Source organism: Lytechinus variegatus, chromosome 1, assembly GCF_018143015.1.
Source record: "Lytechinus variegatus isolate NC3 chromosome 1, Lvar_3.0, whole genome shotgun sequence".
Lineage (NCBI taxonomy): Eukaryota > Metazoa > Echinodermata > Echinoidea > Temnopleuroida > Toxopneustidae > Lytechinus > Lytechinus variegatus.
In genome coordinates, this window is record NC_054740.1 from 24,656,800 (window position 1) to 24,800,978 (window position 144,179).

The 144,179-nt window shown below is 36.0% G+C and overlaps 5 protein-coding genes across 6 annotated transcripts; 1 reads left to right on the forward strand and 4 right to left on the reverse strand.

Annotated features, from left to right (window-relative positions):
- Positions 1 to 2,503: 2,503 nt before the first annotated feature.
- On the reverse strand, positions 2,504 to 23,158 carry LOC121409837. The gene is made up of 7 exons (XM_041601671.1): positions 22,679 to 23,158; positions 13,861 to 13,943; positions 11,585 to 11,664; positions 9,601 to 9,806; positions 8,709 to 8,813; positions 3,999 to 4,151; positions 2,504 to 3,335 (listed from the first exon to the last, which is right to left on the reverse strand). Exons 2-7 carry the CDS (start codon positions 13,921 to 13,923, stop codon positions 2,671 to 2,673), a joined length of 1,272 nt encoding a protein of 423 aa, XP_041457605.1. The 5' UTR covers positions 13,924 to 13,943; positions 22,679 to 23,158; the 3' UTR covers positions 2,504 to 2,670.
- A 15,125-nt stretch (positions 23,159 to 38,283) lies between these two features.
- Positions 38,284 to 53,460, reverse strand: LOC121409853 (ras-related protein Rab-30-like). The gene is made up of 5 exons (XM_041601672.1): positions 53,381 to 53,460; positions 46,186 to 46,328; positions 45,654 to 45,737; positions 41,693 to 41,876; positions 38,284 to 39,745 (listed from the first exon to the last, which is right to left on the reverse strand). The coding sequence occupies exons 2-5, from the start codon at positions 46,270 to 46,272 to the stop codon at positions 39,504 to 39,506; spliced, it is 597 nt and encodes a 198-aa protein (XP_041457606.1). The 5' UTR covers positions 46,273 to 46,328; positions 53,381 to 53,460; the 3' UTR covers positions 38,284 to 39,503.
- Positions 53,461 to 59,287: 5,827 nt separating this feature from the next.
- On the reverse strand, positions 59,288 to 86,513 carry LOC121409869 (ufm1-specific protease 2-like). 2 transcript variants are annotated; one of them, XM_041601674.1, is made up of 14 exons: positions 86,431 to 86,513; positions 79,076 to 79,226; positions 78,703 to 78,794; positions 77,165 to 77,378; positions 76,374 to 76,642; positions 75,638 to 75,725; positions 74,275 to 74,432; positions 73,797 to 73,899; positions 72,636 to 72,782; positions 67,974 to 68,101; positions 67,253 to 67,396; positions 63,510 to 63,612; positions 62,208 to 62,332; positions 59,288 to 60,507 (listed from the first exon to the last, which is right to left on the reverse strand). In XM_041601674.1, exons 1-14 carry the CDS (start codon positions 86,470 to 86,472, stop codon positions 60,421 to 60,423), a joined length of 1,851 nt encoding a protein of 616 aa, XP_041457608.1. In that variant the 5' UTR covers positions 86,473 to 86,513; the 3' UTR covers positions 59,288 to 60,420. The 2 variants fall into 2 exon arrangements, with proteins under 2 accessions (XP_041457608.1, XP_041457607.1); XM_041601673.1 differs by having other exon boundaries at positions 67,974 to 68,107.
- Positions 86,514 to 89,594: 3,081 nt separating this feature from the next.
- Positions 89,595 to 116,600, reverse strand: LOC121409896 (hemocyte protein-glutamine gamma-glutamyltransferase-like). The gene is made up of 17 exons (XM_041601679.1): positions 116,578 to 116,600; positions 105,725 to 105,913; positions 104,659 to 104,841; positions 103,778 to 104,029; positions 100,788 to 100,906; positions 100,166 to 100,273; positions 99,426 to 99,600; positions 99,081 to 99,219; positions 98,531 to 98,634; positions 96,972 to 97,108; positions 95,885 to 95,996; positions 93,972 to 94,117; positions 93,380 to 93,515; positions 92,455 to 92,615; positions 91,869 to 92,005; positions 90,028 to 91,335; positions 89,595 to 89,691 (listed from the first exon to the last, which is right to left on the reverse strand). Exons 2-16 carry the CDS (start codon positions 105,885 to 105,887, stop codon positions 91,194 to 91,196), a joined length of 2,214 nt encoding a protein of 737 aa, XP_041457613.1. The 5' UTR covers positions 105,888 to 105,913; positions 116,578 to 116,600; the 3' UTR covers positions 89,595 to 89,691; positions 90,028 to 91,193.
- An 8,840-nt stretch (positions 116,601 to 125,440) lies between these two features.
- LOC121409905 (Bardet-Biedl syndrome 7 protein homolog) lies at positions 125,441 to 141,148 on the forward strand. The gene is made up of 15 exons (XM_041601690.1): positions 125,441 to 125,535; positions 127,531 to 127,635; positions 128,555 to 128,683; positions 130,214 to 130,389; positions 131,436 to 131,695; positions 132,427 to 132,493; positions 133,411 to 133,591; positions 134,283 to 134,367; positions 135,245 to 135,347; positions 136,036 to 136,303; positions 136,654 to 136,856; positions 137,384 to 137,548; positions 139,017 to 139,230; positions 140,376 to 140,499; positions 140,799 to 141,148. The coding sequence occupies exons 2-15, from the start codon at positions 127,597 to 127,599 to the stop codon at positions 140,936 to 140,938; spliced, it is 2,154 nt and encodes a 717-aa protein (XP_041457624.1). The 5' UTR covers positions 125,441 to 125,535; positions 127,531 to 127,596; the 3' UTR covers positions 140,939 to 141,148.
- Positions 141,149 to 144,179: the final 3,031 nt, after the last annotated feature.

Sequence of the window (144,179 nt, forward strand, 5' to 3'; positions counted from 1 at the left end):
CGACTGTTAAAACTGCTATACACTTATCTTCTGAAGTTTAAATCTCGCCATGGTGCAAAACATCAAGCTGATTGCTCCAAGTCTCGGCAACTGACTACTCAAGCCTGAAGTTCCCTTCGACCTTGAAACAAGCTCACAAAAGCATTTCACATAAGAACGTACAGAGAGAACACATTTTTAGCCCCCATTGCTTTGAGGCACATTAAGCCTAGGTGACCCATTATTTTTACAAATGAGAAAAACAAAGGAGTAATGCTATGAAGAGTCGGTACTATACCTTTCTTGAGCAGACACAAAAAGTATTAAAGACTAGTAACTTTCACTAAGACTAGCTGGTTAAGCAAGACATACTGTATGCAACTCATATGAAAGCAATATCGCACTGGACAAAGCAATTAAAAAAGTCATTAAACATGAACATTTCCTCCCCATAAAAAGTAAACACACTATTACATCATATAGCTTGTCGATACAGAGATACAAACACATAAATAGAACAAGTGGAATGACTCTGGCCGTCTCATCTGCATCACGCGATTCAACATAGCAGCAGTGCTGACTTTGAAAACTACCATAACTCACACAAGATGTTCAGTGATACATGGTTACTCTTATTTCCACGTTTTATGAATCAGATCCATAAACTTTCAAAGTTATGATGAGAATTCAACAGATACCCCCAATTCGGCCAAAGTTCATTGACCCTAAATGACCTTTGACCTTGGTCATGTGACGTAAAACTCACGCAAGATGTTCAGTGATACTTGATTAACCTTATGTCAAAGTTTCATGAACTAGGTCCATGTATTTTCTAAGTTATGATGACATTTCAAAAACTTAACCTCAGGTTAAGATTTCAATGTTGATTCCTGCAACATGGTCTAAGTTCATTGACCCTAAATGACCTTTGACCTTGGTCATGTGACATGAAACTCTAATAGGATGTTCAGTAATACTTGATTAACCTTATGGCCAAGTTTCATGAACTAGGTCCATATACTTTCTAAGTTATGATGTCATTTCAAAAACTTAACCTCAGGTTAAGATTTGATGTTGACGCCGCCGCCGCCGGACGCCGCCGCCGCCGCCGTCGGAAAAGCGGAGCCTATAGTCTCTCTCTGCTATGCAGGTGAGACAAAAATTGAAAGACAAAAAAAAGGTGAATTCTCTTTGATATAAAGCAGGAATTGATTAGGATATGATAGGGTGTATGATCACTATACTTTTTTTTCATTCTTAGAATGATATTAATTCAATTTAAGTTTATTCCATGAATATAATAATATTAATAATAATAATAATAATTGGATTTATATAGCGCTTTTTCCAGAGGATACAAAGCGCTGTTAATTGCATAAGACAAGTTAAGGTTTATGGTTATATAAGTGTGTGTTATATATGGTTATGGTTTATTATATAATATATAAGTGTGTGTTTTATACACCGCAGTACCCAAAATACAATAATACAGAGATAGATGAATTACATGTACATGATTAAAAATGGAAAATGGATGATGCATAAAACCCTATGCCAATTTCGGTTGCGATTGAGCAATCAACAGCCGTGATCTGAAGTTGAAAAGCCCGGGCTATAGGGTTAAGTAAATTTGTATAGGAAGAGAATAACTGAGAATGAATCATACATCCCATGTTTCACCAGACAATGTTACAAGCTACTGAAAATCCTTCCATCTGATTGGCTGAGCGATAATGAGTCTAAGAAAAAATAACTGACAAAACTTTTTTATCAAATGCATCCATGGTGAGCACTTGGCATGCATGGCATGAAATCAGGTCTAATAAAATGCTTTAAATCATTTCCAAGAGTGACTGTTTTGCAATGCTGTTATTAATCATCATATCAGGGGTGTGAGTGGTCACAAATAAAAAGATCTGAGAACAGCTGAGGAGTGGTGAAAAAGTCTGAACTAGAACGAGCTCCCTTTCTTTTTGTACAGAGGAAAGCAAAAAAAAAGCTGAAATTAAGCTGAAAATCAAAACAAACAAAAAACTGAACTCTCACACCCCTGTCATATATAATGTTTCTACATTAGAACAAGGCGAAAGCAATTTTGTGTCTCGCCCACTTAAGAAAATAACCAGAAACATCGTGATTTGCGAGGGCACGCAACAGAATTGTATCGAAACTTCATTGTGATATAACTGGGAATGGAATAACACTTGTCATAAGAGCTTTGCTCATATACTTTAATGTTGACCTCAAAATGACCTTTGAACTTACCATGTGACCTCCCACTGCAGAAAAAGACGCAGGTTGCCTAAGTACATCTACCATCCAAATTTTGTTGAAAAGTGACTCACGGTTGCGGAGTTAGTTGTCATAAGAGAGTCTTTCATGTAAACTTTAACATTGACCTTAAAATGACCTTTGACCTTATCATATGACCTCCAACTGCAGCATAACATGCAGGTCCCCCAAGACCATCTACCATCCAAGTTTGGTTGAAAAGCGACTTACAGTTGTGGAGTTATGTGTCATTAAATTTGTGATGGACGGACAACATTTGGATCCCTAAGTCTCGCCTTCACCTCTGGTGGGCGAGACAAAAATGGCTTGAACACGTCCCCTATAATATGGTATTATAACAAATTCTATGGAGACTGCTATTTGAAGTTGATATCATTACAATAACCTTGATAATCTGCATCAAACAGTAGTCACCAAAGAATTCTTTGAAATTTGACACACTAAATGCCTACAAGGTAAGCAATCCTCATGAATTGAACTTATTTTTTGTACGATTTCTTCAACAAAGTCAGGAACAGTTGAATGACATCCTATGAGCTCACTCAGTATCACATGTAACTTCAAACTATTCCCTGCTCTCCTCTCACTGTCAATGGTGATGATATCCTCCAAAAATGACAGTCCAATTTCATTATGGAGGCTAGCAACTCTAAGAAGCCTGCTCATCGCTCTACGAAAAGCTGCATCCTCAACATGGTTAAAAGTGACTCTGAGGGTCTGAAAATCCTGAGAATTATTCTCTATATGGGTTTTTAGATCTTGTAGAGTAAAAGTGCACCCCTCAACATCATTGACGGTGTCTGCTGTTTTAATCATCTCATGGTATTTTTGATGAAAGCCTTCATGATCCTGGGTGCCTACAGTGATACCATACCTTGTGGATGGCAGCAAGTCTGGAAGAATAGCCCCTGATGGTCCTACTGGAACAGCAGCATCTCCACAGGCACAATCCAGCTTTGCAAACAGGTCAGGCTCTGTTGACCTAATGGTTACAGATGATGGTCCAGGTACAAATTCAGGACTTAGTGGCGTGTGAGGCGGAGTCATCTCAATGTTTATCTCAGCTGATTAGAAAACAGCATAAGAGAAATGAGACCAAAAAAAAAAATGATTTCATTCTTTTCACAAGTTCTATGAAATGTGCCATTTCAGGTGTTGAATATTTCTTCACACATGACACATGTCTATGGGAACAGATTGGAAAAAAAACACACAAGAAATCTCCATGGCAACAAGGCCAATCAACGAGGTATTCATGGTAATGGCTTTCAAACAAATATTATGGAATCCTCAAAATGACAATGTGGAGTAGATTCCCTGGGTGATAATCAGATCAGGGTTGTCATGCAGTCAAGCTATGCTCATAGTGGCAACCTCTGTAATCTTTTTAATTGATTTGTCATAGAAAATACAACTTTAATCATTGATTTTCTTGTAATTAGAGATGCTTTTTTTCAAATATCTCTTAAAAGATATAAAAAACAAATATTTTATAACATACTGTTTATCTTATCATATAAAAATTTATATACATATATATTTATTTTATTATATAAAAAGCAAATATTTTATAACATACTGTTTATTGTATTTTCTTTGTGGATGTGGAAGCGGAAAAGGAAATGAAATGATATACGGTAATCAAATGAAATGAAATGAAATGGAAATGGAATGAAATAAAATGAAAATGAAATGAAACAGTCTTCAATAACATTCCTGCACCTTACCTATCATCGGCTCATTTGATGGTGACGTAACAATATGATTCTTCTTGCATTTTCTGACACAAATTACTGCACAGATGACTGTAAATAAGACTGCAAACACTAGTATCGGCCAGAGGATAACATGTATAGATCTGGGTGACGATGGAGAGTCATCTGAATAAAAACAATAAAGTACATTTTATTGAGGTTATTACATGTACGAATTAGCACATTTACAATATGTACATGTACTTCTGTAAATGTACACTACTAAACACACACGGGTCGTGTGGTCAAGTTGTTTAGGACATTGGACTCACAATCGCAAGGTTGTGAGTTCGAATCCCCACTCTGCCATTGTCTCCACTTTGATAAAAAAAAGGCCCAAGAGTAATACCTGTCGTCCATAAGGTCAGCCATTATGACTGATTAACCTAGACGTAAAATGTTTCCTAGGTAGCTGGTTTTATACCAGCTTGGCGTTGACCAGCAAACAAAAAATTAATGCTGAACGAGTTTCAAACATAGATGGGTTCAAGATTGAAGTTATGCCTTTTCCTTGGCTATTTATACATTACACATTCTTTCAATAAAGTGTCTAAAAACTGCACGAGTGAACCGTGGTATATGATTTATCCATTTGATCTTGGCCGTACTTGTTATTATGCCTAGATGCTGTTAAATCTGCCAGATCGAATATTTACTTTTATTGTTTCATTATCAGAATTCACTTTTGTCTGGTCTGATATCAACCGGATAAAGGCTATTGTTATCAATTCATAACTGCAAAATATTATTAAAGCAGACACGACACAGTAGCAACCTGACACCCTTAATTACCCAAATCTGGCCAGGTTGCTAACCCCTTATGCAACATTCTAAGCAGTGTACCGGTAGTCTTTTAATTTAGACCCATTGGAATGATAACACACTGATTCACTAATCAAAACATTAAAGGACAAATCCACCCCAACAAAAACTTGATTTGAATAAAAAGAGAAAAAAATCCGAGGATAACAATGAAAATTTCATCAAAATCGGATGTAAAATAAGAAAGAAAGTTATGGTATTTTGAAGTTAAGCTTCATTTCACAAAACAGTTTAATATATATATATATATACACATCTCGGTCGGTATGCAAATGAAGAACTGATGACATCACTCACTCACTATTTCTTTTGTATTTTATTATATGAAATATGAAATACTTTTATTTTCTCATCATTGTCATGTGAAATGAAGTTTCATTCCTACCTGGACACATGGAATTCCATTATTTTAACATTCTGTGCTTCAGGCAAGGAGGTCCTAATTGTCAAAGTCGTAAAAATTGAAATATTGTATAATTCAAACAATAAAAAACAACAGAAATAGTGAGTGAGTGAGTGACTCATCGACTCTCTCATTTGGATGTAACTGGCTCGTTCATATAACTATTTTGTTGAAAATAAGTGAAACTTTGAAATGTCATAGCTTTCTTATTTCACATCCAATTTTGATGAAATTTTCAGCATTGTGCTTGACTGATTTTTCTCTTTTGATTCAAATCACCATTTTTCTGAGGTGGACTTGACCTTTAATAATGCAATACCATAACTATTTGTTTACCAAGTAGGTTTAACGGGTACTTCTTCTCTTAAAATAATTAAGCTTCTCTGGAATTGTAAAATTTAAAGCTAATACGTGTAAATGTACATTTTTTCTGTATTAATAATTACCTAATAATTTATTATTTCACGACTAGCTTTTTATAACAGACAGTGAATGAGAGACCATACACAGTTCGCTCCCTCTTTAACAATGGCCATCAAGTGGAATTAAAAGCTAGCAATGCATAATAGAGATTTATCCCACAATGAGCAATAATCAGCAAAATCAAATGCTCCAGTTGCTTCATACCTTTGCTCTATAGAAATTCTATAATTCTGCATCACACTTTATTTTTTTAAGATATACTCTAGGTAGGATTCTTGCCAATTTGAGGATTGGTGAGTATATTTGGTATATAGCCTGGATCAATAATGTTAGAGTGGCAATGAGCCATGACCTCTTTGACCTTGTAACCACAAACATAATCGAATCATATTTGCTCCAATATGCATGCATGAGCCACTTTGGACATTGAAATTGTTTGGTTCAATCAATCAATTCAAGGTTTATCAAAAACATGAGTCACAGCCTAATGGCTTAATTGGTCGTTGGTTTTGATAATTACGTATTTCAAACAGTAAAACACGGTGACATTTGTATTATACTGAGATAAGAAATGTCTACCGGTACTTAAAAAGGCAAGACTGCTTAGGTAATCAAAATAAATAAACATAAGATGAGGAAAGGCTAAGATATTAATAAAAAACAAACAAGCTAGCTGTAAATGATCCTTAAAAATATATGAACATTGAATAATAGTTATCTTTAGGAAAGGGACTATGAGAAAGGAAATGATTCAAGTCCAGCAAGTTGAGCTATAATTTATTATCACCCGTATCAGACATCTGAGCTGGTCATTTACAAAACCGTATTGCCCTACATTTTCTGAATATCGGGAAGGGTAGGTATATTGTTTGTATTTTCCTCGGTCTCAATGCGCTTATTTACTTTGCATGCAGAGACGAAGCAAAATATACCTTTGTATTTTCCCTGGTCTCACATCCGGGCATTTGTGGATGCGTATAAAGAGATACGCTTCATAAGGATCCGCCCACCAACAATATACGTCATAATAAAGACAACGCTGAATCCGAGCGCTTGCAAGTACGTCATAATGGTTAAGTGCAGAGCCTAGACCGATATTAACATGACACAATAGAACTCTTATTTTTAAAAGAAATATCCCCATTATCATGATTTTTGCTCTAGATATCTGATTTGGATGATAATAAAAATATTGACTGGCTCTTCTTTCGGGGAACATCAAATATATTGCCCTTAAATGACCCATATTGCCCTCGTCTAAAGACTCGGGCCAATATGATTCATTTGCTGGCAATATATTTGATGTTCCCCTCAAGGCCAGTCAATATTATATAAATATTTCATGGATGAAGGTGAAACAAAGTACTTGTAATTTTTGAAATGAGAATCCCAATTGATAAACAAATCTCTTAATTCATCTGAAGGGAAAATCAATTTTAATGTCGAGAGGATAGACAGATTGGAGCAAGAATGCAACAAAAATAATAACAAGTGGAATGCCTCTGGCCGTCTCACCTGCATCACGCGGTTCAATATAGCAGCAGTGCTCACTTTGAATACTACTCTAACTCGCACAAGATGTTCAGTGATACATGGTTACTCTTATTTCCCTTTTTTATGAACTAGACCAATAAACTTACAGAGATATGATGGTTATTCAACAAAAACCCCAACATGGCCAAAGTTCATTGACCTTACATGACCTTTGACCTTGATCATGTGACCTGAAACTCGAACAGGATGTTCAGTGATACTTGATTACTCTTATGTACAAGTTTCATGAATCAGATCCATAAACTTTCAAAGTTATGATGGTAATTCAACAGATACACCCAATTCGGCCAAAGTTCATTGACCTTTGACCTTGGTCATGTGACCTGAAACGCGCACAGGATGTTCAGTGATACTTGATTACTCTAATGTCCAAGTTTAATGAACTAGACCAATAAACTTTCAAAGTTATGATGGTAATTCAACAGATACCCCCAATTCGGCCAAAGTTCATTGACCCGAAATGACCTTTGACCTTAATCATGAGACCTGAAACTTGCACAAAATTTTCAGTGATGCTTGATTACTATTATGTCCAAGTTTCATGAATCAGATCCATAAACTTTCAAAGTTATGATGGGAATTCAACAGATATCCCCAATTCGGCCAAAGTTCATTGACCCTAAATGACCTTTGACCTTGGTCATGTGACGTGAAACTCATGCAGGATGTTCAATGATACTTGATTAACCTTATGTCCAAGTTTCATGAACTAGGTCCATATATTTTCTAAGTTATGATGACATTTCAAAAACTTAACCTCAGGTTAAGATTTCGATGTTGATTCCTCCAACATGGTCTAAGTTCATTGACCCTAAATGACCTTTGACCTTGGTCATGTGACATGAAACTCTGATAGGATGTTCAGTAATACTTGATTAACCTTATGGCCAAGTTTTATTAACTAGGTCCATATACTTTCTAAGTTATGACATCATTTCAAAAACTTAACCTCAGGTTAAGATTTGATGTTGACGCCGCCGCCGCCGTCGGAAAAGCGGCGCCTATAGTCTCACTTTGCTTCGCAGGTGAGACAAAAATTTAGGGGGAGGGCCGTACAAAATAATGACGTTATGACAGTTTGAAATCATTAATTTGCATTTTACTCTGGCGATTCCATTACTGGCAATGTTGCTTTAAAAATAACATTTTTTGTTTTTGTTTGTTTTTTAAATATTCATCTCAGAAGTCCTCAGTCCTCACAGTAGATATTTTTTAAGTTTTTTTTTATCTCAGTTTTAATAAAAAAAAAATACAATTTATCTTGATCAGATATGAATGACACAAACATGATTTTTATGACATGAAAGAATTTGGGAACAATTGAAAGTCAAAAAGTTCAGAGGAACATAAAACACTCCGCCATTTTTTTTGCTGTCAATTCCAATATAATAATCAAAATCAAGATACACTTGATTTAAACTTGAATTGATTGTTTTCTTTTATTTCATCAAGATGCTTTCAAGTGAAAAATAACAGCGTACCAGTGGGACTTTGCGTTGTTGAAGAAACGGAGGTAGTAATCCCAGATACAGTCGTTTGGGTCGATGTTCCCTTGGTTGTTGTGGATGGAGCTTCAGTAGTTAAATCTGAAGAATATTAAACATATCAAATACAATATTTTTATTAACATGACATGCACACTTGTAAACTTGTCATGCTGGCTATTTTTTCATGAAATATAACGTAACTGATCCCTCTGGATTATATTCACTTTATATGTACGCAGTATATCTATAGCTACTACACAGGCTAAATTAATTTCGTCTACAATTATTATCAAATTTTACATTTCATTTGGTCTGATACCTTTATAGTCTAATTCTCAATTATATGTTGTCTATATTTTATTAAAAGTCTAATGCCATGATGGTCTTAATTTTCACTTCATATACATGTAATTTTTATTTTTTTCAAATGAAAATTTTTTTCATAACTGTTCTTCTGAGTAGACTGCGTGGTGTCAGACCAGGTTGATATTAAAAAGAATTGGAAATATCAGATATATCCAAATCATAAATGGAAAATGAGCTATCAAAATGGTTATGTATCTAGGATTAGAAACTTGAAACATGCATAACTTTGGTTTTCATGAGGTCAGAACTTTGATTTTGGTCTCATTTTACAGCTAAATATCACAGGAATAATAATACACTTCTTTATAAAATAAACATCATAGAATCATTTATAAACTATGATTTGCTTTTATATTTATTTTAATTTGTAAGTTCTATCATTTGGGATGTTAGTTTGGATCGCTGCATGCCAGGTTGTGAAAACCATGATTTCAATTCAATTCCATTCAGTCAATTCTACAGAATTGCATGTTAAGTCTTAAATCTTTACAAAAATGATATAAGGAATGTAGATGCATACCGAGGGTAGTTGGGGAAGCTGTTGTTACATCACAGCTATTGAATGGAGCTGATGCACTTCTGTCGCTGATTTCTTCTGGACAGCGGTAAGGACATGGTACATTTGCGCAGTCCTCAGGGTGTGATATTCTCTGGTCCTTCAACTGTTCAATGCTGCATGGGGAACATTCTTTAATCCGCCCTGAGCCAAACTTATCACAGTATTCTCTGAATAATAGGAGAGGATGCATTATGTAAAACAATAAAAATAGGAAACAAGAAAGTGGATTCCATGATACATGTACTTGCTCTAGTAAAAGTTGATCATGTTGAAAATCTGCACATTATTAGGGATGAATTACATGTAACTTCGCCAAAACAAGAAAAATGTGCTTCTGATGGAAAAAGATGTATAACATATTATTTCTCTTCCAAATGTATAATAAAATACGAGATAACCTCAACTTTTTACAAAAAATGATAGGCAATAATAACAAATGCCCAAGGTTTAACATGTACGGGATCTAACAGCACACTGTGCATGTATACATGTAGATGGTCCAGTGCAGCAGCGTGTACGAAACATAGAGGCCATGCCTGCCAGAAAAATTTTCAACGTTATGGTGGTTCAAACTCAGAGATGATGAATAGCTGACCACTGAGCTTTTTAAGGTTAGAGCTGCCCATTGCTATGCAATTTTGATTGAATTAGCAATGATCTTTAATTTGAATCCTAGAAAAAGTTACTACTAATTTCAAACCGAATATAAACTCGACCCCAGACTAGACACTCGCCTTAATCCTAATTATGTTATCACGGTAACGTTTTGCCCTTATGTATTAGTCAATAAAAAATTGCACAAATGGAATGCTTTGGGGTGATCATCTTTTCTAAAGTTTCCCTAAGATCAGCTTTATATGATAATCGGGAACATTAAAAGAAATCAATACCCTACGTACAATGCTCAAAATAATAATATTAATTTTACCACATAACTGCTTGTTGAGCAAAAAAAGTAGCCTTTGAAATGAATGATATGGCCCTTGAACTTGGCAATCAGTATAGCCCCTAAAATTTTAAAAATCATTTTCCTATCATGCATGTTACCAAAAAGTGTATCATGTCTTGAGAAAAGTTGAAGACACCGAAGAACAGTCGCAGGAGAAAATTTGGGGTCACCTTTAAAGTTTAAGCTACAAATGCTACTGAAAACCTATTCATATAATTAAGGAACTCAAATTGTAAATTCTTTTCTAATACAGACATTTAACAAACCAAACTTTACAGCACTGTCCTATGGTATGAATATGAATGGTACAGACAGAATCTGCCATATGAACTTATAAATCAGTTCCTATACTTGATTTCCATTCAATCCAAGGCTCGACATTAGTGGTGGCCCAGTTGCCCAGGGCACCAAAAATTCATCTCTGGCAACCATTATTGAAAAATGTTAGGTTTTGGTGGCCCGAATCGGGCAACCAATAATTTTCAAAGTGGCGCAATTTTTCCCCGATTTTGCATGCATTTATCAACTTTCTACAGTTTAACTTGCAAGCCAATTCGTCATGCACCTTTTTTTGTTAATCTACACACAAATACACACACAAAAAAATTGCATATTCATGACTGTATGTAGGCCTACCGCTAGCATACAGTAACTATTATTCAGCCGGCCGCGCCGGCTGTCTGGCTGAGCTTTGCATGCATGCATGAAACCACTGCAGCCAGCTATGCGCTAGCAGACTATTCAGACTCAGGGAGCTTCGATACGAAATGTTATGCTAAGAAATCTTCCCCAGAACTTTGAAAATCTACGTCAAAGTTTCATTTTACACCAATGAAATGCCCTTCTACAGTCCATATTACTGAAACCTGATTATTTGCAAGCATTAAAAAGAGGAATTATGACCTCTCTTTTGACTAAAAAAAGACTGATTTCTAAATGCATTAAATCAAAGTATGCCCTTTCCAAAATAGAAAACATTTATGAGGTCTAACTTACCCAAAATTTGGAGTTCGTGGACATTCCACACCTAGACTAGGATCTGGTATATGCCAAAAGCGAGGACCACATTCAGTCAACTAAAAAAAAATTAATAGTCAAACAGGGCTGTATTTTTCAAGTGTCTTATTAACTCCAAACATTCAGCGCCGCCCGCACAGAAATGTTGTTAGCCTAACAGAGCGCTAACAGTGAGCCCAGTCACATCTTTTGGATTGTGAAGTCAAAACAGTAAAGTGTATTAAAGTAATGCATTGTTGTAAGATCAGGCATCGCTGGTACATAGCCAGTTGTAACAGGGCATCTGTTAGTGCATTGTTAGCGCTACAAACGTTTCTGTGCGGTCAGTGCAGGTGTTTAGATACGCTGTACACATACATGAACTGAGGGTTGTTTCCGTCAGTGCATCATAAAATGAAATTCACATTTGTACCAGGGTGACCAGATTTGGGTAGTAAAAATATGGGACACACCTCGAAGTCAATTGGAATTTAATCTCCGTGGTCACTATTTTCAAACGAAACAAAGGATTACCGGTAATTAAATGTCCCTCATCTTGCATTATGAATATTGGACCTCATGACTTATGGTCCTGAGTTTATGAAACCCCTTTCCCCATTAAGACTAGCGAACCTTCGGGTATAGGAACTTACACATTATCAACAGATGTCCTTATGACCAGAGGGTATTATGATTATTGGTCCTTATGACTAGTGGGGCCTTACCCCGGTGGAATATGTTTTTTTTATATTATCTCAAAATCAATCACCTATCGCATTTTCATTGTGCACAGTTGAAATTTTCACTTGCTTTTAATAGAATGTAAAGATTTTCCCACATGCACTGTATGAATGAAATACCAATAAAGAATGGATGCAAAGACTTTGAATAGACCAATGCTAAAAAGCATAACTACTGCTGAACTTTTTCTCTACTTAGGTTTGACCAAAAAAATGAATAATGCATTTAAGATTATGCAAATTTTCATCACGTTTTCCTTTTTTTATTGTTTATTACACTGTATAAAAAGATGAATATTTTCACAAGAATGTGTTCATAATTGTGAAATACAGGACAAAACAGCATCCTGAGCTGCTTGTGATGGATTACACCATAGAGCTCTGTGTTAATAGCACCATGATCACACTAATAGCACCGCTTGGCGGTGGCTTTGGGGAGTTCCCCTTCCCAAACAAAATCAATTCAGTGGCGGACCGTGACCCAGAGGAGATAATGATTCAATTCATTCAATTCAATTCGGTTTATTATGAAAGACATTGTAAAACAGTCCGAAGACTGACACATACATACAAAGTTAACAGAAAAAAGGAAAAATACATTAAATTATATAACTACGAATTAACAAAATATAATAAGAACATAAAAGTAAGATTAAATATTGCACTCGAGGTTCAGAAATATAATTAAGGGGATAATGCTACATAAAGAGAAAATAGAATGACCGATAAAACACACAAAAATATTGGGATATGTATTATGTTGATTGATTTCAATGTAAACTGAGGGGGGGGGACTTGTAAATTATGAAAAAGGAGGTGAAGGGTGAAGGGAAGAAAACAATGTCAAACTTTTACACACAAGTATATACGAACATGAACAAGGGTTGACATTAAGTTCAATGGCATATGAAGAGGGGCACGATATTGTTTGTGAGCAATGTTGTGCCCCTCCAATGCTTTGTCTCCTCCGGGTCACAGTCCTCCACTGGTAGGGATGCTAGTAAATTTTTCTAAGTGGGCCTAAAAAAGGAAACAAATAAAGCTCCATATATACTGTACAATACAGAGTAAACAAAAAAATGCCTGAAATGGGAAATTGTCAGAGCCTAAAATCAGGCAAAATGCCAGGATGTGGGCATCTCTGTAATAAAGCCCTAATTTTATTACCAGGTTTTCAAAATCTGCGGATCCGCAGGAGAAAAAGATCATGTCTGCTTTTATCTTCTTCTTTTTTTGTCTTCGGAAGAGGGAGGGCAGGATTCGTATTTGTGTTTCTTTTATCAGCAGTTAAAAAAGATAAATTGCTAAATGAGACATGATGAGAGGCCAATATACATGGACTGCATTGCATGTACATCAAATATCCTCACAGAAACATCTCAATATTATTCTCTTATTCTACTTCATAACAGTTATGTTGTCATAGTAACATAGAAGATTGAAGATTGGCTGTCCAACCTTGGCACCGATCAAATCCAGTGAACATTTATTTCTATTTTGAGTTTTGCCACAAGAAAAAATGTGAAATGACCTTACTTGCAAAAGACTTAGGCCTACTGCAATGAAGAATATAAGAACAGCAGACCACAAATCCGTCATCTTCTTGCTTGTTCGTCAATCTGAAGAAAAGAAGCAAATGCATATTAATTAAAAGTCTGCATTGTGGTCACACTTTATGGTCCAGGGGGCCGTTTCATAAAGCTGTTCGTAAATTAAGAGCAACTTTAAAAATGACTGGTGATCCTTTCTTGGGGTAAATAATATGTACACAAAAACGTTCATTGGCGAGGGTTTTGCCCATATTAAGAAAGGAACACCAATCGTTCTCAAAGTCGCTCTTAACTTACGAACAGCTTTATGAAACACCCACCCGGGGCGCTAACGGAAAATGTGTAAAAGGACTCTTTCATTTTCTTGTGAAACTTGTAATGATGTTTCATAGGTCATATACTGCTGACTGTGTCTCACCCATAAAAGAGAAAATATTGGGATCTTCATTGCTATGTTACAGAATCGTATCCAAACATGTTGTAATTGCCGTAACTTATGTAACAACTAACATCCCAAAAAATCTCAGATATCTCCTGAAATCCTTAAAAAAATAACTCCTTTTCATCCTCCCATTTGAGTACCAGGTATTACATTGGTGTGAAGGGAGGTTCTATTTACCGGTAAATGTGTTTAACGGTTGCAGAGTTAATAAGCCTGGAAATGACAACATGTAACCTCGATCTGGAGGCACCCCAAAAACACATCATAATGAAATGGTAACCTAATGGTTTTTGTTGAAAAGACTAGACGGTAAAACAGTTGTAACAGAATAGTCTTGCAAGACTTTAGATCAGCGCTTCTCAAACGGTGGGCCGCAAGAAGCTCGCAGACCTGGACCTGTCCGACAGTTCGAATATGTTACGTTTGATCGGTCTACGTGGGTCAAACAAAGTTAAAGCATGCTTTATGCATGTTGCAACATGCATGTACACATTATGATGGTTTCGATCCAACTTTGATGTGAACCTCATCATGTACACTGTATGCATATTGTGTAGAATTTAGTCAATTGTCGCCCATTTACCAGAACTTTGCAAATGCAGTTAGTTCTTGAACTGTTTGTTTCGAACGTGCATCAGGGTTGTGTTCAAATTTCACGAAAACATACTTTCATCAAAATGGACCTTTTTTTAAAAGCGATTTTAAAAGGGCAAGGGAGGAAACAAATTGAAAAGTCTCTGACTGAAACTGTAAGAAAATATGACCCTGAATACATTAAATTTGGATTCATCATGATTGGCAGTGATGTAAATCAAATGAAGGTATTCAGCATTCTTGTTATTAATTTATGTTGTCATGGTTGTATGTTTGGAGGAGGGGCTCAAAGGCCGGGCTACTGAAAGTATATGCACTAATATGCCCATTATAATTATTGTCTATCTTTGAGTCGAGACAAGTAGTCATATCGCTTTCTTAAAATGTTGGCAGGTACATGTGGGCCTCGAAAAAATTTTGAGAGCCAAAGTGGTCCTCGAGTACAAAAGGTTGAAAAGCACTGCTTTAGATGACCTTCATGGACTAATTTTTCTGGTGTCGCATCGCAATTTGCTCCACATTTTTGAAAGACTGATGTATGCATTAAGTCTTTTACATAGCACATTTTTACATAGGACTGTACATTGATAGTTGAGGGCTTTTTTCTAATGCCAAAAAATGCCATTCAAATTTGCAAAGCAAAATTATTCCCTGACCTTTGATCTTTGTCTGAAGCAGAGCTGCCAAGTTGTATTTTGCATTTTCAGTATTCTTATCCCCCCAAATAAGTATTTTGACCATGTGAAATAAATATGCATTGCATGCACAATGGCAAAGTTCGATCACTTACATTTGCGCCCCACACGTAAACAATTGTGTTGAAGACTGAACACTCTACAATGAACTTAAACCCATCAAAGTGAACCAGAACTCCCTACCTCCTGTGACTTGTGCTTTTTAATTTCAAGTGTGTTTGAATGTCATTCTTCGCACCTCCATGGCTCACAGAAAAATCACATTCACAAAGTGTTCATCTCGCATTGAACTGGTCCCTCTTTGACACAATGATACACTCCCATCGTTTGCAATATTCCTCCTTGAAATGTTGTTTGCATGGTTGAGCTGATTTAGAAGACATTTCGATGATTTCCACGATAAAATCTCAAATCAAACCACACAAAACACCACTGGCAGTGTACAGATGAAAACGTAACCCAGCTCAGGGGCTTACCGTGCATTTGACCATACTCACGGGACTAACGTGATTTATGGTCTAAATATTTCTCCAAATGAATTGTGAAAATAGAAATTATGCACTTACCATGATTATATGGATGAAGGTCTAACGAGTGGCAGTTTCCTGACATCTGGGCACAAACTGGAACCTCAAAAAAACGAAAAGTTCTCTCCTTCTACCCCAGTCTCAATCGGCCATTTGTTATGATTCGTAATCTTCCTACGCATTAGGTGTAGGAAGGTGTAGAGATTAATAAAATCACGACCAATTACCTGATTTTTAATAAAAAAGATGGATTTCCAAGAGGAATCCATCTGTATTTACTTGCTTCTCTTAAGGCTATATGGGAACACTCACACATTGTACGAGGTTAGTACAATGGACCGTGTTTGACCCTGGATTTCGAAGTAGTCGGCAAACATCGCTTCATTGCTGAAGTAATATTTGCCGAAACTCCTTCTCGCTACGCACCGGGGCTCTTGCCGGTAAGTAGCAATACATTAAACAAATATGAAAATAATTTTAAAATAATGATCATTAAAAAAAGCAAATTTCGCTTACCTCGGCCTCGAAAGTGACTTCGCTTGTCTCTTCTACGGAAATACAAGGAAGCCCGTTGGTGGCGCTAATAATTTCACAACCTTGATTCAGCTCCTCGGTAATTTGATAACTGTATCTAAATTCTTTGAATGTGCAATCCTTATGATTAATTTACTAATTATGGGCACCAATAAATGAAATACCTTCAAAAACATAATTAAAGATTATTATTGGTGATGATAACACTTATTTGCAATTAATTTAAAAAGATGACTAATAAAAACAAATGAAAATAATATACATGCCTGGAAAGAAACCAGCAGTACAAGCTTTAACAAACGTCAATAATATGTTATAGTGTCAGGGCATATTAGCAGACGACAGGTAATCACGTGACAATGGTCACATGATAAAACAAGCGGGAGTCACGTCATACAGCTCGGTCTATAGGCTATATACACTAAATCTTCACTTCACGACCGACGGCTGAAAAGGGCAGACGTGTCGCGATAGAGCAGTGCTTAACACACAAAAGAATAAGGTAGGACCTTCTCCCGGTATACGTGTGTATGACTGTTAGTGTTTCGGCCCCTCCACAACGTATACGGAATCCCAAAGTCTATAGAATGAAAAGATTGGACACTTCACGGACTTCGCGTAATGCCTTGCGTCGATTTGCGTGTAAAATACTGTAGGTGCCTAGTCTTTCACTTGTCGTGTCTTTGATATGAATATAAATCGCACGCCCTCCGTAAAATCTTCACTAAAGATCAAGAAAATATACATGTTTTTTAAAGGAAACTTCAAGGAGAAGTCACGGAAGGATCTAAATGATTCGGTAAGTGTCACAGCAGAATGTGATATATATAAAATCATAGGTAATATTTTATTTTTATGTGGGCAAAAGCCCAGAATCTTTAAGAAGCGTTGTGTGTGTCGCGTGCATACGACTGATATTCCTTCGCACACGAGATGCTTTGAACCCATGGGAAGGGATTCAAGACTCAATGATGAAGAAGTATATCATGTACATGTATATGTCATTTTTTTTTAAAAGACATCATCATGGAGTCCTCAAGACTACATGTAAGTATTACCGGTATATCCGATTTTCTTAATTAAAAACAATAATGAATTAAAAATTGCCAACCCTGCCTTTTCTTAGTTGAGACTAGACCTCTCTAACGAATTAAACATGTTAAATTTAACATAAGTCTAATACAGGACTGAAAGAAAAGAAAAAAAATATATAAAACTCCTGCGAAACAGATCATTTTTCACTCTAACTTTACTACAATTTAGGCCTAGTAGACTTTCTAGTGAAGTACATGTAGTAGGCCTACTAGTAGTACAAAACTTGGCAATCCTGTATTTTAGGGGTCTAAATTATTTTAGGTTGCTAACTTCAGGCAACAGCTCCACGACCGCTGTTAACGGTAGTTCAGTTGTGCGTACGTACCTGCCGGGTATGGCGAGCAGTTATACTTATAGGACTACTAGTATACAGCTACACGCCTATGTAGTAGATGTTACGGTAAGTTGTATATTTACCAATGGGGCATCATCCGATATATAGGGGGGGGGTGGTATAGAAATAGAATAACGGTATACCTAAAGCCGTCGGGGTGTCACGTGACCCGGGACTAGTCATGGCTGGGGGCCGGGGGGTATGCAATATGAAGAAATATAATCACATCACATCATCACATCAGGTACGGAAATGAAGGACTTCTGTAGATTTTCCGATCTTTACTTCTAGTAATTGACGGTCTAAACAGTTTAAACTTGTGAAACTTTACGTGCGTTGAGAAATGGAGGGAGGTTTTAAATCTTTCCCCCCACCAAAATTTATCCAACAGATGTTTAAACATTTCCACTGATTTTGCCTCCACTACTTCTGTAGGCAGTTTGTTCCAGTCAGAAATTACTCTTTGACTAAAAAATTTGCTCCTTAGTTCCAACCGAGATCGTCCTGTGAAGAGCTTGAACTAGTGACCTCTAGTTGCTGAATGGATTGCTGGTGTGAAAAATGTGTCACTCGAGATCCCAAACTTTCCATTTAACAGTTTATACACAGTAATCATATCTCCTCTTCGTCTTCTGTAAAACAGTGAGTGAAGGTTTAGTCTCTCTAGACGTAGTTCATACGGTAAGCTCTGGAGACCAGGAATCATGCGAGTAGCTCTCCTTTGCACCTTCTCTACTTTGTCTGCATCCATTTTGAATCTCACATGCCATAAAATGTTCCCATATTCCAGATGAGGTCGAACCAGAGATACACACAAAATTGGAAATATTTCAGGGGTTATTTGAGAAAAAGTCCTGTGTATTATTCCAAGTATTTGGTTAGCTTTCAAAACAGCTGCTGAGACATGTTGGTGAAAATTGAGCTCTTCATCCATGATAACACCAAGATCTTTCTCCTGCTTACATGGTTCTAATTCATCTCCATTCATAGTATAAACACTTTTTGAATTGTTCTTTCCAATATGTAGAACCTTGCATTTCTTAGTATTAAATTTAAGTTGCCAGGTTTCACTCCATTCGACAGCATGAGTAAGATCTGCTTGAAGAGTCTTTTGTTTAACATCAGAGCTAACATCGCCGATGATTTTGTTATCGTCGGCAGAAATATACACAGAATTGTCCAAAATATTAGGTAGATCATTTATAAAGATGACAAAGAGAATGGGTCCTAACACGCTCCCTTGCGGAATTCCGCTGCTTACTTGACTCCAATCAGAACTCTCACCGTTAATAGTCACTCTCTGTTCCCTTCCTGTTACAAAGGCTCTTATCCAAGCATGTAATTTTCCAACTATACCATATGACATTAATTTCTTGAGAAGTCTCTCATGAGGAACAGAGTCAAATGCTTTACAAAAGTCTAAATAAATGACATCAATAGGAATTCCAGCATCATGTTTGCCTGTTATTTCTTCCATTGCACATAAAAGTTGTGTCATACAGGACCGATTGGGAGTAAATCCATGTTGACAGTTTGAACGTAAACAATGATCCATCAGATGTTGCATCACAATATCCCTAATTAGACTTTCCATTAGTTTTCCAACCACTGAAGTTAAACTTATTGGTCTATAGTTTTCAATGTTCTTCTTGCTTCCCTTTTTGTGAAGCGGAGTTATGTTTCCGACTTTCCAATTACCGGGAAGCATGCCTTCATCAAATGACTTCTCAAAGATAATTTGTAGTGGAACAGAAATAGAACGTGCAGTTTCCTTCAACAGTCTTGGATGCATTTCGTCTGGACCTGGAGATTTGCTTCCATTCAATTTGAGAACTTTCTTTTCTACCTTTTCTCTAGTAATAATTACATCTGATAGTGGTGGACCAGAGTAATGCCAATTTACATCCGGCATACAGTACAAATTTTCATTAACAAAAACGCTTGAAAAGAAGTCATTAAGAAGTTTTGCCTTTTCTAAGTCTGAACTTCATGTCATGCAGCACGCCTTGGTTTTATTATTCGGGCATAATAGCTAGGGATATATATCTGAGCACTTATGGGTGAAGGATGAAGAGTATATATCAAACCAACGGTAACCAGCATTATGGCGGGGGGGGGGGTTATAGAATGAAGAAATAATAATGCCTAAATAAAGTCCTAGGCTATAATCATGATAATAATGGCATTAACGGCCCGCCATACCCGGCACGTACATACGCACTACTGAACTACCGTTAACAACGGTCGTGGAGCTGTTGCCTGAACCACTTGTTCACTGCTACCACCCTGCCTGTGGGGAATCTACAGGTAGGACTATGGTATGCCAATGTTGTACAGAGCACACACTTTAAAAATCATTAAAAAATCACTTTTGTGACCAACATTACTAATTTCCATACAGTTGCAATTTATTTTTCATTAGTAACTTGGGAATAATTTTTGTATTCACCAGAGCGCTTAAAAACTTGAATTTTTGGCATATTTTTTGGTACGCCCTCTATTGGTGGAAAGTAATATGGCAAGAAAATTTTCATTTTTTGATCTCTATTTTTAATTAAGAAAAAAATAATTTAAAGAATCAAATTTAAATAAGAGTCAAGTTGTATGAATAATAGGTGTAATGGAAACTGTCAGTGTAAAAAAATCAAGCATTTGCCCCAAAGAAAAAGAGAAAATAAGCCAAACATTGCCACCCTTATTTTGCCACACATGGAGATATAAGTGAGAACAAGGTTATATTATAACCTTGTTCATTGAATGAGTGGCCTGAACTGAAGTTAGACGTTTGCAACCTAAAATAATTTAGACCCCTAAAATACAGGATTGCCCAAAACTAGACTACGGTACTACATACATGACATAAACTGAAACCGTGCAGATGTAGGTTTAGGCCTACTTAGTCTTAGCCTTAGGGCTTAGGTAGGTATGTGACTATCGCGCGATGTGATCTCAATACCGTGGCCCCGGCAACGGTTTCAGAACGAGTTTGGGTTGCTCTGTAAGGGGTGGCTTTAAATGGGTGTAGATTTGGCAGTTTCTCGCCAATTTGGCTTATTTTCGCTGATGACGTAGCTGAGAAAATTCCCCTTCACCCCGATGTCAAATTTTGAAGATCGGACGCATGGAAGATGGATTTGGATCATGTGAAAGTCTAATGTTGTCTTTACCATCGTGACCGGCCCTGAAGGAAAGTTTTGACAGTTTTTAAACCTATTTTAACAGCTTGTTCATATATTTTTCTAGGTGTGTTGTGAATATAAATCGAATCTAAACATCCCATCATTTGTTTTTTACTTCCTCAAAATTGATTGTCAGAAATAGCAAACTGCCGCGAGAGTTGTGTGCTACGCAACCATCATGACGAGTGCAGTGTCACCTGGAGCCCTTGCATGGGCGCACCGGCTCAGAGACTGGATTTGCTTTTGAAATGGGAATATCTTAAATGTTTACTTTTTAATTAAAATATAAAAATTATGTTTATTTATTTTTTTCAATATTTCTTTTTATTGTTTCTTTTTTAGATTTTTGTATTTATTTTTTCAATTGTTTTTTGGTTTTGGTCATGCTTCATTATTTGGAGACTGAATTTGCTTTTGAAAGGGGAATATCTTAAATGTTGATTTTTTTTAAATTAAAATTAACGAACTATGTTGTTTATTTTTTTTGTATATTTTTTTCACTCATGTAAGAAAATACATGAAAACTCAGAGGAAAGAATATTTCATTTCCAGATGGGTCTTACTCCTGTATTTATGATTTTTTTTCTATTTTATAAATTTATTTTTTTAAATTTCCTTTTCTTTTTTTTCATTAGGGGTGCAGGTGGGGGTTGTGTTTTAAACTGGAAAATGGGATGGGATTGGTACAAGTTTTTGTATCACTTTTGTTTCTCTTGTTTTTAGTGTTTGTTTTGAGCTTTGGTGTCTGTTTTTTGTTTGGAGCTTTGATATCTGTTTTCCTGGTTGTTTTTTGTTTTGTTTTGAAAGAAATAGACCATACTTTTCCTTTTCTTTTGGCTTCAACTATTAATTTGAATTTATTTATTTTTCTTTAAAAACAGAGAGCTCAAACAGGGCCTTTGTAATACAATGTAAGAAATGCATTGAAAACTGAATTGAATATATTAAAGCTTAATTTTTATCCCTCTTGATACTTGGAATAATTTGGCAAAAAAAGAGGCGAGTAATTGTGAATTTTGAGTAATTTACATAATTAATTAGAATCAATTAGAAGAACTTATTTTACACATAAGAAGAAAAATTACAAGATGAAATGATTACACATCAATTGAGCCTTCTTTCACCTTTCCATTAGGCCTATACCTAAATTACTTCATAAGGCTAAAAAGACATAGAGCCTGTTGAAGACATGGGTTCAGAATGGTCACAAAATTCGTTCTGTACTCCATTGACTTTACATTATAAGACAATGACCACAATATGTGCGACTTAAACTGGAATAACTTTATAATTTCTTTATGAAAATTAGAGTTCTTGGTATCATTTGAAAGGTCTTTTTAAGAGCTTTCAAATGATACCAAAAAAAAATCATATCTGATGATTTTCATTTTTTTAGTCACATACCTAGCTTAGGCCAATTGTCAGTGCTGTGTTGAGCCAGGCAAAGTCAAAGCCAAGCTTCCAAGTTCCACCACTGCACTCTCCAATCTCCAGCTCCAGATCCAGCTAGCTCCAATCGAATCCTCGATCCTCCCACTCACTCCCAGTGCCCCTCACTCAGCTCAGCTCATAACATAAGGAGCCTAAGCCGGCTCCGAGCTCTGCCGGCTGCCTTTGGCTTTGCACTCGGGCCTGCGCCTGTGTGCTACGCCGTAGCTCTGTCCTCGGGCTCGGACACGTGGGTACTGGGGTGAGAGTAAGAAGAGTATGTAGTTGAGCTTTTGCTGAAACTTTGTGTTGCTTAATCCCTGTAACTGTAGTATCTTTGGCAATAATATTGTTGTTATGCGACCAGGAGAGAGCTGAGAAAGCAGACACCTGATTCATATCGCTATCATAACATGTCACAACAGTCGACGGAGCTAGCCTGCGCCTGCGCCTAGCCTTAATTGCGAGCAAAAATATCGCATGTCTGTGCGCGCATGCGCCGGGCGCGAATATTTTTTTTCCGTAGGACGACGACGGGGGTCGGGTGTCCGGACACTTTATATTTTTGAAGCCTCCTTTTTTGTCCTTGGATTACACTAAAAATATGAATTCAATAGTTTTAATCATCTTCTATTTTGTTCTCTATAATATTTCCTAACATTTTGTACTAAAAATTGATGAAACTTTGCTTGTAATTTTTTCCAAATGACTTTCTAAAATTGATCGTCCGGACAACACAACCTGTCCGGACACACAACAAATGGGTATACCGTACCGATGAAATAGCAATATACACCAGTAGATATAGGAGTGCGGCCAGAAGCCAAAAAGTGGCTATATTTCTTGACTTTAATCCCCCAGGCTGGATCAAAGCAAAATCATACATCAAATTAAAGGAAATTTTCTGAATTTTTCGGAATTGGGCATTAAAAATGCTGTAATGTGTAGCATCACCATGTAAACCAGCCTGAATAAGCCACGCCCATTTTAACTTATTGAATATTTATCATACTGATTTTTACTCATTAATTTAAATTATCAGGTTTTATTTCTTATTTTTAAAGGATAGATCCACTATATATTGTAAGAAGAATTACTAAAAACAACTTAGCATTTCTCAGAAATTGTTGCCTAGCAACATAACTTTCCTAGCAACCTTTCAGCTCCTGAAGTAAACCACTTATTTTTCCATTTAGAACCTAACTTTTGACAGTTATATGCACATCCTGATCGGTATGCAAATGAGGGGACTGATGACATCACCCACTCACTATTTCTTTTGTATTTTATTATATGAAATATGAAATATTTCAATTTTCTCCTCATGGTCATGATAAACAAAGTTTTATTCCTCCTGGACATGTGGAATTATACCATTGTTTTAACATTTTGTGGTGAGACCAAGAGGCAGGGGCGGATCCAGCCTTCACCAATAGGGGGGGGCGGAATTTTTTTCAGCCATATTTCCCCGATCGGCCGCTCGAATATGATTTTTGCCGGGATTTTTTGTTTCTTTGAAGGGGTAGTCCTATGGTCAATTTTTAGCTTTATTCTTATGGAACATAAATGTATAATACCATAACCCTTATTCATATAATGCGAGCGCGAAGCGCGAGCTAAATTTTTTAGAAATCTTATGTACTTTTTCCTAAAATTTTGAACATTCTGGGAAATGTTTGTCTTCCTGAAAAAAAAAATGTGTATGCAAGTTAATAATTACTACGAACGTAAAGAGTGACCAGAAATGAAGTGATGGAAAAGGTACTGTTAAATACTTGCTTGCAATTAGCCATGAAGACGTTACACATTTTTAAAAATCAAAGAATGCGAACGCGAAGCGCGAGCCGAAATTTTTTGACATTTTTACCTAAATTCTTAGCACTTTTTATTTAACAGAATAGGTATATAATGAATCATGCAAGCACGAAGTGTGATCAAAAAATTTCGAGATTCAGACCTACTGAACAAGACACTCTATTCAAAATCTAATCTAAAGCATGAAAAGGATGAGTAAGTGGGGATCTTCCTTACATTAATAACGCGAGCGCAGAGCGCGAGCAGAAATTTTTTGTATATGTTTTGAACTGCTCGAAATTGTACCTGTTATGAACTGCTTGCATTTAGCCATGAAGACGTTACATATTTCAACATTCAAATATTGCGAGCGCGAAGCGCGAGCTGAAAAATTTTGACCTTTTTTACCTGAATAATGGAAATGCTAAGCACTTTTTGTAATCTTGGAAGGACTCTAAGTATGTAAACTAAACTTTATTGATGCGAGCACGAAGCGTGAGTGGAAAAATTCTGGACACTCTATTCATGTTTTGTAAATCATGAAAAGGATAAGTTATTTATCCACGAGCAGACACTTTTTGATATTGTGATCTGAAACTGGATAATGATTTAAATAGAGAACAATCTGCGTATCTGAATAAACGTGTGCTTTAGATTTCGACCTAGAATTTGGGTATTCTAAGTACCTTTCTTATCATGAAAATCAATAAAGCGAGCGCAAAGCGCGAGCTAAAAACATATGATATTCCGATCTAACAAAGGGTCAATTTAAGCTCTGTATTGCAAACAATTTGTGGGAAAATTGTGAATCGTGATGGATGAAAGTTAAAAAAGAGCTGATGTATTTTATTATTATTACCTTGAGTTTTTACATAGGACCGGGACATTCTATAAGGGCATTATGTCATCATAAGAAAATGATGACTATCTTCATATTTCTCTTCCTAAGCATGAGAGCGCAAAATCTGTTAATATTATGGCCTGAAAACTGGACATTTAAAGCACTTTTGTAATTATGCATAAAATGCACGATATCTATTAATGCGAGCGGAAATCGTGAGCCGAAATTTTTGATAAACTGTCATCAAAGTAGTTTAATTTAGAATTAATATTGGGATATACATAACTCACTAATCAAAATGCTAGTGTGCAGCGCTAACTGATACGTTTTGACAATCTGACCTGAATAGGGAACTTTTTGAGAACTTTATGGAATACAGGAAAATAATAGGTACCTGACAAATCAAATTTTGCGAGCGCGCAGCGCAAGCAGAAAATGATAATATTCAGACCATAACACAGACATTTTTACAGAGCACTTTTTTAAAATCAATTTGTAAATCAAACAAAATAATGAAAGTTCAATTTCCCAGCTGAAATATGTTTTGTATATTGACTTCAAAGTTTGATATTTCAAGCTCCATATTGAGCAAGATATGCAAATCCCCTAAAAGACAATAAGAGCGCGAAGCGCGAGCAAAAATTTTATATCCTAACAACTAGATTTTTCAAAAAAATTATTTTCAAAGTCTTCCCCTCATGCTATTTTATTCAATCATGTTCCTCCTCTTATGTTTGCCTTTCTTCTTTTCTCCTCTCTTTTCCCTTCCTTTTCTTTTTTCCTTTCTTTTTTCCTTTTTTTATATTTTTTTTTGCTCCGCCAATAGGGGGGGCCCGGGCCCCTCGGGCCCCCCCCCTGGATCCGCCTATGAAGAGGGTCCGGCCTTACTGTCAAATCTGTGGAAATAGAAATATTGTATAATTCAAACAATAAAAAACAAAAGAAATAGTGAGTGACATCATCAACTCTCTCATTTGCATATCACTGAGTTGTGCATTTAACTGTTCTGTGAAAAATAAGCGAAACTTTAAAATGTCAGAATTTTCTTATTTTACATCCGATTTTGATGAAATTTTTAGCATTATTCTTGATTCAAATCAACTTTTTCCTGGGGTGGCCTTGCCCTTTAATAATTTGCAAGTACACTGCAAAGAGGTAATTCTCTTTCCTCTTTTCATTTTTTTTTTATTTAACTGGTGTTATGCTCTAGTCATTTTTTCTATACTATCTACAAGAATATTGTTTTCTCAAGATGCTGCAACCTACAAGCTCCGCTTTTTGAGCAGCCTCCTTTATTCCCAACCTTATTATATCTTGATTTTTACTATAATTGTTGTTCATAGAAATTTGCTATTATGATTTCCTGCTTTAATTTTCTATATCTAAATGTACAAAACAAATTGTAAATGTTGGGATGGAAATAAACAAAATGAAATGGAATGAAAACCTTTGCAGGTCAGAATATTAAGATTTTCAGCTAATATACAAAGAGTTAATACATGTTTATGTTTAACCAATTATTCCACCATGAAAAGTTTTATAACAGTATGTATCTTGATTAACATATCTTGTAATAAAATAGTTAATTTATAGTGGAATCTTTCTGGTAACTTATTAAGGTAATAACCAAACACAAGTCATGATATAGCTCTGGATATATGATTAAAGTGGTACTTGATTTGAAAAGACATTATCATGAACTGCCTTTTATGGTCTACATTCATTGCATTAGTAGATGCCAGGAAAACAAAGGGGGTCAAAACGATGGTCCTTCTGGTCAACCCCCTTGGAAAAAAAGCTATATCCGCCCTTGGATATCATACAATATTTTGCCCAATTTCAGGACATAATACGACTTTGAGATATATTTCGTCATGTGTTTTATATCCACATTTTGTGATCAAATAAAATTGGAAACATTTGTAAATACCTACTTTCCATACAAATGACTTTTCTGTTTCCCCACGAGACTGGCGGCATTAATTTGCATTTCGTTGTCACTCCACACTTTTTACCATTTAACTCGAATAACACTTTAAATATGTTAATTTTCTGGGGCCTGTTGCATAAAACTTGTTACCATAGAAAACTCTGGTAAAAACTGAAAACTAAGGTCAGTCTGATTTCTGCCATTGACTTTAACACAGTGCAAAAACTCCGGTAAAAACAACCTGAGTTTTCTCAGGTAAAAAGTTTTATGCAACGGACCCCTGGTGGGGTTCACTAACTGTTAAGCACCGGCCACTGTGCATATATTATGATGGCTCCCAAAATAGCATCTTTGGGTCCAATTTGATTTTACAAGGGGTTTATACCAATGGCCATGCAGAGCCAGAGCTGGCGCAAGGCACCCCCTTCCAAAATAAAGACTTGGGTGAAATCTCTACATTATTCTCAGAGCCATATGAGCTGGCAAATGTTGCTTCACAAATACCAACAGGGGTCATGTTTCACAAAGAATTTGATTTCCACCCACAAATTTGCTCTCAGCCAATCAGATTTAAGGATTTCAATAGCTTATAACATTTTTAAGAGGAAATTACTGACAAAAAGGTTCATGCAATACTTTTAAGGGATATATCCACTATAAAGCCAGTGGCAGATCCAGTGGGATAATAAATATGTTTGTTTCTACAAAAAAAGGGATAAACACCCCTTCCCCCATGGATAATCGTCATTTTTCATACAGAAAACTTGTATATTATTTTGGGTGTCTTAACATTGCTTCTTGGGGGGGGGGTAATAGGTAATTTCTTTCCAACAAGAACCCATATTGGGGAAGGGTGGTCAATACTGTTTTTATATCAATCAAAATGGGAGCAAAATCTGGATACCAGCCCCCATTTAAATCCTAGATCCACCACTGCACTGGACCCTAATTTGAGAGTACATTTCCCATTAGACAGAAAAATCTATTTCAGTCAGGATATGTTCCACTGAGACTTTTTCTAGCACTCTAGCTTCACGGCATCCAAACTATATAAAAAAAGAAAGAAAATATTTCAAAATCTCTACAAACAGACAAATTTTCCAATATGTTTTCTCATTGAACACAATCAAACCACATTCACACAACATGGTACAATCTTCAGCTATATTTGATTTCTTTCTTCATTTACATAATTCACAATGTTCAATGTTGTTGTACAGTAGTATATTATACACGATATAATGATACAGTTTAACACATGCTACTTAGAGAACATATTCACCCTTAAAAGACATTAATATTCACAATAAATTAAAAACATTAATATGGGATAGTTGTTATTCTAAAGGTATGATACAAATGTAATGTGAACTTGATTCAACAGCATAGCACCTCAGACATGAAGCACAAACTGAAAGAATTAATCTTGCTATCTTCATAATTTCAAAGCATTGCACAATGACTACCCATCCCAGAGGTACACAGCTTTCATAAGGCAAAAAAAATAATCTTCTAATGCTCCGTAAATTGGCAACAATCCTTAATTTCCTATGCGTTTTCATACTTTGAAAATATGTTAATAAGTCAAAATAATAGAAGACCATGCAAATTTACTGAAAAGTTGCCAATTTGCATATTTAAACAGTGATTTTGTTGTTTTCATCCCATTGCCAATTTAGAATGTGTGGCGTACATGATCTTGTTGATGATTATGTAGTGGGGCCATTCCTGGGCATGATCAAATTAATGCCTTGAAGCATTATTCGTGAACAAGCCATCATTTTTCTTAAATTTAACCTCCATTAACAAACTGTCTAATTGTACTATGGATTTTAAGCTATTTGCTAGAGATTTTGATTCTGTATCTCTTAAAATTCAGTAAATTTGTAAAAAATATATATATATATAATAATGATAGCATAATAGCAAGCAATTTTGCACATTTGGGTTAAAAAAGTTATTAATAAAGTAAACCTACCACAAATATACAAGCACACATTCAATAACATCTATCTAACAGGAACCTGCTGCAATTAGAAGCACGTTTTCATAAGCATACAGATGATGGCATGAGCCATGTTTTTCCAACGTACTCTGTAACAGCAGTAATAATATGTATGGTAACTTCAAGTCATTTTAAAAACTCTTGAGGTGTCAGCTTTCATAGGAATTTGACACCAAACAGTGTGTTTACCTGTTAACATTGAGTTTGACACCATACATGGTGTTAACATATCAACATTGAGTTTGAAACCTTCCGGGGGGGGGGGGGGGCCACTTCCATTCACGACTGGATACCATGCGCGACCATGGGGTCTCGAAAATCACCCTAAACATGTATTTTCCATATACTTAAAATGCACCCCTTAACAAGTATTGGCGTGCAAAACCCTACCCTTAACAAGTATTGTAAACAAGTATTCCCTGAAATGAACCCCTAAACAAGTATACAGCCATATTTTATTGTTATGTCACGGGTCCTTCGGTCGTCGGTTTTACCTTTACACATTTTGGTTTAGTACGATCCCACCTTCAACACCTAGTGCAAATTGGACTCTAAACACGTAGTGTTGGGGCAAAAAGGACATCCTTTTAAAAACATTTTAATTTTGTTTTATCATCCCCACAAATTTGACTATAAACACATAACTTTCCTAGCGAAATAGACACCCTTTTTTAATTATTTTTGTGTTTTTGACACCTTTATCACGTTACGAATGAACGTGCCCTATCTTGAAAGACATCCTTTTTACGTGTTTTTATGGTCGCGCATGGTATCTACTCGTCAATGTAAGTGCCCCCCCCCCCCCCCGGGGAAACCATGCATGGTGTTTACATGTTAACATTGAGTTTGACACCATAAAGTTTGCTTACCTTTAACATTGAGTTTGACAATTTACATTGTGCTTAAACACCTGTTAACATCAAGTTTGACACCATTCAATGTGTTTACCTGTTAACATTGAGTTTGACACCATACAGTGTGTTAACCCGTTAACACTGAGTTTGACACCATGCATGGTGTTAACAACTTAACATTGAGTTTGACACCATACAGTGCGTTTGCCTTTAACACTGAGTTTGACACCATACAGTGTGTTTACCTGTTAACATTGAGTTCAACATACCATACATTGTGTTCAATTAACATTGAATTTGACACCACGCATGGTGTTTACCTGTTAACAGGTGGTTCATGTATACAGGGGTGTTGCCAATCACACAAATTGGAATACATGCACAGACTCCAAATAAGCCAGTGTTTTTCTATATACAATTAATAAAACATAACAGCTTTGAATTTAGCCTGTATGTAGCTCAATCAGACTGAATGCAAGCAGATAATACACAAAAACAAACAATGTAATCTTTAAAGAAGTTGTTTTAGCATGAGCACTATACGTATGAGAAATGTCTGCACCTGCAAGACTATGATTATCATACACAGATCATATGACATTTTTACATATGAATGATATCTACCTACATAAATCAGCTATTTCTACCAAAATACAGTGACTATATATATATGCACAAAATTCCACAAATGATATTCACATTGATCAATATAAAATACTAAACATATACTAAGCAAGTGAAACATCCATTTTGCATAGACAATAATAATCAGAACATCAAAGGATGTTCCTTTGGTGCATGTGGAAGTAACATACATTTCTTAATAAAATATATTTACTCAAAATATAAAAGAATTCATTACCACACAAAATGCAGGACACAGCAAGATAGATATGAATATCTAAAATGGTTGCGGTACATGAATGGATTCTGATATAGAGTAGTAAAAAGTGAACAAAAATTAAGTAGTTAATGTCTTTGAACAAATCCCAAATTTAAAGATTGACAAGACATGAGAACATCCAAGTCAAACCAAACTGCACCTTCAACAATTTAGGTATCAAAATGGCTATTTTATGTTATTCCTGCTTCTAAATTTGAAGAAACCAATCAATGCTGACAATTTGAAAGAAAATAGAAAGATAAATCACACCAGCAGGTTGAATGTGTAAAGTTCATCTATGCAGAGAATACTGGTAATCTTCCTGGTATCGCATAGCACTAAATCTGCTCCACATCTTTCAAAAATCGCTACACAAATAGTCTAGCAGATTTTTACACAGGTCTGTATAGAACTTAGTTGAGAGCCATCTCTTCTTATTAAAAAATTCCAATTAAATTTGGTAAGAAAAATTATTCCCTGCACTGCAAAAACACTGGTGTTAATTTAACACCAGCCTGGTATCTACATGTACATCGGTCCACACCAGAGAGGTGTTGAAACAACACCGGATAAGAATAAACCAATATTGGATTAACACTAATTGGTGTTGCTTAGATGCCAGATTGGTGTTAGCTTAACACCAAAGAGGTGTTGTTTTAACACCTCCCTGGTGTGGACTGATATAGATAACAGGCTGGTGTTAAATTGACACCAGCGTTTTGGCAGTGTGCCCAGTGTGAAATTTTTCATCATTACATACTGGACGTCATGGAAAAAAGTATGTTGGTTCCTAGAATATCCTCGTGCCAATTATAAATATCATTAACACTTCATAATACAGAATACTTTATCCACAACATTAATCTAACATTGATTCGACTATAAACACTCCACCCTTCTACGGCTAGATTCTACTACAAAGTAAAACTATTTCAATGATTTCCCCTTTGCTATCTAATCTTAAAATACAGTGGCACAATATAACTGGTAGACATATTTTGGAAAGCAAAAGGCAAAATATTTCGACACAGATTTTAAGATCTCCCCCTTCTTTACTGTAAATGTACCAATACATGAATAATAGTCTAGGTAAAGCTACGTCTAAAATTCATTTACCAGCTCCACTTGTGATTTCTTCTGTGAAATCATGATTTTTCAGTTCACATTCCAGCCACGTCATTAGCACACAAAAACAGTTTGCTTCATTTTCCTACATAAAAGATCAACTACTTGACACCCTGTAATTGCATAGTATAATGATAAAGGATCTTAAACATTCTACACTAACAACAATACAATATAAATCAGCTGAAATTTAACTACTCTGACTCGTTTAATTTTAACCATTGCTAAAATCTATGGTTGTGTAAACATTAATACTAAAGCCCAATAAACCCAAGAAAAATGTCATTTGCTTGACATGTTTCACTATTATATTCAATCAATTTACTAGTTTGTCAAATGTCTTGTCTTGTGTTTTTATAGAGAATAAAATCAGTATAATAACATAGTCCTAGTAATAAACCATGCCAGGCATTTCTTATTTCAAGGTTTTGACTCACAACTTTTGAGAACACTCAAAGACCGGTATTCTGAAGTTTGGTTTCATTTAAACTCTGGTATAAAGTTGTGGTTTTACATATGGACAGCCAACAGTTGCAAAGATCCCTAAAAGTAGATGTTCAATGTATCAGCTCATTTGACTCTGAAATAATTCTTAACTGTATGTGAAGGATAAATAAGATAGTTGTCTCTTCACTATCAACGACTTTATAGAAAAGAGCACAGTAAACATAAGAGATATAAATCTAAACACAATTTTGACATAATTTGGCTTCCCATAATTTTAGCAGAGAATTAGACCATGGTCAAGGTTAAACACGACTTCAGAATACCGGCCAAAGTGTTGATACCCATAGTTCAAAGACATATTTACCTGTAAATAGCAGTTCAGGCTGAAACCTGCAACTTCTTGGTTAAACCAGGTACTCATACTACTCAACCAGTAATTTTTACAGACAGTTGAAGAAAATGTAAAAAGATATCGTGACCACAATCTCCTCATATTGGGAAATTACAGGAAGCAAGTGACAGAGGTTAAATTTCCTTCTAGCCTAAAACATGTCAGTCATTTCCACCTACCCTTTTTTTCAAATTATTCATATGAAATATATCCTTAAACAGGAAGAACGCATTAATAGCTACAATGTAAAAATCAATAACACTGACATAGATGTCATGTTTATTGTTTCCCCTTTATATGGTCAAATCAAATTATATGCATGGCATAGATATATACACATTGATATATATATGTTCTTGCAAAAAAATGAGCTTAAAATTAATAATAGCAAATTCAGGAAAATAACATATGATCATAAACATGTAACAATTACATAACATTTTGTTTTTATTTGATGCAATGGATTATAAACTTGTGTGCCAAGCTGCAGATGTTTGTCATAAGAAAAGCCTGGCAATATATTTACAAGATCATGGGAGAAGACATTCTGTACACCAAGCCAAATAAAACTGAAATACTCATTGAATGTATTTCAGTTTTTTACAATGAATACTCCAAAGGTTACAGAAATATTATTGTTATTATTATTGACATGAAAATCAGGTTCAAGAACGGACACCCACTACATACCTCAGTACCAGGTGTATCAAAAAAAAGTTTTAATGATTTTGAAAGAGGAATGTTAAACAAATAGAAACATTTACTTTCTTTTGTTATAACCTTAATTCTTTTTTGTTATAAACAGAAGGGGATGAATTACAGGCGCGTAGCCAGGGGGGCAGTGGGGGCGGTCACCCCCCCAAAAAAAACGTCCCCAAAAAGAAAAAAGGGGAAAAAAGAGAGGAGAAAAAGAAAAGGAAAGGGAGGGAAGAAAGGTAACTTTGTGTTTTTATTCTTTATTTTTTTCTCAAAAGAGAAACTCCTTCACTATTCTTGCTCTATATGAATTTTGCTTCCGCACTGCGTGCGGTTAAATTACAATATTAAAGTTCTCCATTGTTTCCCCACCTTTTCTCTAACCCTGTTTTTCCACCTCAGCTATGTGCTTTTTGCCAGTTAAAGTTAAAATTGTATACATTAGGGCATGAATTTGAGTAAGGTTAGGCCGAAGTAAATATATGAAGTTATCTTTTTTTTCAATTGATCGCGCAACTTCTGGTCTGGTCGGCTCCGAGCGGGTAAAATCTTTATATCAGTTTCTGCCGTCACCTCCATAAAGTCAACTTCTCCCGCTTTTCAGCTCATTACTAAAGAACCATAATTTTGGGGCAAACAGGTTCCTAATTTAAAAAGAGGAAGGTATGAAATTTGTGTTGTATTAAATAAAAAAGTACAATATTTTTTATCAAATTGTATTAAACTTCATGTCATTTCCCTGTATACATTCATCTCCTGTCCTGTTTTGCGCCCTCAGTTTGAAATTTTGAATGACACTTAAGTTTCTTTATATTCAAAATGAAGCGCTTCAGGATAAGTAAAAAAAATTATGCATCCTTTTTTATATAGATAGATAATTTCAATAAATCACAGAAGTTTCAACTTTTTGCGCACTATTTTCCTTGTAATGAAGTTCAATAATCTTAGAAAATCAATTGAATTAGAGCCAATGGGGTATTAGAGAGAGGCTATCTACATTCGATGAAACGTCCGCCCTTTGCAATTTCAGTTTCATTGCTCTGCGCGGGGAGGAATATCTTCCTCTACCAATCTTCTCCTCTGTTTTCAAGTTAAAAATATGCACTGTTGCTAAATTGTTTGTAATCAAATCTGATCTTTTCAAAGAAAGTATTCAATATATCTTTGAGAATACCCTTTTCTCGGGACCCTTTATATGGCAAGAAAAATTTATAAAATGCTTTACTGCTTCCGTGCTCCGCGAATTTTCTCCATTGTATACCTCTTTTGTGCGTTCACAATCACTTTTAAAAAAAGGTTCAAAATCGCAATATAGTCAACCCTATTGGAGGTACTAGAGACAAGAGAAACGGCTCCTTTTCATTTTAATTCATGAAACACTAAAAGCTTCACCCATCCCCTAGGGAGCGCGCTTCGCGCGCTCTGTAAGCGTTGGCACGCTTCGCGTGCATTTATCGCCCCCTCCAAAATGAAATCCTGGCTACACGGTTGATGAATTAAGTGAACCCCAAATCCAAGAACATGGATAGTAAAGGCTCACTCATACACTGCATAACAGTAGGCTGCAAACCAAATTCTCTGTTAGGCAGGTGAAAAATACTAACCCATGTAATAAAAATATTACAACGATGTACACACTTTAAATGGCATGTACATATAAAGGGGAACCATGTCTAAACATCACTAAGATTTGTCTTGCAATATTTGAATGAGGCCGAAGGGTAAGAAACATATAATACATTTCTAAAGGAATGGCAATCTTTTGTTGCTATAGTCATACTTGTGTTTTAAGGCCATCCAAGGGAAATAGAAATAGTGGCCACTGCAGACAGGTGGCCTTTATGTACACATTCTTTAACACATATTGAACAAATACAATAATAATAATAGCTGTATTTGTAAAGCGCTTTTTGCCTGAGGATACAAAGCGCTGCTATTATTAGCCCGGCTTTAGCTCGAGCTACCATCACCGGCGCTCAGTGCATTCAAGGAAGTACATGTAATCTTGCCGGGTACCCATTGCAGCACAGTGTGGATATACTTCTTGCTGAAGGAAAACATGCTATGGCTAGGGTTCGAACCCACGACCCTCTGTTTGAAAGGCGAGAGTCAGAACTATGGTTTCCAAAGTGACACCGGAATGTGACTATTTTCCTGAGGGGCACAGCACCAGAGAAAATAGTTGCATTTGAGTCACTGAGGGATAGTTTATAGTTTTGAACTATTGTGATGTCCGGATTCATGGCATTTTCATGGCATTTTTGCCAATTTCGTGACATTGATTGGAACTATCTTTGGGGGAAATAACAGGTTTAGACCAATCATGTGTTCAGATTACTATTATGATGGATAGTATCCTTTCTATTGCGAGACAATTTTGGTGGCCCATAAGACATGCATTCACTATAGACAGAGGATTACTAAGACAAGTTTGATTGTATTTTGGTCCTGATAAAGGGAATACCTTTTGGAGGGATGAAAATTGAATGAATGAAATTAGACTACTGGGTAAGAAAAAAATATATAAAAGCAGTGTTAGTGGCAGTTGAGAATATAAAAGGCAAGAAATGATAAAATTGCACTTTGAAAGGTATATACAGCAAACCAATAATCTGTTTGTGAAAGAAATATAAAAGGTATCATTACTTTCTTATTAACAGTCATGATATTTTACATATGAGTTGAGAACTAAAACCTCGCTTAAAAAGTTTACAGCCATGTGGAAACATTTAATTGCACATTTGATATAAAAAAAGATTCCAAATATACTTCATATCTTGCCAAGGAAAAAATAATAAATGTCTTTTCATTTATAGCTCTTGTTCAAATACATGTACATGATGTATGCACAGCAGCTCAATGGTAGAGAAGCAGTCAGCTAATTAAATATGGTGCATTTAAGGCTTGGCTAAAGCTTGGGTAAACGTCAAGGTAAATTGCCAATTCGTCTACTGCCATCCCGTCCACTCACCACATGGTCTACATTCATTTCGTCTAATGCCATTTCGTCCATCAACATTTCGTCTACCATCCATTTCGTCCAATCACCATTTCGTCTAATAGCCATTTAGTCTAATAGCCAGTTAGTCTATAGCCAATTCGTCTACAACCATTTCGTCTACCAACCATTTCGTCTAAATCCATTTGGTCTAATGCCAAATCGTCCATTAACCAGTTCGTCCACCGTTCATTTGGTCCAATAGCCATGTCGGCTAATTTCAGTTGGTCCAATATCCACATCGTCTACTTATCAACTCGTCCAATTGCCATTTCGTCTAATAGTCATTTCGTCCATCAACCATTAGGTCCAATAATCAGTTCGTCTACCAACCAAATCGTCTACTAACCATTTCGTCCAATTCCCAAATCGTCCAATAGCCATTTAGTCTAATAGCCATTCGGACCAAACTCAAATAACAAGAGGTTCTATGATGTTTGCTCCTGGGACAATTGCTCCTACTGAAAATGCAGACATTGAGCCAAACATAAACCTAAGCTTCCAACCTTACCTTCACTTCAAAATCTTAATCTTCACATGATTCTGAGACTAAGAACCCTATCGCAATCTTTAACCATCACCTTTTTATCTTCAGAGAAATTAGCAGAGGAGCAATCCTCTTAAGAGCAAATGCCACCTTATCAGGTAAGAATCAACTAAAATTCCCATATACAGTTGAACATATCAGTGGAGTGACCATTATTTTCATCTGCTAACCCTTCATGAAAATTGGAATTTAACTTTGATAATATATACATGTAGTGCTCTTTCTCTTTTGTTTTTTTTAGAAAAGCCATTATTAGCACACTTACCGCACAAATTTTGTGACTGAATTTTTAGCCCATTCCAGGCTTTAGAAATTGTTTTATCTCAATAAGAAAAAAATGCAGCTACATGTACAACATGTATTTCTACTTTTGTTTTTACAATTTATTTTGATCCCACCAAAATAAATTGTCATGTAATATCATGAAATATGTCGCAAATAAAATATGTCATTTCCACAATCCAAACTATAACGTACAGGTTCATTTAATATACGGTAGTAATGAACTGGAACTGAATTAACTTTTATAAAAAAAATGAAATTCCAAAAATTCCATAATTTATTGTTCGAAATAGACATGAAATGAAATACTCCGTAAATTTGCTTTGCCCAATTGATCGTGGGCCCGGCAGCCAGTGTGCAGCGCCAGATCGACAAAGTTATATCCCTTTAATTGTTGAACGCCAAACAGGGTAGCAGCAACTCCCATCTTTTAACGTCTTTTGGTCTGACGCGGCCGGGGTTTGAACCCCCGACCTCCCGGTTGTGAGACGGACGCTCTACCAACTGAGCCAATGCTTTAAAAACCTCCCAAAACCAATTCAGCCTTTGCGAAAGTCCTAACGCAATTTTTTTCTTGAAGAGATATTACAGAATTTTAAGGGCAGCAAGAAAGTTGGGGTGGGCACCACCCCATCTTACAAAGATTTTAGTCTTGATCCATCCCAAACTATGGAAAGCTAGTAATCCCGACATCTAAAATGCATATATATGTATCTCTGTCAAACACAACATTGATGGCTTTCCATAGTTGGGGTTGATTGGATCAATCACAACTCTTTGTAGGGGCCCTGATCATCTATGCAGCGCCTTCTTCACAAGTCATTAATCATCATCACCAAGCCCCTCAGACATGCAACTTTTGACAGAATACTACGACACAGGTTACATTGATAAAGTTGTTATATGTTTGAACATGACTATAAAGACTTTTCAGATAAACATAATATTGCAGTATTGCAGATTGCACAAATTTTTATAGGCAGTGGAGTTTTAATGATAAATCTTTTAATACATGGCAAGAAAATCTATTGCAAATTATCGAATGCAGATACTTCAATTCTTTTTGTTTCATAACAATATCGATTAGAAAATACTTATACTGACAAGTTAACCCAAAAAATTCTTCTTCAAAGAGTTCTACGATGACAGTCATTTCACTGAAGAAAAATTTGATTTTTTTTTTAAATCAATTTTGATGACTTCATGGAAATCAAGTTGAACTAAAAGGTGGAGAGAAATAGTTAAAGATCTATAGTCGGGATGATGATTAACTGGTGGGATATTGGAGTGCATAATTATATATTGTACTTGCATATTATACAGCTCAACTACACCACCTGAAAAGAATACTTTCAATAAAAAAATCGGGCTGGATTAATTGGAGTTCAATTTGATGGTATCATCAGAGATAGTAGTTTTGATAACAACCATATTCAAGGGTAGTGTGTCTAATGATAACATCAGTAATGCCAACATTTGCAGCGTGTACAGTCAGCCGGAGTCTGTGATGATATCATTACAGAAGTCAGCCTTTCAGCAAGTACAGACTACAGAAGTGCCTATTGTGGTATCATCAGAGGCCAACCCTACTCTTGAACAGCCTGGCGTAATCTCTCTGATGATATCATCAAAAGAGCTAATCCTACCCTTGAACAGCCTGGAATAGTGTCTTTGATGATATCAAAAGAGGCCAACCCTACCGCTGTACAGCCTGGCGTAGTGCCTTTGATGATATCATCAGAAAGGCCAACCCTACCCTTTAACAGCTTGGCATAGTGTCTTTGATGATATCATCAGAGTTTAACTGGGACTAAATACAGTGCTTCAGAATATCTGATGATACAATCGCAGATATTTGTAATACACAGATGAACGTACCTGATAACATCACATAGTTCAACTACATATTGATATTGACGAAGGGCCTTTGATGGCGTCATCAGATCTTACCATTATGAAGTTGAAGAAACAGATTAACAAGAAGCATTTTACAACAGGACAGGAAGAGTCAGCCTTTACAGCATGTTGAGACTGAAGTAGTATCTTTGATGATATCTTCATGATCATCATGTCTGATCTCACCATTTCTTACATTATTGGTTAATTCAACTGCAATGTCCAGGAAGAGGCGATCCACATTGTCAGACTCTTTGGCTGATGTCTCCAGGAAACGCATCGAGTGGGAATCTGCAAAGCTTTGTCCATCTTCTTCGTTCACCTCTCTATCCTTGGCAAGGTCAATTTTATTACCTTCACATCAAAAAGAAAATAAATAATGTCATGTTTTACCAGAGTAGACACTTCCATTACGAAAATTATTCTTCAAGCAAGCCCTGCTTAACATAATGTTATCACCCAGCTTTAGTACGGCTACATGTACCTTGATCAGGCACTCAAGCATTCAAGGAATTCCTTCCTACCGGGTACCCATTCACCTCACCTCACCTGGCTTGAGCAAAACACAGTATGGGTACATTTCTTGCTGAAGGAAAAGACACCATGGCTTAGGATCAGACCCATGTCCCTCAGATTGAAAGTGAGTGCCATTACCACTAGACCACGAACCCCCCATTTCATTACCGACATAAATACATTTCAAACACAGAGAAAATCAGAATCAGAGAGGTTTTCAACACATTGGGTGGGTATTCTGAAAACTAAACCTGCACTTAAAGACTAAACATGCAATTCAGTTCCACATTTCTATGGAATACTACATTTTTTTTTAATTCAGACAAGGTGATTTTACTCTAAAAAGTTTAAATTGATATAAATATACTTGTATGATGTTTGTACCTGGCGACAGTGATGGAAAATTGCAATTCAGGTGGGTGTTTCATAAAGCTGTTTGTAAGATATGAATGACTTTACGCCGACTGGTGATCCTTTCTTGTACTATGTGATATCCCTTTGTAATTGAGTTATGACCTACATGTAAGAAGATGTTCCAGTCATCCGTAAAGCAACTTTACGAACAGCTTTATGAATCACCCACCTACATATAGAATATCATTTGCTTCATTCACCAAGTACATCCTATGGTGAAAATTTTATTTAACATTATTGTTATAAAATAAGAATAACACATTTGATGATATAAATAATTATATAATCAAAGTGGCCTGTAAAAGATCACCTAGGTGACTGGTCTAACTGAAGTATTGCTCTAAGAACACCTTATTCACCTCCTGAACTGCAGCAAGATGTTTCCTTTAAGGCTACCATACATCAGGTCAAATGGAAGGGGGAATATCATTTCCTTTGACCACAAGGAAGTGTATTACGACAATGGGGATAATGTCTGAGTTTTACATTCTCATCTCAGTAATTTACAGCAGGTTGAGGCAGGTACTAAAAAATCGTCATGCAAAATGACTCCCGCACTTGACACTCTTGCTCACCCCCCCCTATACCTATCTCACACCTGTATCAGAAGCTTTCCAATATTCTCATAATTCTCAATAATGATCTCACATTGAGTCACGGTTCCCTGCCTAAAATCCCATGCATCACTGGTCTTTGAATTCGGCATCTCTGGAAATACAGAAGGCTCTGCATAAGTTGAATAATAATCGCCAAACAGAACAGATTAAGCAGATCTAACATAACATCTTCTTGTCACATTTCATCCACGCTTAACAGACTTGGCGGTCACAGGTGTATAAGGCATAGATTTTACAAATAATTTGAAAGGTGGTCTGAAAATCGGAAGAGCATTTTCTTCGGATACTCCACTTCCTTGAATTCTCTACCAATCTATTTCACTCATCTATTCGAATCAAAGGCCCATCTTTTCATCCAACTGTGTGAATGTGAGACATCTTGTTCGAGCTAGTGCCATTGAATGTTTCTCACCAACAAATAGTGCTATACAAATGCTGTTCATCATCATCATTATTATTGTAGAGGTATTACGGCTCAGTGGATAAGTCTTCAGATTTTCAACCATAAAGTACCGGGTTCAAATCCCAATGCAGCCCTAGCGTCCTTTGGCAATACGTGTAATCTACATTTGCCACTCTTGACCCAGGTGTAGTAAATGGGTACCCGGAAGGAAGGAATTCCTTGAATGCTCGATGCGCCCGATCAGGGTAGCCATCCTAAAGCCGGGGTTATGGTATGCAGCGCTTAAAAACATTTGTATTAAGCACTATATAAATGTTGCATATTATTATTATTATCACTGAAGTGACTTACCTACTAAAACAGATATGACCTTAGGACTGGCATACTGCTCTACCTCTCTCAACCAGCTTGGTAGCGCATTGAAACTTTCTTTTGACGTCACATCAAAGACCAGTACCAGTGCATCTGCACTGTGATAATAACTCTGAGTGATTGAACGAAACCTCTCCTGACCTGCAGTATCCCATATTTGTAACTACAAGGGACAGAGAAGGAAAAATAGTTTATAAAACACTCTCATTGATTGGCACCAAATAAAACACCCAAGTGACCAGCCACTCCTAAGCCAACAATATGTCACTCAATATGAATTTTCAGATTAAACAAGTGGAATGCCTCTGGCCGTCTCACCTGCATCACGCGGTTCAATATAGCAGCAGTGCTGACTTTGAATACTACTCTAACTCGCACAAGATGTTCAGTGATACATGGTTACTCTTATGTCCACTTTTTATGAACTAGACCAATAAACTTACAGAGATATGATGGTTATTCAACAAACAAGTGGAATGCCTCTGGCCGTCTCACCTGCATCACGCGGTTCAATATAGCAGCAGTGCTGACTTTGAATACTACTCTAACTTGCACAAGATGTTCAGTGATACATGGTTACTCTTATGTCCACTTTTTATGAACTAGACCAATAAACTTACAGAGATATGATGGTTATTTAACAAAAAACCCCAACATGGCCAAAGTTCATTGACCTTACATGACCTTTGACCTTGATCATGTGACCTGAAACTCGAACAGGATGTTCAGTGATACTTGATTACTCTTATGTACAAGTTTCATGAATCAGATCCATAAACTTTCAAAGTTATGATGGTAATTCAACAGATACACCCAATTCAGCCAAAGTTCATTGACCTTTGACCTTGGTCATGTGACCTGAAATGCGCACAGGATGTTCAGTGATACTTGATTACTCTAATGTCCAAGTTTAATGAACTAGACCAATAAACTTTGAAAGTTATGATGGTAATTCAACAGATACTCCGATTCGGCCAAAGTTCATTGACCCTAAATGACCTTTGACCTTAATCATGAGACCTGAAACTTGCACAAAATTTTCAGTGATGCTTGATTAGTATTATGTCCAAGTTTCATGAATCAGATCCATAAACTTTCAAAGTTATGATGGGAATTCAACAGATATCCCCAATTCGGCCAAAGTTCATTGACCCTAAATGACCTTTGACCTTGGTCATGTGACGTGAAACTCATGTAGGATGTTCAGTGATACTTGATCAACCTTATGTCCAAGTTTCATGAACTAGGTCCATATATTTTCTAAGTTATGATGACATTTCAAAAACTTAACCTCAGGTTAAGATTTCGATGTTGATTCCTCCAACATGGTCTAAGTTCATTGACCCTAAATGACCTTTGACCTTGGTCATGTGACATGAAACTCTAATAGGATGTTCAGTAATACTTGATTAACCTTATGGCCAAGTTTTATTAACTAGGTCCATATACTTTCTAAGTTATGACGTCATTTCAAAAACTTAACCTCAGGTTAAGATTTGATGTTGACGCCGCCGCCGCCGCCGCCGTCGGAAAAGCGGCGCCTATAGTCTCACTCTGCTTCGCAGGTGAGACAAAAACCCCAACATAGCCAAAGTTCATTGACCTTACATGACCTTTGACCTTGATCATGTGACCTGAAACTCGCACAGGATGTTCAGTGATACTTGATTACTCTTATGTACAAGTTTCATGAATCAGATCCATAAACTTTCAAAGTTATGATGGTAATTCAACAGATACACCCAATTCGGCCAAAGTTCATTGACCTTTGACCTTGGTCATGTGACCTGAAACGCGCACAGGATGTTCAGTGATACTTGATTACTCTAATGTCCAAGTTTAATGAACTAGACCAATAAACTTTCAAAGTTATGATGGTAATTCAACAGATACCCCCGATTCGGCAAAAGTTCATTGACCCTAAATGACCTTTGACCTTAATCATGAGACCTGAAACTTGCACAAAATTTTCAGTGATGCTTGATTAGTATTATGTCCAAGTTTCATGAATCAGATCCATAAACTTTCAAAGTTATGATGGGAATTCAACAGATATCCCCAATTCGGCCAAAGTTCATTGACCCTAAATGACCTTTGACCTTGGTCATGTGACGTGAAACTCATGCAGGATGTTCAGTGATACTTGATCAACCTTATGTCCAAGTTTCATGAACTAGGTCCATATATTTTCTAAGTTATGATGACATTTCAAAAACTTAACTTCAGGTTAAGATTTCGATGTTGATTCCTCCAACATGGTCTAAGTTCATTGACCCTAAATGACCTTTGACCTTGGTCATGTGACATGAAACTCTAATAGGATGTTCAGTAATACTTGATTAACCTTATGGACAAGTTTTATTAACTAGGTCCATATACTTTCTAAGTTATGACGTCATTTCAAAAACTTAACCTCAGGTTAAGATTTGATGTTGACGCCGCCGCCGCCGCCGTCGGAAAAGCGGCGCCTTTAGTCTCACTTTGCTTCGCTGGTGAGACAAAAAAGCATTCTCAGCTGCTAACTGCTGCATAATATGTCAAAATAAATAATAACCTGCACAAATACTTCATCAAAAGCAGAACAAATTTACTGAAGGCTTCAAAGAATAAGGAGAAAATGTTTGTACAAAGTGCAATCTCAGTTAGAATTCCTAGCAGTCCACAAAACTATATGTCAACAAAAGTGTTGCTACGGCGAGTAAATGAAACACCAGTCTGTAACACGGGAAATGGAGCTATTGGTCACGCAAGAAAAGTGGAAGATGGCGACTTCACCTTTGACCTTCTGACCTCAAAATCGATAGAATTGCTAGGATCTATGCTAGTATCATACACACCAAATTATATGAGCCTAGGTTAAGTTCAACTAAAGTTATCACGTTAACAAGGACTTCAGAAGGGTAAGATGAAAACATGTCAGTGTGACCTTGAACTTTGACCTTTTGACCTCAAAATATATGGGCTTCCTGGGATTCATGGTAGTATCAAACACACCAAATTATATGAGCCAAGGTTAAATTAAACTGAAGTTATTGCGCTTATAAGGAAAAGTTGACGGACGGACGGACACCGAGCGTGATACCATAATACGTCCCGTCGAGACGGGCGTAATAAAAAACTCTTCCATCTTGTTTTCTATTCAACTTCACAAGTTGAAATTTTAACAGTATGAAGGAAAAGAATTACTATTTCTGATAATTTCTTTACTTATTGAAGACCAAATGACTATTTTGGCTATTTACAGAGAACCTTCCTGAGCTACTTTAACTTATTGTTGGTTTTGAGGTGACGGGTCACATGAATGCCATAGAACTGCAATTATTCTGGCACATTATAACAAGTTCAACGATTAGGGTATTAAAAACAATGCATCGCGTGAACATTTTTTTTATATAGAATATTGATTGACTACTACTAATTATCAATGTTCAGATTCATTGGATGTCTATACGTTTCTTTTTTTGCTAAATACTGAACCCAGAGGGCCCTTCAAGTAATTGCCAAACATAAGCCAGGAGTAATACATTCATGCTGAATCAATAAGTAACATGTTGTCATGCAAATGTTTAATCTCTGATATGGTAGGGGAATAAAATGTTTTTGTTCAGAATATCAGTTGTACTAGGACTATTAACACGTTTGTCTCATGTTTCAACTTGGTCTCAGCCGATTCTAGGATATGAATGTCTGTCTCTGAAATCATTGTCTTGGTCTTTTCAGAGACTTTCTCGAACCCAACATTCTCATTGATATATTTCAAGTGAAATATCACTGCTCTTAATTATACATCAATTATACACTGGCTGTTCACATGTATATAAAAAAAAATTCAACAAAATGTCACTATTCACAGAGGGGCAAATAAAAGAACAATTGAAAAAGATGTTTCCGATTGTGGGAGCTTTTCTGAATGATTCTCAGGCGTAATCACCCAGCTTACCTTGACCTTTTCTCCACCGATCTCTATCGTCTTTATCATGAAATCAACACCTATAGTAGCACCTTGTCCAGGTGGAAATAAGCCCTGAAATAAAAAGCAACAATATCTCAAAATCAATTGTTATCAAGAACCGTCCATCTTAAAATTGCAATATCTAATTTAATAAATACTCTTATTCACTTTACACCAACAGATTGTGCATATAAAGTATAACAATACAGGGAAGTATTTCATGAAGAATCTGGTGAATAATTTTCATTTGTAAATATGTTCTGCACCAATCAGATGAAAGAGTTCACTTACTCATAACAAATAGTCATTAAAATCACTGAATACACTTATTTACTTCATGGAAAGCTCCCCTGTAAAGACAATGACACTTGCCATCTGGAATAAAAGTTGTTCTGAAATACATGAATAGGGATTTTTCTTAATTAGAAAGAAAGTAGGAAGATACACATTGGATAGGGAATGAAAATGCTTTATGAGGGGGGACACAACCACTAGTTCACTACAGTCAATCAATGCTCACCTGTGTGAAACGCCTAACAAGACACGTTTTGCCGACCCCAGCATTGCCAATCAGAACGACTTTAAAGAGATACTTGTAATCCTCCATGACCAAGGATTATCTTCATCAAAAGAAGGATAGGAATATGCTTCAAGACTGATGATCTGTAGACAAGAACCAAACACAAATAGGTTCTTTTCAGGTAAAATCATGTGGGAAGGGGGTGAAAAGTGTCATGCCACTGTGCTGATCAATTGATGGCACTCCATAGGAATTGTGTATCATGCACTGTTGTCTCAGTCATTGTTAAAGGAGAATCCAACCCAAATTAAACTTGTTTCTTGAGGAAAAAGAAAAATAAGACAAGTTGATAGGTGAAAATTTGAACAATATCGGACAAACAATACGAAAGTTATGAATTTATAAAAGTTGTGAATATTGGTAATCACTATACACATGAAGACTTCAAATTGGCTGCATATGTGATGTAATGCAAGGACTACTCTTCCATGTACTCCAATAAATAAAATGGCTAAAACATCATTTTATTTTATTTATTATTATTTTATCAAACTGGGGGTCAATTTGAGTTCCCCCCCCCAAGAAATTTTGTCACTACGCTGTCGCGCAAAATCTTTTGACTACACTGCCCGCTGACTTTTCACTTTCAAGACTTGCGCATCATTTGAGACCAAATTTGTGATGCCTGTGTGCGCAATTTCAAAATTACACAACATTTTGTACATGCATGTTGGACCCAAAATTGCTCAAAAACGTGATTCCATGTACAAGGTCAATGCACATTGTGTTTTTCAACCAAAAGTCATAAATGTATGATAATTTTTTTACTTTTGTTGGTTCAAATAGATTCATTTTATGCTATTTATGATCACAAGAGTCCTGACGAAGTTCATCGGAAAAAACAAAGAAATACAAATTTAAAAAAATGCATAAAGACAAAGGCAGTTAAAGGCAAAAACATACAAAAGTAAAAAAAAATTAGGGCAAATTTCATATGCTTATTTGCATAATTAATTAATGAAAAATATATTAACAATTATTTTTTGTCTTGTAAATTTTATGCAGAAGTACATGAAATTGCTGAAAGTACTCAAAATCAAACACATCCAAATATGTGCAATTCTACATGTACTACACAGTCTGCTTGCGTGATTGACTGTATAATAGAAAACATAAAGTTCAACAAATCCACACTTAAAATATTTTGAACTTGAAAAAAATAAAGCAAATAGGCTAAAACCATGTAATAATAAGTTTTAGTATTCTTAATTGACCATGCAGAGTTCCAACTTACCCCATACCATGTTCCAACTTACCCCGTATTGAGGTAAGTTGGAACGTTTGCGATGGTCTTGATCAAGGTGGATTTTTTCAGGAACCAAAATAGAGTTAAAATTTTATGAGGTACATTTGAAGCCCTAAGATATATGCTTCAAGCTGATATTTTGTTTCTCGAATAAAATCTATTTGAATCTTACAGCCATTTACGCGCGCACTTCTACCGGTACAAAGTGAATGGAGGTGGAAATAGGAAACCTGGGGTGGTATTCTGAAAAAGTTCTTATCTTTGTTCTTATCTCAATGAGATAAGAAGACGCTAAAATCATTGCAAATCGGTATTCTGAAAATCTTCTTAACGCGTTCTTATCTCTGTAAGGACCGCCTCCTTCTTATCCTCAACACGCCCATTTTTAAGGTATTACCAATCAAAATGCGCAGTATAGTGGTAGTTTAACCAATAGAAGCGTTCCTTATTTGTGAAGAGAATATCATGGGCGCTGCGCGTACACTGTTTCTGGCGCATTGCGCGAATAGGCATTTGATACGCAATGACTGATTATTATTTCGAGACACGTGCACAAAATAAAGAAAGAAAGAAAGTAAAGAAAAAAGGTAAAGAAAGCAGTTACGAATAAGAATAAAACAGGAAGAAAGAAAGTAAGTAGGTAAGTAAGAAGACAGAAAAGGGTCAGAATGAAGCAGAAATTTAAAAAATAAAAGGATCAAAGCAGAAAACAATGAAAGAAAGAAAAGGTAAACGAAAGAAAGCAAGCAAAAAGAACTTAAAAGAAAATTTTAAAAATCAAAAGAAATAAAAAAGGAAAGAATACAAGAAAGAAAAAGGAGGAATAAATAGAATGATAATCAATGATAAAAAGAGGAATAAAAATTTGAAGGAAAAATAAAGAAGGAAAAGGAAAGAAACTTATAGGAAAAAAACGAAAAATGACAAATTAAAAAGATTAAAAAGGATAAAATGAAGGAACAAAGAACAAAAAAAGTTTTTAAAAAACGAATGAAAGAAAGTAAAAAAAGGAAGGAAGTAAAATATGTTAAACGTGAGGGAAGAGAGAAAAGGGGAAAATGAAACAAAGAAATAAAGAAAGAAAGGGAGAGAAAGAAAGAGATAAGAGAGAAGATAAAAGATGAAAGGAAAATTAAAGCAAAATCGAAAACTAAATAAAGATAAAAAAAAAAGGTAAATTCAAAGAAGGAGAGAAATAGAAGGGGAAAATAAAAAGGCAGGAAAATGAAGAATGACTGAAAAAACGAAGAAAAATTAATGGAAAGAATAAAGAAAAAAGATTTTTAGAAATCAATAGAAGAAAGAGTAAATAAAGAATGAGAAATGAGCAAAAAAGAAATTAGAATAAAGAAGAAAGTAGGCTGAAAGAAGGCACACATTTAGTGTCATAAAGCAAAAATAAAAATAATGAAAGAGCAAATGAAGGAGCGAAAAAAAAAAAAAAAAAAGAACCCCAAAAATAAAATGAAAGAAAATATAAGAGAAAGAAAACAGAAAAAAAAAAATGAGGGGAAAAATATAGAAAATTAAGGGAAGGAGGAAAGAAAGGAAAAAGGAACAAATAAAATGAATTAATAAAAAAAAAACAAATATAAAGAGGAAAGAATGAATGAAAGATAGAAAAAGAATGAATAAATAAAAAGATTACAAAAATAAATAAAGTGAAGGATGAAAGGAAAAGAAAAACAGAAAGAAAGAGAGAAAAGGGGAAAGAAAAAACAAAAACACCCCTTACTTAGTAAAGAAAAAAGGAAAAAATCGAAAAAGGGAAAATAAAAAAGGAAGGACCCCTCAGTAGACCAGCAGCACCATGATTGATGCTTCTGTGTAGGCCCATCCTCCCGTTTTTCATTTATCAATTCACATGTATCCTTTTATATGTAGTGTTATTTGTTTTTAACGGAAATAACTTCAATTTAAAAAATAAGAAAAAGAAAGAATAGATAAAATAAAGCAAAAGAAAAATAAGGAAGAAGTTAAAAGATTCAAAAGAATAAAACAAAATGAAGAATGAAAGAAAGGAAAAAAGACAAACAGAAAGAAAAAATGAAAAAGCGAAAATAAATAAATGAAATAAAGAAAGACAGAACGAAAGGAAGAAATAAAGAAAAAAAAAGAAACAAACAAAGAGAAAAAAGACACAGGCAAAATAAAGGGTGAATGAAAGAAAGGGTGGGAGGAATACTTGTTACTACCAGTGGCCATCGATTTTTAGCAAGAAAGAAGGCGGACCTCGTAAGATGTGATAACCCTCTAGCTATCTTAAATATTATCATAAATATCGTAAAGAGATAAGAAAGAAAAAAGATAAGAACGTTTTCAGAATACCACTTATCTTCATTTTGTTCTTATCTTTTAGCGCGCTTTTGTATCATTATGCGCGAATTATAATTTACGCGCTCAGCATTGGATGGAAAGCAAGATAAGAACAAAGATAAGAACAAAAGATAAGAAAAAGATAAGAACGTTTTCAGAATACCAATTTGAGAACGTGACGTAGATAAGAACAAAATTAAGATAAGAACGTTTTCAGAATACCGCCCCAGGTCATGTTGATGCGTGTGACTGAATAAAGCATGACTGCTGTACGAAGTGGATGGAGATAATACTGAATTTTTAATTTTCAATCCAACTTCAGCTTCTACCCCCCCCCCCCCCTTTCATTAAACCATTGCATTAAATTCTCACACTCTCACGTCAGTCACACAGCTGATTTGCTCAGACATTGCCCAGGAGGCTCCTGGAGATTAAAAGTAATACCACTGACGTGCTTAATCTCCATGGAGCCAGGGACGAGATGCCATTGCACTACACGCACCGTCTATTTTCCCAAGATTAAACTTGGCCAAAAATCATAACATAACTTTTCTTTACAATTACAGTTTTGAGCCCAAACTTATTAGGTAAATGGGATACAAATATTTACCCCCACACGCACTAATGGTGCATGTATTTATTCAAATAAACTTTAAAATGCCACATGATTTTTAGTCCTATCTAACAACATACTACTACAAGACAGGTCAATCAATCAAGGTCGGACTCGAGTGAAGTCAGTCACTCTAGCGATCGCAACGGGTTCGCGTTTAACACATTTCCTATTCTGCCAACACACAAAATGGGCAAAATTCATTGAGCCAGTGTATCAACATTTCAAATCCTTTTTTCATAAAATGTTACGATCTTTTTCTATTATATCTAAACTTCTTATTTCTAGTCAATTTACTCACATTTGCATCGCCAAAATGTTGTTTTTAAGGCCGTTTTCAAGAGCACCACCTGTCCGTCGTCACACGATGGAAGTCGCCATTTTGGAAAATATGACTCCAGAACCGGGTTAATCTTGCAAGTTACTTTTATTTGTTGACGCCCTCTAGGGGCATCAAATAACCATGTGTTATGTATCATTAAAATCGGCAGACTTTCTTCTACAAGTTAGTGATGATTTCAGTTCAATGTCGGCAATGTTTTTCGTTACAAAAAGGAGTTTTTTGGACACTTAAGGTAAATCATGTTTCTATTTTCTTACTTCAAAGCCGTATAAACAGAAAATTTCCCAGGGAACAGTCAAATATCAGATATCCTGTAAATTAATTCTTTGAAGTGTATTTGTATCAGAAAATCTAATTTTGATATATAAGAATGTGTCGCATAGCTGCGCAAGAGGCGAATGCAAGCCCATGTTGTGCCGCCTAGAGTGTGATTTTGGTGCCATGGCTGACCGAAAGGAGTGAGTGGGCGTGGTGGCCGTGGGTGTGGTACTTGATGCATGTATGTTATTGTTAAACCCATTGAAATTAGTTGTAGGTGATAAGTTGTGCATTTGATTTCTGCATGAATTATGTGTATTGATGATAAATTAATGATAATTTCAACTTAATATTTCAAGAAAAAAAAAACAGGCGGGAATTAAAGCATGTTTAATTCCAGTCTCATTTTTTTTTCATGGTGTACAGGCGCAGACCATGCATTGACTGCTGCCTGGTACTGGTATTAAAATGAATAGATACATGACTATATCTATATTCTGTTGTTTTGTGTCATCATATCAATAAGCTGTCTCATCAATTCACATGATGTACACAATAATGGGTCCCTGTTTTATTATGTTTACTAGGAGGGAGATTATTTTGTAAATGTGATTTTAAATGTAGTAGAAATTCAGATAATGTCAGAGACTTGCTTTTTAACTTTATATATTCCAATATATCTAATGTTAATATATTCTATAATTCTAAGCAGTGGAGTATATTTCTAGCTACTGAACAGCTCCAGCTGTCTGATCTCGCATTCTCGGATCTGCAAACAAGTTTGAGACATCATGGTAATTATACAGAATACAGAGTGAACATGGACAAACAGAAAGAAAAAAAATTTACTTGCAAAACTTAATTTTCTACTTTTGAATGATATAAATCTTACAGATACCGGGAAGTATAGTGGGACATTCATTTTTATTTTCTGATTAAAGTCTGTTGAGGAATGAGACCCCCAAGAGTTGATTAATTTTTTTAACAACGCAAAGCATCCCATGCACTTCTCTTGTCTTATTCTAATTTGTTATCTTTCTTCTTGTATACTATATTTTCACAAATAGAAGCTGTTTGAATAAGAAAAATATGAAGGTAACACAGCCATGCTCTACAAGATCACCTCTTGTGTTGCATTTTAGTCAAATTAACTAAGTAACCTACATGAAAAAAAAGTATGGAAGTTTCTTAGATCTACAAGTACCTGTAGATCTGCCACGTACCTAATGGGTACTTGTCTTGGGTGGCAGAAAAGTTCCGCGTATAGCGTCCCTTTAAGAGGCCATATCTTCAGTTATGGTACTCCAATTGTAATTGGGTCTTCACCATTGAATTTGTCTTGAAAAAACCTTTCAAGTGATGTATTATTTGTCTGTATTTAAAAAAAAAAATCATGTAATATAGCTAGTCACTCAGACTCAGAGTCAGTGACCGTGGTGACCACCCGGGGGGGGGGGGGGGGCACTCGACCAAAAAAGTGGTGGGGGTGTGCCGCGGGCGAGAAAAAAAACGGGGGCCTTGGAGCGGGCTTATTGTAAAAAGGAGGGTCCTCGGAACGGGCTTCGGAATGACAAATGTTTGTGAAAACGGGGGTCCTTGGAACGGATCGCCAGCGTGTGAGTACGTATGCATCGCTATGGAACAGTTATGCGTGCACGATGCAGCTAGCGCGGCCTCCGCCGGGGGAGCTCTGCGGCCGCTTTTCACCAAAATTGCAGCTCATTCAATGCGATCGGAGCGGCGTAACGAAAAATATGCGATGCTTTGGAGCGGATTTCTCTCTTCTTTTTCCTCGATAAGAAGAAAATGCTATGCCTTGGAGCGGCTTTCTTTGTTCTTTTTCTCAACAAGGCAAAAATGCTATGCCTTGGAACGGAAATTTGAGTGTAAAAATGGGGTCCCCTCTGCGGCACATACCCACTATGCATTATATACTGAGTGCCCCCCCCCCCCCCCCCCCCCCCCCCCCCCCGGGGTGACCACTGGCCACTCATCCAAATCTAAGAGTAGACTAAGTACGGTAGATCTAAAACATTACAGCACTATCAAATACATATTAGTATTAAAGCGAATATTGTACCATAAAGTGGTGATCAAAAGTTCATTGTTTATATCAATGTTTCTGACGTTCATCTGACGGGACTTGAATAAAACTCAAAAAGACAACAGTAACAAAAATATAAACACGTGGGACTGATATGAACATGTCTGACGGAATTGCACAAATCATTTCAATATCATTTTTAAAAAAAAATCATGCCAGCATAATTACGGATTATCAGTAAAACGAATTAGAGGGGGCTACCTCATACAACTTCTACAGATACTAAGAAAATAAGCAATTGAGAAATGTTCATACCAACGAACGTAGCTCCAGGTAGAAAAAAAGAGAGATCGTCAGTCTGTCCCAGTATTCTCGGCAGATCACAGAAGCTGATCGATACGGTAACGTACGTAAGCGATCGAAAGAAGCGAGCGAGATAGGGGCGGGGCGCCAAGCGAAAGCGATCGCATGGAAGGGGGTGACCAGGGCAGGGGGGGTGAGCAAGATGATCTGGCCCAAATCATTTTTATAGAATATAAAACTAAGTTACGTACAACTGTGTTTTGTGTTCTTATATTTCCAATTTACCGTACAACTGTTTTCCATTTTCGTCAAAACATTTCCAGACTTGATCTGCATCGATCTGCCTTGCTCCAGCCAAGCCCCTCTCTTTCCTCATCTCTCTCTTTTGTACCTTTCCCTTGTTTTCTACATTTTTGGGGGGAAATCTGTCACATCTTTCCACAAGCTTTGAAATAGAAATTCACTCTCCTTTCTATTGCTATAATTTCTGTAAAAGTTTGTCAGGAACTGACCTTACAATGGTGTGAGAAGGAACTAGGAAAAATGAATGCATTTTTTTTGGGTTGTAAATATATATTCTTTTTAATATAAAATGAAGAGGAATAAGAAACTTGAGATCATATTCAATTTCAAAATCACAATATGGTAATAAATTATGAAAAGTAGATGGGATTTTCTGAATACTTTCCACTTTGTCATGAATGTTGAAAAGATTGTGGTTTTCTCAAGAAAAAATTTCCCTCAAGACAATACTAAAATATCGAACAAATAGCATCCTCATCAAAGAAAAATATCATTCTCACTCTGAGTATAAGTTCTGAATAGGTGCTTGCATATGCAATTTTGTATTTTGGAGGATTTGAAGCAATTAAGAAACCAAGGAATAGTCTCGACCTATGCAACATTATGTAACCAATTCAAAATCACCTATCTAATATATCAAAACTTTTCAAAAATTTCAGGGGTTTTTTCATCTCTGTCTTTCCAGCTTTTCCTTATTAAAGCAACTTTCCATTTGGATTGAAATCCCCTAGATACATCAGCATCATTATATTCAATAATAATATAAAACCACTTTTAATTATAAAATAAATTTAATCAGTTTCTCATTTGTGAACAACTCCATATGATCATTTAACATTAAGAAATTATATCAAAACAAATTATTCTTGCAATGGAAGTGAGGACTTAAGTGTTTCATATTCAAGATTGCTTCATTTTCTTGCATTTGCCAGTGAAAGGAATTGAATAAGCATTTTCTTAAAATGTTTGATACTACCCACCACCATATATCACAATAGTATAGTAGAAGATTTATTTTTAAAATGCATAAGATTGCACTAATTGAAAAAAAAATCTACATAAAAGTCAAATAATACATACCCTATATTTGGTGTGCGATAAGTGTTTTTCAACCCTAGCCAGTTACCTTCAGGTATCTAGTTTTGGGGTTGAAAATCACCAATTAATATGAGTGCTTTCAAAATGATAATCAATACACATAACAAGCCATATCGGTCAAACATAAGAGTAAAACAATAAAACTAACTTCTCATTCAAAATGAATCACCAATAAAAATGGTTTGATTACTTTTTTTTTTAGATTACAAATACAATTTTTATTGATAATTTGCACAGAAAAATATCATTGGAAATATTTATGAAGAATTAAGGGGATTGACAACTATAATAACTCTAGACCATATTTTTTTGAGAAATCTTTGTTCACTTATTTGGTTATGGATGCTAGGTCCGACAAATCTTATACCTAAGGTCTAGAAAGCAATATAAAATTGACCAAAAACATTGATCTGTAGGTTTCAATGTTATCTTTTTCGCAAATTGTCTCTTGAGATTTTTAATTCATTAACAAGAAAATACGGAAATATTTTATATTTTCTCTATTAAAACAAACAAATTCTCGATTAAGTACGGACACTTTAGGCTGGTGGGAATGGTAATAGGGTGTTACATATTAATTTAACTCCAAAATGTCAGAATAGAAAAAAAAAAGTGATTTTTTTCCTGGTTTTTGTCAAACCTAGGTTTCTTTAAGAGAAAAAAATAAGAGAGATTCGGTTGGACCCCTCTGGTGTGAAAGCACAGACAATATTTTATGAAAATGATCATAATCATAACACAGGAGCAAATTCTTTTGCGTCCATTTTGGTTCAAATAGACCAGGGTATTTCAAATACAAATAATATTTGAATTTCAGCTACAAAGCCAAAGAAAATGTTTTTATTCATTATCCAGTATGGAAGACATAAATCTCTAACAATAAAATATACTAAAGTCTAATGACCTAATTATATTGCAACTTGACTAAACATACTAAAAAATTATATACATATCTGAAATATGAAATTTCTCTTGTATGTCACAAGTCTAAATTTCAAACATACATGAAGGAATATCAGAACTAAAAGTCCTTTGGAAATCTTAAATCAAAGTTGAGAAATACACTAGATGCACAACATCTTTCATATTTTCCATTCTTTACATGAAACATAACTGATCATGGCAGCATCATCAATATATGCCGTCCAAAGATTACAAATTATTAAAAAAAATTAAGTTGCATTCAAACGCAGCTCCAGAAATCAAAAGCAAAAGTGATTTCTAACCAATCACAAGCACATATTTTTTTACTATCGTGCAAGATTTTTGGAATTGTGTTTGACCACGTTTGTGCAACAGGCACTAGAGAGCCTCACAACAAAAATTACAGTTTACTTATATGATGGACAGCATATGAAATATGTATAATCAATCACCAAAATCAACCCTATAATCAATTACTAACTTCCATGTTAAAGAGAAATTCCAGTAGTTGCAGTAAACACTGATTTCATGAGAAAGTCTGTAAAACAAGGCTTAATTGTCAGTATATCATCGAGGATCTAGATCTGGTACAGTTACATTAACTGAACTTTGTGAAACCTTGACATCTATGCTGAAAAATGTTCACACCGAAGATCCCCAACACAGATTAGCGCACGTGGGACAATGTATAATTATTGCTTAGAGAGTCGGGCCCGACGCTCTACCCGAATCCTGTGCTTATTTGCTGATTTCTCAGCAATTACACAATTTCTTCCAGAATCCTTTGGCACATGCGTTTTATTTATACAAACAGACACTTTGGTGGTCATTTCATTGGATTCTGTACGAACTCATTTTGATATCGTTACCAAAACTAGCATTTACCTTTAAGAGCATAGGGAGCTGTTTCACAAAGAGTCGATCTGGGAGCCGTAACACAAAGGTTAGCGTTTAATCGCTAAATGAAATGACCATTCAAGATCCTCGTGGCATGCGTATATTGCTAAGTAGACTGATTATGAACCAATCAGAATTGTTCTTTTAAATTAGCGATCAATCGCTAACCTTTGTGTTACGGGACCCTGGACTTTAAACCATGCATAATTAAACATTAGGACATGGAATCAATACATCATCAACTATATTGCATGTCCTATAAGTATGATTCTATCATTTGATGATGTGGTGATGTTGTACTATATAGCACATAGTGTGGTGCACTGGTGCTCAAAAGTAAGTGAACTCCACCAGAAAATGAATGTATATTAAGTGTTCCAAGGTTTGTCAAGTTTTGGATATTTAATTGCAAAGTCAAGTGATAAAATATTACATTCAATAAATAAAGTTTGTTTTCTGGGCTCGTCAAAACTTAAAGTGTTGTTGTTGTCTACATTCAACAATCAGCATGAAATAGACCATTTTGTGGTGGGGTTAACTAACTTTTGAGCACAACTGTATAACTAAAACTGAAGCATCAATCTGTGAAAATGCCAGAGTAAACACATTTTTCATCAATATCATCTATATGATTCACAAGAAACGGCCCAACAGAAGTGACATTATAATGTCGATAAAACAAAGAGAAATATAAGAAATAGGCCTAACAAGAATATATACATCTTTGTTGTATGGGAATGGTTCAGCCAATCCAAATGGTATTGCACGCTACTTGTGTTGCTAATTTTCTTTCCACTCATGTACCATGAATAGTTGCCACTTGTTAAAACAGACTTTTCTCACAAACAAATTTTTAGTCACACTCCCTCACCACACTAAACTATTAGTCTACAGGTACAGATCCTGATTGAAGCTTTTTACATCAACAAGCAAATCTTGGGACAAGTCTAGCACATAGATGTAACAATTTAATTCATACCCTAGTAGGCTTGGAATTCAGACCATTTTGTTTCAATAAAAAGGGCTGGTGCCTTCATGCCACTCAACTATAAAATTTATGATATGATGTAGTGTAAGATTATATTCCATTAAATTCATTTTAAGTTCTTAGAGCCTGATTGGAAAAACTCAGTATAAGCAATAATAACAATATTCATTAGAGAAAAAAATGATCTTCAGATAATCATTACGAATACAAATACAAAGTACTACATCATGACAATACTCACATTTTTTAAACTATTGTATCATTGTAAAACTTCAAATTCAATAATTCATAAGATATATCGCAAGGACAATAATCAAGGTTTCTAATGAGTAGAGATCTCTGAGCAATAACTATTCTTTACCATTAACATGAGGGTTTTAAAATATCTACATTCATTCACATATTCGTCAAAGTGTAAACCTTACTTGTGTAATCATTAGCCAAGCAACAAAAATATGATATATTTATTACCTACATGTATACAAGGCATTTTAGGAGATGAATAAAAGTCATATTTTGCTCGCTACTTTCAATCTAAGTCCAACGAAGTTAACATTTGCCATGTTGCCCTCTGCAGGCATTGCCCATAGGAATCCTGTACAAAACAGAGAGCAATATCGGCCATATTTCTGCTAGTGCGATTGCGCAGTAGGAGCTGATTTTGATCGCTAATTTCAGTATTTCAGAAATCCGGCTGGAACCAGCTCATGAACCAACGCATTGTACATAACACGCAGCGCGGATAGTACATAAACAAACGTAACCCAAGTGCAAAATTTTAACGCGTTGTATGTGCGCACCATGCATGATGCGTGACTGCAAGGTATTACATCACAATTGCTTATTACTGCTTACTTCAATAAGGTCGTTAATAACCTGAAATCAGAAGTAGTGATAAGCAAACAGGCATGTAAATTGATCCAAAAAGAAGCTTGAATTACACATTGTACAGCCTTAGGTACTGTAATAATAATAATATTGACTGGCTCTCCTTTCGGGAAACATCAAATATGTCGCCCTTAAAAGAACGATATTGCCCTCGTCTAAAGACTCGGGCCAATATGATTGTGTTGTGGGTGACATATTTGATGTTCCCCTCAAGGCCAGTCAATATTATAGAAATATGTCATGCAAAGCAAGAATGATATTAGACTCACCTAAAAATTTCATTGTTTCAATCATAACTATCTCCACTTCAATTTCCATAATATTGAAGTACATCTTGTAGAATCAAATTATCACAGGTGAACATCTACATTTTTAGAAGCTGTACATGTTTGAGATGAGATTCCATAATCACATATCAAAGAAGTCTTTGAAAGAGAGCAAATGGTCTAATTCTCAGACCATTTGACACCACCATGGCTAAATCCACTTGGTCTACCTCTGTTTGTTTTAATCAATCAATATTTGATCACTTGGTTGATCTGTAATTCGGTTTATATCCTACATAAACCAAATCCTGTATGCTGATTGGTTTAAATAGCATCATGTGACCAAACATATTCTCACTATTGTGCGATGATGTCGAAAATGAAACGCCCTCCGAAGAAAATGTGCTATTCCGTGACGTCAATGATGGAATAGTCGACTATTCCATCATTGTCGTCACGAATTATGATAGCGCAAGCACTAATATGCATTCTACGCAATGAGCGTGTAGCTAAGCACGTCATGAAAAGTAGGTCAGTCAGCGCGGCAGTGGCCGGTGGTTAATATTTTCAAAACAAGATGAACTAAGATTACAAGAACAAGATTATCAAGATCTATTGCTCTAACTTATCAAAGTAGGATATAAAACAAATATACAAGGCCTTTATTTCAAAAGTATAGAGGGAATTATTCATCCTCGGTGGTACTGGCAAAATCACTATTTTTCCCTTGGGGCTTCGGGAAAAAATAGTAGTGCCAGTCCAACCTTGGATGAGTAATTCCCGCTATACTTACTCAAAGCCTGGTATATTTGTATGGTATTGCCCAGATAATACAATAATTTTGCACCAAGTGGGAATTCAATATTACACTAAACAAAAATTGTAGTTAGCTGTCTTGTAGCTTGCATAAGTTGATAATAGATATAACACAGTTCTTGTACAGCACATATTACATTATGATATAAACTTCTTATGCACTTCTAAAAGACCTGGATATTATTAGCCTGGCTTTCACCCCACAGCCTTTTACAGTGCAGAAACATTAATTTCAACAAATAAATTTGTGACAGGCTCCCATTTACCTCATCAGGGTTGAGTGCAGCACAGTATGGATGAGCTTCTTGCCAAAGAAACTGATCCATGGCTGGGATTCTTAGGAAGAGTTTCTTAGGACAGAAACTGGGCTAGTTCGTCAATGGGAGAGGATATCCTAGTTCAACAGCTAAGCACATAATATAGTTCAGTTTGTATAGATAGTTTGGTTCAATGAGTAATTGTGGTAAAGGCTAGGTTGTAGTACGAAGCATCATCACTTGTAGAAGATGACATCATAGTTTAATAGATCATTGTGGTAAGCCTAGGATGTAGAACGCTGTATCATCACTTGTATAAGATGACATCACAGTTTAATAGATCATTGTGGTAAGCCTAGGTTGTAGAACGCTGTATCATCACTTGTATAAGATGACATCACAGTTTAATAGATCATTGTGGTAAAGCCTAGGTTGTACTACGAAGCATCATCACTTGTATAAGATGACATCATAGTTTAATAGATCATTGTGGTAAGCCTAGGTCGTAGAACGTTGTATCATCACTTGTATTAGATGACATCATAGTTTAATAGATCATTGTGGTAAGCCTAGGTCGTAGAATGTTGTATCATCACTATATAAGATTAGATATTCTCATAGTTCAATAGGTCTCTGTGGTAAGCATAGGTTGTAGTACGCTGTCTTGTCCCAGAAATCAATGCCTTTCCAACCGCACCATCCCTGATGAAAAAATGAAAATATAAACACATGCTTTTTATTTCTTGACTATTTCATAATCATAGATTATCAAACACTTTCTAAATTTAATAAAATGAATTCAAAAAATCTATACTTGGAGCTAATATCATATCCTTGAACTTTGAGTGACAAAGAGTAGGAAAAATCATTGGAAATATTGATCAAGATTTGGGGGAAATCCATCAAAATAATGAAAAAAAAGTTATTAGAATTTCATTTTTTATTTGTGACATCATATGCCATTGTTAAAAAAATCAATGAAATGTCATTTTCTTAGAAAATGTAAAATGGTTTTTATTGTACCTTCAGTATATCAATAGACAAATTATTTCACACTCACTCCTGAAAAAAAAGACAAATTAGTCATCACGAACCATGAAACTTTTGAAATTTCTGCACTTTATATCACAAAACATATATGGCACAGCTGCTCGTACATGACGTCACATATCAAAAAACTTCAAATTCTAATAACTTTCTTCATATTTGATGGATTTTGGTCAAACCTTTTTCTTCTATTTTTTTACAACTAACTTTTCGTCTGGTGAACTTCCACTTTAACCCTTTCAACCCGAACTCATGTGATTAAAAAAGCAAGGGTCTAACATATCAGGTGATATGACATAATAATAATGACATAATTTCAGAGATATTCAGTCCATAACTTCAGTTTAGGTTTCATTTCTGAGGTTTTAGCAAAAAAAAAAATGACCAAATTAGACTACCCTACCAAGGAGGCTCGTGAGATAATACACGGCGAGTTGATACGGACTATGCGAAAGCTATTGTTGAATTTTACTTCCATCAAAGCAGCGAGTTTGAGACAAAATTTATGATTATCATAAGTAAGGGAAGGTAAACAACATCAGCTGGATCAAGCCCGGTACCAGCGGAGTAAGGTGCCGCTAACATGTCTGGGCTCGAATCATGAGAATAGGAGATGATTTATTTCAAATGTCATGTATTCCTTCATTTTGCCGATAATCTTTATATCTCTAAATAATGCAGGGTGAGGGTCACGACCGTCCAAATTAATTCAGGGTTCAGAGGATTAAAGGGGAATCCAGCCTTGGCCATAGAATGTTGTGTCGGGAAGGAGAAAAATGAATTAAACAGAATGGTGAAAGTTTGAAAGAAATCGGACAAGCAATAAGAAAGTTATAGCTGCTTTAAAATTGAGATCACTAATACCATGTAGATTTCAAATTGGCAACTGGGTAAGTATATTATGACAAGGGGCAAGGACAACTTTCCCATAGGCCATGTACTTTATTATCAGGAATTTGTGGTTTTCTCCTGTAAGTACCCATTCCCCTGGGGTAGTAATCTAAATATAACCCAGGTAGTAGTTGTTTAATGTCCTCATGAGAGAAAAATATAATTCAAAATAAAACTTTTGGGGAAAATGACATTTTAGCCAGAATATGTATTGGAGTACATGGAAGAGTAGTCCTTGCCTTACATCACTATGACATCACATGAGCGGCCAATTTGAAGCCTCCATGGGTATAGTGATTACCAATATTTACAACTTTTAAAAATTCATAACTTTCTTGTTATTTGTCCAATATTGTTCAAACTTTCACCTATCAACTTGTCTGATTTTTCTTTTTCTTATAAAAACAAGTTTTTATTCGGGTTGGATTCCCCTTTAAACCAGAGTTAAGAATAATGGTTTATACCTTGTCTTGTATGGTCTTGATATCCTCACCACCCGTATAATGAGGATCTAAAATGAGAAACTTGAGATCTCCAGTCTTCTCGCTGAAATCCACTCCTAAAATAGTGTGGGCAAGAACTCCACCTCCTGAAGGAAAATGAGATTGAAGAATTAAAATGAACAACATACTAATAATAGATGATGTTTGAAGATTTGCATGGTTGGATGAACAATCGTGGAATAGCTTTCCACTCCTTCTGGTTTACAGTCCGTTTCAGGACTACATTCAATTTCAGAAGATACTCTACCTCCTAACTTCCACATTCTCGCCTCTCCATTGCAATTCCACCTCTATTCACTTTTATCTCAGTCCTTCCCAGGACTTTGTACATGATGTACCATAAACTTCTTATTTAAATGATAATAACAATAATAACAACAATAATGGAGTGGAGCGTTGTGGCCCAGTGGATTAGTCTCCGGACTCTGAAACAGAGGGTCGTGGGTTCGAATCCCAACCATGGCGTAATTTCCTTCAGCAAGAAATTGATCCACAATGTGCTGCACTCAACCCAGGTGAGGTAAATGGGTACCTGGCAGGAATTTATTCCTTGAAACGCAGCACGCATAACACTGCACTGCTAAAGCCAGGGTAATTATGCTGCATATACTGTAGAGCGCTTAGAGACTTCTGACAAAGTAAGTGTTAGGCGCTATATAAGCAAGTATAATTATTATAATGATCATCATTATTACTATTACTATCGTTATGATTATTATTGTATTGACAACAACATTTAAAGGGTGATTCATAAGGATGTTTCATGCCATGTGGGTGGCATTTAATATCCTGTTGTATTCTTACTATTAAACAGAAAGAAGAAAAAAAATTAATTGTTGAATCTAAGGTCCCCATTTTGTGTTCTTCGATGACATGCATAAAATAAATGATAAAGCAAAATTTTGGTAAATAGTGAAAATCTCTGATAAATACAAATTTTGATTTTCCAGGCACTGAAGAACACATATAAATATTGGCAAACACATACTAACACTATAAATAGGTTTGGTCAGCAGAAATACCTCTGATGTACTGTATTGCTTATTTGCTGTGATATTTATGATTGTAACCAAATTTTTCTGTCTTTTTTTATCAAGGGGGAACCTGAAAAATTGCATTTTTATGTGAAATTCTATAAATCAATTCTTTGTTCTTCTTGAATTCCACATTCTTCTTGGAATTTTCTGTTTTCCATATTGTGGAAAACTGGGGATTTTAGTTGAATTGCATGTTTGATTATATTTCAATTAGAGTTTATCATACCTATCATTACTGGAGTGCCTTGAGTCTGGAAGTGAGCTGCTAATTCCCTTCCTTTCATAGCCATCTCCTCACCGTTTGGAACAAACATTATCTTAGATGTGATCTGTTACATTCAACATAAGTTTTAAAGAGAAAGGACCTGTATATCATCACTGAAGAATATCACTTGATGTGTCTGATGATCTATTGAATGCATCATTAAAATTATTCTAAATTTACTTTAAAAATGGCTGTAGTTTATGGAATTTTAATTGTGGGCAATTCCATGGAAAATGTTCACTTTAGAGAAAAAATGAAGTTTCAGATTTCACTCAAGCAGTCAAATTTTCTTAAAAAGTAATCTATAAAGTCTCAATTTCCAATAGAAAAATCGCAATATTGATAAAATTTTGTAGTTTTTTCCATCATCAAAAAAATAGAATAGTATATTGCAAAATGTAAAAAATGTGGCTATTTTTAAACAATTCATCTTTCCTGTCTCTACTAAAAGCAAACAAGGTCCCAGAGGTCTCTTTTAACTTTTGAATAGTTGATTAATGTTTAAATCAACAGAAAATAATCGTTAAATTTTACGCCATTCATCAATTTTACAGAAATCTGTCTTCAGATTTGTGTGATTTCTTTACCATTATCAGTGTCATGTCCGTTACGTTTTTCACTTAAAGTTTTCACAGCTTACAGGAAATTTGTCTAAAGGTACTGCAGATTCAGATTCTATGTTAGAATTAAACCCCCTACCATGTGTAGCAATCATTTTTCCTTACCACTTCTCATTTTCATAAAAATGGCGTAACGGACATGACAATTCGCGTAACGGACATGACGCCTTATATATGGCAAATGGCAGCATTTACAAAAACAAAATATTAGGCTCAGTGTCACAGACTGAGGTTAGTCTCAATTGTTTGAGGATAGCTGAATGTAATATTTCCTAGAATCTGCATGTCATTCAAGCTATTTTTAGAACTTGGTGAATGAAGAAAGTTCAGCTCTTGTTCTGGTAGATTTTTCTGAGAATTAACGGTATGCCACATAATACTAGGATAAGATGCAGCTAGATCTGGCAACATACTCAGATCACAATCTGCATCATTCGTGTTTGAACAAACATTTGATTATCTTAGGTTCTTGCACTGACAGTTTGGAGCATGATAAAACTCCAACTTGTGAATTCATGATCATTGATGATATTACTTCAAAGTATCTGACTTTCACCAACCTCTACATGTACTTCTTCAGTGATGGCATGGGAATTGGGCTCACATTTAAAAGCAAGTTTGTATTCGGATATCTGTGTTTCATGATGTAGCTCTATGAATACATGAATCTACAGTGGTACTTCTTTGCAGTATCACAAAGCAAAGGGGCCATGGAAAGAATGTGGCGCGATCAATAAATTATGTCATCATAGTATTTTGGTCAGCCATAATCACGATTTGAATGATGTATCTTCAATTGTACACAAGCAGCGCGGACAATACAACAAAATTAGATACAGCCACATTTGTCAGCAAGCAAGATTGTAAGATTTACATGTAGAACATTCAAGATTTGATGAAAGGATGATTATACTCAGGATGATACTGTAGTTATTTTGAATGAAAAAAAATCTCAGAAGCTATTTACAAACATTCCGATTACCTTTCAACTCGTACATAATCGATAATGAAAGACCGCTTTCCAGGTACTGCTATTAAATTTTAATACCATTTTTTGTAATCTTAAAACTGACATTAATACTAGTATATGTTCTTTATCATACAATACACTCCATAATATGTTCTTCTTGGATTTATACAGGTCTGGTAAATTTTGTTTTCTTGTCACAAAAAATGAGATTTGGTCTTCTCAGTGTGTCGTAGTGGTATGATAAACATTGTATTCAATATAGAATTATCACTTAGGCTATAGCTATTAATTTAATGATACCTGCTAATAATATCTACATATTTTTCTTTAGAGTGTTAGTAAAGGTTCTTTGCTGTTACATAATTACATTTATTATTCATATTTCTTTCATTTTGAAACTAAGAAGTGCTATTTAAGTTCACTTCGTAAGGGTGTCATGTCCGTTACGCTAGTATATTATCAAATATTAGGGCATGAATAAAAAATAATCTTTTCTATCAACTTTTTCTCCTTTAATTAGGTGTGGTGGATGGTAGTAACTGGAAAATACTCATTAACTGCTGTTAATTGGTGTAAAATAAATTTTTCTAAATATTTTTTGTTTTATAAAAATTGTACAAAAAGACCCCCTCTCAAATTGCAAAATAATAGGAGATATTACAGATTACCAGTTATGATATGTGTCTCTAACCTCTAGCCTTAACATGTAAACAATTAGACTTGTACCATACATGTATCTTGTAATAAAATAATTATATTCGCTTACAAAAAGTGGACGAAACTGTCATGTCCGTTACGCTTCGTGTGTCATGTCCGTTACGCTACATTTTGAGCTTGGAATACAGAATGCACTGTAAAACTGTTGTTAAACACCATTTTATGGATAGAGCATGATCTTAAGGTTAAATTAACACCAACGTCAGGTGCATGCAATCTAAGAATTCACAGGAATTTTGATAAGCAATAGGAGGTAAAAATGCTTCGTCCATTTCGTGTCATGTCCGTTACGCTCACAAAAAGTGCAATTTCTCTGCAACTGTTGAACAAAACGATTTGAAATTTTATGTGCATGTAACTGATACTTAAATGTGTCTGATAAGCTTAGTAACATTTATCAAAAGACTGCTATTTCTACTGTATAAACCTTTGAATTACAAAAATTTGTCTGAACGTCATGTCCGTTACACTGGAATTGACCATATGTGATTCACGGGATGCATGGGAGAACTGCCTGCAAGTGACATCACAAAAATAAAATCCATAACTCTCTATAATTTTCATTGCCGAATCTCCATTTATATATTTCATCTGTTTTCTTCTTTTATTAAAGGTAAATTCCAGTTGTGGTAATGATATCAAAACGAGTTCGTACAGAATCCAATAAAATGACCACCAAAGTGTCTGCTTGTATAAATAAAAAAATATGTGCCAAAGAATTCTGGAAGAAATTGTGTAATTGCTGAGGAATTAGCAAATAAGCACAGGATTCGGGTCAAGCGTCGGGCCGACATTCAGAGCAATAATAATACACTGTCCCATGTGCGTTTATCTGTGTTGGTGATCTTCAGTGTGAACATTTTTATATATGATATACGGACAATTAAGCCTGGTTTTACAGACTTTCTCATGAAATCAGTGTTACTGCAACTACTGGTATTTCTCTTTAAAATGAACCCTTCTTTAGCTCCAAAAAATAAAAAATAAAGCCACAATGCTACAATAAAGGGATACCAGAGGCCATTTCATACTAGCTATTCAAAAATTATGCATGACTTGACAAACAACTTGGGAGTGTTTCATCAACACTTTTGTCTGACAACTTCTCGGATCTGAAAACTTTCCTTGATTTTGATTGGCTGGGAAGCACTGTTACTACAGTAGTTGACGGACAAAACGGGATGTGTCCGAAAAAAAAACTTCTGATAAGTCCTTTCATGAAATGCTCCTGCGATGCCACTTTCTTGCGCTAAAGGAGATACCCTGAATTGTCTGTTTTGAATTAATGGAAGGGCATTTTAATCAAAATGTAATGAAATGGAAGAAAATAAATGTTTATTTGAATAATCGAATTCTTGAATATATTGAATTACTGCAGTAATAATGAGAATTTTTACCCCTAGGAGTTGATTCAAGACTGTGCTGACTTCTATTGATCCAATCCATTGCCTTGATCCAACAAACTTGGCTTGCTTGTCACCAACATCAACTAGTGCTTGCTGAATCTCCTTATGACTTGGGATGGAGCAATCCACATATCCCTATAAATGAGATACAAGCATATGTGTATTTTAAAACTTTTTCCTCATTTCTGCAAGAATGATGATATAAATAACTTTTAAACTACAATGTTTTACAATCCATTTTTTTTTTCATAAACTTGTGTCCCTTCCTACCAATCTCCATCCTTCAATCTTTCTGTCCTTCATCTTTAATACTTCTCATTTCTTCTTTTTCAACCCTACCTCTCTTCCTCCTCCTTTTTCCTTTGTTGTCTTTCTTCCTCTTCTCCTCCTCCACCTCTTCCTCCTTGTTCTTTTTCCCCCTTATCCTCCTTCTCCTTCTCACTCTTTCCCATTTTCATTCAGCAGGGAATAATTTTGCTTTACAAAGTTGAATAGCATTTTTGGTCATAAGAGAAAAGCTGTCAACTTTGGAATGTGCAGTCCTATGCAAAAAAAGAATATGCTACACAAAAGGCTTTATGCATAGCAGTCTTTCAAAATGTGGAGCAAATTGCGATGCAATACCAGGAAAATGATTCCCTGTTCAGTCATTTTCACACTTTCTCTGAATTACACTTATACAAAAGATTAGATAATAGACCCAAGTGATTACCTGTAACTTGAACCACGAGCAGAGTGTTTGTAATGACCTGTATGCACATCCCCATTGATCGTCATTAAACCTATCTTGCATGTAATGATGATAGGTATAATTGCCTTGCACGAGAGATTGCTTCCCTCCTGATACTGTCACAGAGATCATAAAAAAGGAGAAGAAAAAATTAAAGTCATGAGGGTTTTAGCTTTTATGGAGATTGGATCATCAAAGGGGAATCAAACCTTGGTCATAAAATGTGTGAGAGGGGGTGAAAATCCAAAAAACAGAACGGTGAAAGTTTAAAAGAAATCAGACAAGAGATATAAAAGAAAAATATGGTGAAGAAATTTAGATCCATTAGGCTATGTAGATTTCAAATTGGGAACTGGGTTAAGTAAATTATGACAAGGGGCAAGGACAACTTTTCCATAGGCCATATACTTAAAACCCCCCCCCCCCAACAAGTGGAATGCCTCTGGCCGTCTCACCTGCATCACACGATTCAACATAGCAGCAGTGCTGACTTTGAAAACTACTATAACTCGCACAAGATGTTCAGTGATACTTGGTTACTCTTATTTCCACCTTTTATGAACTAGACCAATACACTTTACAGAGATAGGATGGTAATTCAACAAATACCCCCAATGTGGCCAAAGTTCATTGACCTCACATGACCTTTGACCTTGATCATGTGACCTGAAACTTGCACAGGATATTCAATGATTCTTGATTACTCTCATGTCCAGGTTTCAAAAGTCAGATCAATAAACTTGCAAAGTTATGATGGTAATTCAACAGATACCCCCATTATGGCCAAAGTTCATTGACCTTTGATCTTGGTCATGTGACCTAAATTGCTCACAGGATGTTCAGTGATACTTGATTACTCTTATGTCCAAGTTTTATGAACTAGACCAACATACTTTTAAAGTTATGATGGTAATTCAACAAATACCCCCAATTCGGCCAAAGTTCATTGACCCTTAATGACCTTTGACCTTGATCATGTGACCTGAAATTGCATAGGATGTTAAGTGATACTTGATTACTATTATGTCCAAGTTTCATGAATCAGATCCATAAACTTTTAAAGTTTTTATTGTAATTCAACAGATACCCCCAAATCGACCAAAGTTCATTGACCCTATAACTCTTGACCTTGGTCATGTGACGTGAAACTCATGCAGGATGTTTGGTGATACTTGATTAACCTTATGTCCAAGTTTAATGAACTAGGTCCATATACTTTCTAAGTTATGATGACATTTCAAAAACTTAACCTGAGGTTAAGATTTTGATGTTGATTCCCCCAACATGGTCTAAGTTCATTGACCCTAAATGACCTTTGACCTTGGTCATGTGACTGAAACTCTGATAGGATGTTCAGTAATACTTGATTAACCTTATGGCCAAGTTTCATGAACTAGGTCCATATACTTTCTAAGTTATGATGTCATTTCAAAAAACTTAACCTCAGGTTAAGATTTGATGTTGACGCCGCCGCCGTCGGAAAAGCGGCGCCTATAGTCTCACTCTGCTATGCAGGTGAGACAAAAAAATGACATTTCAACCATTTTATATGTTGGAGTATATAAAGAGAAGCCCTTGCCTTACATATACATCACTATGACGTCATCAGCGTGGCTACTTTGAAGTATCAATTGGTATAGTGATTACCAATTTCTGCAACTTAAAAATTTGTATTTCTTTCTTATTGTTTGTTCGATACAGTTCACACTTTCAGTATCTATCTGAGTTTTCTTTTCCCTCTACAAACAACTTTTTAGTTGGGTTGGGTTCACCTTAAACTGCTAACCCTATACTTTGTTTAAAGCACTGGAAAGACTGAAATAGATACTTCTTTGAAGAACAGCAAATTCTAGTGTAGCACCTAGGGAAATTCTGTGCCAAACAAGCTCAGCCTCATGCAAATAGCAGACCAGGGAAAATGAGGCAAGGACTTTACTATATTAAAACCAATGGGTGGAATTTCCTGTGGCACTCATACATAATGTTTATTGGTCATTTATTCCATTCTACTCTAGATGAATGACAAGCAACAAGTGAGTGTCAATTTCCTGTGAACATGTTTCTATCATCAATTCTTTCTACTGCAAATATGAGGTTTCAATAGTAGAGGACAATATTTCTTACATTCATATCTACAATAAATCTCCAGAATAAACAATCATTTTCAGAACCAATGCACCCTGACTGTTTATGTTGCGACTGGAATCAAATTGCATATGGACAATACTATAGTGTCAAAGGGTCGGAGGTTCAAGCACCGAGTCATGTCTCTCAGATGGTCAGAGGTTCAAGCCCCGAGTCATGTCTCTCAGATGATCGGAGGTCCAAGCCCTGGGTCATGTCTCTCGCGGATGGTCGGAGGTTCAAGCCCCCGAGTCATGTCTCTCAGATGGTTGGAGGTTCAAGCCCCCGAGTCATGTCTCTCAGATGGTTGGAGGTTCAAGCCCCCGAGTCATGTCTCTCAGATGGTCGGAGGTTCAAGCCCCGAGTCATGTCTCTCAGATGGTTGGAGGTTCAAGCCCCGAGTCATGTCTCTCAGATGGTTGGAGGTTCAAGCCCCGGGTCATGTCTCTCAGATGGTCGGAGGTTCAAGCCCCGAGTCATGTCTCTCGGATGGTCGGAGGTTAAAGCCCCTGAGTCATGTCTCTCAGATGGTCGGAGGTTGAAGCCCCCGAGTCATGTCTCTCAGATGGTAACATCAAGGGTCAGCCAGATTATGTGTTAAATTACAGATGAGTGTTGGCGTTTCCGCATGACTCTCAAGTAATACTTAACTCTTTGTGACCCCCCCTCCCCATCTTCCAGGGGGTCCTGCATAACATACCTTCCTCCACTTTGATATACAGACCACATGTTGTTAATCAAGACTTCCTAACTTCAGATGATGACCAAGCAGTCACACTACCAAAGAGAAATTCAAAGTTTCTGTAAAATCACAGTGAGACCCTCTGGGCAATTCCACAGGTTGGTGGACATGAGCTTAAAAATTCAATTTCAGTATTTTCTTGAATTTTTTAATACTTTAAGTCCTTCATACATGATAGTTTCAGGAACAAGAAATAAAAAGTTTATTTTCATATGTATACTTTGGAAAAAAATGGTCAAAAGTTGTGTCTTCCATTGTGTACCAAAATACAAGAAAAATAGTGAAAAATGAAATATGCCTTATTACCCCTTTGTTATTGCAACAACATACCACTTTATATATTTCTGAAGTTTAGAAGAGTCAAATTACTTAAAATACACAACCGCTTTTCAAGTAAATTTGTAGTACTCATTCAAAAATGAATATTACAACCTGCTCAGGTGATGTAACGTGAGTAACCGAAAAAACTGACTTTGTTTTCTGAGAGAAAAATTCTTCACAATTAATTGGTGGGATTTTAAATTCTCTTCCTTCAAACAATCTTTGACACAGTGATGACTATCAAAATCATTAAAAAGTACAATTTTTTTATAAAAATGATGAAGAAAAACTGTAACGTGAGTAACTTTGTAACGTGAGTAACCATCATGTAACGTGAGTAACCATCATGTAATGTGAGTAACCAGTAAAAATTATTCAGTTCGGTAACATTTTCTGTGGGATGTCAAGTTTTAAGTCTCATGGTGAGTTGTGAAGTTATTTTTGATTAATTAAAAGCAAAATGAGGGTACATCATTTTGATGCAACTCTTTGTTCATCAAAATATTAGTGGTCATACAATCACACAAAAAATTGAGAAGTATTCTCAATGCGAGAGTGCATTAGTAAGAATTGGTTTTGATTAACCAAACTTTAAAGAGTGTTCGAACAACACATTGAATGCCCTTACATGTACTGTACCTGTAACCCTATCTAGGCCGGGGTATTTTGGGAGTTGATATGGCCCGGGGGGTTGGGGGGAGGGGGGGGCTCCCAGGCCCCCTTGAGATCTCGACCATTGGCCGCACGATCACGCCAAAAATTTGCGTGCAGGTTGTCTTGGACATAATCTACAATAATATACAGTAATTTATTTCATGCAAATTGGTATTAAGCGATTATGCTAATTTATGCATAATTAGTAAGCGAAATCATACTTTTCCCTCCTACTCCCTAATAAAGCTCCAATTGTTCAAATTTTTGGTATAAATCTCTTTTTGATGTTCCTAGCAATGAATTTTACTCACATTATTGAATTTTTAATGACATGTGTGTTGTTGACCATACATGGACAAAATGTAACGTGAGTAACCGTAACGTGAGTAACCATATTATCTGCACCCCAAGTAAAAACCATGTGGTCTTTATTTTTTTAATTATATACAAAGTTTGTCTCCCTAATATACTTCTTTGAAATGGATATAATCAACTTTCATAAAAGCCTTGTATGAGGAGACTTTTCACTTATGTCGACTTTTCATTTTATGCATGTCCAAATCATGTAACGTGAGTAACCGACACATTCCAAAGATTTGCCAGGAGCATAATAGAATTTCCCAAGTTTTGTTTTTATACGAAGGATAGTCAGAATGTGTACTTTGTTGTGATAAGGAGATGTTTAGTTCCTATCAATAATAATGGAGTTACAGCTCCAAGTATGAGTCAAGGTGTCTCCAAATGTAACGTGAGTAACCATGGAATAGCCCCTCTACAGAATTCAGCCACTAATCATGACTTACCTCCAGAGGGCAGTAGACCAATATGTGTGTTCATGAGATAGACATGTTTCATCTTCTCCTCGGGAAACAAGTATGAATTCAATCTTCTAAGGAGTGGTCTATCCTGAGGAAGGATGAATTGCTGATGAAGCGATTGCCTTGTCGATTCTAAATGGAAAACAAAAGCAACATATATACTTCAAGAAGATACACTTAAGGTAAAAAAAATCAATTTTTTTTTAATGACGTATTTACAATAAAAGGGAAGCTGCTCTCACATGACTTCACACAAAATCAAAAGAACAAATTTTAATAACTTTTTTAATCTAATGGCTTTTCCTCACACCTTCCCCAATATTTTCTATTTTACAACGCCTACTTAGCTCGTTGTACGCGATCAAATGGGAGGCTGAATGTCACACATTCGTACCGTTGCACACAAGACGTACCATCCAAAATGTACCATTGCACGGCTTTAGGAGGTGACGTCACAATGCGATTTCATTGAATAAGGTAACAATGCGCGTACAGCCCGCTGGCTAAATGCGCAATGCTGTCCAAGATCATGTGCGCTTGTGGGCCCGGCTTGTGGGATTTTGCTTTTTGCTTTCAATATTTTTGCTCCCTTTTCATAGATTACTGGAGGGAAAAACTCTTGTGTTTTTTCATATTTTCGCTAGATTCCGAGGCGTTGTACAACACAAATAGCGAATATTCTTATTCGTGCAATGGTGTGAGATTTCGCATTCGGTGAAAGAAAGAAACGCTCTATTCAACTCGGCTAACGCCTCGTTGAATAGAGCATCTTTCTTTCACCTCATGCGAAATCTCGCACCATCGCACTCATGCCTATTCGCTATTTGTATATTATTTTTTCTTCATTTTTTACAATAATCTTTTTGCCAGGGTTAACTTTCCATTTGAGTAATTGTACATGTACTGCTGACACAAGGGAAAATGTTCCAGTCTTGGATGACCCTTTGGCTAAACAAATAATTCCTGACATCAAAGCTCATGTGTTGTTTATCATATTGGCCTCATTTTTGCTTTGTCTATTAACATCTCACCCACTGGCATAAATTCAAGCTGTGAACATATTGTTCGGGGGAAATGAACCACTGTTTCATCCCCCCATCCCCACTTGAATAGTATGACGTCATGTAATTACTCCAATGATCTTACCTAAATCTTGATCACTGACTCCAGAAGGATATACAACAGTCAATAAATGATGTAGTCCCATCGGTTTGAAATGGTGCGCTTCAGGTTTGCATATATCATGTTTCTATAATGCATAAAAAATGAGGAGATTCGGCTTTCATTTTTTGAAGAAATATACTTTATTCTTAAAATATGGGTTATTCAAATGCATACAAAGAACAAACAATATTTTTTTCTTATACAGATAATATCCACCATCGTATCTATATGAATTTCACAAATATATTGCATTTGTCTATTCAACAGTGAATGTGAATTTGTTGTGGAATAGCTGTTCCTTCACTCAACATGAATTCTAGAGCTTGTAGAAAATGGGAATTTCCGTAGCTTTTATCTGTTATTGTAAATTTGATATTATAACAAGTTTTATGAAACGGGCCCCAGATTTGCAACTGTACCCAAGTATCCCAAAACACATCCATAGGACTACATTACTCACTTCAAAATGTCTTGCTATGCATATCTCCATAGCGCGTAGTTGCCTGCAGACTCCTTCAATGAAGAGAGAGGATAGGTGGGAGAGAGGTGATGATGCGGGTGCCATGACAACCACATCTAGAGGCAGGTTCATAGCAAGATGGTGCATCTCAGCGGGGTCTAACAAGAAACATGATAAGAGGGTGAAAGTCAATGTAAAAACCTCAAACTCGCTCAGATATTGAAATAATAGGTAATAATATAGGATTTTGTATAGCGCACGTATCTACCTTGTTAGATGCTCAAGGTGCTCCTATTTTATTCCAGCTTAGCTAGTCTACCATTTCTGGTGCTCACAGCTCTTTAAAGGTCAAGTGCACCCCAGGGAGACGTTGATTTTAATAAATCAAACTAGTATAACGCTGAAAATTTCATCAAAATTGGATGTAAAACAAGAAAGTTATGGCATTCTAAAAAGTTTCACTTATTTTTTACAAAACAGAGATATTCACAACACAGTGACATACAAATGAGTCAGTCGATGATGTCCATCACTCACTATTTCTTTTGTTTTTTATGTTTTGAATTATACAATATTTATTTTTTTTTTTAATTTGACAATGGGACCAACTTGACTGAACCATATAGAATTAAACAATGCCAATTCCACTTGTTCAGGGAGGAATCAATTGTTGTTTCACTCGACAATGAGGAGAAAATTAGAATATGTCATTTTCCATATAAAAGAAATAGTAAGTGGATGATGTCATCAGTCTCCTCATATGCATACCGACCAGGATGTGCATATAACTATTTTGTGAAATTAAGTGAAACTTTAAAATGTCAAACTTTTTTATTTTACATCCGATTTTGAGGAAATTTTCAGTGTTATGCTTGTTGGATTTTTCTCTTTTATTCAAATCAACATTTTCCTGGGGTGGACTTGTCCTTTAAGAAATATCTTCCTGCCAGTAGTACCCATTAACCTTTATAATACCTGGGTTGAGTGCAGCACAATACAGTACCAACAGTTACATTAATATAGCACTTAATATATTAAATTTCTAGGCGCTTTACATCACATTTATTATTACCCCTGTAATCAGATCCTAGCATGCCTACACCAAATGTATACACTTTCTCCACTCCCTGGGGAGCACCATATTCCACATGGTGATAGATGCAGTATCAGATGAAATGTCATTTTTTTTATCATACACATACTACAAGGGGGAACATATATCTCACACAACTCATAATGTTTGATCATTAAAATCAAGAGCAAAATTTTGAAACAATTTATAAAGACAGCTTGGGAGAAAAATTTCTTTGTATTGTCATAAACAGGAGAAAAAGAGATTTATTATAAGAGATGTGGTACTTACAATCATTGTAGAAAACAACAGGGATGTGTGCGTCTTCTTCTTTTGTTTGTGCAGAGCCTGTCTTGAAAAGAATCTTCACATCAAGAACCTGTTCACACACACATAATTTAAACAAATCTTAACATATTTCAAACGAATAAGTATAGTACAATAGTTATACTTTGAATATTTTAAGAACAGATTCAAATAAACAAACTAAGAATATGTCCTGCTTTATACAAGGAATCTGCTCATTAAAGGGAAGTTCACCCTGACCAAAAGTTTGTTGCAAAAATAGCAAAAAAAAAGATTTAAAAAAATATTGGTGAAGGTTTGAGAAATATCCAACAAAGATTAAGTAATTAGAATTTTAGATTTTGTATTTGTGACATATATCATATACAAGCAGCTGCCCCATATGTTATGTTGTGTCAAATGCATAAATTTCATTTATTTTAATGGTTCATGATGACTATTTTCTCTTTCAGGAGTGGATGTGAAATCATTTGTCTATTGATATACTGAAGTTGAAACCTCAACTGGGTCAAGTGCAGCACAATGTGGATAAATTTCTTTCTGAAGGAAATTACGCCATGGCTGGGATTCGAACCCACGATCTTCTGTTTCTAGTCCGGAGACCAATCCACTGAGCCACAATGCTCCACTGGTTTTATTCACACAAAACAATATAAACTGATCTTCATGTATTAAACTTTGCACAAAATGAATATATATCATTCACATTTCGTTACTATACCTGACCATCTAGTTTAGTTTTTTTCTTCTTCTTTCCACCAGCCACTCCAAACCCATCATCTTCTTCATCATCCTGAAGATGCTGTAGAACGTCTTGGATACGGTTGCTAGGAGATAACGGTCCCATGACATTGGAAGATGAGGATGATGATGATGAGTTGGGTAGACCACCGATTAGAATACTTGTCTGCTGGATGTGGTAGAGGGCTGATGGAGACTGAAGCTGGTTCTTGAGAAAGTTATACTGAAGAAGAAATACATTGGGTAACTCTGCCAAAAGAAATAGGAGGGAAATCGGAAGATGGCCATGGGGTTGATTGTGAAAGAAACTATCTTAGATCAATTGGGAATTATTGTTATGATAGATAATGCACACAAAAATTGGTGTTTGCAAACACTGATTAATTCTTGTGTGCATTATAACAATATTATGCAACATTTGTATAGCGCTTTAATAATACAAATGTTTCTAAGCGCTGCATACTATTACCCAGGCGTTAGCACCACTACCATGATCGGACGCTCAAGCATTCAAGGAATTCCTTCCTACCAGGTACCCATTTATTACACCTGGGTAGACAGTGGCAAATGTAGAGAAACGCCTTGCAAAAAAAAGGATGTGCTACGGTGGGATTTGAACCCGGACCTTGTGGTTCAAAGACTGGAGACTTATCCATTGAGCCACACCACCTCCTCATTATAACAGTCTTACATGATGTTGTGTCTCTGGAACATCGGTAATGTCTATTAAATTCCTAGCTCAACAGATGATCTTCAGGGAGTCACACTCACCGGACTTATTCTTGTATGAGCACTTCATGCTGAGTTCCGATCTAATTCTGAAAATCAAGACACTCTGCTCCCAGCTTGTACAATCTGATACGACTCTCAGATCACATGACGTACGCTGACCACTCTCAAGCTCGTACAAAACTGCCTTCTCCTCTAATTTCTCTTCCTCTTCGTTTGTGAACAAAAGCACCACTCTGCCAGATGGGAAGAGTTTCTGGGGTATCAAGAAGGAGAGATTGAAATAGCAATGGGAGAAATGGGTTTTAGATTTCAAGCATTCATGCTTTCTGAGCAATCAGGTAAAAATCACCACCATTTTATTTTCTTGATAGATATCTTTCTATAACGTAAATTTGTATGGAATGGTCCCCTGTGATTGCATGCTTGCCTTGGCTGTGCAGGGCTGAACAGTAAAAAGATGGTTGGGATAAACTTGGCAAAAATATCTGACATGTACTATTGATTGAGTGCATGTCTGCTTTGACTAATTTGACTACCCCCCCAAAAAAAAAAAAAAAAAACAAGAACAAAAGGTTCTTTTCACAATCCTGGGTTAAAAATATTACAACCCATTTATGATTTCCCTTAGAATCTGATAACATGTTTTTAATGATTTACACTGCATAACGTACGCTGATGATAACATGTCTGCAATGATTTTATTAGTAGACAGGTAAGTAAAAAAAAAAAAAAACAGTTCTTTTCACAATTCTGGGTTCAGAAAATTACAATCCACTTCCTATAGAATCTAATAACATGTTTTTAATAATTTCTTTTCATAGCGGTCAGATAATAAAAGCCTTCAATGGGTCACTGATTCACATAGACCCCATGTTATGTTCACTAAAAAACAATACCATGTGAAAAGAATATACAATTTGGAGCCAGCTATCTGAGGAACAAGTTAAACAATGCAAAGAAACCAGGCTTTATTTATTAGGCATTGATTCCAGGCTATGTTCAAAAGCAACTCTTAGAATCAAACACAACTTGATTTTCTACCACTTTCCAACGTTCTATCCCTGTATTCTTAGAATTTACCTGACATCAAAATAATACCTATGACTTTGTTTATAATTATCTGACTGTGGATGAGGCTTGATTACCTTTAGATATGTTCCCTTCATTATTATATTCTATTCATTATTTTTGTCTTAAAGTTCAGTTTAGGTAACATGACTAGATCTACAATTGGTTTGTTAGTGAACCCAACCAGATAATGCATTCCTTCATGCTGAGTATTGAATGTAAACAGCATAACGTCTAATCAGCCAAGAGCAACAAACTTTTATCACCTGACTTGACAATTAAATAACTAAAACACAGCAAACCTTGAACACTTTTAAATGCTTATTTTCTGGTGGAGTTCACAAACTTTTTAGCACCACTGTAGATCTAAAATGATGTGTTAACTTTGGTTTTTACAGACTTTCTCATGAAACCTGTATTTCCTGCAACTTCTTTCATTTATCTTAAAAGGGAATCTCTTTCTGCACTTTCTACTCTTTCTGTCAAAAATGAAAATTCCAAAGCCTCACCTTGGCAATTTCTCCTGAGATCATTTCTGTAACATAGCTTGAAAGAGGAGTTCCAGAAGATTGTGGAAGAAACAAACCACAAACATTTACTCCTGATAAAGAAAAAAAAAGACAAATTATTTCTGCATTACACTTGAAAGACAAAAGAACATTAATCATAAATTAAAATTCTCTGATAATTAAATTGATGCCAAAGTATTGAATGATGGGTGAAAATAATTCAAAGAATTCTAACAACACCATATTTTTTTCAGGCTTGGAACTTTCTCTACATTCTCATAAAAATGTTGTGCTGACATCTGACGAGTTTTCAGAAATTACATGGATAAATTGACAAATGAAAGAAGGATTGAATGATAAATTTACTACTCACCTGCTGGAAGGTATGAGTTGATGATGATGGCTTCTTCAGACAGATCTCTCCCTTCTCCGAGCTGAGAACAGCTCAAAATTTTCTCTTTTTCTCCATCACATGACGAACCAATCAAAACTAACGTCTTGGCAAAGTTGAAACTCTGTATTTGCTATAAAAGAATTTGAAATAAAAGCCTTAAGTGTAAATAAGGTTGCATTTATTGTCCAAAAAATAAATAGTAAAAATAATTGTAGAACAAATAATAATGGAAAAATACTTGTGTAGAGACTGATTTTGTACTTACATTTCTTTCCACTCTTATTCAGGAATAATCCTTTTATTCTAATAGAACATCCCTCATTTATATTCACCCTTTTTCATCCTAATTTCCTATTCTTTATGTACAGTTCTCTCCTATACATTATCTGCAGTATACTCCTCACACATGGTTCTTTTGTATTAAATCACTCCACCATCCTTCATACAGCTTTCTTCACTCCTCTCTTACTCTCCCTCTCCTTCCACCTCTCTCCTTCTGATTGGTTATAATTTTAAGTTGATGCACTCAAGCTTAGATAATAACTTGCATATAGTTTGAATAGTCAATATATATCTTTTGTTTGTATATTTTAATATTTAGTTATACTTTGTGATATTAATTGCATTTATATGAATATTAATGTGCCTTAATTAATTTGCATGGAATGTTACCAAGAATGCAACAAGGCTTTGATTCCTTTAAAACTGGGAGTTTGCCAGTAAGTTCTCAACATGATAACTTGTCTGCTGGGCTGCCACTGTTGAAGAGTACAAGGAATGTGAAATTGTTAAAACCCCGTACTACACTAGCACTAAACCAAGGCTATACATGTATCTGTAAAAATTTGACTTCATTCACTGAGGTGACACAGACCTACATGTACTCTGTGATGATGTACAGAAGTTGACAGAACAGAAATAATAGCAAGCATATGCAATAATTGTCTTTTAATTCAAAAGCAAAAATTTTATGTAAATTGTGAATTGTTATACTTAAAAATTACATTTTAATTTTCATCTATCATTTGATAAAAGCCCTCAAAAAAAAGATCTAGAATGAGATTTACGGATAGTTTCCCAATTGATTTTTTTTTTAAATGGCACACAGATACACACTAAAGGCTTAAAGGGATGCTCCAGGCTGAAGATATTAGCTGCCATTTTTTCCTCTCCGGCAGACATTTAAAAAACAAGGAATAAATCATCGGTAACATATATTTTTGATATTTTCTTGCAATATAAATTATCAAAAGAAAGATTAACGAAAATAGTTGGTCGTCGTTTAAGATATATCATTCAGAATTTTTTTAAAAATTAAAATCTAGACAAAACCGGGTCGCTGAATTGAGAGAAATGATTACACATGCAGGCTCACACTAACACACTACCATCGGTGAATGGGGATAGTAAAGTGTCAGAATTTTTTTGGTAGATCTAAATCCCCAGAAACGACTGTTATTCCTGTCTACATATATCATGTAGCAACTTTTAACAGCAACTTTCATTTAATATTCATGTTATATTTACAGAATTGTTTGCCACATATGTAGCTCAAAATTCTCCGCACTCGCATTTTGAAATTTTCATAATTTTGTTCCCATGCCATGGTCACTTTTTAAAGTGTGTGAACAAAAAGAGGTTAGCCGTTAGGCCTAGATTAGGCAGGACAACAAGAATTTCAAAATGTGTTTGTTGTCCCCAAGAATGATATCAAAAAATTTCTTAATATCTAATTTGTCATGTGAAACCACTTAAAACTTACGTAAAATTCATTTAAACTGCAAAAAACAGCAATTTCATAGCACCAACATGGGTCGAAAAAGTCATAGACATCGCGGGTCCCTGTTAATGCACTGTCCTTACTATCGATAGTTTAAACGATCACGATGTGCTCGCTAAATGCGCGCGCCCGTCGGCGTCTGCTAGCCGTCCTCTGCTGTGACTCTCAAATAGCCCCGCATGTGCGATTTTTAGTCAGATCGTCCCATATGCTATTTTTCATGTTAGTACATAGATGCGTGCGCGTTTTTTGCGGACGCAAATCATGTACCTATCTCCGTCGTCTGCTACGGCTCTCTATATCAGTCCCAACTTGTGAAATGTGTTTTCTGGTGTATTTTCATTTGGTCTACATGCAATTTGCCCACTTGTCATTTGGTCTAATGCCAAATGGGCTAAACCCATTTGGTCTACTAAATTGCCATTTGGTCTACACTTGGTCTAATTCTCATTTAGTGAAATGTCCAGTTGGTCTAATTTCAGCATAACCTACATAATTGTATATTTTTTTACTTTGTCAAATACTGGTACATAAAATTGGCTTTATATCATGCAGTTCCACATTGTAAATATGTATATTCATTTGGTTCACATGCAATTTCCACGCCGAATGGGCTAAACCCATTTGGTCTACACTTGGTCTAATTCTCATTTTGTGAAATGTCCAGTTGGTCTAATTTCAGCACAACCTAGGCTACTTAATTATATTTTTAACTTATATACATATATTTTAGTCTTTATACATATACCAAATGGGCTTTACCCATTTGGTTTAAAAAAATTCTAATTGCCATTTGGTCTACACTTTGTCTAATTTACATTTGGTCTACACTACACTTGATCTAATTTTGAGTCCAGTCCAGGGTCTAATTTCAACATGACCTACATCATTATGATTTTATACTTTGTGAAATATATATTTTTTTCTTTATATAATTTCATTTCACCTTATAGTTTTAGCATTGGTTTCCAAATAAATAATACTTGAACAGTGGCATAATCATGATAATGGAGCCAAAAGTTTTGAAAGGTGTATCGGGTAAATTTATAAAGTTGTAAGCAGAAGCAAACAACAAAAAAATGTTGAAGCGGGGGGGGGGGGGGGGGGGGGGGGGGGTGTAATTAATTTCCTTTTATTTTCCAATGCCAGATCAATCTTTGTTTTTGCTTGCTAAATTTTTTAAAAATTATATGTTCTGTTCTCTCTACAATTTTTACTAATGATCCTTTTTTTACTTATTTTTTTTCAGACACATTCGCACCCGAACCGACTCTACAAGGGAAGAGAAGGAATTATTGAACCCCTTGAGAATATACAGGTCAAGGGCTGTAATAGTATACAGGGGCACTTCCTGGGAGTTTAATTTCATTTTAATTATGTGTTTTCAGGATTTTTTTTTAGGATATCTAACATTGCAGTGAAAATTATTGCCCCTGCTGATAGTTTTTTCAGCTGTGCATGCCCCTCCTTAATTTCAGTGAATAAGGTGTGGCACTGCCCTCTATGATTCATTTTGAATTTTAATGGGCTCCAAAATGCAGTAATTTATAAATGATAGCATAATCTTATTTTGATAAAGCATTTTACTTAACGGGGGGGGTGAATTTGACTACTAAACCAGCCCCCCCCCCCATGTCAAGGATTACATTTTTGGAAAAAAAAACATATATAAAATAGATATAGTTATTGCATATCAGAATATTATTTTTTCTTGATGTTTTCTCAATAACTCTAAGCTGTTATTGATGAATTCTTTCTTGAAACAAAAATAAGCAATTTATCCAAACATGTCAGTTTCATTTTGTAGACATATGCATTGAATTTACCAATTCAGAATATAAGGTATGCAATCTTTCATAAATGTTGATTTTTATCACTGGTGGATCTGGGGGAGGGCACATCTAGCTCAACCCCCCCCCCCCCTTTGAGAGCTACTGTCAAGATGTAATGAAAATATGCAATTTTCATCGAAGAATGCCCCCCCCCCCCCCCCCGTAAGGCCCTTTTTTGCTTGACAAATTTTCATCCTGAAAATGTGCCCCCCCAGGATAAATCCTGGATCCACCACCCCTAGTTTTGATTAAGTTTACATGTATTTTCATTTTGAAAAAAAAAATTCCTAGAGATTTATAAACAGCATGATTTACACTGAGCATTTGATACACTTTGTGCAGAAGAAATATTATCTTGAGAAATTTGGTTATTAAGTTATGGAAGATATCTTTTGGAAATGAAATTACTTTATTGCAGTTATGTCTTACATTGTATTGTCATTTTACTTGATAGAAATTCATTACTTTTTATAACCATGACAGTGATATAAATTCATATTTGCTAAATTGTAATAATCATTTTGATGTTCCTTCATCTTCATGAAAGTATGAATTCTAGTCATCTGCTTCAGTCTGCCCAATGAAATGGTTACAAAGGGCCTAAGCATCCCTTGTCATTTTTCAATAATTAGTTAAGTCAGTAGTCAAGTAAGGGGTCAGACAGTTTGGCTGTATTATATTTGTTTAATTGTCTTACTAGTGTCAATTTACTAAACTTTTTCTGCTTGTGATTGAACCACCAAATTGCCAGATAGTACCATTTTGTTGGGCAGACATTAATATTGACTAGAGGACTTACTTTCCAAACCAACCTAAAGATAATATGATACTTCATGGTAAGGTTATCAACAAAAAATTGAGGGGGATGGAATCGTCCCCTCCCCACCTCAAATTTAGGGGGATACTCCCCCCCCCCCACTTCCGCCGCCTATGATTCCTGGTGCTTGGAGATCTGTGAAAGGCATGCTATAACATCCACTTAAGTTCCATTTCCTTTCATGTTTTTTCCTCTTCTTAGTGAGCATCTCCAAGTGTTCATATTTTTTTCAGTGTCCTTTTTTAAATTTATCAAACTCAGTTTTATTACCTGATAAAATTCTATCCCAAGAATTGAACACTTTGATCAAATTTGGAAGTTCAAGTTAATGTTAAAGGAGAATGAAACCATTGGAACAAGATAGCTTGTGTGAAAACAGAAAAATCAAAGAAAGAGATCAACAAAAGTTTGAGAAATTAATCGGACAAATAATGAGAAAGTTATAAGCATTTGAATATTGCGATCACTATTGCTATGGAGATAGCAAATTGGCAAAGCGACAAAGATGTGTGATGTCACTTGTGAACAACTCTCCCCATTACTTTAGTATATATTTTACTTGAATTGCCTCTTTTATCACATCTATCCATAGATCATGTGTTCTTTCTACACGAGGGCATGTAATACATATTTTTTAAGAATACATCATGGATAAACTTTGTATCATCATAAGAAAAAGCAAAAAGAGATATTTTGAGGGTATTTTATAGTCCACCAAAGGGAAAGTTGTTCATCAGTGACATCACACATCCTTGTCGCATTGCCAATGGGAGGATATCCATAGCATTAGTGATTGCAATATTCAAATGCTCATATCTTTCTCATTATTTGTCTGATTTTTCTCAAACTTTCTTTATTCTTATTCTTTGATTTTTCTGTTTCTACACAAGCCTATTTGTTCCAAAGGTTTCATTCCCCTTTAAATAAACTGACAATATATAACTGAAAATATATAATAAAAGGCAAAATAATAATTATGAGAAAAATAATAAAGAAAAACAGTTACTCAAATCAAATTCACTCAAAACCATACACTAATGTACTCTCCTCAAAAATCAGTTCTCACTTTGAGGTATTGATCATTCATTCAGTCAATAAAATAATAAAAACAGACAGGAGGTCCTCCTCAAAATAAACACAAACACAGTGTCTCACATACACACTACACATTAAGAGTAAAATCAGTTTGTATCTTTCGTGGGATTTGTTTTTATGTAAATCTGGATTCTTCTTGCTAGTAGGGCCTTAGGTCACTCTGACTTGAACTTAAAACTTCCAATCTCAAGAAGGCAAGATATCTCAGTAGATAGTCATTGTCAAGATGTTTAGGAGTTCAATCTGGTGGTGAGGTTATTCATGATGGCATCTGATATTCTGGCAGAAAGAATGAGAAATAAAAAAGTGCATAAATACAATTATTTATTTTTTCAATGCAAATTAAATTAACGAGTCATTCAAGATAGTGTGTATTTTTTAGAGGGGGGGGGGGGTGATGGCATGACAAGTTTTTAGTCCAAATTATTTTTATCTTCATTTTTTTTCCACTTTGTATTACCATTTATTCAAAAATTGCAATAAACATATTAATAAATGAGTTTTAATCTAGTTGGCAAAAGAAAAACCAGTGGCGCCGGCAGTGAAAAGAAAAGGCCAGTAAAAGGCAGTAAAGCACTGTGTCTGAGTGACTGATACCACGGCACTGACAGTGAGGTGAATGTTCATTTTCCAGTGCATGCACATTATTGCCCCATCATATTCACTCGTTTTCAGAAAATATTTAGTTATTCCCCTTATGACCATGATTATCTCCTTCATGTCATTACTCTGGTGTTTATTCATGATTTTAAATTCAGGAAATCAATTAGCAAACAAAGAAAACAAAGCATTTCTTGACTGTGATTCCGTGTGATTCAAGTTCTATTTCATTTCTGTGTATCACACATACGCACGTACGTGACGTAATCTTGATCTCTAATCTGCTAATTGTTATGTTAATTAATCATCCCGTGCGCGCGATTAAAATGGCTCGAAATTCGACCAAATTCAAGGGCAGCTCAGCTTGTAAACCTCACTGAGAAGGGCTTCCACAGCCCTTGCGATTCCCCGCGCTGCAATTTAACTGCAAGACACAGAAAGGAAATCAATTCAAGTTTCACAATCAACGGAAAATCCAGAACCCTTCGAAACCCATTTTGCAAGAAATACAACTAAATAAGGTAAGAATTGAGAGCAACTCACGACACTTTTGACTTACCGACACTTTCATGGTTATTTTTGGAAGATTTCATGGAATTTGGGGCACGAAAATGACTTCGGTAGCTCGCGAAAGTCCTATGCATTACGATGACATATTTTTCATCGCACGGGAGGACAATCACAAAGAGAAAATATCATATTCATCCGCGCTGACAGGGGCTTAATTTTGACGATATCGCATCGCTATGCGATTTCACCCATTGACAAGCGGACGAAACTTACGTACAAATTTTGAGCACTTCCGCGACAGCGCCATCTAGTGACTACGGCCGTGCCTACCTAGATCGAGATCCAACAAGTAAAGTTAGAGCGTCTACTTGGACCAAGTTAAGGCTCACTGTATTATTGTCCAATTTTTCTTAAAAATCAAACTTAAAAATTCCAAGACATACCTATGAATTTCAGGAAATCTGGGAATCAGTTTCGGGAAATCTGTTTTATTTCTGTGGAAACACACCATTTGCTATGGGTGGGACTGGTTACTCGATTGAGCTGAACAACACGTAGCGCATACATTATTTACATACGATTGTGTTCGATCATCATTGGAAAGCTGATTTTTTTTTTTCAAAAGACAAATCATCAAAAGCATTTCAACATCCTCTCAAATTTTCACATCAGATCAAGGTCTAAAAGGCTACAAAAATACCTTCAGAGCTCCAGAAAAGGCTTCTACCGAAGTCACATCCATCTCGCCAGCTGGTCACTATACTGTGGCGCGCGCGCGGCCGGCCGGGGGCCGGGGCGAGGGGTGGTGCATGCCACAGATGGGTGGTGAAGCTAGCTAGCCGGGTTTTTTTTTCCATACACTTCCTTTTTCTCTTTGTATTTTTCGCCACATGCACATAGTACAAAAACAATAATCATAATGATGATAATAATACTTTGATTTTTTAACTTATTCTGCGCCAAATTCACCCTGTTTATAATAGGCCTACATGAGGGAAATATAAGAGGAATTGAAATGATTATGCCTTGGGTGTTTTGTTTGAAGGAGTTAATAATTATAGGATGAATGGACAAATGATTCCCCCCCCCCCCCCGTTGTGGAAACTGGAGTAATTATGAGAGAATTGGAAGTGGAGGAACATAAGGACATTGAAGGAGTGTAGCTTTTAATTCAGGAAATTAATGAAATAAGGAACCGTGCACACAGAAGAAAGTGTTATAAATCATAACGCTTTGTTTCACAGGGTGTCAGTGTAATTGTAAGCTAGCTAGGCCTGGTATTTTTGTCACATTAATGACTATGACGCATAAATTGAAAGTTCAAAGAAGAGGGAAAAGTGAAAAAAAATGAAGAAAGGGAAGAAAGAGGAACAAATAAAGGAGAACAACATGGAAAAAGGAGGAAGGGAGGAGTCCTATATAAGCACTATAGCGTACCTACGGGGGGCCAGTCTGACCCCGACGACCCACAACCCATGCAAAGGACGTATCCCTGCCCCCCTGACGAGCTTGAAAGACTTTTTTTGCCCCCCCCCCCCCCCCGACGAGCTTGAAGACCTTTCTCTTTTTTTGCTTGTCAATCTTTTTTCTGGTACGAAATACTTTTTGTGATTGAAGACCTTTTTTTTGTGCTTGTCAAATTTTTTGTGTGGATGTTTTGCCCCCCTGTGGAAAATCCTAGGTATGCCTCTGCCTATAAGGGAGACAAATGTTATGAAGAACAAGAAGAAAACAAAAAGAGAGGGGAAAGAAGAAGAAAGAAGAGAGAGAGAGAGAGAGAGAGGGTTAAACATGAAGAGAGAGGAAGGGTACTCAAGAAGAAGAAAGAGGAAGAATTAAACAAGAAGAGAGAGGAAGAATTAAACAAGAAGAAGAAGAGAGAGGAAGAGTTAAACATAGAGAAAACACAGGAGCAGAGGAAGAGAGACACAGATGAATAAAGGCGAGCGATAGAGAGAATGGATGGAAGAGAAGATGATGTAGAAGAAAAAGTAGAAGAAAAGGTAAAAAGTCGAATGAGTAATAAAATGCTCAAGGCCCTGTTGCAGAAAAGTAATAAGCCAGTTCGTAGTTCCTTTCTGCGCATGATCAAAAGATTCTACGCATGATCAGAGAAATGTCATTTGTATTAAAGTGACATGGTGGTTTAAAATCTAATGAGATAAGCACCAACTTTAATGTCTTGATTATTCATATATTCTTTTGAATTGTGGTTTTCATTTACATCCACAAAAAATCAATAATGTGCACGAACGACTGGTATTTCACAGTTTGTCAAGTACATTTGCAACATGCTAAGATATGCATTCAAAGTAGGAATGCAACAAATACCTTCATTAAGTGTTCATTGGTGTGCTATTCTAGTCACCTGGTCTATTCAATTTCTTCATCCTGCTATGAAAGGCAAGCTTACGTAATATCTTGCTTTGAAATCTGCCTATCATAATGAAAGAAATGAAAGGTCCTTTGACCAAAATTGTTCATAACTACGAACTGGTCTAGTATAGTGATTTTACCATCTAATGAAATCTTAGGCTTTGTCTGTTGAGGATTGTGTCATTCTGAAAGGAAGATTGAAGACATGGTGGGGCCAGTTACATAAACATTTACAACCATGCTAATATTTGCCATTATGGCAACTACCATAGTAACAGGGCTCAGCAGCCAATCAAAATCAAGGTTTCTATAATAATTACAATAATGTAAAAAAGTTACCATTGTTGTAACTTTATGAAAAGGGCATCAGAAATTTATCAACAGCTTTTAAAAAATGCATATACATATATTACAGTTACGAAATACAGTTCAAGCGTATCAACGACCCAGGGGGGGGGGCTACCCAAATTATAACATGATACCTATGTGCTCCACCAGAGTAAAAATTAGGTTCAGGGCTCTGGAACTAAATCTTGGTCTTAAAATAGGGGTCTCCAGAAGGGCTCGAGGATAACGTTTGCTAAAAATGCTATACTCTGGAAGTGACCACATCAAAGTGGTCTCCAGATATCATCATCGTAGCGGCTAGATTCGGCAGCCCGCAAAAGGGTCTGCGCCGATCGAGCTCATTGCTCCGACTGGCGGAGTAGTTCATGATGGCGCGCACTGAAACGAAAGCCACAAATTTGACCGGGAAATTTGAGGGTCTCTGGAATGGAAAAAAAATTTGAATTTCCATGGCTTTCTAAATTGGTGATGCTCTTGGACGGAAATTTCGGCTGAAAATGGGAGTTTCAACCACAGCACATATGACTTCTACATTAAACTAAGTAGCCCCCCCCAGCCCAACGATTACTTTCCTTTTAATAGGGAGTGTGAACTTGTCCCTCCCCTATCCACCTGCCTGCCCCCCCCCCCCTGAGAATGACATTGTTTATTTATGAAGCTTCTAGAAACAATTGAAAGAATAACACATACTTGCAGATTTTTTTTTGTAATTTTATTGGTCCCCTTCACCAATCAAACCACACACCATTAGTGTTCTGTAACAAATATACAAACTTTTTTGTGTATTCACTATCAAAAAGATAATTTTTTTTTTTAAAAAAACCTTAAAAAGTAGATGTTTATTTGGTTATAGATAGCACACATAGTGCCTATCAATAAAGACACTATATTCTACAATTTAAAATACTCTTGTTGAACGTTTTTCAGAGAATGCTCGACTGGACCAGCTGCAGTGTTGATATATGCATAGTTTTAAAAAGTAACCTAACAGCTGCTTCGAAAAGGAGTAATAAAACAGGCTATACATTATAAAATCCCAGGCTTCATTCACTTTTTCAACAAGGTGACAATGGGGTAAATATAGTTAACACTATAACGCTCTCATATATTTTGGGTATTCAGATATTTTTCAATTCATAAAATTCTTTCACAGGAACAGATATGAATTTAATTTGCAACGGAATTGTGTTCCAATTGAATAGCTTTCATTCAAATGACAGTTGATCATTCTATTTGCCTCCTTTAAAAACAGCTATAAAAAATTTCTTATTGATGCCTATATATAAATCTGAAAGTTATAGGTTATAATTGCCTCATTTACTCCCACACACTTTACATTCTCTCTCTCTCTCCCATCTACAATTATTATGATTTTATTATGGTCTCGGGAGCCCAGCCTTAGAAAGGCCTTTGGCCTATGCTGGCTCCCTCATATTCTCATTTATTCTGTTGTTGTTCTATTTTTGTATCCTTATCTGTATATACATGTAGTGTATTCTTTGATTTGTATGTTGTATGTTTTTTAATGAGAATTTGAAATAAATGAAATGAAATGAAAAAAAATGAAATTTACTGGATATAGATTAGAAAGAGTGCACAGAAAGTAATGAAATTCACATCTAGCAGAGAAAAACATGGTCATCACACAGATCTATTAAAACTACTAAACTTCAACATATTAAAATATAAGATTTACCAATAATATCACTTGCGTTAAAAACATAGTAACAGTACTTAAGAATACTTGGATGATCTAGCAGTAAAATGACACAATGAGAAATACAACCCTACACACGTCCACTAAACTTGATTGTTGCCAGCATACCCAAAATACCAGGTTCATATAAAAATTTGCCTGAATTTTCCTGAACTAGAATTTGCATATTCTATTGCTATATATTTTGCACTAATGCCTAATACCTGACACTACAAGAATTACACTCAATTTACACAAAAAACTGTGCATCACACTTTGTGCGAAATCTCATTGCCATTAAAAATACATCTCAATCACCAACACGCATTTCACAATATTGAGAAAATCAGAAATATTTCATATCTCAAAGCTTCCTACTTCTAACCCTGAATATAATATATATATTCAACACACTACAAGCAATTAGTTGACTGGATTGTATCATTGCAACATTTCTTTTGCATAATATTCTTCAAATCATACTTTGAATTCAGCTCCGTAAAATAGGAAAAGTGACATATATAAGATTGCAGCCTAAATATTCAAAAAGAACAGCGGTTGTTATCTATTTTATCAAAAGGATATATCGCTATTTTAGGTGAGTTTACAGACTATGAAAGTAACATTGAAATTTACTTGGCTAGGCAAAGGATACAAATGAAAATGGGTATTATAGAGATTAGAAATAAATCATTACAAAATGGTTACCATTAAAAAACTTGGAATGTTTCAGAATTGTGATGATGAATATATCATACATGTACACCATACTTTGATTTGAATAGAATGCATAAAACATACAGAACTTATTTCAACAGACTATAATCAGGATTATGATTTTCATTTCAGCATAAAAATGCAATATATCACATCCATATTGTATTTCAGCTTTACTGAGGACCTATTACGCAACGAATAGTAATCAATCGAGTTCAATGTTGGATATTGTTCTCAATAGACAAGTATCAATGACAATCATTTTTGCAACTGTCACATAACTTTTGTGGAACCAGGCCCTGTGTATGGAATGCATAACGTCTAGTCTAGGCAGAAATTTCAAGGGTAGTGTTTCCTTTGAGGCCGATCAAGACATCAGAGCTGAAATTGGTAAGGAACTTGCGTTTACCTGCCCTCTTTGCAACAAGCTTCACTTTGTGTGTCACAGTCTCATGTGGCTTGATTGCTCTGTTAAAAGAGAAAAAGAATATGAAAGCTCAATAATAATAATATACAGTTCTTGTATAGTGCATATCACATTATGAATAATGTCTCTATGTACTTCCAAAGGACTTGGATATTTTTACCCCAGCTGTAGCTTGATGATGATGATGATGATGATGACGACGACGGTGAAGATGATGATGATGATAATCTGATTCTTATGAGCTTAAGACATCATTTGGATACAAGTCACCCAGAATCAAACAAGATTTATGACCAGCAGTTGTTACAAAATGCAGCTAGAAGTTGTCTTATGGTAAAGTCATTAGTTCTGACAGTTGCCCAAGGCTAAGCAGGGGTTGCTGAAGAATTTCTTGACAGAACACAGAGTTTGCTTCCCCAAAACATGTCTCCATTATAGGCATTTCAAATTCTTTTTGCAAAATCTGGAATCAGCAAAAAATTAGCCACTCCCTATAAAAGCAGATTCCCAGCTTACATTATAAAGACATTGTATCACTGTGGGTTAAAAACTCCATAATTTAATGGTTTCTTACCTGAATTTATCCACCTTGAATCCTTCTATTCCAGGTCCTTCAATGCGGAACTGACCATTAAGGACAGGCCTATCCAAGGGATTAGTGAATGTGATGGACAAACTCAATGGTTTGCCAACTTTCAAGACATCAGAGGTCTATTAGAAGCAGGAAGAAAATCAAATAAATAATGAAATGTATTTCTAAAGCATTAAGGCATAGATAACATTAAGAGCATATAATTCTGAAAAGAAAAAAAATCAACACAAAATATGCATATAGAAAAAATAACAATTATAATAATCATAATAATAAATAATAATAAGTAGAAGAAACATGGTTATATACATGTAAAACACTTTTGTAAAATCTATATCAAAATGATTTACAACATAGATGCAAAAGACATAGAAAGAACGAAAGTTAAATTGATGTAATATAACAAAAGTAAAGGATTAAAGTAACTGTAATTCATTCATTTCATATGTACGGTAGTTAAAAGACTGACAATATCAAACAATTAGAATGAAATGATTTATTTCAATTCTAAGTCCCATCTAACACATTACGCCCCCCTCCCCGTCAGATTACATGAGTGAATGCTTACGGCAAGTTCCAAGGTAGGTTTGGTCAGCACAAAGTCCTTCTTAGAGCTGAAGACTTGTTGTGTCTGGGTCACACGTGCCATGGCGAAGAAAGTAAAGCCAGAGTACTCTGTCAACTCAGTCAGGTAATCACCAACATCTAAGGTGTATGTCTCAGTCTCGGCTGAAATTTAACAGATTATAAACAGATAGCTGCTTAGATGTTTCACTCTAAAATGTTTCACTTCCCCGGCAAAGAAAAAAATGTACCCTTTCGCACTGACATCTCTTCCATGGTGAAAGTCAAAGGGTGATTTGCTCGTGCCGAAGTGAGTCCAAATGAAAGCACATGCTTTTTTTAATTTGAATTTTAATCGTACTCTTTCCTTATTAATTGCAGGTACCTAATTAACTTTATCAGTGAAGTTTTGGAGATAACGGCTGGTAAACAATTCTCAGCAGCTGCTGCTGATCAGCTCACTTGGCACGTCCATGCAGAATTAGAACAAATGAAAAAAAAATTGTAAACATTGCTTCTTACCGATTACAAAAAGGTGTAAAAAAAATGACAACATATTCTAGAAATATCAGAATCAAAACGAAAAAAAAAAGAATCAAAGTATTTTGATATTTTAAGCACATTTTCAGCATGCAAAATAACACTTTTATAATAAATATCGTTCAGGGTATTTCGGGGAGGGAAAAAATGACCTCTGACGTCATTAAAGAGGAGAAGTTCTCCAGTTTGCTTTCATACCGGCTGTTTCACAGGCGAACTTCGCTGGGGAAACAGTTTCACCGGCGAAGTTCTATACCTCTAGAGGTGGAGAAGTTCGCCGGCGAAGTTCTCCTGTGTACCTTTCATACTGAACACTTTCCCCTCCGCTGGTGAACTTTGTCGGCGAAGATCACCGGCAAAAAGTGCAATATGGAAGGAGTATTACTTACTTTCTCCAGCTTTCATGCTGAATGACCTCCTGGAGGAATAGACCTTGGTCTTCCTGACCCCTGTGTAGTAGATAGTACTTCCTGTCAGGGTCACAGAACCGGATCGAGTTGTATTGCTCTTGTTTGTTGCAATCACCTGTGTTAATAAAAAGTCAACAAATTACCTTAAAGCGAGCTCAAGTAATGCACATATTCAAGCAAAATTTATCAGTTATTTTCAAAAAGTTGCGTGAGAGACAAGTCTATGAAGCAAAAGAAAATCAAAACAGTTATGTTGAGTAGTGATAGCATGGGTATTATTTGACAAAGAAGGGGATTAAAAATGGTCTCATGTTGTCTAAATTGCATGAAAATTATCATGTGAGACATCTTTAAATATTTCACTCAAAGTTTATTGTAACTTGATAGTCATTATTATCATAATGATCGCATATCAAACATTACTATGTGGAAGCAATGCTAAGGTCACTACTGCCTGCATGGAATGTGCCATAGATTATTTTGACTTATTAAAAGGTCGACTGATAATGGCAACATCATATACATAGCAAATGGGATGATTTCCATATAGCACAAAGGAACAATATTATACCTTGACTGAGAATTCGCTTCCAATCATGGTTTCATCTGGCATGACAATCTGGAACTCCACATCCTGCTTGATGTCTTTGCGGAAGTTCTTGTTCTTCTTGACGTAACGGCTCGCATTGAACACAGAGATCCTCTCCAAAGATGAACCTGTATTAATAATAATTACATGGTTATATCATTTCTGAGACAGTTCTGTAATCTGATTGGTCAAATTGGATCATGTGACATCCCATAGATTCTAACGTTACATACAGATACAGTAAATCAGCACTTCCACGTTTTTTTACAAAGATATATGTGTGACTTTAAGTCTCTCAATTCCAAGTGGCATGTGACATATGATTCATTACCACATTGGTCGGATAAGAGGATACGTAGTGTATCAATCAATAATATTGGGTGTTTACATCATGTGTATCTTTGTGATACACCCAAAGTGTAGTTTACCTTGACCTTGTTCAAGATCTATAATAATAATAATAAAAGCTGGATTTATAAAGCACTTTTTGCTTGAGGATACAAAACGCTGCTATTATTACCCCGGCTTTAGCTCGAGCTACCATCACCGGTGCTCAGTGCATTCAAAGTGTGGATAGATTTCTTGATGAAGGAAAGCATGCCATGGCTAAGATTCAAACCCACGACCCTCTGTTTGAAAGGCGGGAGTCAGAACCACTTGACCACGAAGCACCCGCCTTTACACCATGTATCACCTTAAATTAGGAATAAGGGAGGCATGTGACTGGGCAGGTCAAAGTTTACTAATGTCTGTATGCCCACTGATGCTTGAACAGTTCCATGACATTTTCTCTGGAAACAGTTGCTCTCCGCTCTAAATTCCTCACACCAATCAAATGTCCAACGTTTAACCTTGGTTACCCTACCCTATGGCTACCCAACTCTAACCATACATCTTAATGAAATTAAGCCCAGAGCAACTGTTGCAGGAGCAAATGTCAAGTCACTGCTCGAACAGCATCAAGATAGGATAAAACTCAGACATTAATTCAAAACTTGGTCAACTCTGTAAGATGGGAGAGTTCAGAAAACAAACATTGTGCATTGTGCGTTTGTTCCCACTCCAAAAGTCTCAAGGTATCATATCTACAGGACTATTTCAAAACTTTGGAGATGCAAACCAAAGTTGGTTGAGGGTTGGTTTCTATGACTAAGTGTATAGAGTGAACCTGTACAACAACACATGAACTCTGGATGAACCGAGCATGGCGTATTAAAGTATGGTGTGTAAAATCTACCCTGAATGTACACTGCAGCTAATAATACTCTGTGCATAGGAATTACAAAATAAACCCAGAAAGCAGTCAACACAGACATCTGACTTCTTGACTTTGAGAAAACTGGGCATAAGCTAAATGTGTCTCAGAGACAACTATCAAAATCAGGCTGATGAATCACTATTTGTGTGTAATTCATATATTTTTACTGCATATGTGTTTCAAGTTTTTTAGGACATATACAAGCATTCATTCATGTTTCGTCTCAGTTTGAGAACATTTTACTTCAAGTGCTCACAAAGTAAAACAATCCCTTTAATCGTGCTAAGTAAGATAATTCTGTACTCTCAGGATACATGTTTCGTCTCAGTTTGAGAACATTTTACTTCAAGTGCTCACAAAGTAAAACAATCCCTTTAATCGTGCTAAGTAAGATAATTCTGTACTCTCAGGATACAAGTGGGTGCTTCATAAAGCTGTAAAATTAAGAGTGACTTAAGGAATGACTGGTGAACCTTTCTTACACTCTAAATAATCACCAATGAACATTTAATGGTGAATATCATTTCATACCACAAGAAGGTTCACCACTTGTTCCTAAAGTCAATCTTACGAACAGCTTTATGAACTGCGCCCGGGTCTAGGGAATAACAAGCAACCTAAGAATTAATCTGTTTACCTTCCGGGTACTTGTACTCATCAGTGATGTCATGACGAAGATAACTGTTAACAGCCTTGGTACTGATATTCTTCCCAACTCCAGATGGATCTGTAGTAATTACTTGAGGAGGCTGTGAAAGACAGGTTTCATAAAGCAAAACATTAAAATAGGAACAAATTATCTTACTTAGCACGATTAAAGGGATTGTTTTGGTAAATCAAACAGTTTTAATTCATTTTCAACATTCGAATTCATTGTCGGTACCATGAACGAGTACATCACATAAAACACGTTGTGTAAAAGATGTGACCTATGTTCCTATAATCATGGGCAAAATTAACAAACATATTTCATAACAAAAAAGTAAGGACCTCGCCAATCTTTATATCTCAATTACTTTTCTTTTCAAGGATGGAATGGGACAGAAATGTCAGGGAATAATCTGTGCTGTTTGATAATCACCAACTTAATACATACTCTTTAAGTATTTGAAGGGCAAGAAGCACTATAACTTTACTGAGAAGTGGGTGCAAACAAATTAGATGAACAGCAAACTTCAAGTTTTCATCAAGAATTAAGTATTGTAACACTAAAAAAGGTCACTCCATTTTTCAGCATTTAGGGCAAAAGGAATCTTAAATGAAACAAAAATTCTTGAAAATTGTACTTTGTTTTAAAAGAAAATATTAAATGTAAATGAGAAACCATGTAGATATAATTTTATCAAAATCAGCACCAGGCACTAGGGATACTCTTAGATACCGCCTGATTTAAAAGAAATGAGTAAAGATAAATATTTTTTAAATAGATACAAACTTCTTTTTTTTTATCAGAAAGGGAAGGGTGCTTCAGTTTGAGGTGGCTGGTAAGAGGGAAAGGGGCGAATTGGAAAATGCAAGTAGTGGAGGAGAGTAAGAAGATTGGGTGGAGGGAAGAGGATGCACTGCATAGAGTGAAGTGGATGATACTGGTCACCCATGTAGTCTGGCCCTAAACCAGATTTAAAACCTGGATGAATGACAGTAAGTAGGGCTTAGTCAGCCTGCACATACGGGATATTCTCTTATAAAGATGAAAGCTCTAGAGAAGAGTACTTGGTACATACCGAACGAGGATTATTGGGTACAGTCCAGTAGACCGTTTCAGCATTGACTTCGGCGAAAGCAAACTTGGTGTCATAATCCAAGTACACTGCACCCTGCTTGATAGCTTTCAATGAAGCAGGTCCCATTCGGAATGAACCTTAACACAAAGAAAGTTTTATACAAATGTCAAAATTATTTATCTTGCCATTGACTTTCAAATGCAAAAGTTTCCATGGCTCATCAATGCAAGGAGAAAACATTAACCCATTGATTACTACATTCTCTTGTTCCCATAGGCATATTACAGGGACCATCTGGTTTCAGAAGACAATGGAACATAAGTATGTCTGAAGGCATAATCTGTAACCTGGAACTCTTGGAATTTTTTGTTTGTCATATCAAAATCTATTTGGGAACTACTTCAAAACAGGAAAAAATATATTCATAAACGTTTGAAAAATGTTTTTCATCAGTGGATCGATTTTATACAGGAGCCATGTGGTAATTTGGTCGCCATCATTGTTGAATAAAAAAAAAAAATAGAAAATGGAATCATCTTACAACTGTTTGCAAAGGCTCATGACTAATTTGGAAACGGTAGCTACTGTTTGCGGAAAAAATTAATTCAAAAAGAAATTATGAACCTGTTGAAAACTTCTTTACAACTAGAAAAACTGTTTAGGAACCTTCTTGCAAACTTTTACCAACCTTTGGTAACGTTTACGAACCCCCGCAACGTCTCAATTTGGCTATTTTTGCAAGCATAATTCACTGCTCAGCCAGATACCCCCTTTAACCCTATCTAGGCCGGGGGGGGCCTCGGAGGCCCCCCCCTCAGCAATATTTTTGCCGTGCGAAATTTTTTGACCGCGCCGCTCGCTGACTTTTTACTTTCAAGTCTTGCGCAACTTTTGAGACCAATTTTGCGTCACCCGGGTATGTGGTTCCGAAATTACGCAACATTATGTAAGTGCATGTCAGACCGAAAATTGCTCAAAAACGTGATTTCGTGTACAAAGTCAATGCAAATTGTGTTTTCAACCAAAATTCATAAATGTATGATTATTTTTAGTTTTGCTTGTCTAAATGTATTCATTTTATGCTTTTTATGATCACAGAAGAGTCCCCAACAAATTTCATTAAAAAAAAACAACAAAGAAATACATAAGAAATTGCAAAAAACAATATAATACATAAGAAAAAGATTTGATATCACAATTTTTTTCATGTACACTTGCTAAAGACACCACAAAGAGTTTCTATACCAAAAATTAGTACATTTGGAGCTTTATTTAGGGAGTTAGAGGAAAAAGTATGATTTCGCATACTAATTACGCATAAATTAGCATAATCACTTAATAACAATTCGCATGAAATAAATTACTATACGATCTTGTAGATTATGTCCCAGGCGACCCGCGTGCCAATTTTCGGCGCGATCGCGCGGTCGACGGCCGAGATCTTAGGGGGGGCCTGGGAGGCCCCCCCCTCCCCCCAGGCCATAGGAACTCCCAAAATACCCGGGCCTAGATAGGGTTAAGCTATATGTTGTAAGCCTCTGTAGTTCTTTTGTTTTTACCATGGCTTGTTTCTTGAGGCGTAGCATCCAGTGCTTGCCATCCTCCATATCCATCAGGCAAATCAGGGCGAGCCATCCATACATCATTCCATACATGGAAGTTCCTAAATAAATACAAAATAAGTCATTGTAAGATTAAGGACATGGTACACAAGATCAATGCTTAGCTTAAAATACAGGGCCCTGACATCACTCCTATATGCACACTTGGACCAAGATTAAAGTTGATCCAGTTCATCCTGATAACATAATGCCTCCAGCAACCATTCATAGTGGGCAGAGGAATACAAATGTTCAACTGATAGTTCAGACATCTATCATCAACAACAAAATAGAATATGGTCATCACCCCCCCAAAAAAATAGTTTTTAAAAAGTCCTTTAAAAAATGTTTTTTTAAAAAGTCCTTTGAAAAATGTATAAAAAGTAAAAGAAAAAGTTAGCACTCTGAAAACTTAACAATCTTTTTTTATATAAATTTTCTTTGGAAGAGGACTTAAACAAACATCTCCCCCCCACCCCCTTCCAATTGTTACAAACTCTTAGCTCACCAGATGCTATCATCATCCATATCACTCTTGGAAAATCCTTCTTCATCAAAATGGTAATCTAGGGTAAGGTTAGCGTCGCTGTCATGGGCCGACTCAAAGTTTGTGATGGTTCGACAGGGGATGCCCAGGGTACGGCACACTGCACATGCAAAAAAATAATACATGGTATTTCATTATCAATGCCTCCAACATTGCTTTCGTTCAATGAAGAAGGAGGGGAAAAAGAAGTTGAATATAAGCAAAAGAAAAAAAATAGAAAGGGAAGAAGAGAAAAATTATTAAAAAAATGAGAGAGTAGAAGAGAATAGGAAGAGGGTGAGGAAAAAGTAAAAAATTAATACTAACGGGTCGTAAGAAGACTTCCAAAGACCCAGCATTGTCCATAACAGACAGGTGACCCGGTGGCCATGTACTCTTCCAAGATACTAGTACTACTCTCCCATGCCGTAGGTGCTGTTCCTCCTTCATAATCACCACTCCAGTTACCAACAAGAATACCGTCATCATCCTGGCTATTGGTCTAATGTAAAAGAGAAATGGTGACACAAACAATTACAAAACTCATTTATCAAAAATAATATTAACAATTAAAATACTTATTACGTAATAAAATTTCAAAATTGACACAAACTAAGAGAATTTGCATTTGGTGTGAGGGGCTGGGGTTTGGATGAAATGAATTCACATTTAATAAGTGTCTGGCTGTAGCATTTTACAGAATAAATCTTGCGATTTTACATGAAAATTATGTGTTTTATTGGGTTTTTTTTTTCTAAATATAAATCTTAATCCAAAGCATATGGGCTAACAAAAATCAAGACAGAATCTTCTTCTTTACCTATCTGACATCCAATCACCGCATTTGTAAGGTTAAGTTCTCAGCATGTTTCTACAGAAAAAAAACATTGCCAAGAGAGGGCACTACAAGTAGATATCTAATATTGGAACTTTTCAATTTCAATTCCCCCCCCCCCCGCCGTTTATTAAGGGTTACGGAAGTTTCTCTGTGTGCGAGAGTGTTGATTTTTTTTCTATTCATAGTAAGCCCATTGGACATATTTAAGACCATTTCATTTCATACTCACCATAGCAGAAAGAACCCTACAGACTTCTATGGGACTAGAACGATGACGATAAGAGATACCAGACTTATGCAAAAGCTGTAGGGCACACTCCAGCGATACAGCTTCAAACTAGGAAAATAATAAATAAATCAGAAAATGTCCAACATTAATGTATAACCCTAAAATCCTTGATCATGAAATTAATTAATTACTTAAGTACTTTTGATATTCACTGCTTTAACCTAGTTAACTCACAGGTAGAATCACATAGTCATCCTAGACTCACCCTGGAGTCACCTAAGTGTCACCCTAGAGTAATTCAAGACCCATCCTATAATTACCCTAGACTCACCCTGGAGTAACCCTGGACTCACCTTAGAGTCACTAAAGTGCCATCCCAGAATCACCCGAGAATCACCCTAAAGTCATCTGGGTGTCTTTACCCGCTGTGAAAGGGAAATTAGATTATCAGATTATCTGCCGGGACAATGGGAAGCAATTAATGCGAAGAATGTCATAGGTTGACATTTTTCCATAGAATCATTCTTGAGTTCCCCTAGCCCCATCCAGGTCACTTTCATCCATTGTAAAATATGATTTAGATCATTTAGTATTTTTTTGCCATAGTAAAATGTTTCTTTACCTGCCCCTGGTACCAATCAGAAGATCCTTGCTTATCCTTAGTTCCATAGAAATATGCACCATCTTCATTCATCACATATTCGTTACGCCAGTCATTTTTCTCCATGAACACGTCGTCCGCTGTTTAGAAAATACAAAACAATTTTAAAAACAGCTGTCTGTAATATATATGTTCAGGTCTAGTTTTCCTACTTCTCTTTTAGTCATTACTCTCCCTCATGATTTCTACTGTCATATATGTGTGGAGCGTTGTGGCCCAGTGGATTAGTCTTCGGACTTTGAAACAGAGGGTCGTGGGTTCGAATCCCAGCCATGGCGTAATTTCCTTCAGCAAGAAATTTATCCACATTGTGCTGCACTCGACCCAGGTGAGGTGAATGGGTACCCTGTAGGATTTTTCCTTGAACGCTTTAGCGCCTATTAATATGGCGGCTCAGCTACAGCCGGGGTAATAATATGATACCAATTATCAAAGCGCAGTAGAGTATATGCACATAGTAACTGCGCTATATAAATGGACCTATTATTATTATTATTATTATATTGTTTTCGGCTTACATGTTCATACTTTACAATTCATATACCATTTTCTTGAGAGCAAATCAATATAATTGCATAACAGGAAAGTAAGAGACATAATATAGTTTCTAATGGGAGCTTCAATGATTGCATCCTCAAAATGTAAAAAAAAATAATGAATTTGTCCCGACTTTTTAATGTGGCTCAACAAAGTCTCATTCAATATCAGAATTATCCTTTGTTAAATGTGAATCCATCCTTGTTCATGGAATAATTTGTAGGGGTTCGAATGACATTTTTTTTCTAAAATGGTGAAAATTTCATCCTAGATATAAGAAAGTTCCAGCTGTATGAAACATGCATTGGGTACATGTAAATCTCATATTGGAAATTTGATGAGTATAATGTGACAAGCGTAGGGACAGTGATTTTCCGCGATCGCGGAAAACGGACGGAATTCACGGAAAAGGCCTTTTGAAATGGAAAGTGGCATTTCAAACGGAAAATCACGGAAAACGTATTTTCCCTCAAAATACACAGAATAGCAACAGAAATTACTCCAAAATAACAACAAAATGAGAATATTGAATGGCCACAAAACCCCAGAAAACATGATCTCACTTCGCTACAATCATGACAATTCACACATCGTGACTTCACATAGCTTCATAATCGCTCAACTGCACGGTCGTGTGTTGCTGCCCTCTACGTTTGAAGATGTAACAGCACGATATCGTGGTCTTAAAATCCAAGATGGCGGATTGGCGAAAGTCGTTGACTGATGATAACGATGTCCAAAAAACCCCAAAATTATCGATGAAATTTGATTTCACCGTAAAATAATGTGAAAGGTGAGGATGTATGCATGCTAAATGTGTTTGAAAAATTATTAAATGCACCCGCATAGATCCGATTAGAACGGATTCTATTGTGTTGTTGGTACAGAAGCAGATACAAATTTTGGCCAGTGCGAGTGTACGCGCTGTGATTTTGCTTTTTAATGAGTAAACGGAATTGTCACTTTACCGTGTGTACAAAGTCTATGGGGAAACGGAATTTCTGTTTTCTGACATGCTGAAACAGAATTTGAGATTTTCTGAAATGGAAAAGGCTATATTTTGAAACGGAAAATCAATGTCCCTACAAGCGGTATAAGGGACAACTCATCCATTATTCATGGACTAATAATCACATTCATGGGTTTTCTCCTCGGAGCCTTTTCCCTCAAGACTGTATACATTCTACAGTATGTTGTTGCATATAGACCTATATGCATTAACATCAACATGCCGCCATCTTAGAGGCTGAAGCCATAGTCTTGTATGTGTTGGTTACCTGCAGCTGACACAAATCTGGCAACTTTGTTTTTTATGTAATCCTATATCCTCTGAGGAGGACACTGAGATTATTATGTAATACGCATAAGGTCTATCGCCATAAAGGAAATTACTTTTGCATAAGTCTTTTTGTAACCCCCCCCCCTAAAAAAATAATAAAATAAAAATATTGGTAATTTTAGTCACTTTATGTATTTGAGCATATGGAGGCATTATGCCTAGCCTAAAATGGTACCACTTGTAGCTTATCTGAAAACCTCAAAAAGTCTTACAATTTCTGTATGGTGGTGTGACCTTAATTCGCGTGTTACCTAATTTTGCGCACTGTCGAATATCTCTTTATCTAATTAATATCTTGAAAACATAATATCACCAACAGAAAAAGCAACCCAAAATTACTCAGTATGGTAATTTTCTTGGAGGTAAGGTCTCAAATTGTGAAAAATATTGGCAAAACATCGGCGAATTTTGCTACCTTTTGTATGCGCTCCAAGAAAATCCTATCTTCTCGACAAGCATCAAGAAATCGCCAGTTTGCAAGCAGACGTCTCCAAATAAGTAAAATGTGATACCAACCGAATTTATAGCATTTTAACCTCCATCTTATAGAATTTTACCTTTGTCTGCTTTATTTCTTTGCTAAAGCTTTGCAAAATGATCATGCAGAAATTAAGGTCACACTTTTTAATGACACTTTTTTCAGCCAAGCTCACACTAGTCGATCGCCATGGAATTCTGAGATTGCGATACGAGCGAAACCCTTGACCTACTTTTATAATTCTGTCAAGCTAATTTGACTTGGGATATTGCCTTCTGTCAGGTATTTATGATTTTGATAAATTTCGTGTGAACTGTGATAAATTTTTTTTATTGAAAATCAACTTCATGATAATTTTTAAAATATGCACAAATTATGGTCACCCCATCAAACATTATCTAAAATGATTTGCCAAGGAGTAATGTTATTGTGGTGAAATATCAAAAATATATGTGTTCATTTTGTCTTTTGCATCTTACTTCCATTTGTCAGATGGCTAAAAAAACATAAGTAAGAAGATTGCTTTACAAAAATCACAAGTATAGCTGACAACGTTATGTTAACAATGTACAAGTTTTAGGTTATGATTTAACTAACCCTTGCACCATGGATTGAATATGATGATGATATCGTCGTCATATTCATAGCGATATTCTTCCTCCTTTTCCGTCTGAGTGCAAACGACCACCTGGTATTCACCAATCAGAGCATCAGAGGCAAGGTAAACTTTCATGGTCACCGTGTTGCCGCTTGAACTGACGACCTGCAGGCCAAAGTCATCCGGGGGTGGAGCACGGGTCACCAAGCTGATCGGAACACGGCTACCATAAGACACACTAGGTCTATTACCTGATGAATATAATACATGAGATTGGTTATCATTAAACAGGGTGATTCAAGGAGTCATAAATGAATGTACATGTAGATGCGCACGTAACGTGTAATCTTGTTGATTAATACATTAATCCTTTTATATCCCACTCAAATGGGAATTTAAACGTGACTCTGAGTCAGACAAATATTTGTGAAGAACCCTAAAATATGGTCAAACAAAGCTTAACATTTTTTCTAGCTTTACTTGCATAATGACTGTGTAGTGCAAGAAAAAATCTTCTGTGAAATCTAACAAAATTTTCATATTTCATAATTTCCCAATTTACATCAAAATCTAATTTGATTTTCAGCAGAATGCTTGTTTGATTATTATCCTCTATTTATTCAAAATCAATTGGGGTGGAATTGGCCTTTCATACAGGAATTTACAGTAAGCATAGCCTGTCGGTCATTAGAACATTAGTCAATACAAATTGAAGAGGCTATAAAACCTGTGTAAATGAGAGTGAAATTGAGAAAAGAATGTTTAATATCATCATCATTATCCTTATCATTATCATTTGGTATCAAAGTCAAGCTTACATACACACATGCATCAAGTACAAGGTTTTTATGTTATAGTTATTAAACTGGAAGATCCTTACCCATCAGCAATTCAAGACTTAGAGTGTCCTTGGCGCTGTTGTATGCCCGGTCAAAGGTCACGCTCATGCTCATGACCTGGCCCCTGCGGAGAACGAGTTCATCGACCTCATAAAGGTTGGTATGATGTGCCTTCTTGTTGGCATCAGCACAAAGGTCCACAGACTTAACTTTCAACTGCTTCACTATTGAGACAAAATAAAAAGAGGGTAAACTTTCAGATGCATCGAGTGTGTATCGTAACCAATTCCGTCTTCCCACAAGGCCGAGTGTTATATTTGTTAACATCAAAATCATAGTCTGCATACATGCAGCCTACTAATTTTATAAACCTTGTTTTCAGTTTCAAAACAAGTCCCGAAGGTGCATGGTTGACTTGTGGTTAAAATGACATACTGTGTTTTTTAGAGTGAGCAGGTACAACATATTTTCAGTTTGCATTGAAGATCTAGCTATTTATCAGAAAAATTTTTGAAAACAAGTGTATCTACATGTATTGTTCCTCTATTGAATGATTCATTGTTACAATAATTACAGAGTTCATTATTATGTTGATTTTAATGCAGTACATGCCATACTGCTACTGGGAAATTTTAAATCTTATGTATCTAAAAAAAAATAATAAAAATGTATGATTCAGTCATTGATCGAGTTATGACCTTAGTAGCAAGCTCCTTTTGCATAGAAATTATTTTCTACAGGAAACTGTTTTCAGACAATGAGTATCGCCACCATATCACAGTATTTCTAAAATGCAACTTTTTCTGATCTGCCTTATTTTTCTAACTTTGAGGTACAAGGTTTTGATAGCCCAGCAATAATAGACCCACCATACATGTATTACACAAATTTGCTTCAATAAAAAAGGAAATTCATGAGAGAACATGTATAATGGTTTCAAATTCACTTTGAATTTGTAAAGGTAAAGGAAGTGACAATTTTCATGCTTGTTTTTGAAATTCACAGAAAAATACACGTAATTTGTCAACAAAATATTTAGCTTATACAGTGCCAGTTTCTGAACCTCACTTCTATTTTTTTTTTGGGGGGGTTGTCCGTAATACCTACCTGTCTCTTTGGCCTTCTCAATAATGACTGGTTCTGTAGACACATTCCTTCTGCCTGGGGCTGGTACGAGTTTAGAAGCCTTTCTGGTGGTGTATGGCTCCCAACGAGAAGAGTAACCAAACCGGCGCGTGGTACGACGGGAGCGGCTGGAGCGACGGACCATGATTGATACAAGCTGTACTGTTTAATCTAGGGACAAGAGAGAGATAATAATAATGCTAACAAGTCACTAAGGATAAAAGTTGATTTAAAAACAAAACCCACAGTAGCCCAGACTTCATAGTCGTAATTACTTTATAATACTTGACGTATTAATCCCTTTGGCATCCTACAGGAAGCAACACTCGCATTAATTACTGACATTCATGAACGCTGATTCCTCATTGAAAATATACAGGCAAGTGAAAATGAATGAATAAATAAATAGAACAAATAATCTATTCACCTACAATCTATTCATTACTACGTAATTACATTTCATTTCATTGATTCTGCAACTTTTTCATATATAAATTAACAAAGAAAATACAATAAACAGAGTATGTATTTAAACAGAATATTTGGCGAGCAAAGTTGTATTTTCTGATACTATTGATTAAGGTTACAGGGGTTGTCACTATAAAGCATTCATTCATTCATTTATTCATATGCATTTATTTCTTTCATATATTAAAAATAACATTTACAAAACATATTGGAATACACAAGAAATAGAAATAATTCATGAAATGAGGAGACAGCTTAGAAGGCAGAGAAGCCTTATTGGTGCTGCCAACAAAAGAACAAAATACAAATTAATACCAAAAAAAATTACAATATACAACACCTAAAAAACCCAAATACATAACATAAAAAAGTACCGATAAAGCCTGTATGAATTAAGTAGTGTAATTGTCAATTAAATATGATTTTAGTCTCCTTTTGAAAACGGAAAGGCAAGGACTATCTTTTATATAAAGGAAGGTTATTCCAAATGATTGGACCTTTGAAAAAATAGATTTTTTTAGCAACATTAGTTCTTGTCAATGGTAAATAAAACTGAGAAGAACTGTGTGTATTATATGAATGGAAATCGTCATTAAAAGAAAATTTATCCGAAAGACTTGGTGGAACAATACATAGCTTGACTGTGTGACAAACATGAAAATAAAACATGAAAACAAGGAAAACAATCTATTTAAAGGAAGAAAGGAAAAATCATTGTTTTGTAAATCTATCTGAGTTTGCTATATGCACTATTTATTTAGTTTGCCATTATGAGTGTGCGTCTATACGTAGATTAAAAGTCCACACAACCTGGGAGCAATACAATCCTTTTATTCTTTCAGTCATTTCATATTTACAATGATAGAATAATTTATATACTGTATTACCACAAAATAAGCAAAGTAAAATAACAGCAAGTACGATTTACATACAAGATGAACAAAGAATAGTGGTAGTGACTGCAGAATATTTCAGAAGTTTCTTTTATTCATTTTTAAATAATGTTTTTCTTTATATTTTTCGGGCCACCAAACCAATGGGCCACCAAAAAAAATTATTTTAAGGTTTTGGTGACCACCAAAAAAAGTTAATGTGGAGCCTTGACGTAGGCTAAGTACAGTATAATGCAAAATAAAGCGAAAATTTACCAAAATTCAAAGTTGGAGTTAAAGAAAAAATCAGTCAGAGATATGAAAAAAAAAACAAAATAAAACAAATCAATGAGAGATAGAGGAGAAGGTTAAATCCTGATGAGAAGTTTTAATAAAAGCAGAAAAACAAATAAAACATTTTGGTGAAAATTTGGCAAAAAATCCTTCAAAGATTCTTAAAGTGAAAATTAAGTCCTACTGGAATAGTCCTTGATTGTCAAAAATCAATAAACTACATATGAAATTAACCATATAATCTCATGTTTTAAACTACCATAACTTGAAATCATATTATTGTCCGATTGTTTTTTTGTGTGTGTGTTTCAAACTTTCTGCTTTCTGTTTGTTTTTTTGTTGTCTCCTTCATACAATTCATTTTGAATACAGTACCATCATGGATTACATGAAGATGTGGTTCAAATTGTACCTGAGTTTCCCTGGTTATATGATGGTCAACATAACACACACATGAACACAAACAGGAAATCATCCATTACAAAATTGAGGTGTATACATGTAAATGATGTTTGAGTGTTCTTGGGGAAAAATTGGGGGAAAATACTACCGCATGAAAATGAACAAATTTAATCTTTTCTGCAAGATGAAATATTGCACATAACTACAGGGCTGCCGTGCATGTAGTCATAAATGTACCAGGAATAATTATACGGTGGACCCAAAACTCTTTATAGCCTATAGTATATAGGCTACATTGAAGGGTTTATCAAACATGAGAACAAATACATCATAGCAGATCAAAGAGCGCATGGCACCCCATAAAAGTTTTTATTGTCCGTATTCAGTTTGTTCACTCTAAGCACTGTTTGCTCTGTGTCTGTGAACCAAACAAACAACAAACAGTAACATTGACTCTGAGAAGCAGTTGCCTCCTCACAGCCAATTAAAAAATGCATTTTTTTTTAATATGAGCAGTTTTGTTCATTGCAATGAATCCCTAATAAAGGGATACTCCAGGCTGAAAGCTATTTATATCTTAATAGATAGAGTAAAATTCACAGAGCAAAATGCGGCAAATTTGATAAAAAATGGACACCAAATAATGAAGTTATTGAATTCTTAAGATTTGCATAATTTCGGTGAAACAGTTTGAGGCATGTCTTCATGAATATTTATTAGGTTGGCTGATGTCATATCCCCACTTGTTCTTTTGAATTTTATTTTATGAAATTAGGTTTATCCAATATTTTTTCTACCAAGAACTATTAAAACAATTGGATTGACAAGTTATTAGGTGCATTAATTATTTATTGCTGCAAATCATTTTGTAATATAATGGAGACATTGTATGAAAAAAATGGACAGAAACAAAGATTTGGAGTAACATACTTGTAGATTTGGTGAACGATTGCAGAAGGGAAAAGAAAGAATGAAAAGAAGATTGTTGGTGACATTGATGAAAATGTTTTGTGAGTCAGAAAGGCTGTGTTTACATGAAGGCTAATCATTATCATTTCAATTCACAGGTGTCATTAGTCTAAGTTCAAAAGTATTTATAGAGTGTATTTCGCCCCTGGCTGGGATCAGGGCACGTTAGGATTAACATGTATGTCAATTCCTATTCCTGTTGATAAGGTAGAAGGCTGTTAACGGCCTAATAGCAAGCCGTGCAGGAATGTTTGAAAATTGCCTTGTGTACGTTACACATCCTACCACCCAAGCTCCTGTCAGCCAGCTACAGTACTGTACAGGTCACAATTTGAAGGATTTAAAGATTTTATCAAGCTCATATTGAAAGGGGGATAAAATGTGATTTTTCTTTTTTACTTTTTTTCATTTTTCACATTTCACAATGTTCACATCTCATTGTACATATAGTCGCACATAAGCCTCAAAAACGTTTTTTTATGCTTGATTATTCACTATTTACAATTTAAGAAAAATAGCCCCAAAAAAGGAATCTTAAAATGACTGAATGAGATGATGGTGATAACAGGTATTGGACATGGATTTTTAATAGCACATTTATTAAGGATAAGAAGCACAGAATAGGCGGTGCAGCACCAGCCCAAGTTTGCTCAATCTCAAGATTTTAGCCCGATCAGCCCTCTTCGCGATTAATCTCAATATTCAAGAAACCCCATCTCCACCATCACAAGAACAGCGATTCCTGCTCGAGCGAGGCATCAATTCATTACAGTCTTACCCCATGAATAAATAATCCTGAGTGTGTCTGCACCTGCGAATAAGCGGGCTAATTCGTAAAATAGCGTGCTATTTTGCAAATAATCCCAAGCTGACTTGGGATTCCAATCTCGAGATTAATCCAGCCAACTAGCGCGATAATTGCGTCTCCATTACAAATAAACTCGAGATTGTTCAGATAGGAACAATTCGCCGGATCAGAAAGCGCGTTAATTTGGTGCAGACAGCCCTAATGACTAGGGTTTCACACGCTCTCATTGTGTGTCATCTGAATGCTGAATTGAAATTACTCTAGAATTATCTTCTGTTCACACGGCAGAGGGTGTTTTGCGCCTTTGAGAATTCTCTGGTTTTATGTTTTGCACGATAAGAGATGTGGCTTCTTGTGGCTTCTTTTGGGTTCTACTGCTACATCAATCACTTGTGCATGTAGCTTATTAAAGTTTGCCAACAGAGCAGAAAATGGCAATTTTTCTGCGGAAGTGGTTGAAAGTTCATCGTAAGCTCCGCCCCCAGAATTACATTTTGCAGGTCAAAGCGATCACACGGCTATTTTGCTCCACCATTCTCGGATATCGTCACTAGAAAACACCTTGATTCTGTCATTTGAATTACGCTATACATGCTGAAATTATGTCATTCAAATGACGCGAAATTCGAGTGTGTGAAACCCATCAAAGTCCAATGCGTACTCCACATCCCTAATTGAGAGGGAACAACCACATGTACACACTGATTGATCCCTGGGGGGCCACTTCCATTCACGAGTGGATACCATGCGCGACCATGGGGTCTCGAAAAGCACCCTAAACACGTAATTTCCATTTTCTGAAAATGCACCCCTTAACAAGTATTGGCGTGTGAAACCCTACCCTTAACAAGTATGGGAAACAAAACGATACTCTTGGCAAATATTCCCTGAAATGAACCCCTAAACAAGTACAGGAATGTTTTGTTGTTACGGGTCCTTCGGTCGTCGCGGCTTTACCGTTTAGTACGACCCCACCTTCTACACCTCGCGCAAATCGGACCCTAAACACGAAGTTTTGGGGCAAAAAGGACATCCTTTATAAAACATTTTAATTTTGTTTTATCATCCCAGCATATTCGACCCCAAACACGTAATTTTCCTAGCGAAATAGATACCCTTTTTTCATTATTTTTGTGTTTTGGACACCCTTATCACGTTACGTACGTAACGTGCCCTATCGTGGAAAAGACATCCTTTTTACGTGTTTTTTTGGTCGCGCATGGTATCCACTCGCCAATGTAAGTGGCCCCCCGGGTGATTGATGGTGTTTGCGAAGTGACATTGTACAATTGTGTTCATGAAGTAAAAACAGAAAATCCCAGCCAATAATCAGGACTGACTACATAACGAAAAAAATGTGCCTTGTCAGATCCTGACTGCATTTGTTTCACAAATTTGTTACATAATACCTAGCTGTTACATAACCTAGTCACAAGATGGTAGTGTATTACAGATGATGGCCCTAATTCATACTGGTATGTTTTAAACCACATGAGGTTAAATGTACTTTGAACCTCCTCAATGGGAGTCTTCTTCCCCTATTTTGTCATGTACTATCCCGGGGGGGGGGGGGCACTTACATTGATGAGTGGATACCATGCACGACCAAAAAAACATGTAAAAAGGATGTCTTTTTCAAGATATGGCATGTTACGTACATGTATGTAACGTGATAAGGGTGTCAAAAACACAAAAATAATGAAAAAAGGGTATCTATTTCGCTAGGAAAGTTACATGTTTACGGTCAAATTAGCGGGGATGATAAAACAAAATTAGAATGTTTTATAAAGGATGTCTTTTTTGCCCCAGCACTACGTGTTTAGAGTTCAATTATCGCGAGGTGTGGAAGGTGGGGCCATACTAAAACAAATGATGTGTACTAAAGGTAAAACCGACGACCGACGGACCCGTGGCATAACAATTAGATGTCGCTGTACTTGTGTAGGGGTTCATTTCACGGAATACTTACCAAGAGTATCATTTTGTTTTCCAATACTTGTTAAGGGTAGGGTTTCACATGCCAATAATAAGGGGTGCATTTTCAGAACATGGAAAATATGTGTTTAGGGTGCTCTTCGAGACCCCATGGTCGCGCATGGTATCCACTCGTGAATAGAAGTGCCCCGGTGTATTATTCAATACAACATGGATGTACATTGTACACTACATGGAGTATAACACATTAATCACAATGGATTGTATTCTAGAACATGGTTCGCTAAAGATATTTACAGAACATACACTGAATTGCAGCTTACAGTAAACAGCTTACAGAACCCAATCCTTGTGTTAATCAAATTCTGCAGTGACAAATCATCGTGCACAAAGAAATGAACAGTTGGCATCCTAAGATGCAGTAGCATACATGGTCTGATAATCCCTGTGATTAAAGGTGGGAAACCAAACCTATCATGTGCTAAATGCCCTCATTAACATTAATCCCCATTTAAAGCTTTTGCAAGTTGTTGGTTACTAACCACTTAAGCGATGAAAGCAATACCTTCCTTCATGAAGCGCACTAGGCAGTTTGGGTAATGATAGTCTTGCAGTTCAATTCAGTTGAATCAAGAAGTTACCAGCTTGGTTGAATGTGGGGGGGGGGCAGTCAAATTTATACAACTCCCCAAAAAGTTTTCTGATTGGTCCAAATCAGATCATGAGATATTCAACAAATAATACTATTGCAACCGAAATGCACTATCCTGCACTCTGACAACAGAGTGCAGGATATTATCTAGAACGATTATCTAGAATTATCTAAAATTTAGATAAAACATAGCATTTGGGGCAACTCAGTACAACATGGGGGGTTGTATAAAACAAACAATCCACGCATTCTTGTGCATAGAGGACCTAAATAATGAACTCTGTGCTCGAATCGCCAAATGGATATACCGCACTCGGTCCTGCGGACCTCGGTGCGGTATATCCATTGGCTCTTCTCGCACATCATTCATTATTTTGCCCTGCATGCACACATGTTTTTTCTCCCAAACCTTTTTTCAAGACTTTTACCAAACGTGTTTAGGGTATGTTTTTTCCCCCAAGTCATATTTTGAAGACAACTTGTTAAGGGGCCAAAGTGTGTAAATAAAGCCCGCAAAAAAACTTGTCTAGGGGGTCGAGGGTTATTTTGCACACACAGAAAAACTTGTTTTTAGGGGGTGTTTGGAAATTCCTTGGTCACGTGTATGTACATGTACAGTTATATATTTGACTGCCCAAGAAAGGATGCTAGATGACGAATTTGAATTGAAAAGGCTGAAAAAAGTCAAATAACCAGTACAGCGAGTACACATTTGTAATATTGAAAAGTGTTTGATACTGAGGTAAATATAAAACATAATGGCCCATATTCTGAAGTCAGGTTTAACTTAGACCATGGTCTAACTCTGTGCTAAAATTATGGGAAGCCAAAAGCGTCAAAGAGCTACATGTATGTTTCATATGTTTACTGTGCTCTTTTCTGATTCATCCACGGTGAAGATAGATAGATGCTTGTATTTTGTAAGTATATACATAGTCAGACTTAACAATATATGAACAATTTAATCAGTTTACCCATGTTCCAGAGGGAGCACTGGACCTTACCCTTTAATAATGGTCATCAGAGTCGGACTGTACGCATCAGTGACTCCAGGGTTATTTCCCCCTGGGCAATTTAATTGAGACACCTCTGAAATCGATGCAGAGGAAGGATAAGCCAAATCTTCCATGAAATATTGACTGGATTCTATTGATCCAGGAACAAGTCTACAGAAAGCAGATTAGTCAAGACTTACAGTGAAAGTCTTAAATCCAAATAGAGTGAGTGGGAGTCTATTGTTCAAGAAGGGGTACTCAGCCACATTGACAATATCCATATGACTTCCAAGATCTGTTTTGTATTTTTTAATACCTACATTGACATTTTAAAAACACTGGTGGTAAAACCAAATCAAAGGTACAATGGTGTACATGTACAACACGCTAAGGATTATATGTTTTATTGTTTATTTGCAAGCAACCATCCAATGCACTTGAACCACGAAATGAAATAAAACTTCCTTTACATGTATGCCAAGTTATACAAATTTATGGAAGTGCATTGGATTGGATGCAGGCCAATATACAGTAGACTGAAAAGGTGACAGACAAAAAAATATTAATTGAATGAGTGATGAGTTGATAAGATTTTTTTTACTTGTTACCAATTATTTAAACTAAGTTTAATAGCAATAACTACCTGCAAGCATTTGCAAATACTGTACATGTTACAAATAAATAATCCATAATGCACTTGACTTCTTCATCCCGCAATGCAATGCAAGTGATAATATGTACATCAGGGACTCAGTTTCAATGGGAGTGAGAGTGATCACTCACTTCTGCTCTCCTTAATCCATTTTTGGTAGAGCAATTTATCACTCGCCTCGGGCAATGATCAAACTGTTAGAGTCAACCTTGAAAACCTCACCCTCTGTCAATGTTTTGTAAATAACACACAATTATATTGTAAGCAAAAACACACTTGCAAGAATATCAGAGAGTTCAATGAGATAAATGTTGCATAGATCTGTATCTGATTGTCTGTCTCCTTTGGTTGTGGGTTGTAACTTAGTGTGTGTTCCTCCATCCATTTTGAAAGAGAGCTCCCCTGTAAGTCAAAGAAAAGCTTTTTGTATGTATGTAGTGCTCCCCTAATGCTCCCCTTCCATATTTGAGGAGAGCTTTTTAATGCTCCCCTCGTAATTATAAAATTGAGTCCCTGGTACATGTACCCAGTCAAACAAAAGCTTTATTGAATAAAATCCTCCCTATTGTGACTGGACCTTTAAAACATCTTACACAATAGAATCCCAGGAAATTCCACTAAAAATCAATAGTGCATAGACCTTTCATATTCTTAGAGACAAATCCCTGGTATTAATCCTGTAGATGGACCCTGTTTGAAGGCTACAGTCTTTCAATGAAGAAAATTCAAAAGGATCCAAATTAGATAAGGATAATGCTACATGGAATTGAACATTTTCGGTCATATAACATTTTTATAAATACTTACAAAGAGGTTTAATGACTTTTCTTTTAAGAGAAATTCCAGTAGTTGCAGTAAACACTGATTTCATGAGAAAGTCTATAAAACAAGGCTCAATTGTCAGTATATCAATGAGGATCTAGATCTGGTACAGTTACATAAACTGAACTTTGTGAAATCTTGAAATCTACGCTGAAAAATGTTCAGACTGAAGATCCCAAACACAGATAAGCGCACATGGGACAGTGTAATCATTGCTTTGAATGTCGGGCCCGACGCTCTACCCGAATCCTGTGCTTATTTGCTGATTTCTCAGCAATTACACAATTTCTTCCAGAATCCTTTGGCACATACATTTTATTCATACAAACAGACACTTTGGTGGTCATTTTATTGGATTCTGTACGAACTCATTTTGATATCATTACCAAAACTAGCATTTACCTTTTAATAGAACTTCTAGTATGGAAAACTAAATGTAGTTTAAAATGTTCATGTTGTCATCACAAACCAGCTTTTTTTTTAAATATCCTCAAAACTTTAATTAATGTTACAATCAAAGAACCGCCAACTCGAATGTACATAGAATAAATTTTTTCATAATAATTTCAAAATAATTTCAATAATTTTAATAATTTCTTATCTTGTCTTAAATGTGTAACACCAGTGGCATCATCAATTCAATATTCATAGTGTTTTCACTGTTTTGGATTTTGGTAGGCAATCACCACGACATGTAGGCTGTATAACAAAGAGCTACAACAAATAATTGTGGGAGTTTCATAATAAAACTTATTATTTCTGAATTCTCAAATTGATTATGCTTGCAACATAATAAAAACCTTACAATACTAAGGTTTAGAAAACAAAATCTCTTTGCTGAAAATACTATCTGAATTAAACAAGAACAAAGATCTAACTAAGATCTACATGTACTTCAACTTTTAGGTCTAATCCTCAGACATGCCATTGCTAACTCTAGTCTACTAGCTCATACATTAAGGACTCTTGCTCTTACTCATTATCCTCTCTTTTCTCATGCATGTTCATAAATCACATTCGCAGGAATCACAGCCAATCCCCATACACAATCGTATAGTACCGGTACATCCAGTCACAAAAAAAATCTCACACATGGACTCTAGTTGGGTCTTTGAACTTGGAATCTCTGAATACTTTTGAAGTTTTGGACTTCGTTTGAGTTTTGACAAATGACAGATTGGATTGTCATGATGATAGTAAAAAGCAATACAATAGCAATATTATAGAACTACCTGTATAGCCATAGGCATACATGATTAATTTACATTACATTTTGAGAACAAATCCCAATTCTCGTCAGCATATACCATTACCGGTACATGTATTGTAATGACAAACACCCAACTCTACGGCAAATAAATTACGGTATGGGGCTTCAAATAAATTACGGTATGGGGCTTCAAAAAAAATCAAATCAATCTTGTTTTAGACGTTGCTGATGTTAAATTGTAGTAAATGTTAGCTCTAGTCTAAATCCGCCGTTGCACATGCTTGGCTAGACCAAAAGCTTCGGTCTCTGTTATGTTGGTTGTTTCGCTGAACTCTCCGTTGGTTCCACTCACCAAATACAGACTGAGAAATAAAAATGTTTAAAAAAATAAAAACTCGAAACAGCGGCTGCCAGCTGTCTAATGCTTGGCACATTCTAGGCACATTCTAGGCAATTACAGAGGAGCATTTTGATAACTAATCTTAACATTTTGACGTCGTGCTCAATTTCAATTTTTTTCCTGATCTCGGGTGGCAGATCAAATTATGAATATGATATTTGGTCACGTCAGTGGCGGCACCGACGCTGGACAGCGAATGGACAGAAAAGCTCGAGAGACAGCCCAGCCGGAACCCACCGAGAACCCGATCCAAGAAAACAAGTTCCCACAGGGCATGGCCACATCAATCATACCGGTACCCATAATTTTTTAAACACTCAAACTTAGATCTTAATGAGAACCTGTATCATGCTTACCTACCAAATAACAATCTACAAAATGTTTTCCTGTCCTGGATACCGGTAGGTTTGTCGATTTCAGTCACAGAAACAGAGACCACCAGTCGCGAGCGTCGAAACTTACTGATACCAATACACTAGTCGATATATCCGCGATCGCGACGAAATAGACGCGACGCGACGCGAAATGAAATGAAGCCCAACGAAAAAAAACTAGCTTAGCAGCGACGCGACAAGCTCGGGCCTTTGTTTTCCGCTAGCTGCATGCCCGAGCGAACCCGGGCCCTGGGATCGGAAGGAGCTGAATTGATTGGTAAGAGAAGAGGGGCGTGGCTGGGGCGTGTATACGCCGTGACTGTGCACGCCGTGTTTTGCTGGATCGGAATAGGGATAGGGGCATGCATAGGGACCAAGTTCAAGCGAGGGGAAGGGTGTGGGAGGGGGGGGGGTGACCCCCCTCCCACAGTAGGGAAAAATTTTGAAAATCTGTGTGTGAAAATGGCGTTTTCTTGCATCTAATAAATGAAATAAATACATAGAAATAGAATGAAATAAAATTACAAGTTTTAAAAAAAAGATAAGATTTAAAAATTGGTCCCCGGATTTTTTTTTTGGGGGGGAAGGGTTGCAACCCCCAACCCCCCCTCTTGATCCGCTTCTGTACATGTAGGACCTATATGATTCATCAAGTTGGTCCCGATTCTCAAATCTATATAAAAAAAATAAATATTGTATAATTCAAACAATAAAAAACAAAAGAAATAGTTAGTGAGCGCATAGGTGGCGGAAGCGGGGTGACGGGGGGACCTGTTCCCCCCTAAATTTAAATCCCTTTTTTTTGGCTTGTCAATTTTGTTTCCTGCGTCCCCCCTAAATTCTGGTGGATCCTTCCCCCTAAAATTTTGGTTGATAACTTTTTTTGTCAAATTTTTAACCTGTGTCCATCCAAAAATTAAAGGTGGACCCTCCTAAATGTTTTGCCCCTTCCGCCGCCAATGAGTGAGGGACATCGTCGACTTTCTCATTTATAATGAACTCTCTCTCTTGCAATCTCTCTCCCTTTCTCTCTCTCGCACTGAATGTCCTCGCCACCCCTCCAGCTAAATTTCTGTTCCTTATTTCTCGAGCCAAGATCATTTCTTTCTTTGCTCTCCCCCCTTGCATGATATCCCTCTCTCCTCCTCTGTTTCTTTATGAAACATGAATGAATGGACTCGCATAATGTCCTTGCCACCCTCTCCTCCCTATAGTTTCATCGAGTTTCACCCCCCCCCCCCCTTGCATTCTTATCTGTTTCTCTCAATCTCCCTCTGTATCTCTCGCCATTTCCCTCCACCCAATTAATTATTGATATAACAGCTAAATATTCGCACAACTGAAGTTTTCCTCAACTGCCAAGAAACCATGGGTCTCAATGTTAATTCTCATGCACTCTGAATATCATTTTCCATTGCTATATTGGTTTACGCAATCACGTTGTTCGATTTTTTTTTCATATTCAATAAAAGGTTCTTGTGCAATCTAAACCAAAACTATTCGCATAATGTTATACGTTATACTTGCATGCAGGTTAAAGGGATGGTCCAGGCTGAAATTACGAATAGCTTAATAAATAGAGTAGAATTCACTGAGCAAAATGCCGAAAATGTCATCAAAATCGGATAACAAATAACAGAGTTATTGAATTTCAAAGTGTAGCAATATTTGTGATGATGTCACATCTCCACTTGAAATTATATAGGTTTATTCAAAAAATTTTCCTCCAAGAATTATAAAAATTGGATTGACAACTAATTTAGTGCATTAGATATTTATTGCTGCAACTTATTTCATTATAAGGGAGACATATATTATTCACAAAAGTATGAAATAATGAAAAAAATATGATTTTATATAATAACATAAGAAAACTGAAAGTGGAGATGTGACATCATCACCCACCTAATGAATATCCATGACGACTGTTTTCACAAAACATTGCTAAACTTTAAACTTCAATAACTTTATCATTTGTTATCCGATTTTAATGGAATTTTCAGCATTTTACTCAGTGAATTCTACTCTATGTTTTAAAATATAAATATTTTCAGGCCGGACCATCCCTTTAAGTCGTGTAATCTTCCAGGTATAAAGCTCTTTTCATTTATTTTGCTGTTACAAGATGTAATTTAATATTTTGCCAACCCTAGCCCCAGGTGCTATACCATGAGATTTTTTCTTTTTATTGAAAATTATGAGTCGTCTCCGTGACTTTTATTTTGTCTTTTAGAAAACTTACAATATGTTTTTATAGGCCTATTTTCTTTTTTTTTGCATCGTTCTATTTTTTGTTGTCCTTTTCTTTTTGTATTTGTGGACATATAACAGGGCCCTATGAGTGACCAGTCTGCAGGCTATATACCCTACGTAACAGGACTTCATGATAAATATAATATTAATAATGATAAACTACTACTACTACTATACTAATAATAATACTAATAATGATAATTATATAATGATATGTGTGTTGGCTCAGTTGGTAGAGCGACCGTCTCACAACCGGGAGGTCGGGGGTTCAAACCCCGTCCGCGTCAAAGACGTTAAAAGATGGGAGTTGCTGCTACCCTGCAGTTTGGCGTTCAACAATAGCGCCTCGTCGATCTCGCGCTGCACAGTGGCTGCCGGGCGCATGTTCAATAATTGGGCAAAACAAATTTTCGGAGTATTTCATTTCTGGCGTCTATTTCGAGCGATAAAATATGGATTTTAAGATTTAAAAAAAGATAACAATATTAACAATAATAATAACAATTGAGAAGAATATGGGTGATAGCTGAAAAAAAAGTAATAACAGTGCGCTACCAATATTTTTTGTTTATTGTAATGTAGGGATGTATTTTCATTCATGTGGGAGGGGGGTCCATAGACGGACCCAGGGGGGCCCGCCCCCCCCCCCCTGTTTGGCGGAGCAAAAAAAAAAATGAAAAGAAAGAAAAAAAGTACGGGGGGCATGGGGGGCACGTGCCCCCGATCGGCTGGCAAAAAAACGGGGTAAAGGAGAAAAAGAGGGAGAAAGGAAGAGAAACGTAGTGGGAAAGAAGAAGTCATTGTTCATTATAATGTTATATTATATAATTATGGGTTACACTTCGTAATTCCGAAGGTTCTTTATTCCGAAGGTTCGTAATTCCGAAACACGTAAATTGCCTATACCTCGATGTTCGTTAATCCGAAAACGAAAAAGGGTTCGTTAATCCGAGCATTTGTGGCGTTATTCCGAAAACGAAATAAGGTTCGTTGTTCCGAAGGTTCGATAATCCGAAAACGAATAAGGTTCGTTGTTACGAAGGTTCGTTAATCCGAAAACGAAATGAGGTTCGTCATTCCGAAGGTTCGTTGATCCGAAAACGAAATAAGGTGCGTTATTCCGAAGGTTCGTTAGTCCGAAAACGAAATAAGGTTCGTTAATCCGAAAATTGAATAAGGTTCGTATTTCCGAAAATGAAATTAATTCATTTTGGTAACAAAAACGGTGTTGTCCTTGCAAGATAACATGATATTATGCAATAAAAGTAATAACGAACGATGATACATGTGTGTGTTGTGGCCAAAGCAACCTCATTTCGTTTTCGGATTAACGAACCTTCGGAATTACGAACCTCATTTTGTTTTCGGACTAACGAACCTTATTTTGTTTTCGCATTAACGAACCTTCGGAATTACGAACCTTCGGAAATACAAACCTTCGGAAATATAAACCTTCGGAATAACCAAAACCTTCGGAAAAACGAAGCTTCGGAATTACGAATGTATGCGTGACTTCCATGCCAATGCAGCTGAATATTATATCCATACACTGACTGTAGGGGATGATTATTTGGCTTATCACATTGAATCCGTCAATCGACAGGAAATATTCACAGAATCGTAGTTCTAATCCGACCTGTATCATGTGTATGGTTGTTCACATTGTCGTCTCAACTATCAAGTAAAAAAAATCTTCAGGGTTGCAACTGAAATATGAAACTGCAATAAGCTATAAAGATATCTTATCCCTTATAGGCTCATCAATCAACACTGTATAACCCATACGTGCATGTATCCTGATCTAAGGATTGTGGCAGGCACATTCATCCCCCCCCTCGGTTCCCGAGCCGTTATCCTATATAGGGATCTTTCTCTCTCCTTTCTCTATCCTCCCTCCCCCTTCCCCCTCTTTCTCTCTCTCCCTCTCTGAATTTGTCTAAAAATCTTGTCTTATTTCATGTTTCGGGGTGAGGACTGTTTCTCCAGAATCTACACAATCAATATTAATCTCTTTCCTATCCTATTCGTGTGTCTTATTCACCCTTTTATTCATTTATTGATAAATTCTCATATTTTCTTCCCAGGATGTTGTTTTTTAATCCCTGAAAGATTGGTCTACCCTGTAGCATTGCCAGTGGCGCATAAATGAGCCAATTATTATTTTTTTTTTGATTGCTTGAGGTGTCAGACATGGAAGCAAATTTCTATTACAAAAAAAAACTGTCAGCCAAGCAAGCGAGCCAATAATGGCAAATTTTAATACAGAATTCTAATTATTTTGACATCAGAAACTTATTTCACCCTAATTCCTCTTCTTTTATTGCATTTTCTCAATTTTTTTCTTTCCTGTGGTCATAAATTGTTGGTCCATGATCTCAACCTCCAATCTGTATAGGCAGTGGTGTACCTAGGATTTTCCAAAGGGGGACATTCGTCCGCAAAAAAAGGGGTCTTCAACCACAAGTAAAGGACATTTCGCACCAGAAAAAATGACAAGCTAAAAAAAGTGTCTTCAAGTTCTCAAAGGAGAGGGCCACTTGTGGCTCGTCAGGGATCGGTTTTGACTCATCATCAGGGGGGGGGGTACGTCCCTTGCATGAGGGGCAGTCTGCACCCCTCCTTAGGTACGCTAGTATAGGATGTCGCCAGTGACCACATCCCTTGATTTTGATCATTATTTTTCGCAATCTTCATTTTTAAGGACAAGTCCATACCCAACAAAAGTTTATTTGAATAATAGAAAAATCCGACAAGCATATACCACTGAAAATTTCATCAAAATGGGATGTAAAATAAAAAGTTATATTATTAAGTTTCGCTTAATTTCAAAAAATAGTTATATGCACATCCCTGTCGGTATGCAAATGGGGGAACTGATATCACTCACTCACTATTTCTTTTGTATTTTATTATATGAAATGTGAAATGTTCTTATTTTCTCCTTATTGTCTTGTGAAACAATTCCTCCCTGAACATGTGGAATTACATTGTTTAATATTTTATGGTTCAGTCATATGTAAAGCTTGAAATATTCAAACAATAAAAACCAAAAGAAATAGCGAGTGGTGGACATCATCGATTCTCTCATTTGCATAATGTGCATATAACTGTTTTGTGAAAAATAAGCGAAACTTTAAAATGTCATAACTTTATACTTTACATCCGAATTTTTAAGAAATTTTCAACATTATGCTCGTCTGATTTTTCTCCAGTGATTTAAATCAAGATTTTCTGAGATGGACTTGACCAGTTCCAAATCCGTTACCGGGAATGATACCTGTTTCCTCATCCGTCAAGCTCAACTGTTTAAATTTCCGGAACTACATACCAGCAGCCCGGATCCTCAATCGTCCTCATTATTTTATACGTAGGCCTATCTCCCGAAAAATACCTGCTTGGGAAGGGGCCGCCGCCGGGCCAGCAAGGGGGTAATCGTACAGCAATTAAAATCCACCAAGAGAAAAAAAAACAAGCACATAGTCAAACTGACAAACATAGATACACCAGTCCTTTCCGTGCGATCGAGCGCAGCGAGCCATGTAAAATCAGATGCATTTTTCAAAAGAACTTGACCATTATATATTAAGAAAACTAAGTTTCCTGCGCATGTTTCTAATACCATTTTGCCAGATTATCTAGTTCTGCAGAAGGAACAGCTGCGGAACAGCTGCTAATTCTTTTTACTCTACATTCGAGAGTCGCAGGGAGGCCTGGAAAATAATCACTATCTCAGGCCCGTAACGGTAGCTGGGGGCGGGGGTCTACAGAACCCCGACCAGCGTTTAATCAAAGCAACAAAAAAAAATTAGGTTAATAGAATAAAATATTTGAAAAAAAATGCTTCCGTATCGCGCTCACATTCGTGTCAATTAATATTCATGATGACAACAGGTGAATAGAATGTAAAAATGTTAGGTTTCAATCGTCCCCCCCCCAAAAAAAAAGTAAAACCAGCTCGCGCTTCGCTCTCGAATCATTAACGGTAGCTACAACGCCCTCTTAGCAGTCACCAGTGCTTAATGGAACAGAATAATTAAACAAACATCAATGAAAGTATTTGTCCGATTTTTCTCAAACTTTCTTTGTTTTTTATTCTTTGATTTTTCTGTTTCCACACAAGCCCACTTGTTCCAAACGCTTAATTCCCCTATAAAGCAGTTCTGGCGGGTATAATCTCGAGAGATTGTAAAGCGTCATCATGTTACTACTTAACAGGTTCAACTTATTTTTGTTTATACGATAGCTCGTTCTTTATTCAAAAATGTGCTGAAACTGATCAGTTTTTATAATGTCAACAATTTCCACCTAGCACCGAGAAACCCTCCATTTGTTTAGTTGGATTTCCATCCTGATCATGGTTCTGCTTAGAATGCCATTTTTTCAACTCAGAATGTCAAAAATTTATCTCGCGCTTCGCGCTCGCATTGTTTGGTTGAAGAGATACATATTGATCAGGGTTTTTTTATTGATAAAAGGTTCAATTATTTTTTGGTGTGAATGAAGGAAATATCCAACAAATCGAGCTCGCATTTGCAATATTTTATTTATTCATGATGGGCGGCCCTGACAATTAAAGAGAAGAATCTCCAATTATTATCTAATAATTAAGGGATTTGTATATAAATGGTATAATTTACTCGTAATTTTTTTTATCTGATTCCGTAATTCTTTATACAATTCCCAATGTGTATCCCGCGGGTCCACGCCTGATTTCTTTTTTGGGGGTGTGAAAGCTCTACTCAGGCGCGTACGCAAGGGGGGGTTAGGGGGTTCAAACCCCCCCCCCTTTTCGTTTCCTTTTTTTTTTTTTTTTTTTGCTTGTCTCCCCAGAGGTCGGTCTGGTCAAGGAGTTATCGGGCAAGCGCCTGATAACTCCTTGGTCTGGTTACGGACAGTTCCCCTACCCAATAATGTATATGACAGCAATATAATGAACAGAATCTCATGTTTCCGACGAAAAACACAGAAAAAATTTCCGCTCGCTTCGCTCGCTCCATTTTATTATATCTTTTATTTCCGCATGTCGCCGACATGATCACGGTATCGCCATTAACAAGGCCATACATGATTATCATGATGTATACTTATGAATACAAGTGAACCAAGACAAAGACATACGTTTTCTTACAAAATATGTTTTACCAATATGAAAACCAAAATGACGGAAAACGCTAAAATGTCGGTTAGCTCGCTCCGCTCGCTCGTAATAATTTATGAAATTCCATAAGTATCTAGTCTCCTGTTCAAGGCCGTATTATGAGTGTTACGAATAGAAGGACATGTAGCATCGACTAATACTTGATTTACTAACAATTAAACTATTGACAAGAAATGTATGTTTTGACGGGAAAACGCGAAAATTTCGGCTCGCTCACTCCTCTCGCTCGTAATCATTTATGAAATTTCTTAAGTTTCTAGTCTCTTGATCAAGGCCATATCATGAGACTTACGAGCAGAAGGACATGTATCATCAACTAATATGTAATCATTACCAACAAGCTATTGAGAAGAATTGTATGTTTTGACGGAAACATTTCGGCTCGCTCGCTCCACTCGCTCGTAATTATTCATGACATTTCTCAAGTTTTCTAGTGTTCTGATCAAGGCCATATCATGAGTGCTACGATCCGAAGGACATGTAGCATCGACTATGATACCAACAAACTATTGACAAAAAGGTTATGTTTTCAACGCAAAAACGAGAACATTTCTGCTCGCTCGCGGGTCATGACCGCACTGTTACATCCCCACTTAAATGTTATTGTCTTATTTGCAGCGCTGAAAAAAAGAAAAAAAATCATCACCTCCCCCCCCCCCCGCTCATCACTTTTTAGAGACTGGGCGGGAGATTTAAAAAAAAAATCAGCTCGAACCCCCCCCCCCCTCCCCCCTCCCTTTCAAATATCCTGCGTACGCGCCTGGCTCTACTCATGGCGGGCGGTATTCTGAAAGCTCCATCTCGGAGGCCGGCCGGCGTTGTTTGGCACGATCCACATTTTTTTGAAGGAGTTACGTGATTTAAGGCATCAAACAAGTAATGAAACCTTTCCCATGTCTCATCTATATCGGTTTCATCGAGAAACAATTTCCAAGGGCATGGGCGGAAATCCCAGGGGGACACAATATCAAACGTCCCCCTACTATTTTGGGTCTTTGGTGATGCTAAGAAATATATCACTCAAGTTCCGAATAAAACGTGCGTTTTGGGGACGAGATGACCTTTTTTTACAGTGTCAATTTTTCCAGACCCTTGTCCCTCTTACCTTTGGGAGAGATTTCCGCCCCTGCCCAAGGGGCGTAATGACTTGTGAATGTCCAACATGTTTTATCATAACGTAAGAAATTCTCTTATAATAAATTTTAGGAGATCGAAACTTCTTCACTGTAATTATACCTTAATCTTTATTTCAAAGGAAACTGCGTTGTTATGATCACTGCTATATATAACCTGAATCACTTTGATTTTATTTCTCATAAATATTATTTCATATCTATCTGAAAGAGCGAAATTAAGTCAATAATAAATATCAAAAATTGATAATGATCATCTCCAGGTTCCATCCATGTTTAGTCGATCAACTGCAGAGCTAGCTAGAGGGCAGCAAACTTCAAATTCCTTATCAAAAAATTTCCTCCACAGAATTTGTGGAGCGTTCGTAGCAACGAATGCCGCAAATATTATTCAAGGTAATTGGATCTTATCATGTAATTTGTAACAGTTATATTTTGAAATGTTGTCTGTTTTTACATCTCACATTATATGTGTAAACTTTTAAGGTTTCTGGTTGTAATAGTGACAGGTTGTGCAGCTATATAGTTTCTACTTTTCATAGTTTGAGCTCAATTCAGTCCCACATATTGAATGTAATGTACCGGTAAGTCAGACGTAGTCGGACGAATGTCGACTCGGTCTCGGACTTGTAGACAGGAATAACCGTCGTTTCTGGGGATTTATTTAACAATTTCTGACATTTTACTATAATCCCCGTTCACTGACGGTAGTGTGTGTTAGTGCGAACCTGCATGTGTAATCAGGTCGGAAATAGTCGAGGTCCGAGGACGTTTTTTTTTTCCAGATTTGTATTTTTAAGAATTCTAATTCTAAATGACATTAATTTAAGTTGAACGAAGGCCCACTATTTTTGTTAAACTCTAATTGTTAGACTCTCATTGTCGCCATAATGATTGTTTTTGTCAAATTTCTGTGTGAGCTCTATATATCGCAGTGACGCGGTGGGTTCAGGGGATACAGTCATCATGTACATAACAATATGTGCTCGGCTGCGCGACCTGCCGAGGATCTCTCGTTCTTTTGAAACCTGATAATAATATGTTTACATTGTCTAGTGCACTTGATTGGTGTCAGCACTTGACAGGTGAATGAACTTTACTAGATTTCTTGTGTTGAGGAATCTTTAAAAACTGAGAATGAGACAGTCTCTGTAAGCTGGGATGATCCCAATTTTCTGACCAGCGCCTCTACTGAAATTACTAGACTCTATTTGCTGAAATCGTTTGTCTTTTTTTACGATATCAGCTTTTAATTGGACCCCACTGCGCACATGAAATATTTTGGCGACTTGAAAAAGGTAGCTTATTACCCAACGTGATGTCGATGGAAAAAGTTGAGAAAGCAAAATCACAATGAGCTATTTATTTTGAGAATATGCTTTGAAAATGTGTTTTTGACAATTTTTCATCATCTTTCTATTGAAGTTCCCTTTGGAAGGATGTTGCAAAGTTTTGAGCATATGAAATTGTTTTCTGCGCGTGTTTGGTAATACAAGGCCAGTCGGTAATACTTCACCACCAGTAATTGTTCACAAATTTAATTACAAGTCGTCCAATCACATTTCAAGGTCATTACGCCCACCGCTTTTCACTGTTTTCTAAAAAATGTAATTCCAGTCAATTTTCCTTAGCAAAATAATAGAATTTTAGGTCGGAATTATTACTTGCATGTTCTCCTTTGGCAGACAAATTCTGCCTTGTACTGTGAGCTGAAATTATCGAACAAATTTCTCTCTCTTTTTTGTATGGAAGACGCTACCAAAATTTTCTTTTCACTTTGTCTCGTACTGGTTATACATTTTTAGGGGGGTCATTGATCATTTGGAGTCGAAAATAAGAGTCATAAGGAATTTTTAGAAGTCAGAGTCATGGATTCTACCCTTGATTTTATCCCTGAATGTATTTTTTCATCAGTAACCTGGCTCTACTGTGTGTGTGCAGTGCAGTAGAATGTATTGTTCACTAGCTTGTTCACTGCAACCACCCTGCCTATGGTGAATCTACATGTAGATCTATGCATCACACAACACACTGTAACAAATTCTTTTAAATATCACTTTTGTATCAAACAAAAAATGCTTATTTCCATACTACAGTTGTGATTTTTTTTTTCATATGTAACTTGGGGATCAATTTTTTCATTCACCAGAGTGCTCAAAAACTTAAAATTTTGAGCATATTTTTGTGTAGGCGCTCTATTGGTGGAAAGTAAAATTGCCAGCAGTCATTTAAAAATGTCTATATTTCTATATATGAATTCATATATGAGATCATTGGAATATGTTTTCTATTTCAATTTTTTTGTCTTGCCTGTACTATCATGTTTAATGGGTTTCTCATAGTTACCCTGTTCATCTAATGCTACTTTTATGCATGATTTCCCCCTTCCAGGACATTTAATGGAAAGAATTCATAGAATTTTGATGAGGAGATTTCCATAGAGATTAATCCTTCAAGATGATGGAACTAAGTTTAAACCGAGTGGATTATCTCCAGGTGAGTAGTTGTCATCTCAGCCCTCTTTTATTTGAACATGGGAGTATTTCCATGGAACAAATAGACAGTGATTTTCACTGACAAATGTTATAAGCTTCTGAAATCCTTGCATCTGATTGGCTCAGAACAAATTCAATTTAGTCGGTGAAAACCAACTATATGCTTCGTGAATAACTCTCTGAATGTTGTTTAGGTTTATCTATGGGTAGCTAAAATGTAACAAAAAATTCATTTGTAGATGGTAAATAACACTCAAACTACTGAAACCTATCTTGGAATTTTAACTCCTCTAGTTTTCTTCACATTGTATCTTTGGTGTAGTTCTTGTTTTAGCCTTTTTTTTTCCTTTTTTTTGCCCTCAGGGCATAAAAGTTATTTTTTCCCCGTTGGTCTCACTTTTGGGTTTCATGTGAATGTTGAAGGTGTTTTAATTGATTAGTTTAATGTTCAATATTTTTGTGATTTATAATATGGTTATTTTGTATACAAAGACATTTATTGGTCTTTGGACCATCTTTCTTTTGTTTGTTTTATAGCTTCATGAAAATAAAATCCAATATATTTTATGTTGTATAAGATATGACATGCTTTACTCTTTTGTACATCTATTTGTTTTGAGGAAAAAAAAGAAGACTTCCCTTCTGATCTTTGAGGTAACATGAACAATCCTTGCTTTGTGTGAGTGAGTGGAAATTAATCCACAGACACAATACAAGGAATATTTTTGTTTTACAACGCCACAGCACTCATGCTAGCATCAATTAAAGATAAAATGAATTTTTATGACTGTATAGTCTATAGATAATAAATACAACTGCACAAAAATGTTTCTGTGGCGTGCAAAAGGTTAAATAATCAAAAAAATAATGGCAAGATAAGGTTAGAATTTTTTTTATGTGGAATCTGTTTGATTTGCCAGGTTGGAGTGACATGCCCTCGTACTATGAGATTGTTACCAGAGAAGAAAGCCAAAGCTCCTCAGAAGGTGGCGGTAGCTGATCAGTCAGGAATTATTCAATGTTTTAATATAAAAAAAGGAGAGGCAGCGGTGAGATATTTCACACTTTTATTTTCAATATTTTATTATTTAATGGTAATATAATGATATGTATCATAATTCATAAAGAACTAAGTGCAATAATTTAAGACTCATTTTCTCAGTAGGTCACCCCTTCACTCTCATAACTTGTTTTCTAATAATCAGATTTTTACTCATAGTGTGTTTTGGGTTTATAAACTGAGGAGTGTTTCAACAACATTTTCGTCCGACAAGTCAGATCTGACTTCTTTCCTTCATTTTGATTGGCTGAGGTACTCAGTTCCTACGGTAACTGTCAGATAAAACGTCCCAACAAGTCCTTTCATGAAACACTTCCCTGTATTTTCATTGATGAGTGTAAATCATAATGAATTTTAATATTGGTCAATTATTAAATTGCAAGATTCATACATGATTATTGGACATAAAACTGGCATCCAATCTATTGAAAATTTTCTTGCAATACAGCTTAAATATTTATAGACTCATGGATATTGCTCCATGGGTCAGGCCCTGGTACTACCCATGTTTTCAAGAAAACGTTGGCCGAGAACAAAAAACGTTTATGGAGAACTTTCCTAATGATGCTTGTACCATGATATAAGCCCTGTATTTTGTCGCTAATAGTTCAGAAACCTCGGGAGCATTCCATGAAACAAATTTTAGTGACTATCTGTTATAAGCTAGTGAAAACCTTGCATCTTATTGGTTCAGAGCAAGATAAAACACCAGTGAAATAGCTACAGTGGTTGGCATTGGACGGCCCAACCGGCAAAGAAAATTTCTGACCACAACTCATTAGAAAAAACACTGCTTCAGTCTACCACTAATTTTGAATGAAAAGTGTTTCAAACATAACTCCTTGCAAAGAAGAATTGCACTTGCAATAATTCAATCTGTTTATCTTTTAATAACCTATAATAAACATTCTAATATTTGATTAATATTGGTTTATTTTTACAAATTTGCTAATGTCTGGTTGTCATTACATGATGCTCATTCACTTTTGGCTTTAAGACCACTAACCCGATCTAAAAGTTGCTGTGAAATTGGGAGCACATTTCAAAAGCCTCTAGCTAGAACACTGACACTCAATATCTTTTTTATTTTCATATTATGCTCCCTGTTTCATGGAGTTTGTTTCAATGAAAAATTATTATTTAATGATTTCATGATAAGTACTGCAGAGAAATTCTTGATATTTTTTGCTGAAAAAATTAAGTCTTTTTGCTGAAAAATTAAGTAAGTTTGTTTCCAATTGGTGATTCCAATGTTCTTCAGCAAAAACCGGCTGATTTTAGGTGCATTAAAAAAAAAACTGCTTTTCTGTTTTTCATAATTTCTTGAAATACATGTAGTTTCATCTAGTATCCAAATTACAACCATGTGTCCATTTTATAAAACATGTTATAATAACAATTTTGCTATAACAGTTAAAAGCTACTGAAGTCCTTCAATCTGATTGGCTGATAATAAATTTGTTATTATGAAAAGTCTTTTTGAGATGAGATCCCAAACTGAATTGTATGTTGTACACAGAGCGCCTTCAAGACGTTACCAGGTCCCAAGATATCGCGATTAGAGCTGGGTGGAACCCTTGGGTCTCTGGCAGATAAGATCTTTGTCGCTTGTGGGTCCGAGGTCAAAGGTTTCACCAAGAAGGGCAAACAATTCCTGGGTTTCGATACAAATCTGACTGAGAGCATCAAAACTATGTAAGTATTATAGTCTGTGTAGGCATGTGTGGAGCATTGAGGCCCAGTGGATTAGTCTTCTGACTTTGAAACAGAGGTTCATGGGTTGAAATCCCAGCCATGGTGTAATTTCCTTCAGCAAGAAATTTATCCACATTGTGCTGCACTCAACCCAGGTGATGTGAATGGGTACCCAACAGGAAAATTCATTGAATGCACTGAGCGCTGAAAGGCAGCTCGAGCTAAAGCCGGAGTAATAATAATAATACACAGTGCGCCTCGGAATAGATTATTTCTCGATAGATGGCACTGTATAAATGCCTATTATTATTGTTACGCACTGTATTAAAAGTATGCGATGTGTCTTTGTACAGTAATCTTGCTGTACAAGTGCCATGCATATTAGCTTTCTTATATCCCCCATTGTTCTGTCTTTGAAGAAATGTGAGAATTTGTAAATGAAAAATTGCTTCCAGGTTCTTCACCAGGAAATACACTGCTCTGTCCTTTGACAAAGTTCCTTGATGTCAATATTCCATATGCATGTGACAAGAATATGAATATACTTCTCTATAAAAGCAAGAAAGCTATGTGATCTAGATTGATTGTAATGTTGTTCATATCTATTCTATTATTTGTATTTACCATGAAAATGAAAAGGCTGTAAGTTACATGTAGAATTTACAAATAATAGCATTTGTTTTAAAGAGAATTCATAATATATATAAATTCTATAAAGCTTTGTAAGAGATTCAAAACAATGACCATGATGTGATTTGTGAGACGTACATGTATTGTGCTTGACTTGGAAGAAATAAGCATATACTTTTGGTGACTATTGATACAACTACATGATGATAACTTTAACAAACTCATAATGAAGAGGTAAATGAAGCAATCATTCACTTACAAATGTAGATTTTCAAATACTTGACTTTAAAAGGGGGTATTTCTATTGTTCCTTCCTGTTGAATTAAAAATTAGAAAGATGTGAAACAAGTAATCATTCTCTTCTATATTACCTTCACTGATTAGGGAGTGCTTCTATTTTTCCTTCTTGTTGTCAGGTGGGTGTGTGGCAGCCATCTTTTCATCGGTGGTAACTACATCTTCAACCACTATCTAGATTGCAAGGATGAGAATTACTATCTCTGCAGTGATCGCATCAATGACCTCTTGTGTTTACCGATGACCCGGGTCAAAGAGGTCACACCAGTGTTGGCCTGTCAAGACCGAGTGTTGCGGGTAATTGAAGGATCTAGTCTACTCTATGAGGTAGAAGTGGCCGGTCCTCCGCAGTCCCTCAGCATCTTTGCAGATGAAGGAGGTAGGTGTATGGACTTTAGTTTTGGGTCTGAGATGTTAAAGGCCGAGACTGAGACAATGATCTCTGAGACCGAGGCCAAGGCAAAGACATAGACAGTGATCCCTGGACACTATTTTCTACACTCAGCTGAAACCATGACAAGACACAGGACTAGAGAAAAAATACACGGGGATTGAGGGGCGATTTTGCCCTGAAATGCTCAAAAGAATCCTGGAAAATCCCTATACTCTGTAATGTCAAAATTGACCTAATACTGCAGATTATGGCAGTGTTTTGTATAAAGAGGCCCCAAAAATGAAAGTAAAAAAAATATATACCTGCGCAAAACACACAATTGGTCTTGAAACATTTCACAGATATCCATTTCTGACTAATAGAAGTCAAGCAGCAAAATTAATTCGTCAAATTTGAGGGTTTTTTGTTTAGTGTCATATTGCTGTCTCAGCCTCTGGTACGCAAGATCTTTCTTTCGGGACAGTGTCAGGACGATACTTTGCCATCCAAGACCGAGAAGAGACATGAGACACAGAATCACAGTCTCAAGATGTGTCTCAAGATGCCCAACACTGATGGACAGTTTCCAGGATGCCCCGAAAGGGTGGCCATAACTATTTGCATATTTTGTTCTCATTAGCTCACACCACTGGACATTTTGTTGTTTACTCTAGATAAAAATTTGGTAATTACACTACATATTGTTTTTGTCTTTTGTTTGATTTTTTATTTATCAGGTGAAGATGGTGAAGATGTCCTGTATGGAACATCAGATGGTAAAGTCGGTTTGGTTCAGTTAAACAGGTTAGTTTAAACAAAATGAATCGAAGTTAGTACATTCACTCCTTGTGTTCATACCATCTTGGCTGTACTAATAACTGTTTTGTAAAAAAAATGATAAAAATCAAAACAATCTATTATAGCTAACTTTCATGACATTTTTAGTGTTATGCTTGTTTAATTTGTTTTCTCTATTTATGGTGGACTTTTCCTTATAAATACAAGTTGGAAACATTACAATTTGCTTTATCCACATTCCATTTTCATAAAGTTAGAAAAATAGATGAAAATATGTGTTGCTAATATTATATCCCATTTTGATGACATCAACTTAAAATCAAATAAAAACAAATCAGAGGGTTCCCTATGTGTCTGTGATTAAACTTTAGAAGAAATTAGGCAAAGATTTGAATGTCCTGGATACTAAAATGTGATGTCTTATATTTTAAAGATTTTGTCATTGAACATTTAGCATATGTAACAACACTTCTGCTGTGACATGGCAATGTTTATTGTCAGGAATCCCAGCCCATCAGGGAAATCAGGGAAAATTATTTTACTTTTTTCCAGTTCGGGAAAAATCAGGGAATTTGATCAAAAATACCTCAAATGAGGGAAAAATCAGGGAATTTTGATCAGCTCAAAAGTCGAAAGCACGGTAGTCAGTCAGACTCTTGATATATTTTGTTGCATATCAAAACAACATCCATTGAATGAATGGTTATGGTGGTACTAATTAGTTTTACATCATTGATTTATACTGAACATACATGTAATTCACTGCAACAACTTAGAAAACGTGCAAAACTGGAAATGGGTTTAAATAATTATCAGGGAATTTTTAGACTTCATGTGGGAAAAATCAGGGAATTTAGTTCTCTTGAAAAGCTGGGAACCCTGATTGTGTATCAACCTTTATTCACTTTCTTCAATTCTTCTAGAATATCCCCCAGTCATAAATGGGAGATTCCAAATGAGAAACGCAACGGTGGAGTCCTGTGCATGGATAATTATGACATTACAGCTGATGGGATCTCGGATCTTTTATTAGGACGTGATGATGGGATGATAGAAGTCTATGGTTATAATGATGCTGATGAACCAATTCTTAGATACAGTACAGTAAGTAGTCTCGCTTGAAACATTGATACTGTTGAAATAGATGGCATAATTCTGTTAAGACATTGATTGCTGATTTTAGGATGTGACATACCATAATTTAGACATGTTAATAACATTTTAAAAATCAAGCTTACACAATAAAACCTTTCAAATCATGACACAGTTTATGATTACATGATTATTGTGACATATCACACGCAGAATATTGGATTAATGTAATGAAAATAATTGAATGACATACAAATATTTGTAGGGTAAGGCGGGGTAAGTTGTGACACTTTTGCGTTTTGCATGATAGAATTGATATGACTAATAATATTGTAGAAATAAGTACCTTGCCTTTAAATTTGATTCTTGGGAAATATTTTTCACCTGTATATAAATTTCTTCTCCCACACTGAAATTCATTTTGACCTTTGAAAAAAAACAATGTCAAATTGCTCAACTTGCCCCATCTGTGGGGTAAGTTGTGCCACCTTCTGGGGTAAGTTGAGCCACAAAAACTATGTACAAAATGTATGCGGGAAGAACCAGCATGTCAATTTTTTATTTAAAGTCTTTTCACTTGCTCAACTTGCCCCTATGCTCAACTTACCCCGCCTTCCCCTATATATGATAAATATATGTATATTGGTGAATGCGTCTTTACTGAAAGAATGCACTTATGAAGATATTTTCTCCTTTTTTTCAGACTTTATCTGAGAGTGTAAGCTCAATACAAGGAGGGGTGGTCAATTCTTCAGGGTTTGATGAAGTTGTAGCATGTACATATGCTGGTGAGTAACATATCCTAGTTTATTAGTTGATATAATTGAAAATGCTTAGTAATATGGAGGCATTTTTAAAGTTGGCTGTTCTTTAGAAATAAGACAAAATTTCTAAATTATTGTTATCAATGCTTCTTATAGTGTTACTGATAGCAATGAGGATGACTATGGTTACTATGATGGTGATTGTGGTGATAATAATGCTGATGCTGTTGTGACTGATGATGATGATGACGATGATGATATTGATGATGATGACGATGGTGATGAAGACAATGATGATCATGATGACATTGGTGACGATGATGTTCATGATATTGATGATGATGATGACGATGGTGATGAAGCAATGATCATGATGACGATGATGATGACATTAGTGATGATGATGATGACGATGATGTTCATGATAACGATGATGATGGTGGGAATGATGTTGGTGATGGTGATGATAATGACGATGATGAGGTTGATGGTAGTGGTGGTGGTGGTGATGATGTTGGGGATAGTGATGATGACAACGACGATTAGGATGGTGATAAGTGTGATGATGATGATGATGGTGGTGATGATGGTGATGGCGATGATGATGATAATGATGAAAAAAATTATTCTTTCTTTGCGCTCGTGGCTTTCAGATTTAACATTGCTAGTGATTTATAATTATTTCATTGGCATTATCATCATTGCACTAACTTTTGGCCTCATACAGTGTCATTCCTACATCCTACATTGTTACCGATATAGAATTGAAAAAGAAGCGCACAATTATTAAATGAATTTTTGAAAGTTATTTGTATGGAAGTCTGGAGTTAAACTTACCCATAGGTTTATTAGATTACCACCGATAGGAAATGTTATTGTTTTATTGTTAATCTGCATTTAGGATGGATACAGGGCCTAACCACTGAACCAAGTCACAAAGAAGCAGGTCCCGGTCAAAAGGTCCAAGTCTCGGATGAAACGCAAGGCAAAATTTCACATCTAAAGTAAGATTTCCTATAACATCTCAATAATCGTCTAATGCAATATATATTTTCAACATGTTGGTACATGTAGATTCAAACCTACTCTAAAATGTATCCTGGGATAGCCAGTCCTTAATTTTCTCTTTCAAAATGTGGATGATAACATGAGTTTATGCTGTACTTTTGTTTGCAATTACATTAGATATGATTGTCCAAGTAAATTGATTAATGTGAGCCATATTGGCTATGGAAATTCATAATGTATCCTTTATTTTTCAACAGGAAAGAGCGAAATTATTACATTACTAATCCAAAAATAATGAATGATAATATTTTCAAATAATTATTACAGAGATCAATGAAAAGTAAAAAAATAAGGGTCCAATGTACCAATAGGTTACCGTAATTGTTTTATGGAATGAGGGGGGGGGGGGGGGGCTGGTACATGTATTCCTTTCCAGCTCTGAATGTCAATTTCATTTCTGTATTCTCTCTTTCCAGATCGACAATCTGTCAATTTGAAAAAAAATACAATGCGTATCTGTTTTAGGTTCCCTGTGCCTTTATTATACTTTACTTAACTTCAATCCAGTGATGCTTATAGGACTATGCTTGTTAATCAATCCAAGGAAATAAACTGTATACTCCACACTATCAGTGTGGAGCAAAATATGGTCATATTTTGTTGTTATTATTGTTTTGCCAATAGGAGTGAGTTAGAATCACTTCAGAGTAAAGTAATGCAGGAGAGAGAGAAGTACCATTACCAAGCCATGAATACCAAGGCCATCTCTGCAGTCCCTCAGTTCAACATCAATGATCGGTTCTCACTGAATCGAGACGATGCTAGCTATACACTCAGCATCGAAGTCCAGGTCGCTATCGACAATGTCCTCCTTCAGAGCGATGTTCCGATTGATTTACTGGATACAGAGAAGAACACAGCTGTAGTCAGCTACAGTGCTTGTGATACAGAGGTAATCGTCTCAAAGTCTCAAATAATTATTACAATCAATTGCCGACATCCATGTTATGGTCGAGATCCTGATGGGTGTTTCATAAACCTGTTCATAAGTTAAGAGCGACTTTAAGAACGACTGATAAATCTTCCTTATGCGCTAAATAATCATCAAAGAAAATTTAATGGGGAATATCATTTACCACAAGAAAGGATCACCAGTCGTTCTTAAGTCACTCTTAATTTCCAAACAGCTTTATGAAACATACTCCAGATGATATGTAACATGTTATTGACCTTCCTGCGGTACCAACAATAGCGAATAAGGTATAAGTTACCTGTAGTCCCTAATATATTTTTCTCCAACAGAATGGAAACTTTTTACTAGCTACATACCGTTGCCAGGCCAACACGACAAGACTCGAGTTGAAGATTCGTAGCATAGAGGGTCAGTATGGGACGTTACAAGCGTACATCACACCTAGACTGCAGCCTAAGACCTGTCAACTCAGACAGTACCAAATCAAGCCACTCTCACTTCATCAACGTACGCATATGCTGGATGATTCTAGGTAAGGTATACCTCATGCAATCACAAAGAACCAGAGGCTCTTGTTGTTTCTTAAATATTTTCCCACTGTCATGACACAGTCTTAGGTCAGTGCCTATTGGAGTCACAACATTCAGTAGTAAACAGGTTGAGTGGGTAGGACAACATTTATAGGAAATAATTGGAGTATATGATAATATTTTTGCCCATTTATTTATCTATTCAAGCCTGTCTGGTCGTGATGGCAGCCTCTATGATATACAAGTGGTCCCCATCACATAAACAAGAAGAAAAGATCTAGGAGCTTTGATGTTATACCTAAAGTGACTGACCTTATTTTTTCCCCATTTCCATATATAAAACTTTTCAGAGAGAGAGGGAAATTATGTGGATTATGAAAACAATTTAGATTAATTTCATAAAGAGTTTACATATTTATTGTAAATTTTGCTGCTATTAATGACAATAGAGTAGTCTAAATTATTTTTGAAAATATTGAGAACATGACTAGAGTCAGATTATATTGATAATGTTATCATTTTCATACAGGCCAATGAATCAGTTAAAACTGACAGGTCAGTTTAGTCTTGCTGAGATTCATTCCTGGGTGTCCTACTGCTTACCTGAGATTCCTGAGAGAACACCTCCAGGAGACTCCATCAACTTTCATTTCCTCTCTACATTCCTTGATACACAGCTAGATTGTCTCTACAGGTAAGTACTCGAGTCTCTTATACGCCTTTCATAAACCAAATAATCTTGATAATAGCAACATAATTTGGTCCTAAAATCGGATGAGGACCAGAGTTATCCGCATTATTTCGATGCTGCAATTATCCGCATAATAGCAGCATCGGGACCAGATTCTGACTTTATGAACGCATTTCCAAAGTAATGCGGATAATTGCCATGGTGCGGTCACAAGGTCACCCTTTTGCAACGCAACCCCATTGGAGGGGGCTTGTGCAGTTGCCATGACAATTATGCGCCTTTTTCGGGTCGGGCACTCGTAAAAAAATAGTGTGGATTATTTTCGGAGTATGTGAATGCAATTTTTATTGAATTATCCGCAATACTCTTAGGTGGATAATTGGAGGATGGGTTTATGAAAGGGGAATTGTTTTCTGGCATGGCCCATCAGCCAAATGTGTTAGAAACTGCATTGCCATGTTAAAGGTATTGGGCAGGCATATTAATCTTCTTATGTGATTTGTCTAGTTCTAGCTACGTATTCAGAGATGCCAAGTTCAAAAAAATTTTATGCGTGAGATTTTCATGACTCGACATCTCTGTGCGCGCGCGGCCAGTACTTACACTCGTACGTTGCGAAAAGGCGCGCGCGCATGAGATATGGGCTTCAAAACCATGCGATGCACGCACGCGATTCATCGTATCACGTACCAGCTGTGCGCTGACTGCACTCTCAATTCGTCTCCCGTGCCGGGCTAGACGTAGTCCAGATTGGACCTTGTTTGGAAGTGCCCTTTCCCAAAAGCTAAAATAGAGGGCACATGTCTCCCAATCTCTAATCAGCACCAATCTACTCATCTTGAGTCAAGATGAGTAGATTGGTGCTGATTAGAGATTGGGAGACATGTGCCCTCTATTTTAGCTTTTGGGATAGGGCACTTCCAAACAACAAGGTCCAATCTGGACTAGGCTAGACGCGAAGGCGGTCGGCCAGTCGTATAATCTGGCGAATAATGCTACTTTTTCTCTTTTTCTGTCGGGTCCCGATGCGTGAGAAAAATGGGTGCCATGCGTGAGATCGTGAGACGGACCCTGAATGCGTGAGTCTCACGCACAAAGCGTGAGACTTGGTAGCTCTGCGTATTTCGGTTTTAAAGAATAAGCTGAAGAACCATGAATATTACTGCATGCATGATTCAAAGGGTGTGTTTCTACTATGTCCAGCTTTCTAGCATTAAGATATTGCATTGGATCCCAAAATTTCAAATAAGAATAGATGAATTCCTCAAATACACAATGAATTGAAAGGCACTAAATTAAATATTATTATCACAAGTGAAAATTGTTATATTTTTTACAATTTCTTCAGAATTATGAGGAGTTGAGACACGATTACATGTAGTTTTTAGAATACTAAATGCATATGGTCTATGAAGAGGAGAAAGAGAGTTAAATTTGACATGTGCCATTTTTTTTCTTTCAAATCTTGAAGGAAGGGGGAAGGCATCTTTCGTTCAGACAATATCTCAACCATCTCAATCTTAAAGGATGTCCTCACCAAGGAAGCCACTAAGAGAAAGATCAACCTCAATATATCTTATGACCTAGCTGATGAGTCTGTAGCTAATACTCTTAGACGTATTCATCCTAAGCTTGAGTACCAGCTGTTGCTTGCAAAGAAAGTCCAGCTTGTTGATGCTCTTAAGGTGAGTAAAACTTTGCATGGTTACATGGTTTATATTCTTCACTTGGTCTACATACTTGGTCTACTTAGTACCACATGGGCTACTCAAATTTGGTCTACTATCACTTTAGTCTAATTTCAGTTTGGTCTAGAAGCAGTTTGTCAACTTTTCAAATAGTCTGATACTACCTGGGCTAAGCCCATTGGTCCACTATTTTTTGTTTAATTTTGGTTTGGTCTGCAAGCATTTGTCTACTTCTCAAATAGTCTAATATCACATGTGCTAAGCCCATTGGTCCACTATCACTTTGGTCTAATTACTATTTGGTCTACACCACTATACTTGGTCTAATACCCACTTAGCCTGATTTTCATTTAGTCTAATAACCAATTTGTCTTATTTCCACTTCATGTATTATTATTTTGTACATTGAAAGTTGGTCCATAAACAGTTCTTCTTACCACGCAGACTAACTGGATATATAGCCTAACTGGGAATTAGTCCAAATGCTCTGTAGACATACTGTTTGTAGAAAAACTAGATTTGACCATTTGAGATGAGACCACATGGCAAATACGGGAAGATGATGGGGTGTAGGCTGATCAACAATTTATTGTTCAGACATCAAGCTATGAATTTCTTATTTGTACATTGTTAAACTGATTTTCAGTTTCAGTGACAAAATGAATGTTGATATGAAATCCACCAATTATGTCAGATTGTCTGCCTTGACTAAATATAAAGGTTTAATGGCCACTGTAATTTATACCAAAATTCACATTTTATTTCACAAGTTATAAATGTCAAAAGTGTGATGTACTAATGGGGCGTTGCAAGAAACTTACGATCAATGGCAAGTCTATTTTTGTTCCTGAAATCAAGCATATGCCGTGCAATTAATTGCAAATTTGCAATTTTTTGCTATTCTGCTCCATGAAAAAAGGAGTGTAATCTGATTTGCTAAAGTTAAAAGTGATCAATTAACTGTAAAATTGTAACAGAATATTTGCGATTGATTGCAAATATTTTCTTGCAACACCCCCTAAGACTAACAAAGGGCACACAAGTCTATTACATTCCCAATGTGTGGTTTTCCCCTTTTGAGATCCTGTGTTCCTTTGTAATGCATTTTAAAAAATAATTCCTTTTCACTCTTTGTGATATAGGAGCTACAGATCCATGAAGGAGATCTTGAGTTCATGTCTCCCGAATATCGTCAGATCCTGGAGGAGGCTGATACGCTCCAGCAGGAATATAAAAAACAACCATGTCACCTTGAAAGACTCTACGGTAGGTGACGCTCGTTTTATTGCAATTCTTCATTTTCACTGAACATACCCTAATGGTATACAAACAAATTCCTTAAAAGCTAGATTTTGTATCTTAGCCATAGCTTTCTTGTTGCATGTGCGGTTTATTTCAAATTATTATTTTTTTGGTGTGTTCTCTCTCATACACCATTTCAGGACAGAGGTTGGGCTTGGTATTCATTGTGTGCTAGAACTAAATTGAGTTCATTTCCCCCTTCAAAAGGAATTTCACTTATGCCATTGACATGATAATTATTCATCAATAATTTTTCTTTACAGGAATGATTACAGATCTCTTCATCGATAAGTTCAAGTTCAAGGGGTCAAATGTCAAGACGAAAGTGCCTCAGCTCTTGGAAGTCTTGGATAACTATGAGCTCGACAACCTGATAGGTTTCTTTGATTCAGGTGGAGTGTGAATGTTACACATTTACTTTTGTCAGTGATTTTCACTCACTAATATACTCTGAGCCAATCAGATGCAAGGATTTCAATAGCTTTAAACAGTTGTTAGTGAAAATCACTATTTGTTTCATGAAATGCTCTTCACGAGGGTATTTCATGAAAGAGCTTGTCAGTGATTTTTACCTACTAATTTGCTCTGAGACAATCAGATGCAAGTATTTCAGTAGCTTTAAACAGTTGTTAGTGAAACTGACTATTTGTTTCATGAAATGCTCTTCAAGAGCGTATTTCATGAAAGAGCTTGTCAGTGATTTTCACCCACTAATTTGCTCTGAGACAATCAGATGCAGGTATTTCAATAGCTTTAAACAGTTGTTGGTGAAACTGACTATTTGTTTCATGAAATGCTCTTCAAGAGCGTATTTCATGAAAGAGCTTGTCAGTGATTTTCACCCACTAATTTGCTCTGAGACAATCAGATGCAGGTATTTCAATAGCTTTAAACAGTTGTTAGTGAAAATCACTATTTGTTTCATGAAATGCTCTTCACAAGGGTATTTCACGAAAGAGCTTGTCAGTGATTTTCACCCACTAATTTGCTAAGAGCCAATCAGATGCAGGTATTTCAGTACCTTATAACAAATAGCCAGTGAAACTCACTTTTTGTTCATGAAATGTTCTCATGGTCCAACTTCATTTTGTCTACATTTAGTTTGCCTTCTCACCATATACATCTGTAGTCCAATTCTACTTCGCCTCATTGCCAGTTTGTCTAATATTCAGTTTTAATCTAAAAATGTCTGGATTATGTTTCATTGTTTCATGAAGCTGTTTGTAGAGTTTGTAGAGTTAAGAACAATTTTATGCCTAATTGTATCATTTCATTGGTGCCCATTCAGGAACATAGGGATATAATGAAAGGGTTACCGATTGTTTGTAAAATTATGTGCAACTTGCGAACAGCTTATGTGATATGGCCCTAGCTCAGTTTTCACTTCATACAAGGTGAGATAGCAATTATACTAAATATTAAATGAATTTGGATCAAATGACAATCAGCTTAAGTGGTCATTAGACCTGGTAATTATACCAAATGTCAATAAGAAGAAATGGAACATGGACCAAAAGAGTTTAGCTAAAATGAGGTTTGGTCTTTAAATTAGGTCAAGTGGTTTTAGACAAAGTGTGCATCAATCATGTTGCATTAATTCTAAATCTGTTCCATTCACATTGAGATTTTAAGCTTGTAAGTCAGTTTGATAGCAGAAGGAAATAAATAATTTCCTTCCTGTACATTTATTGGCTGCTTTCAGCGACTCGATCAGAGCTGATAGGAAGGGGTAAAGTGAAGTACAGTCAGCAAGGAATTACATGAGTTTTAATATGAGGTGGAAACTATTAACAATTAATAGTTGTGTCATTACAGTGCATACCAATAAAGGCTGAAGTGTATCACTTTCAAATGAATCGTAAAATTCTAGTGCTAATCTGGTATAGAGAGTTGCACATATCCACTCCATTTATTTATCAATGTATCACATCTGTGTCTTTGTAAATACATGTAGGTAAAAGGCTACAAGAAGAATGTGATGTTTGTGTAATTTGTACCCAACTTTTTTTCAAACAGACTACTTATCTTCAAAAAGATATGGGTCCTTGTCATATTAAGACTCATGATTTTATGCAAACATCTCTGGAAAAACTCTGCACATTCATATGAAAAAGTATTAAGTAACAAAGGGTAATTGGACCTGAAGATATTAAAAAAAAGTTTTTTTGTGAAAATGAGCCATTCTTATCCTAAATCCAATTTTGATTAAATTTTCAGTTTGTGCTTGCTTTATTTTACTCTATTGATTCAAATGAACATCTTTGGGGGGTGGACTTGACATTTAACTAATTTGAATTTCATTTTTCCAGCATTCATGTTTTTTATTCACATTTTTCTTGTATTCATTACTTTCTGGATTGTTATACGGTTAACTTATAAAAAAATTATATTAGTTGAAGATGAGAATAACGTTATTTTCTTAAGACAGGTGTAAAATGTTTATCATGCAAGTTTTGGGTGTCAAGATTTAAACCTGTTAAAGGGTTACTTTTATGAATCAAAATGTATAACTGCAAACAATGCAGAAGCGTGTTGTTGTCCATTATTACTCATCAATTCTGTCTTTTATTGTGAAAAAGAAATCCAAACTTACCAAATCAAGGCAAAAACAGTAGAACAAGGACCTAATTGACAGAATGTCATATATTGGTATAACTATTGTATTGAGTGTTCAACTCATTGTGCATTCTGGTTATATTCTTTTCTTTTATGGATGGAAAGAGGAATAAAAAGGAATTGGAAGAAGTGTGCCAACTTTTCTTGAAGGTCACCTTCAACACAAATCCCATCAAGAAAGAGGTGAAATTTACAACAAGAGATTTGACAGGATGTAATGTACTAGCATTGAATTTCTGAGGCCAGAAATCAACAAGCAGTTAATTTGATTCTACATTCCACCTGTCAATCTAAGTGTGAAATGCACTCTGTCAGGATGAAATGAACAACCAAGTTATGTTATTGAGGCCAGTGAAATGTACACTTTAATGGTAAACACAGAGGAATCCAGGTCACAGTTTGCCAAGTTGGTAATACTTTTTGAATGAGTAAAAAATAGTTTTTTTCAACATCAAATTTTCCTTAACAATACGAGCTGTATGTTCAATTGTTTTTGCAATTAATCCATAAATTGCAAATGTTTTTTGTAATTTGCTGATGGATCAACTTTACCTTTGTACTTGCAGCATACTGGTGATCAAATGGAAGTTTGCAATTGATTTCATTTGAAAATTTGATCCCGATAGGTTAGTTCAAACTTTTTTTCTAAGGCCTGAAGTTGCCGTCATAAAATTATGAAAAGTGGCCCCATAGTCACAAAAGAATTAAAACACGATCAAAATGAATAGTATGAAAACTTAATTAGAATAAAAAATAATATATTCATACTGTCTATTTCAATGAGTAGACCAAGTGCAAGTTTGCAATTAATTTCAAAATATCTTATTGACTACAATTTCCATTTCAAAATTGGTTAGTAATAGATATGTTCAACTGTAAAAAAATTAATTCATACTTTCTGTTGCAATATGCAGAGCAGTAATCAAATAAGCATTTTCAATTAATTTCACAGCCCATTTTAGAATAGCAATGATCTAAAGCTTGATACAATGCTTTGACAGTTTGGTCAACTTTAAAGAAAGATTCAG

Excerpts from the sequence above, each read along its gene's own strand:
- LOC121409837 (XM_041601671.1), bottom strand. The coding sequence starts at position 13,923 with ATGACGGATTTGTGGTCTGCTGTTCTTATATTCTTCATTGCAGTAGGC. Across the intron at positions 8,814-9,600 it reads AGCTTCCCCAACTACCCTCG|ATTTAACTACTGAAGCTCCA; the intron begins GTATGCATCTAC and ends AATATTCTTCAG. Across the intron at positions 4,152-8,708 it reads AACAACGCAAAGTCCCACTG|ATGACTCTCCATCGTCACCC; the intron begins GTACGCTGTTAT and ends GTTTTTATTCAG.
- LOC121409853 (XM_041601672.1), bottom strand. The coding sequence starts at position 46,272 with ATGGAGGATTACAAGTATCTCTTTAAAGTCGTTCTGATTGGCAATGCT. Across the intron at positions 45,738-46,185 it reads TTGTTAGGCGTTTCACACAG|GGCTTATTTCCACCTGGACA; the intron begins GTGAGCATTGAT and ends TTTTTATTTCAG. Across the intron at positions 41,877-45,653 it reads TCGGTGGAGAAAAGGTCAAG|TTACAAATATGGGATACTGC; the intron begins GTAAGCTGGGTG and ends TGTCCCTTGTAG.
- LOC121409869 (XM_041601673.1), bottom strand. The coding sequence starts at position 86,472 with ATGGATGTGACTTCGGTAGAAGCCTTTTCTGGAGCTCTGAAG. Across the intron at positions 78,795-79,075 it reads CAACTCATACCTTCCAGCAG|GAGTAAATGTTTGTGGTTTG; the intron begins GTGAGTAGTAAA and ends TTTCTTTATCAG. Across the intron at positions 75,726-76,373 it reads AAACTAAACTAGATGGTCAG|GTTCTTGATGTGAAGATTCT; the intron begins GTATAGTAACGA and ends GTGTGTGAACAG.
- LOC121409896 (XM_041601679.1), bottom strand. The coding sequence starts at position 105,887 with ATGGTCCGTCGCTCCAGCCGCTCCCGTCGTACCACGCGCCGGTTTGGT. Across the intron at positions 98,635-99,080 it reads ATGGATGATGATAGCATCTG|GAACTTCCATGTATGGAATG; the intron begins GTGAGCTAAGAG and ends GTATTTATTTAG. Across the intron at positions 92,006-92,454 it reads AACCTACCTTGGAACTTGCC|ACCTCTGATGTCTTGAAAGT; the intron begins GTAAGCATTCAC and ends TGCTTCTAATAG.
- LOC121409905 (XM_041601690.1), top strand. The coding sequence starts at position 127,597 with ATGATGGAACTAAGTTTAAACCGAGTGGATTATCTCCAG. Across the intron at positions 135,348-136,035 it reads GGCAAAATTTCACATCTAAA|GAGTGAGTTAGAATCACTTC; the intron begins GTAAGATTTCCT and ends TTTTGCCAATAG. Across the intron at positions 136,857-137,383 it reads CATATGCTGGATGATTCTAG|GCCAATGAATCAGTTAAAAC; the intron begins GTAAGGTATACC and ends ATTTTCATACAG.